General features: G+C 46.5%; 2 protein-coding genes, 1 long non-coding RNA gene and 1 pseudogene across 4 annotated transcripts; all 4 read right to left on the bottom strand.

The window, feature by feature from the left end:
• Nucleotides 1-5,355: 5,355 nt before the first annotated feature.
• LOC110126072 (small ribosomal subunit protein uS2-like) lies at nucleotides 5,356-14,625 on the bottom strand (annotated as a pseudogene).
• A 22,309-nt stretch (nucleotides 14,626-36,934) lies between these two features.
• On the bottom strand, nucleotides 36,935-80,937 carry SLC25A48 (solute carrier family 25 member 48). Its single transcript, XM_020875541.2, has 8 exons — nucleotides 80,725-80,937; nucleotides 77,728-77,771; nucleotides 72,761-72,832; nucleotides 70,146-70,404; nucleotides 53,966-54,223; nucleotides 51,198-51,331; nucleotides 40,508-40,637; nucleotides 36,935-37,667 (listed from the first exon to the last, which is right to left on the bottom strand). Exons 1-7 carry the CDS (start codon nucleotides 80,816-80,818, stop codon nucleotides 40,515-40,517), a joined length of 984 nt encoding a protein of 327 aa, XP_020731200.2. The 5' UTR covers nucleotides 80,819-80,937; the 3' UTR covers nucleotides 36,935-37,667; nucleotides 40,508-40,514.
• Nucleotides 80,938-89,313: 8,376 nt separating this feature from the next.
• LOC110126071 (uncharacterized) lies at nucleotides 89,314-95,354 on the bottom strand. 2 transcript variants are annotated; one of them, XM_070465396.1, is made up of 3 exons: nucleotides 94,817-95,354; nucleotides 90,921-91,355; nucleotides 89,314-90,176 (listed from the first exon to the last, which is right to left on the bottom strand). In XM_070465396.1, the coding sequence occupies exons 1-3, from the start codon at nucleotides 94,919-94,921 to the stop codon at nucleotides 89,901-89,903; spliced, it is 816 nt and encodes a 271-aa protein (XP_070321497.1). In that variant the 5' UTR covers nucleotides 94,922-95,354; the 3' UTR covers nucleotides 89,314-89,900. The 2 variants fall into 2 exon arrangements, with proteins under 2 accessions (XP_070321497.1, XP_070321498.1); XM_070465397.1 differs by having other exon boundaries at nucleotides 89,315-90,176; nucleotides 94,970-95,353.
• Nucleotides 95,355-115,465: 20,111 nt separating this feature from the next.
• On the bottom strand, nucleotides 115,466-128,508 carry LOC139034392 (uncharacterized). Its single transcript, XR_011486854.1, has 2 exons — nucleotides 128,366-128,508; nucleotides 115,466-118,828 (listed from the first exon to the last, which is right to left on the bottom strand). It is a non-coding gene; the product is annotated as an uncharacterized lncRNA (long non-coding RNA).
• Nucleotides 128,509-144,179: the final 15,671 nt, after the last annotated feature.

Below are 144,179 nucleotides of genomic sequence, written 5' to 3'. Positions count from 1 at the left end.
GGTAAGTGAAAGGATTGTCATCATACCCTCTCAGGGAGCTAGAGGGAGAGCAGGTTACTGAAAAGGAGTGAGGAGGGACAAAGTTTGTTTTGGGTTTTTTTTTTTTTTTTTTTTTTTTTTTAGTATTTTTACCTAAAGTACCCAGAGCAGGTGCTAGAGACCAGGGGGAGTAGAATCTAGTAACCTTGCTTAAAATCTACATCCTTGATGCTGCTGACGGCAGGGCTTGTCCTCTGGGCGGAGGGAGACTCTGTGAGATCATTGATGGCCGAGATGTCACCTAGAGGGAGGCTCTGTGTCAGGTAATGTCCAACTTCCAAGACAAGAAGGAGACTTTGCTCTTGAGCTAAGATGAAATTTCACCCAAGCAGCTCAGTCCAGCTTACAGCACCATTCCTGTCCTGAACAAACCATTCAGTCACTAAGGCACTAAAGCAAAAGTATACATCTAAAGTTGTCTTCTATTTTTGTTAATGACAGAAAGAAATGACACTGGCTTACGTAGTGTCTGTTGGGACCCATCTCAGCTACCCATCCTGATTATCTTTCTGAACAACTGACGCATACAACATACGCATCAGCAGAGCAAAAAATTACCAGATATATAAAAATACTCAGTGGTTTAAATGAAACAATCAGAGCAAATAACCCTAGATGAAAAGCACTTCATAAGAGAACTTTTCCCTCCCTGTTTCCTGTGTATGTATTTTTAATAATTCTTATTCTTACACTGTATCAATAAAGTAAGACCAGGCTCTTAGGGGAAGGAAACAATATATAACAATTCTTACAGATAAAAATATAACTGCATAATGGAAAAGAAAAAAAACCAGCAGCAATGAACACAGCTAGTTTGCTTCAATCTTGCTTTCTAATGCCATCCCCTAATAAAACGTATCAACTCTCTTTGGAGAAATGGTTGACTCTAGGACTGAGGAAGCAAATAGATAATATGAGCCTGGAATATCTTATAATGCCAGAAAGTAATACAGTGATCAAAAAAACAAAACAAAAAACCACAAGGATGGGGTCCAAAGGGACACAGAAGACAATTGAAACAGCTCCCGGGACTTCCCTGGTGGTCCAGTGGTTAAGACTTCACACTTCCAGTACAGGAGCAATGGGTTTGATTCTCTGGTCAGGGAAGATCCTGCATGCTATGTGGTATGACCAAAAAAAGAAACAGCTCCCAAGTGGCTAAAGCTGAAATAATCTGAACAATAAAATAAAGCCATTTTGGACTGTAACCCAAACTGTAAAATTAATTTCATGAGTTTGTACTGATACAAATAAATGAGGAGACAAATCTCCTATGCAGTTCAGTTCAGTTGCTCAGTCGTATCCGACTCTTTGTGACACCATGGACTGCAGCACACCAGGCTTCCCTGTCCATCACCAACTCCCGGAGCTTGCTCAAACTCATGTCCATCGAGTCAGTGATGCCATCCAACCATCTCATCCTCTATCATCCCCTTCTCTTCCTGCCTTCAATCTTTCCCAGCATCAGGGTCTTTTCCAATGAGTCAGTTCTTTGCATCAGGTGACCGAAGTATTGGAGTTTCAGCTTCAGCATCAGTCCTTCCAATGAATATTCAGGACTGATTTCCTTTAGGATTGACTGGTTTGATCTCCTTGTTATCCAAGGGACTCTCAAGAGTCTTCTCCAACACCACAACTTGAAAGCATCAATTCTTCGGTGCTCAGTCTTCTTTATGGTCCAACTCTCACATCCATACATGACTACTGGAAAAACCATAGCTTTGACTAGATGGACCCTTGTCAGCAAAGTAATGTCTCTGCTTTTTAATATGCTGTCTAGGTTGGTCATAGATTTTCTTCCAAGAAGCAGACATCTTTTAATTTCATGGCTATAGTCACCATCTGCAGTGATTTTGGAGCCCAAGAAAATAAAGTCTCTCACTGTTTCCATTGTTTCCCCCATCTATTTGCCATGAAGTGATTGGACAAGATGTCATCATCTTTGTTTTTTGAATGTTGAATTTTAAGCCAGCTTTTTCACTCTCCTCTTTCACTTTCATCAAGAGGCTCTTCAGTTCTCCTTCGCTTTCTGCCATAAGGGTGGTGTCATCTGCATATCTGAGGTTATTGATATTTCTCCTGGCAATCTTGATTCCCCTTGTGCTTCACCCAGCCCAGCGTTTCTCATGATGTACTCTGCATATAAGCTAAATAAACAGGATGACAATATACAGCCTTGACGTACCCCTTTCCCAATTTGGAACGATTCTGTTGTTCCATGTTCAGTTCTGTTGCTTCTTGACTTGCATACAGATTTCTCAGGAGGCAGGTAAGGTGGTCTGGTATTCCCATCTCTTGAAGAATTTTCCACAGTTTGTTGTGATCCACACAGTGAAAGGCTTTGGCATATTCATAAAGCAGAAGTAGATAATCTCCCAAGCAGGAGAACCCCAAATAACTTATGTAAATACTCAGCCCTCAAGGAAATGGAACATAGCTCCCTGTTCCTTATGTGTAGACTATTTATGGTGACTTCCTTCCAAAGAGTACAGTATGGGGAAAGGAGAAAAGAATAATCAACAGTAAGAACCTGAAAAATGCTACCTCAACCAGATGATCAAGGTCAACATCAACAGGGACAAGTCATATTGATGCATGTACTTTCATGTGATGTGACAAAAATAACACTTCTGTGGTCTTCCTCCCAAAACACACAGCTTCAGTTTAATCATGAGAAAAACATCAGGCTAATCTTCATTAATGGACATTCTACAAAATATCTGATCAGTTCTCTGACACATACACACTACTGTATATAAAACAGATAACTAATAAGGACCTACTGTACAGCACGGGGAACTCTACTCAGTACTCTGTAATGGCCTATGAGGGAAAACAATCTTAAAAAGAGTGGATACATTTATGTGTATAACAGATTCACTTTGATGTACATCTGAAACTAATACAACATTGTAAATCAACTATACCCCAATTAAGAAAAAAAAGAATGATACAAAAAAAAACTGTCAAGGTTATCAAAAACAAGGAAAGTCTGAGAAACTATCACAACCAAAGAGAGCCTAAAGAGACCTAACGACTAAATGTAATGTGATGTCCTGGATAGGATCAGAACAAGGACATAAAGGAAAAACTAAGAAAATCTGAATAAGGTGAGGACTTCAGTTAATAATAACGTATCAGTATTGATTCATCAGTCATAACAAATGTACCATGTCCATATGTAAGGTGTTAAATGCCAGGGTATATGAGAACTTTCTGTACTATATTCACAATTGTGTTGTAAATGTTACACTGTCTAAGATTAAAAACTTTATTAAAGATCAAAAAAGAAGATGGAAAGATGCTGAAGTAAGGTATGGGGGAGCCTGAACCAAAAATCTGTTTTAGCATTTGGTAATGTGTGTCAGATTTTGGAGGAATAGAAGTTGGTTGGCTGTATCCAGGGCAGAAGGACTTTAAAGGAAATGAATGTTTGGCTTGAATTTTTAATTAAGCATTTTTATAAAAGTAGTGCATAATAAGCTTCATGAGCTTATTAAATACTATTTGAAATGCACATTGAAAATTTTAAATTAAGATACTCACTGGTAAGGGAAAAAGCCCTCAATAAAGGCAGCTAAACAACAGATTAGATTCTGCAGATAACTGAATTGAGAATTAAAAGACCAATCCCAAAGTCCCCTCAGAAACCAGGAGTAAAAACAATGATGAGAAATTTAAGGGGAAAACAAAGGTATGAAAAATAAGTTTAAGACATTTCAAAATATGTACAATAGGAATTAAAGGAGTAGAAAAACAAAGATTGGGGATCAAAAAAAGAATAGAAAAGATATTAACTGGAAAAAAGATTATGATCTAAAGGTCAAATGGGGTATGTGCTGGTCAAGAATAAAAAACAGCCAGAACTAGACAAATTCTGGTGAAATTTATGAGTTCCAAGGATGAAGATCACATAGATAAGAAGAAACAAAAAGGTTTCATACAGAGGAAAAACTAGTAGAAACTTCATCAAGGAAGAAACCAAAACTGAAATTATAGACTATTAAGAAATTAATGAGAATGAACAAACTATGCCCCCAAATCTACAAAGGCTGCTCAGACTGTGTTCAAAAGAGTGGCTTCTTATCTAGTAACGGTTATGGGATCCTGGCAACTTAACTTCCTAAATCTTCAGTTCCTTATTATTTAAAGATAATAAGATCGGCTACTTCCACTGTGAAAATTACATGCCAGGCATTGTTCTAGGGGCTTTATGTGTACACACTTATTTCTCTCCCATAACAGACATGTAATGTAGACTATGTAATTTTCCCATTTCACAGATGAAGAAATAGGAGCATAGAGAAGTCATGTCACAAGTTATACGCAGCAGCAACTGTAGCTCAAGTCCGCACTCATAACCTCTATGCTAAAGACTTAGGAGGCCTTGTGAAGGCTTAGCAGGCTTTACAGGTGTTATGAGGATTCATCGAGATAATGAAGTAAAACATGTGGCATGTGTCTGCCATACGGGTGTACTCAATAACTAGAGCTATTATTTGTTAAAGAAATGAAGCAAACATGTGACTCAAGGAGCTCGAAGAGGAACAATAAAATAAATCTAAATCATGTAAGGAGAAGGCAATAATGATAGTAAAGTAAATAACAGTAAAGGCAATAATAATTTATAAAGAAGCAAAAAAGCTAAATTAGAATGATAAGAAAAATCATACACAGTATTGATAAATAAAAGCATAACTTGATTCACTGAAAATAAACAACTAAACAAATTTCTCACATGTTTCCTCAGAGAGAAAATGTGAGCAAAATGCACAGTATCACTACTTTGTTAGCACAAACCTTGGATCATCTTATAGGAAAATGCACAATTAAAAAAAAAAAAATCAAGCTGTGGAAAACCTAGCACTAAGAAGCTAAAAAACAGAAAATGCCAAAGTGTTAACCTCCAAAAGTCATCAGAACCAGATTTTATGGAAAAGTTCTTATGACAATTTAATTCATTCAGCATTTTTTTTTTTTTAAGAAATGGTTTGCTTTCCATTGACCTTATTTGCATTTTCTGTTTGAGAATCTATGGAAGAAGAGCTTAAGATGTCCCTACCGATTGGCTGCAGTGTGGTCCTGGGAAGGTGGGCTGGCTCCTCCTCAGCAGGGAATCGCGAAATATAGCAGAGGGCACCTGAAAGGCCTTCCCTGGTGGCTTAGAGGGTAAAGCGTCTGCCTGCAATGCAGGAGACCAGGGTTCGATCCCTGGGTGGGGAAGATCCCCTGGAGAAGGAAATGGCAACCCATTCCAGTACTCTTGCCTGGAAAACCCCATGGACGGAGGAGCCTTGTAGGCTACAGTCCATGGGGTCACAAAGAGTCAGACACGACTGAGCGACGACACACAGCTGAAAGTGCAGCCCAGCTTGCTGCTTCTGGTTCAGGAACCATAAATTCGGCAGCTGCAGCGGTCGGTTCACCCTGAAGTTCCTCCTTGGTCACAATTTTTGCAGCTGTAGCCTGCTCCTCCTTCGGCATCTCTTCAAGGTCTCGGTAGAAGGAGAGCAGGTGTGACCTTTCGCGGGTGCTGGCGGGAGATGAGGCCACGCAGGCGCAAACCTTCCTCAGCCGGCATCTAATACAGCGGAACCACTGAGTGAACGCCCTTGCCCATGTGCAGCATGGCAACGTCCACAGGCTCAGAGTCTGCTTTATCCACAGCAACGTTGGGAAGGATAAATCAGACGGCCCTGGGATCAGTAACCACCAGAAGCTGCAGCCTGGATCTGGTTAGTGAAGATTCCAGGAGAGAGGCAGCCAGCAATAGAAGTGGTTCCCTGTGGCTGCAACAAACTTCAGCACAGCCTGCTGGCCAGTCATCCTGGAGAATATGACATGACCTCAGCAGGATTTTCAAAGTCAGCAATGGCAGGAGCTGCCAGTAGCAGCTTCTCCCAGGTTCTCCTCAGATTTCATACATAGACTCCATCACTTTTCCTTTTGCATAGGTGCTGTTTCACTTGGAAGTCAAGGTTGGTGCCACCTAAGTGGGTTCCTCCTGCAAGAAATTTGGAGACATCCTCCTCCTTCATTTGCAGGACATGAAGGGCTCTAGATACTGTGAAAGTTTCCCGTTAAGACAGGAACCTAGAAAAATGCTGTGGACCCCTCTCTGAGTAGTACAGAAAGGACAGCAAATAGTCTAATGCTGTGTCCTAGGCAATGTTGTTGGGCTTCCCAGGTGGAGCTAGTGGTAAAGAACCTGCCTGCCAATGCAGGAAATGCAAGAGACTTGGGTTTGATTCCTGGGTCAGGAAGATCCCCTGGAGAAGGACATAGCAACCCACTCCAGTATTCTTGCCTGGAGAATTTCATGGACAGAGGAGCCTGGCAGGCTACAGTCCGTAGGGTCTCAAAAGTCGGACAGGGCTGAAGCGACTTAGCATGCATGCAGGCAGGCACTGTTGTCACTAGGCTTTTGTAAATGAACAAGAAAAATCCCCTGCTTTCCATGGAAGCATGATGGAACACTGAAAATTCTCATACTAGTGAAACTCTTCGAAAGTATAGAGAAAGATGGAAAGCTTCCCAATGCACTTTATGAGGATAGTATGTGTGTGTTAGTCGCTTGGTCGTGACTGACTCTTTGCGACCCACATGGATTGTAGCCCACCAGGCTCCGCTGGCCGTGGAATTTCCCAGGCAAGAATACTGGAGTGGGTTGCCATTTCCTTCTCCGGGGGATCTTTCCAACCCAGGGATTGAACACGCATTTCTTGCATCTCCTGCATTGGCAGGTGGATTCTTTACCACTGTGCCCCCTGGGAAGCTGAGGCTAGCATAACCCTGACCAAAACCTGAAAAAGCAAGCACATACACAAAAGAAACATTAAGAATTTGCTGATGGATGTGGTAATGTAGGTAATGTATTAACACAACCATTTTCCCCTGTGGAAAGAGAACTTGTCCTTTCCATTAATTTTGTAGTTCTATTTCCCTGAACACTAGATGAAGGTAAAATATCAACTGGGCCCAATTGGTAAAGTGTATGGACGAGGAGGACTACCAATGAACTATAAATTTCTCCTGGGGACATCACAGCCTTGGGGTCCCCTGAATACAAGGGACTTGGAAACTCCCTCACGATCTATTCCAAGAGATATTGGCTTCTATGGGGTACAAAGCCTTTCAGCCACTCTTATCCTATCCCCTCCCCTTGGGAATCTTCCTTCTTCACATCTGAGCCATCTCATATGGATGGCTAAAGGAACAACTCCTGGATGACAGCTCCCACCGAGAACAGTGACTAATGCTTCCCTCCTGTAAATTATGTCCATCTTCTACCCTTCAGAGAAGTTAGGTACTAAGTGTGACTTAGGATAGGCTTGTGAGTCTGAATGTTTAGTTGAGCTTACATTTAGCTGAATGTTTGAGCCTAGGAAGACCTCCTAGTGTGCATTACAAATTCAAAATTCAAAAAAAGGAATAGCAAATTGGCCAGCACTGTATTAAAATGGTAGTGTAGTATGACCAAATAGAATTCACTCAAGGACTGTAAGAATGATTCAACATTTGGTAATCTATTAAAATAATCTATCACATGAATAAAAGATAAAAAATAAAATTTGTGATCTGGACAGGAACTTAAAAAACACACTTGATAAAACTGAGTGATCATTTCTTTTTTTTCTTTTTCTATGATTTCACTTTTTAAAATTTATTTATTTTTAATTGAAAAAATAATTGCTTTACAATATTGTGTTGGTTTCTGCCATACATCAACATGAATCAGCCACAGGTGTACATATATCCCTTCCTTCTTGAACCTCCCTCCCGCCTCCCTCCTTATCCCACCTCTCTAGGTTGTCACAGAGCCCTGATTTGAGTTCCCTGAGTCATGGAGCAAATTCCCACTGGCGATCTGTTTTACATATGGTAGTGTGTATGCTTCCATGCTACTCTCGCCATCTGTCCCACCCTCTCCTTTCCACCCCCATGTCCAAAAGTTTTCTATGTCTGTATCTCCATTACCACCCTACAAATAGGTTCATCAGTACCATCTTTCTAGATTCCATATTTATGTGTTAAAATATGATAACTGTTTTTCTGTTTTTGACTTACCTTACCCTATAAAATAGGCTCTAGGTTCATCCATCTCGTTAGCACTGACTCAAATGTGTTTCTGAGTGATCATTTCTAATAAAAACTTATAAACTAGAAATTCAAATTCTTTATGAAGAAATCAATAACTAACATGATATTTAAATAAAAAACACTGAAAATTTTACCAGTAAAGTGAATGCCCACAAGGCTTGCTATGATCACAATGGCATTTCCTTAAACCTAGCTACAAAATAACAACAAAAAGAAATCAGACATAGTATTCTAAAGAAATTGATTAGAGCAGCAGGGGTCAGCAAATGAGCTCATTACTTGTTTATTTTTAAATAAAGTTTTATTAGGACAAAGCCACTTGTTTATTTTTAAATAAAGTTTTATTAGGACAAAGCCACTTGTTTATTTTTAAATAAAGTTTTATTAGGACAAAGCCACATTAATATAAATATGTAAAATCTCTATTTTCCTGCTATAGCAACAGAGTTGAAGAGCTGGGATAGAGACCCAGCTTTGTAAGATGGCTTACAAAGTTTGAAATATTTACTAACTGGATATTTAAGAAAAATTTGCTATGCCTGGACAAAAGGATTATTTTCAAATGAAAACATCTACTTAAGGAATAAAAACAAGAGAATCCATTGAAAATCATTCAAACTAGCAAGAGGATTTGGTAGTTGGTGGGTACAAAATAAAGATACAAATGTTAATCGTTTTTCTCTTGTGTTGGATTGCATCATTTGGCCTAGGTCCTCCCTACTCCCCATATTCACCCTCTTTGCCAGTAACTGCAATATGTCCTCTCACTATGGACAAGGTGTCCTGCTTTGCTCATTGATCAGCCATATGACTTGCTTTGGCACTGGCATGTAGGCAGAAGAGATGCAAACAGAGGCTTAGAAGAAACTAAGCATTGGGCTTACTCCTACACATCTTTCACTACTATGAGAAGAACATTCCCATGGGATTATCCCAATAGTCTCAGGTATGTGGAAGCTGGTCCCAACCTAGATTAACCTACTATTGCAAACCTGAAGATGTGTAAGTGAGCCCAAAGATCAGCAGAGCTGTTCAGGCAAGCTCACATGAACCCCGTAAATTAGGTGAAAATTAATAGGTGAAATTAATGATTATTTTTGCATGCCACTAAGGTGGTATGGTCTTTTGTTACATATAAAAAGCTGATTATTATACACGTATATATTAACAATAACCAGTTAGAATATGTAACCCTATACCCAACAGCTATTAAAATAGTAAACACCTCAGCTCTTTCTTTACCATTTTATACCCAGCTACCTACTCAACATGGCCACTGGCTGCTTAATAGGCATCTCAAACTAAACACATCCAAAACAAAATTCATCCCACCTCAACTCCTCCACTCTATACCTCTTTCTTCTGCAGTCTTCCTTATGTCAGTCCTTAAATACTCTTCTCCTTCTCTCTCATCATTTAGCCAGCAATCAGCACAATCTATCGGCTCTATTTTTAAAATACATCCATATTCTGATATATCTACCAATATTAATATCACTTTGGTCAATAGCAGCCTTGCAGACCTAACTCTTAGGGGCGATCAAGTCTTCCACTCTTGGTCCCAGTTATTCTCCAGGCAGCAGTTATTCTTCATGGCCTAAAATATAGGTCAAATCATGTTATTCCTCTGCTCAAAGCTCTCCAATAGTGCCAACTTTATTTCTAGTAAACTTTTCAGTCCTCCTTGCTGCCAATCAAGCTTTTTGTGATTTGCCTTCTGGCCCTCTCTTTGACCCCATTTCCATTCTTGTCTTCGATCATTCTGCTACAGAAACATTTGCCTCCATGCTGTTCCTCCTGCATAGTAGACACACACTATCCTCAGGACCTTTGAACTTTCTATTCTCTCCACCTGAAAACGTTCTCCAAGATATCTCCCCGACTCACTCACCCACTTTCTTTGGGCCTCTACTCTAATCACTGTATCAGAGATTTGATACAAAATCACTCTCCACCTTAAAGAACATAGCTGCCTACGCAGACATAGAGGTTGGACTTGTGGACACAGGGCAGGAAGGAGAGGATGAGATACATGGAGACAGCAGCGCTGACGTATGTACACCACCATGTGTAAAATACACAGCTGGTGGGAAGCAGCTGCGTGGCACGGGGAGCCGGTGGGAGCTCAGCTTGGTGCTCTGAGATGCCCGGGAAGGCAGGACGGGAGGAGGTGGAGCGAGGCTCAGGAGGGAGGGGGTACAGGTATACACATGGACTGCTGCTGCCGTACACAGAAACTAACACAACTCAGTAAACCAATTATATTCCAACTAAAAAAATTAAAAACATGGCTCCCACCCTCTACCACTCATTGGTTCCTCACCTGCTTTTGATGTTCAAGGTACTTAAGACCACCTGACTATTACCAAGCTATTCATTTGTTTGTTGTCTCTCTCTGATTTCTAGAATGTAGGCTTCCCAAAATAATGCACTTTGTTTTGCTCACTACTTTATCCCTAAGGCCTACAACAAAAGTCCAGGATAATAATAAGTTTTCAATAAATGATCTTTACCATTAAGCCACGTGAGAAGCCCATAAATAGGTAAACCTAGGAATAAACTTCACAAAACTCTGCAAGGCCTGTATGAAAAAATAACTGTAAAATTGAATTGAGGGAAATAAAAAACGTTTGAATATATAGAGAGACATATCATCATCCTGGGTGGAGAAATTCAATATTTTAAAGATAGCAATTTTTCCCAAATTCAATTTATATTGAACACAATCTCAATTAAAATTCTAATATGATTTTTTGGAGGAAACTTATCAAAAGGATTCTAAAACCTTCTAGAGCTATAAATGTCTGAATAAAGCCTTTGACTGTGTGGATCACAAGAAACGGTAGAAAATTCTTAAAGAGATGGGAATACCAGACCAACTTACCTGCCTCCTGAGAAACCTATACACAGGTCAAGAAGCAACAATTAGAACAGGACATGGAATAACAGACTGGTTCAAAATTGGGGAAAGAGTACATCAAGGCTGCATATTGTCACCCTGCTTATTTAACTTATAATAAGAGTCTATCATGCAAAATGCCAGGCTGGATGAATCAAGCTGGAATCAGAACTGCCAGGAGAAATATCAATAACCTCAGATATGCAGATGACAGCATCCTTATGGCAGAAAGTGAAGAGGGACTAAAGAGCCTCTTGATGAAGGTGAAAGAGGAGAGTGAAAAAGCTGGCTTAAAATTCAACATTCAAAAAACTGAGCCCATGGCATCTGGTCCTATCACTTCATGGCAAATCAATGGGGAAAAAAATGCAGGCAGTGACAGACTTTATTTTCTTGGGTTCCAAAATTACTGAGGATGGTGGCTTCAGCCATGAAATTAAAAGATGCTTGCTCCTTGGAAGAAAAGCTATGTCAAACCTAGACAGTGTATTAAAAAGCAGAGATCATTTTTCTCTTAAAGGTCTGTATAGTCAAAGCTATGGTTTTTCCAGTAGTCATGCATGGATGTGAGAGTTGGACCATAAAGAAGACCGAGCACCGAAGAATTGATGCTTTCAAGTTGTGGTGTTGGAGAAGACTCTTGAGATTCCCTTGGATAGCAAGGAGATCAAACCAGTCAATCCTAAAGGAAATTAGGAATATTCAGTGGAAGGACAGATGCTGAAGCTCCAATACTTTGGCCACCTGATGTGAATAGGTGACTCACTGGAAAAGACCCTGATGCTGGGAATGATTGAGGGCAGGAGAAGAAGGGGATGAGACAGTGGATGAGATGGCTGGATGGCATCATCAGCTCAATGGACATGCATTTGAGCTAAACTCTGGGAGATAGTGAAGGATGGGGAAGTCTGGGGTGCAGAAGTTCATGGGGTCACAAAGAGTTGGACATGAGTAAGCAACTGAACAACAACAACAAAGGCACTTTTGAAAATGTGAATAAGTAATAAGAAGTAATAAGAAGCAGGCAGATACACTCAACCACATATTTAGGTATATAGAAGAGCCACAGAAACTAAAGATCTTGGTACAATAGCACCAGTGTAAGTAGACCAGTCACTAGGACAAATCAGAGAGTCCAGAAATACAACTAAGCAGATAAATCCAGTTCAAGTTGACAGCTGTGTGACTAAGGTGACTCTCAGTCTCCCTGAACTTCAAATTCCACATCTATAAAATGGGGCTAATAAGGATTGTCAAGAGGCCTGAGTCAGATAACATACATAAAGTGCTTAGCATGTTACCTTGTACACAGTAAGCAAATTCAACAAATTCTAGTGCCTTCCGCAATAGGATCCAGTACAGGAGCTCTTATCTTTTCTTAATTAGATGGACACTCATAAACTGGCCAGAGCAAAGGGGTCCCACAGTCTCTCATTAATGTAGGGGCAGGTTTCAGGTAACGATAGGCTAGGTGGATGGGAGGATGTAAAAACTTCATTGATAAAGATAGCTTGGGAGACTTCCCTGGTGGTTCAGTGGCTAAGACTCCACGCCCCTAATGCAGGGGGCCTGAATTCAACCCCTACATGCCACAACTGAGAGATCCTGCATACTGCAACCAAAGATCCTGCATGCCACAACTAAGACCTGGTGCAGTCAAATAAATAAATAAAAACAGAAGATAGCCTGGATTGTTATTCACCAACAGTGAGGAGGAGGAGAAGCAGGGAGGGGAAGGAGGAGAGGATGCTGGTCTTGGAGCTCTGGAAACCACATGGGAGCCAGTCTGGGAGCAGTAGCTTCTATGTTCAGGAGACCCAGAATTTCCTTAGGAGGGATGGATGGGAGGAGAGGTGTGCTAGAAATCACCTCCGGGAGAAGCCTCCAGAGGGATGACAGCACATCCAGTGGGATTTGCCCCATCATACTTGATTGGGAAATACCAACCTAGAAATAACTATTTGATTAAGAAATTAGTGCTTGAGGAGTCTCATAACTAGTTATCTCTTGGTTGTTTACAGAAAAAGGTAGAATGGGTTTTACTTAGAAACTGCCTTTGGTGGGGGGTGTATATCAGTTTGCACTGTGGCTTCCTAGAACAAATAACCATTTTGTTTTATTCCCAGAGAAATAATCTGTGACACATGGGTTTTTAATCACAGAATAAAACGTCAAACTTTATCTTTAGAACAAAATAAATGCTTGAGTATAGTCTTTTGTCATTTATTGTAAAATATGTTATCTATGCTACATCTTGGTAAACATCTTACTCTCCAAACTTCTTGATAAAATAGGTGAGTAATGAATTTCTGAGCTTGGTGCATTTCCTCTGTAAGAGATCATTTGCATATTTACATTTTCATACTGAAAGAAATCCTAGAAGCTAAACTACAAAAGTTGTAGACTTTGTGTAGATAAACATCTGCTGTTTAATGGTGTTTTGAATCACAAAGCTACCATTTAAATATTATTAATTTGTTTCTTCTTTATAACTGAGTGGGTGGGGATATGGGAAAGAATTGTAAAGAACAGTCACCTCTCTGTTTCATCCTCCACAGAGCTGAAGTTTCCACACCCGACATGCCTTCCTTATGTAGTTCAATGAGAATTGAAAGGGAGAAGATTTAAAAGTACTTCAGATTTCTCAAGAGACTACCGAACAGGAGGGTTTGTTTTGTTCATTGATGAAATCACCCTTCAAAGTCTTTCCTGGCTCAGGTTTTTAAAATGTTATATTCACTCTTTCTTGTTACTGATCCATGGAGAATATGCATTGGTCACTTCACAAATAATATAAATGTAAAGTTTTAACAAGATGGAATATATTCATCATTCATTCATTTAACCAGTAATTCCTGAGCACTTAACATAGACTGCACCCTGGAAATACAAAGATGAACAAGACTCAGTCATCAAATTGGCTGTCATGGAACTTACAGTGCACCAGGAGGAAGAGCCCCTAAGACAGAATCGTACAGATTGCAAGGGTTACTGTAGCAGGGAGGGCTTCTTGGAGGAGGTGGCTTTTGAGCTGAAACCTGAAGGATGAGAATGGGCCATACATGGAAGAGCTGAAGAAGAATATTCCAGGCAGAGCTTAGAAAGAGCAACGGCCTGGAGGCTGGATATAGAAAGAAACCAATGTGACTGGAGGGTGGTAAGTGAGGTCGGTGGTAGGTGAGAGTAGCAGAGAATGAGCAGAGCCTGTATCGGATCAGACCAAATCTCCCAGTGTAAACATGGCTCATTCCTGAAGAAGTACTCCAGATGGAACACTCCTATCCTTCCATGAGGTAGGCCTAGGTGATCCACCCAGACTCCTATGCAGGGGAGTGTGGGTGGTACACTGATGCTTGGAAAGACTAGATAACCTGCCCAAGAAGCACCAGTGTCCACGGATCCCCTTTCCCGGGCACCAGCTCTTTGAGGGCAGGGGGATGGTGGATGACCCACGGCTCACTCACTCGTCAGGCCAGGATTAGGCCCAGGGGGAGAAAAGAAGGTAAGTTCACTCACTTCTTTTGACTTCATTATGTAAAGTTCTTCCCAGTAAACCAGGCCCTACCTGAGACTCCATGGTGGGTCATGGCTTCGCCAAGAGAAGACGCTTTGCTCGTGGGACCACCAGGCTCACTCCATAGATAGCCGCAGGAAGTCCTACACTTGGACTGCGTTTCAGAGAATCTGGCTGCCAAAGATTCCAAGGCCCCCAGTCCCTTTCCGTCTACGTGGAGGGCTGACCTGAATAACCAGAAGGACAATGGGAGAAGAGACACAGGGCCACCAGCTTCTAACTGTGCCCTTCTCAGGAGCAGGAGATAGCCGCTGGTGTCTTCTGAAAATAAGGAATGCCGTATGTCAACTAGGCCAGGGGTAGGCAACTTTTTGCTGTAAAGGGTCAGAGGGTCAATATTTTAGACATCACAGACTATGTACATACTCTGTCATGAATTCTTCTTTTCTTTTATCTATTAATTATAGTTTTTACTGGGGTATAGTTGCTTTACAATCTTGTGTTAGTTTCTGCTGTACCACAAAGCGAGTCAGCTATATGTATACATATTAATATATCCCTTCCCTCTTGGCCTCCCTCCCAGCCTCCCATCCCCCAACCACCACCCCACCCCTCTCGGTCATCACGGAGCACTGGGTTGAGTTCCCTGCTCTATACAGTAGCTTCCCACAGCCATCTATTCTACACAGGGCAGTGGACGTACATCATTCCCAATCTTCCAATTTATTCCCTGCCCAACCCCATGCCCACACATCCATTCCCTACATCTGCATCTCTATTCCTGCTGTGCAAATAGTTTCATCTGTACCATTTTGACAAACCTTTGAAAAGATTAAAAACTATGCTTAGCTTGTAGAGCTTACACTGAATCTGGCCAAATAGTTATAGCTTGTTGAGTCCTAAACTAGACTGCATTGTCCTGTCAAATTCATCCTAAGGCTACTTAATCTACATTACCTGCTACATAAATATCTCTCTTAATCTTTATAAGAATCCTCTGAGATAGGCTTTATATATGACAACCCCATCCCCAGTTCATCCTGTTTTATGGTCAAGAGATGGAAGCTTGGAGAGGTCCGGACACCCAGCCAAGGCCATGTGTTTAACAAATGGTAGAAGTGAGATCCGAATCCAGGCAGTCTGTTCTCAGGGTTCCTGGTCTTAGTCATGACACTGTACAATCCCCTCAGTAACTGACTTTGGACAAGTCCATTTTTCTTTCTGGGCACAGCCCCATCTGTGCAGTAAGTGGAGACGTCCTCAGTGTGAGAGGTATGCCTGATGCTATGGCAAATGGTTCCCATGGTTCACACACACAGCACTAAATAATGCTGATTCAAACAGTGAGATGACTGGCCTTTTAAGTCTCTTGAAACTTTCAATGATGTCAGGGGAAAGGTTCAGTCTGACCCTCACATATTGTTAACATCTCTGCAGTGTGTGCTAGCTTCCATCTATATTAAGAGCTTCCCATTTTCACTGAGTTTCAAGGTTCAGGGTCTTCAGTAGGCAGTGAAACCTAGCTAGGATCACTCTTCTATTCTTATGATTACTTTCTCTTGTTTTTCACAGTTTCATTTTTATTGTTTTTATGATTATTTTCTGTTTATATAAAGTGTTAGTGTTGCTACTGTTGCAATTCTCTTATTCTTCCCTTCATGATTACAAGATTGCTGCTGAAGCTCCTGCCATCACATCCATGCCCAAACTGGTAAGGGCAGGTTTCAGCTACTCTTTTCTCCTTCTACCAAGAAAGCAAAAGAATTATACAGACATCACATTGAACATCACATGTCACATGGTGGCCTGCAGCAGCAAGAGAGCCTTAAAAAGTGAATGTTTGGCTGGACACTTGCCACCCTGAACTAATCAGGGTCCTACCTTCAGGGAAAGGGAATAGACACCAGGCTCAGTAATAAAAGTGTTTACCATAGTCTAGGGGGCCTTTGAACCTTCTTCATGTCTGCAGAGCATAGGCTTGGAAGTCAAAGAGGTGGGAGGATTTGAGGAATTAAGCAGAAGGCCAATTTCTTTTTACCTTGTTTGCCGCCAAGATACTCCTCTTCTCTAGTGCAGCCACATGCCAATGATCAATTGTCAACCTTAAGAAACAACATGCATTGAGAAAAGCAAAAGTGTCACATACTCTTCTAGTAGGAGAAGGAGTGGTGAGAAATCTTATGGACGTGTTCCTGTTGGCCGCTATGGCACAAAGGGCCCAGCAAAGTGCCTTTTCAGTCTCTGGTGTGTAGAAGATGCATTTTTTTTAAGTGCACACGCCTCCAAATATGTACCCTAGAAACTAGATCTAAAAATCTTATAAAATCTCAGTTTATGTTCACCTTCCTTACTATTTCAAAAACTTGTCATATTAGTGATTTGACCCAAAAACATTTAGTAATGGCACATTGTTCCCCAGACACTTTCCCAAATGCTGAGGATACAGGGATGAACTAGACCCCCAAGCAGCACATATCCTGATGGAAAAGGCAGACAAAAAAAACAAAAAACAAAAAACCCACACACACAGGGAAGCAGGAGAGTCAAAGTATGAAGGTCTGAATCTGGAAGTCAGACTTCTGAGTTTGAAGACAAAATTTGTTGCTTTCTGGCTGTGTATTTTGGGCAAATTTGGTTTTGGACAAATTGCCTCTCTGTGCCTAGTTTCCCCATCTATAAAATAAAATAATGAGGATAATTATACAACGTACTTCTTAAGGATACAGTGAGACTGCTTTCTGGCTCATAGCGATAAAAACAGCTTCACCAAAAAACCAAGAAGGTAAGGTGCAGTCAGTGTTTTAAAAGATTTAAAAAGGAGATGAGAAATTAGTACAAACCTCATTTGATGGCCCTATGCGTTACATGGCTTAATTTCCATAAAGTGCTTTGAACTGTGGCTAGTATGTACTAAGTACTCGCTAAATGTTAACTATTACCTTATTTTGAGCACAGAGTTTTTAACTGGATGTTGCACAGTGATATGGAAGTTCCTTAAAGATGCTAAGGAATACTCCAGGCCAGTTTTAACAGGCATTGTTGCCACATTCCTGTGCTTTAGTTGAAGACTTCTTCCTTCAGTCACTTGTTCAAAGATGCATTTCATTTGTGTGAGGTAGAGAATCTGGTGCCAGGCATGGAAGACAAGGTTAAGATTGGGGAGTAGAATATAGTTAAACTGAGGTAGCAGTGATGTGACCTAGCTTGCAAAGCCCTGATGACAGGACAACTCTCCTGCACTATTTCTCATCTTCCCCGCCACCCCCCCCTTCGTTAGAATACTGATGACTGGCTATTATATCAGCATTTCCAATAAAGTAAAAAGGGGGAAATACAGACCTGGGCTTTCATGGAAAGTATTTTCACTCTCACAACCAGAACCTCTGCCTTAAAAAAATTATCGTTTTAAGATCTTTAGCTTTTCCTACAGCATCATGGTACCTAACTTTTTGAAAAGCATCATTTCTGAGGAATGATACTTCCTGAGACAATGTAACATAGTCTTCCCCAAGTGACTCAGTTTGAGATATATGTATACATACACAATTTTTTTTTCAATGTCAGGTGGCCCAAACTTACAGAGAAAAAGTGGGCATTGGTATCAGTTTGATGTCAGGGTTTCCCCACATTTGTGGCTTTAAATACAACATGATCTGAAGGCATTTCAAGTCACTTGAAGACTAAGATCCAGCTCTGTATCAAGATGCTCCTGGCTGTGGTCCTTGCCTCTACCCTGTTCCTCTGCGCTTCAGCCAAGCCGGCTTGTTTCGCACCCCTGACATTCTTGACAGGAATCAAGAATGTTGAGTACCTCATCAACAACCTGCAGGTAAGATGCAAAGGCAGGGCGCCAGTGGGAAAGGCAGCTAATTGAAAATTGAAGAGAAATATAAGAGGATGAAAAACACACCACTCTTCATGAGTTCTTGTTTCTCTACTTTTTAGGGAGACACATCTTCACAATGCAACTGTGGCACCAATGTAAGTAGATGCTCTTAAGAACTTTCCAAACTGCTTTTAATAGTCACATCTGGGATCTTCACATCTGAAATTTCTCTTTTGCAGGAGACTGATTGTTTGTGTCTGCCCATTTCCTCTGTAAGTACAGTAAAAGTGAATTATCTTGATCTTGTTTTCTCTTAAGCTTTTAAGTCAAAAGTGTTCTGTTTGATGTATTTTAAGTAACAAAGTGTGACTTCATTACAATCATTACAGATTAGTAACAATTTTTAAAACCTTTCAAAATCTTGAAATTCTATAGTATACATTTCTTTGCATTTAGTCTCCTTGAGAAGTCTGAATACTTTTCAATAAAAAGAATCTTGAATGTGTTTTGAGATTAGTGGCCATGTGCACAATTAAATCAAACTGGGACTCAGAATAGAATAAATGATGTAGTTCATAGCGCATTGTTTTCTAATCCATTTGCTGGTTAACTCCAGGGTTGCAAAACAATGTAGATAAGACGACAGCCCTTTGTCCTTCCTCTGGCCTCAGCTATCCACATGCTCTGTCTTCTCCCTCTGTCCGTCCCTCCCTGCTTCTCTCCTTCCCTCCCTGTCCTTCTCTTTAGCTGATTTATAGCAGCTATTGCAAGGTTTGAAGGCTGCCCTCCGGGAGGAGAGGGTGTCTGAGATTGCGGGTGGAGGGGAAGTAAAAAGGGTTTCCGGGGAGGAAACCTTCTGAGGAGGAACCACACATATATGGCCTAGCCCATCCCCTTGGTTTATAATCCACAGTTTTAGCTACTGCTGAAACAATGGTGGTGGTGGTTTAGTTGCTATGTCGTGTCCAACACTTGCGATCCCGTGGATGCAAGGCTCCTTTGTCCGTGGGATTCTCCAGGCAAGAATACTGGAGTGGGTTGCCATTTCCTTCTCCAGGGGATCTTCCCAACTCAGGGATCGAACTCGCATCTCTTGGATTGGCAGGCGGATTCTTTACCACTGAGTCACCTGGGAAGCCCAAGTTTAGATTATATTGGTTAAATTAAAATTGCCTCTAAAAGCATTCTCTTTGTGATTCCTACTCAAAGTTGTCCTCTGGGTGTTTCTTTTCCTAACTCCCTGTTATTTACCAGGACAACTGCATCACAGCATGCTTCCAGGAGGGCCTATCACAGATGAGTAACTCCACAATGACCAAGAGATTCTCCCTGACTGTCAACCAGCTGAAGAAAATAGTCGCAACCCTCAAGAGCAACAAGTGTGGGGTAAGTGTGTTTGCATCTGTGATGTGCTCTGGTTAGTTATTTCTGTGTGAATGTCAATGCCAACTCCACCTGGATGAGAAAGGGTGATAAGGCTGGAACAACTGGTAGTTCAGGGTTGATTAGAGACATCTAAGAAACTTAATCAGAACAAGAGAATTAATGTGAGCTCTGCCTGGATGCTATGGAATCACAGAGTCAGACATGACTAAGCAACTGAACTGAACTAAACTGCCCGGACGGCACATTGTTCTTTCTCATTTTAAAAAACACTCACCTATCTGTTGGCTTTTACTTCTCTCCACCTCTTGAATAATGAAAGAATCTAGCCACATGGTAATTAGAAGCTAAATCTTGAGAATCAGGGCTATCGCCCATACAATTCTAAATTATCCTAGAGATTCAGTTAGCTGAGTAGACGATATGACCTGTAAGTTACAGGTTTTCTTTCCACTGAACAGGGAGGTGTTTAAAGGAAGACACATCTACATCCAGGTGGAAGCTTGCCATGTGCCCTAAATGCCTGTATATATATGTACCCTAGACCCTGGAGGAAAGGGCAGGGGGTAAACTATTTCGTTACTATTGCTATGAGGGCCCCCCTCACTCAGCTACTGGACTGCAGAGGCTTCTGCCATCAACAGCATGCAGTTCTAAGCGCTTCATTTATACTGTTTCACCGAAAGTGAAGTTGCTCAGTCGTGTCCGACTCTGCCTATGGAGAATAGCCATATGCCAACAGACTATAGCCTACCAGGCTCCTCTGTCCATGGGATTTTCCAGACAAGAATACTGGAGTGGATTGCCATTTCCTTCTCCAGGAGATCCTCCCAACCCAGGGACTGAACCCGGGTCTCCCACATTGTAGGCAGACGCTTTACCGCCTGAGCCACCAGGGAAGTCACTGTTTCATTGAATACCTACCTTAACAACTGTCAGACTTACACCCTATGTTGTGAAGGAGGAAACTGATGCTCAGCGAGGTTAACTGATTTGCCCAAGGCTACAAGTTTAACAAATGGCAGTGTTGAGATTTAAACTCTGGTCTATAAAACAGCCAAATCCTGTTCTTAGTCATTGTGCTATAAAACAACTTTGGAAGGACAACCAAACAGGACAATAACAAAATTTTAAGCCTCAAAGTATCTCAAGAAGACATCCTCTAATAAGATTTAGGACCCCTTGATGGGGGGTGTGTGTGTATGGCAAGCAGGCACCTGAAATCCTACCACAAAGTCAAGCACCTGTGCAACCTACACAAAATGTTAGCCCTGGAGCCTCATTCATTTACTCCTTGCCTCAAGCCCCCTTGCTGCCTGCACACCCTCCATTCCCAGTAACCACCCCTCTACTGCTCACCAGGTTCTAGGCAGGGCGGCTTCGGGGGCTGCTGGGCTCCATACTGTCTTAGTCACTCTGCCTTTGCCAACTTTTATCCCCACAGTCTTTTGCCTGTGAACAGCCATGCAACCGAACCAGCAGAGGCAATACAGTGACATTTCTGAAGACTCTGCTGCAAAGTCTCCAGAGTGAAAGCATGAGAGACAAAGTGTGAAGCTGAAATGTTATTTATTCTATTTATTGAATTTAGAAAGCCTCCTCTTTAAGTTGTTGTAATTTAAAAAATCAAATAAGCCATGTTAAGTCAAAATCAGCTGTAATAATTTGTTTAAAATTTTATGTCTTTATTTTGGAATAAATAGATACAGGGAAAAAGCTCAATCTGGTCTGCAGGTGCTTATTTGTTCCTTGATGCTCAGAACAAAGAAAGTTACAAGCTCTGTCAATGAGCTGATGGGTTGAATGAAAGTGGAAAGTGTTGATTGCTCAATCGTGTCTAACTCTTTGTGACCCCATGAACTGTAGCCTACCAGGCTCCTCTGTCCATGGAACTCTTCAGGCAAGAATAGTAAAGTGGGTAGCCATTCCCTTCTCCAAGGGATCTTCCTGACTCAGGGATCGAACCCAGGTCTCCTGCATTGCAGGCAGATTCTTTACCATTTGAGCCACAAGGGAAGCCCCTGATGAATCAAATACTCCTGTAATAACTGTAAGGCTTATTCCCTGAACAAAAACTTGAAGCCTCATGAACCGTGTCTGGGGTTGTTAGGAAGGGTACATCGGAGTGGGCAGACAGTCTGAGGGTGTTGTAGGGGAGGCCAAAGGCAGACCTGAGGTACCCTATCTATGGGTTCTGTTGGAGGGATGTTCAGGGCACTGCCAAGGCTTTTGGGGTTCTGAAAAGCCAACTGTGTATCTGAAATGGGAGAATGCAGCAGTTTGGTCAGGCCAGGAGATGAAGGACACACAAGATGTGGGCATGTGTGTTTGTAAGAGAGGAAAGCCCTTGACCGTGCTGAAGAAGCAGATGATCTGGGTCAGAGCAGAAAGTAGAGAAACCCTGGGATCAATACAGTCATCCACTCCCCTGAAGAACCCTCAGTTAGCACCTACCTTCTGCCAGATGCAGTGCCAAGCTGGGGTGCAGAGCTTCGTGGGGGTATACCGAAGGAATTTTTGAACTAGGTTGTCTGGCTGCCATGGTGTGACTGTAGCTATCTGTTAATTTTATGTGTCAACCTGACCAGGCCTGGCATGCCCAGATATTTGACTAAACACTATTCTGAGTGTGTTTATGCGGGTGTTTCTGGATGAGGTGAGCACCTGAATTGGTAGATAGGATTAAGCGGATGCTCTCCTACCGTGGGTGGGCCCCATCCAATCCACTGAGGGCCTGAAGAGAACAAAAAGGAAAGGTAAGAAGAGCTCAGACTCTGCCTGACAGCTTGAGCTGGGACACTGGTCTCCTAACACTCAGACCAGGCCTCACACCACCAGCTCCCCGGTTTCTCAGGTCTTCGACTTGGATTAGAACTACACCACCAGCTTCCTGGTCCTCCAGCCTGGAGACGACAGAGAGGGGAACTCCTCAGCCTCCATAATTGAATTAGCCAATTCCTTATAATAAAGCCAGCTGTCTATCTGCCTGTCTATCTATCCATCTATCCACCTATCCGTCAATCCTACTGGTTCTATTTCTCTAGAGAACTCTGACTATTTAACTACCCGTCTCCTGCCTGCCAATGCAGGAGGGTTCCATCCCTGGGTCAGGAAGATCCCTTGGAGGCAGGCATGGCAACCCATTCCAGTATTCTTGCCTGGAGAATCCCATGGACAGAGGAGCCTGGTGGGCTATGGGCCATAGGGTTGCAAAGAGTTGGGCATGACTGAAGTGACTTAGCACGCACACACCTTAATACTCAACCTGCCCCCCAACTCCCCCCTCAGATCAGTACTTCTGATTCTGGTTTCCATGCCACAGTACTCACCACCTTCTAGGGTACTCTCTCATGTACTAACTCATCATGGTCACTGTTTACTGTCCTGAGGACAGAGAACTTTGTGTTGCTCACTTTTGTGTCCCAAATGCCTATCTTGGGCCTGTACCGCTCATGCCCTGGAGGAGTTGCTCTATAAATATTGACTGAATGGAGGAAAGGCCTTTAAGGTGAAAAGCAAAATACAAAGTTGCATGTGGACAGGGAATGTGCCCACCTGTAGAAGGAATGGTACCCAGAGCATACTACACGAGCTCAGAAAGGTGAGTTCCCTTCAAACACCCCCAGGAGGGCCCATGGCATGGGATTCACACGACCTGGCCCCTTGCGCGTGGTGGTGGCGGGGGCAGCCCGCCTGCTTGGCCTCCCGGGCTCTGTGTGATAGGCAGGAAGGAGGCAGGGCGAAGGGTCTTGGGGTTGGGGTGGTGTGACAATCAGGATGGCTTTCTGCCCACTGCCTGAAGGCTCAGAGGCTTGGGAAGATCTTAGAGGAATGTACTCAGGGCAGTATTTTTCTAGGTACTGGCAAAATTAAAATGGTCTATGAGTGTAGATCACCCTTCAGTACTTCCGATGCCAATAATACGTAAAGCTCAGAGCACCAAGAGCCAGGATTCCTCAAAGGGATTTGTTCAAAGGAATTTCCATCAGTTATAATGTCAAGCAATATCCAACATGACCTGCACAACAAACAGGCCTTGGCCAGAGATGAGGTTCCCTGATGATGTGGGCAGCGTGGTCCCCATAGCCGTCCAGCATGGTTAGCGGTGGGGTTGGTGTGAATTTCACCCTCCACCTGCATCCAAGCCCCTCCTGCACAGGGAAAGTGGAGGAGTATTAGCACAGGGGGCCAAAGTCAGGGGATCTTTTTATTATTGGTGTGGAAATGGTGAGTCCATGGGAACATCCAATCACGGTTATGCTAGTCTTGGTTTTGACACAGACAAGTTTCTCAGGGATGAATTCACAGTGCTGTGTCTGTCAAAGGGCAACAAGTTGGATCTCTAAGAGGCTTTCGGTTCACTGCTTTAAACCTGGTCCTCCCTCAGCACCAAACGCCATCAGGCATGTTGCAAGGGACACGTACCTTTATGCAGATGACAGTCACAGTCTGTCGACCCATCAGCTTCCTGAGAAAACTGAAAACTTCATGTGGCAGGGGTGGGGCACAGGCTTCCTCGGGATCTTCCACAACCTTAGAATTCGGGCTCCAGCTATGACTGTTTTTACATGCATCTCCCAGCAACTCCTATATGATTTCCTCTCTGAGACTCAAAGGCTGACCCCTACATGTCCCTAGGGCTCTGCCTCTGGGCGCCCAGCTCCCAGCACTGGAGGCTGCCCTGCTGGGTGTGCTGAGGGCACCGTTCAGCTTTGGCTCCTGTGTGGGCTCCCCAGCTGGCCTGTGGAATCCTACAGACAAGGTGCCATGAAAAAGGTCTATCAAATAATACACTTACTATTATGTTTTATTATTAGTCATGTAATATTAAGCCCTTACTCTCTATGGTCTTATTGCAAAATTCAGACTTAAATTGAGGAAAGTAGGGAAAACCACTAGACCACTCATGTATGACCTAAATCAAATCCCTTACGATTATACAGTGGAAGTGACAAATAGATTTAAGGGATTAGATCTGATCGAGTGCCTGAAGAACTATGGACGGACAAAATCATCCCCAAGAAGAAGAAATGCAGAAAGGCAAAATGGTTGTCTGAGGAGGCCTTACAAATAGCTGAGAAAAGAAGAGAAGCAAAAGGCAAAGGAGAAAAGAAAGATATATCCATCTGAATGGGAGAAGGAAATGGCAACCCACTCCAGTACTCTTGCCAGGAAAATTCCATGGATGGAGGAGCCTGGTAGGCTACAGTTCATGGGGTCGCAAAGAGTTGGACATGACTGAGCGACTTCACTTTCTTTCTATAGTTCTTTTTGGAGAAGGAGATGGCAACCCACTCCAGTGTTCTTGCCTGGAGAATTCCATGGGCAGAGGGGCCTGGTGGGCTACAGTCTATGGGGTTGCAAAGAGTTGGACACAACTAAGCAACTAACACATACACACACACACACACACACACATCCATCTGAATGCAGAGGTCCAAGGAATAGCAAGGAGAGATAAGAAAGCCTTCCGAAGTGATCAATGCAAAGTAATAGAGGAAAACAGAGTGGGAAAGACTAGAGATGTTTTCAAGAAAATTAGAGATACCAAGGGAATATTTCATGCAAAGACAGGCACAATAAAGAACAGAAATGGTATGGACCTAACTGAAGCGGAAGATATTAAGAAGAGGTGGCAAAAATACACAGAAGAACTATACAGAAAAATATCCTCATGATCCAGATAACCACAATGGTGTAATCACATACGCAGAGCCAGACATGCTGGAATGCGAAGTCAAGTGAGCCTTAGGAAGCATCACTATGAACAAAGCTAGTGGAGGTGATGGAATTCGAGCTGAGTTATTTCAAATCCTAAAAGATTATGGTGTGAAAGTGCTGCACTCAATATGTCAGCAAATTTGGAAAACTCAGCAGTGGCCATAGGACTGGAAAAGGTCAGTTTTCATTCCAATCCTAATAAAAGGCAATGCCAAAGAATGTTCAAACTACCTCACAATTGTACTCATCTCATACGCTAGCAAAGTAATGCTCAAAATTCTCCAAGCCAGGCTTAAACAGTATGTGAACCAAGAACTTTCAGATGTTCAAGTTGGATTTAGAAAAGCAGAAGAACCAGAGATCAAATTTCCAACGTCCGTTGGATCACAGAAAAGAGCAAGAGAATTCCAGAAAAGCATCTACTTCTGTTTTATTGACTATGTCAAAGCCTTTGATTGCATGGATCACAAAAAACTGTAGAAAATTCTTAAAGAGACAGGAATACCAGACCGACTTACCTCCCTCCTGAGAAATTTGTACACAGGTTAAGAAGTAACAGTTAGAACTGGACATGGAACAATGGACTGGTTCAAAATTGGGAAAGGAGTACTGGAAGGCTGTATGTTGTCATCCTGCTTATTTAATTCGTATGCAGAGTACATCATGTGAAATGCCAGGCTGGATGAATCACAAGCTGGAATCAAGATCACTAGAAGAGATAGCAATAACTTCAGATATGCAGATGACACCATCCTTATGGCAGAAAGCAGAGAGAAACTAAAGAACCTCATGATGAGGGTGAAAGAGGAGAGTGAAAAGACTGGCTTAAAACTCAGCATTCAAAGAATTGAGATCATGGCATTTGGTCCCATCATTTCATGGCAAATAGATGGGGAAAAAAATGGAAACAGTGATGGACTTCATTTTCTTATGCTCCAAAATCACTGTGGATGATGACTGAAGCCATGAAATTAAAAGGCGCATGCTTCTTGGAAGAAAATCTATGACAAACCTAGACAGCACATTAAAAAGCAGAGACATTACTTTGCTCTAAAAGGTCCATATAGTCAAAGCTATGGTTTTTCCAGTAGTCACGTATGGATGTGAGAGTTGGACCATAAAGAAAGCTGAGAACCAAAGAATTAGTACTTTTGAACTGCAGTGTTGGAGAAGACTCTTGAGTGCCCTTGGACTGCAAGGAGATCCAAACAGTCAATCCCAAAGGAAATCAGTCCTGAATATTCATTGGAAGGACTGATGTTGAAGCTGAAGCTCCAATACTTTGGCCACCTGATGTGAAGAACTGACTCATTTGAAAAGACCCTGATGCTGGGAAAGACTAAAGGTGGGAGGAGAAGGGGACCACAGAGGATGGGATGGTTGGATGACATCATTAACTTGATGGACATGTGTTTGAGCAAGCTCTGGGAGTTGGTGATGGATAGGGAAGCCTAAGCATGCTGCAGTCCATGGAGTTGCAAAGAGTCCGCCATGACTGAATAACTGAACTGAATTGAACTGTATGGACTGGACTCCTGGTGGCTCAGATGTTAAAGAAGCCCAAGCAATAAGGGGGACCTGGATTTGATCCCTGTGTTGAGAAGATCCTCTGGAGAAGGGAATGGCAATCCACTCCAGTATTCTTGCCTTGGAGAATCCCCATGGACAGAGGAGCCTGGAGGGTGACAGTCGAGTCGGACACAATGGAGTGACTAACACTTTCTTCCTTCTTTATGTATGTACTAAGCATACATTATCTCATTTGTGTTACTCTCTCCATCACATCTAACGCTTTGTGACCTCATGGACTATGTAGCCCACCAGGTTTCTCTGTCCATAGGATTCTCTAAGCAAGAATAATGGAGTGGGTTGCCATTCCCTTCTCCAGAGGATGTTCCCAACCAAGGGATCGAACCTGGGTCTCCCACATTGCAGGCAGATTCTTTACACCTGAGCACTTAACCTCCTAGTAAACAGCAGGAGACAGGTAATATTATTTCTGTTTTATAGATGAGGAGCCCAAGGCTCGAAAAGGTTAAATGACCTTCTTCAGAGTAGTGATCCAGCCCCAGTTGTTTCCAATTCCAAACACTTTGCTCTCTGCATTCTGCTCATTTCTTACACTGTGTAGATCAAGTTTCTACATTGTGCTTCCTCTGATGACAATTCAACAGTAAAACAGATTCATGATAATACGGGTCCACATTCTATTATCCAAAAACCTGGGGGCCAGAGGGTTTTCAGAATTTAAACTGTTTAGCCTTTTAGAAAGAGAATATGCCATTCACACACCATATATTACACAACATCCAAACAGAGCCTAGGGTAGGATGCTGTAATTAAACACATTAATATTCTGCAAAACACACAGAGCCATCACGCAAGGCAATCAGGCTTGGCAGCGAAATGAGTCTCAATGAATCTTGGGCTGTTTGGATTTCAGAAATGTGATAAGGGATTTGTGGGTGTTTCTTTAGCTCTGACCCCACTTACAGAAACTGGGGGACACTCTTCCAGGCTCCTCTCTGGGCTTTGCTGGGGCACCTCCAGGAGGGTCAGAGACCTCTGTAGCTCCCAGGACCGCCCACCACGAGGCATCCAGGTCATGGCAGCAGGGCCTCCCCCTCTCCCCTCCTCTCCTCTCCATCCATCTGGGTTTTCTGAATGACTGGTCCCAGACACAGAGTTGTGTCTCATTACACAATGAGGTTTACAGCCTGCAACCTCGGAAGCCGCCCCCTCAGCAACACTCACCTCTGCAGGGATCACAGCAAGGACACATGCTGGCGGCTAGGGATGGTTTCAAAACACAACCTAGGGACACGATTGGATGCCAGAGAAGATGGCAGAGAGATAAGCTGCGGCCCACTGTCACAGCTCAGTCACCAGCAGAGCTTCGTGGTTTCCCTCGGCTTTTCTGCAAAAGTGGCGTTACCCACAGCTTGCACCCCTGCAGCCAGCTCAGAGCAGGGTTCTCAGGGCTGTCTGCGGTGAGGTGCCCTGTTATGACTCTCCTTCCTTCCTGTGCAAGGGGAGTTGAGATTGATCTACAAGTCACCTTGTAGACAGGAGAAGAAGGGCTAGTATTTACAGTTTACTGTGTATCAGGCACTTGGTGAAGGATGTTTTGTTCACTCTCTAGTTGAAACTTCATGAAGCCCATGAGGTAGGTGTGAAAAGTGAAAGTGAAAGTCGCTCGGTCATGTCTGACTTTTTGCAACCCCATGGACTACACAGCCCATGGAATTCTCTAGGCCAGAATACTGGAGTGGGCAGCCTTTCCCTTCTCCAAGGTAGGTGTAGGTAGGTTATTATGATCAGCTCACAAAAGAGGAAACCGAGGCCCAGAATGGTTATATAATTTGCCTGGGCACACTGCTCACAAGTGGAGAAGCCAAGATTCCAACTCAGGTAACTGACTCTAGAGCTACATTCTTAAATCTGACCCACAGAGGGTGGTGGCTCTCTACACAGCCAGCTGCTTTGTTCACGTTGCCTGGTCCCTGGCAGGGTTGGTTTTCAGGAGATTCCAGATCAGGGAACACTGCCGAGAGCCAAAGCCAAGCTCAGATGCTGCTGGCCTGAAAGTTGACCAGCCTACGTGCACCTGTCTGTCTGTCTTTCTCTGCCCATCCATCCAATGTGAGGCAGGAAGATACTGTACAGTCTCAGCCCGGCAATTCCCTTTCTACCCTGCTCCCCTCCTTATTCATCCCAGACCAACACCTTTCATCCTCTGGGAATGGAGTGCTCAGCAGAAATGCAAAGACCATTCACCCATTGAGAGTGTACAACTCAGTGGTTTTGAGTATATTGACAGGGCTGGGCAGCCATCAGCACAGTCTAATTTCAGAACATTTTCACCACCCACAAAAGAAACCCTGAACACATTAGCAGCCATCTCCTATTCTCCCTTCCCCCAACCTAACCAACTAATAATCTACTTTGTCTCTATAAATTTGCCCCTTCTGAATTCCCCTATAAATGAAATATGACATGTGTTTTTCTGGGACTGGCTTCTTTGACTTATAATGATGCTTTCAAGGTTCCTTATGTTGTAGTATGCATCAGTAGTTCATTTCTTTTTATCTCTTTATTATTTCTTTTTAATTTGGCCATGTTGCACAGCATGCAGGATCTTAGTTCCTTGACCAGGGATTGAACCCACGCTCCCTGCAATGGAAGCCTGGAGTCTTAACCACTGGACCACCAGGGAAGTCCCATTTCTTTTCATAGCCAAATAATATTCCATTGCATGGATATACTCTATTTTGTTTATCCAATCATCAATTGATAGACATTTGTGTTGATTCTGTTCTTTGGCTGTTATGAATAATGCTGCTATAAATAGTCATAGGGCTTCCCAGGTGGCTCAGTGGTTAAGCCTGAGCAGGAGCCACAGGAGATATGGGTTTGATCCCTAGGCTGGGAAGATTCCCCTGGAGGAGGAAATGCAACCTGCTCTGGTACTCTTGTCTGGGAAATCCCATGGACAGAACAGCCTGGTGGGCAACAGTCCGTGGGATCACAAAGAGTTGGACACGACTGAATGATTGAACACGCATGCATGCAAACATTCACATGAAGGTTTTTTGTGTGAATATGTTTTCATTTCTCTCAGGTATATACCTATGAGTGGAATTGCTGAGTCATAAGGTAATGCTGTGTTTAACTTTTGAGGAAATGTCAAACTGTTTACCAAAGTAGTTGCACCATTTTCCATTTCCACCCAGCAATGTACGAGGGTTCCAATTTCTCCACTTAATTATCATCACCTGTAATTATCTCTCTGACTGTAGCCATCCTGTTGGACATAAGGTTGTATCTCATGGTAGCTTTGATTTGCATTCCCCTTATAACTAGTGATACACCTTTTTATGTGCTTATTGGCCACTTGTAGAGAAATACCTATTCAAATCTTTTGTTTATTTTTAAGCTGAGTTGTCTTTTTATAGTTGAGTTGTAAGAGTTCTTTGTATCTTTTGGATAGAAGTGCCTTATCTGACACAGGTTTTGCAAATATTTTCTCCCATTTTGTGAGTTGTCTCTTTTCTTCAACATACTGATAGCACAAAAGTTTGAAACTATTGTCCAATGTGTCTATTTTGTTACTTGTACTTTCGTTATTCTAAGAAATCTTTGCCTAACCCAAGGTCACAAAGATATATTTCTGTGTCTGCTTCCATGAGTTTCATAGTTTTACCTCTTACACCTAGGTCGATGATCTGTCTTGGGTTCATTTTTGTGGTATGAGATAAAGTTCCAACTTCTGGTATGTGGATGGATACCCAGTTGTCCCAACACCATTTGTTGAAAAGACTATTCTTTCTCCATTGAATTGTCTTGACACCCACACCAAAAACCAACTGGCCATGAATGTACGGGTTTATTTCTGGACTCTCAGTTTTATCCTGTCGCTTTACAAGTCTATCCTGTGCCAGCATCACACTGCGTTGATCACTACAGCCTCACAGTAGGGAAATGTGAGTCCTCCGACTGACTTTACTCTTCTTCATCAAAATTGTTTTGGCTGCTCTGGGTCCTTGGTGTTTCCTTGTGAATTTAAGATTAGCTTTTAAGTTTCTGAAAGAAAAAAAAAAAAGTAGCTTGGAGTTTTAGAGAGACTGAATCAAATCTGTAGGTCAATTTGGGAAGTACTGCTATCATAACAATATTTAGTTTTCTGATCCATGACTTAGACTATCTTTCTGTTTATTGAGAGCTTTAAAAATTTCTTCCAATAAGGTTTATAGCTTTCAGTGTAGAAGTCCTGTACTTCTTTTTATTAAAATGTTCCTCAATATTTCATTTTTCAAATGCTATTGTAAATAGAATTGTTTGCTGAATTTCTGGATTCATTTCTGGAATCTTCATTGCTAAGTTATAAAAATAGAATTGATTTTTGGAGGTTGATCTTACATCTGAAAACTTTGCTGAACTTGTTTATTGGGTCTATTGAATAGCAGGTTTTAGTGAATTCTTTAGGATTTTCTATGTACAAGATCATATCATCTACAAGTAGAAGTAGCTTAGTTCTCCTTCCAATGTATTTCATTTTCTTACCTAATTATCCTGTCTGCAACACCCAGTGCAATGTTGGATAGAAATGGCCAGAGTCTTGTTCCTGATCTTAGGAAACAATCTAGGCTTTCACCATAAGTTTGATGTTGGCTGTGGACTTTTTGAAAATGCACTTTATCAGGTTGAGGAAACCCTCTCTGTTTTCTTTCACTGAGCATTTTTATCATGAACAAGCATTGGAGTTTGTCAAATGTGTTTTCTGCATCAGTTGAGGTGACTGTTCTACGTTATAGACTTTAATTCTTGGCTTTTGAATTTCCAAAGGTAGAGTTCCTAGTTCTAGGGGAGGAAGTAACAACTCTATGACCCGTGGAAGGGAAACTGGAGAAGAGAGGATGATAGCAGACACTGGGGAGTGCCCGGCCCCCCGATGACCTTGGAGTGGTGGTGGCAGAAATCCAGAGAGGCTTGAGGACCTGAGAAGGGAGGGCTCTGAGCTGCATGTCTTGTGCACCCTGGGAGATTACAATCCAAAAAGAAATTGCCTCCTGCTACCCACCGAGTGGTGTGGCATAGGGAGCCCCAGGAAGGTGGACCTGATGCCGGCTCTTGAGCAGTTTCAGTGTTGACAGCAAGGCTTTTCCCACAGAACCAAGAAGGGCGTGGATGTGTCATGGAGGCCAGAAACGCCAGAGCGGCCTCAGGGTTGGCAGATATGGCATTCAGAGGCCATGAGGCCAGGGCCAGATGGGAATGAAGATGTCCACACAGAAGCTAGCATGCAGACAGGCCACGCCCCAGGACTGCACAGGAGCCAGAAGCCTCTCCCTCATGCCCCAAGCCCCAAGAACTGAAAGTTGCCCCAGGAGAGGGAGGAGAAGGAGGAAATACTGAACTGGCTGGATTTTACTTGGAATTTCTGAATTTTACATCTGAAATGGCAAAATCACTCTTTCTGCCACCAGGTAGAATGAAAGTTTGGAGAAAACTAAACTTCATTAAATAAAAAAAAAAAGGAAGCTTCTTTTTTAAAAATCTTTTGTACACCCGAGGATGTGGTTAAATCAATCAGCAAACACCAGTAAAGCATGCAATGGGTGCCAGTGCTGGGCTCAGCACAAAGGAGACTAAGACGCAGGGATGTCTTCCTAAACTACAGGAAGCAGGATCACAAGGCACTTAGGGGTGGGTCCTGTGATGGGTAAGGGTGACTGAGCCCACAGCAAGCTGGCCTCTCCACACTCTCAGCCAAGGGTGGGAAGCAGTCAGTCTCTGCATGGGTTTTCTGGTTCCCAGGTGCTCACAGGCTGGACTCTGCTGCTTGGCCAAATGTTTGCTGGAAACTTCTTTGATTATCAGCCCTCAGAAAAAGGCACTGGGAGTCAGAACACTAGAGGACTTGAATCAATGACTCCACAGATATCCTGGGCATCAGAAAGGTCACACCAGCATTGGCATCTACCCACTCAAGCACACAAACCAGATACCTACTTGGGGGTCCCAAAGGCCTAGGAGCCAAGCATTGTAAAAGTCAGAGCTTTACAGGCAGAGACAAGGCCCAGGGATCACTGTTGTAGCCACTCCATATAACCCCCTGGAAAATGCTAACAACCCAGACTCACAGAGAGGAAGCCAGGCTGAAACCAGAAACAAGAAATATCACAGAGTGCCCAACATCCACCACCACCTTCCTATGTTTTGCACTTTACAAAACCACTTTAGCACTAGAGTCTTCCTGAAGCCCTGGAAGGTAAGTAAGGGAGAGCCACCCAGTGTGGCCATTTTACAGATGCGGAAACTGAGGTCCAAGAGGGACAAATCTTGCCAAGATCATGAAGGTAGCTGATCACAGACCTGGAGCTAGAATCTAAGACAAGGTCTCCCTGGCCTGAAGATAGTTCCACCACAGAGACGTAAAAGAACACTGACAAGAATAGAGATGATGAGACCCTGAAAACAAGGTCTGACACTTCTCTAAGTGTCAGGGGGCCCAGTTGCTCTCACCAGTGACACCAATGCCACAAGATAACAGAAGCGCTGACCGATGGTGCATTTCGTTGATCTCTGCCGCCACCTAGTGGTGATTTCACAGTTTATGTGCCAAGAGCCCTTTCAGGTGATTGTGTGTGTGTGTGTGTGTGTGTGTGTGTGTGTGTGTGTGTGTGTGTGTGTGTGTGTGTGTGTGTGTGTGTGTGTGTGTGTGTGTGTGTGTGTGTGTGTGTGTGTGTGTGTGTGTGTGTGTGTGTGCGCGCGCGCGCGCATATCAGGTGTTCTCAAAGAGAGATCCGTACTCAAAACTATTTTCATATGACACCAAGATGTCATCTGCCTTTTTACTCTCATTTTATCGAAAGTTTACAGTGGCGTTTTCAGAAAACTTCATGACAAGAGGTATCACAACTGACTGAACGCAGAAGCAAATATGGAATCCAACTGTCCTCTGTTTAAGCCAGACATTAGAAGATTTCAAAAATGTAAAACAGTGCAACTCTTTTCATTATTTGTTTTTGTTTGGAGAAAGTAACTGTTTCATTAAAATATGTGATGCTAACATTCTTACTATACTTTAAGCAGGTACTTTTAAAAAATCTGTTTTTACTGATGGCCAAAAAGCACATGAAAAGATGCTCAAAATCACTAATTATTAAAGAAACGCAAATCAAAACTACAATGAGGTATCACCTCACACCAGTTAGGATGCCGATCATCAAAAAATCTACAAACAGTAAGTGCTGGAGAGGGTGTGGAGAAAAAGGAACCCTCCTACACTACTGGTGGGCATATAAATTGGTACAATCACTATGAAGAACAGTACAGAGGTTCCTTTAAAGCACTAAATATAGAACTACAAGATCCAGCAATTCCAATCCTGGGCATACATCTGGAGAAAAACATAATTCAAAAAGTCACATGCAGCCCAATGTTCACTGCAGCGCTATCTACAATAGCGAAGACATGGGAGCAAAGTAAATGTCCATTAACAGCGGAATGGATAAAGAAAAGGTTGTGTATATATACTACACACACAACGGAATATTACTCAGCCATAAAAACTAAAATAAGGACACTTGCAGCAACATGAGTGAACCTAGAGACTAGTGCACTAAATGCAGTAAGTCAGACAAATATCATATGCCAGTGCTCATATGTAGATTCTGAGAAAAATGACACAAATGAACTTATTTACATAACAGAAACAGACTCAGAGATCTGGAAATCAAACTTATGATTACCAGGGGGAAAGGAGAGGAGGGATAAGTTGGGAGATTGAAATTGACCTACACACAATACTATGCATGGCCTTCCCTGGTGGCTCAGATGGTAAAGCATCTGCCTACAATGCAGGAGACCCGGATTCAGCCCCTGGGTCGGGAAGATCTCCTGGAGAAGGAAATGGCAACCCACTCCAGTATTCTTGCCTGGAAAATCCCATGGACGGAGAAGCCTAGTAGGCTACAGTCCATGGGGTTGCAAAGAGTTGGACACGACTGAGCGACTTCACTTTCTTTCTTTCAATACTACATACAGCTACATATAGAATGGACAACTAATAAGGACCTATTGCATCTCACAGGAAAATCTACTTAATACTCTGTAATGACCTATATGGGAAAATAATCTAAAAATAAGAGTGGATAATGTATACATATAACTGATTTATTTTACTATACACCTGTAACTAACACAAACACTCTTAATCAACTATACTCCAATAAAAGTTTTTTTAAATTATCAGTTTTAGTTTCTATAAATATTATAATATGCATTAAAAAAAAATCCCTTGCAGCCCTCCATAGTTTTGCAGGGTGGAAGGACCATGGTGGAGAACCTCTTGGTTCTCCAGTAACAGTCACTGGTATTATTTTCGCTGTCCCCAGGAAGGTAAAAGGGCAAGTTTGCAGTGCTTCAAGCCCAGGATGCAGACACCAGACCCAGTGCTCAACATGAAATTCTGTCTTCAGCTTCCCTTAAAAATGGAATTTCATTGGTAAACATATTGCTGATGATGACACAGAATCAGCCTGTACTAAGTTTCCTGAGGGCAGGGTCCCTGCCGGGGTCACCCACCACCTAGCACAAGCAATAGGCAGAGTCAGATTCAACACATGCTTTTTGGGGTTGAGTGAAAGAAAGGCTAATATGTGTGGACTAAGGAAAAACCCCAAACTGTTGGCCCCAATTATGTCCCAATATTATCTCCTCCAGGAGAATCTAACAGGAAGCGAAGGCTATTGTCTGGTGACTACCCCCAGGACTGGCTACATACAAGATTTGTCTGGGTTGGGGTCAAGTGCTTTCATTAAGGTAGAGCAGCATCCTTTCCCAGCCCAGGTGTTCTTGTGTGTGTGTGTGTGTGTGTGTGTGTGTATGTGTGTGTGTGTACGCAGAAAGTGTGCTTCAGGCTGTGTATAACTGGCCTGGGGTGGACAGGACAGGGAGGGCAGAGGAAGAGCTGTTGCTCAGAGCCTGGGTGAGCTTGGCCAGTGCAGCCGAGCCAGCAGGAGCCTGAGAAGTAAGTGCCCAGTACAGAACCTGACTCTGAAAATAAATGTACCTTTACTTTTTTTTAAGCACAAAATCAATATACACTCGTAAGAAAAAAAAATGTAAATGTTATAATGGTGCACAGAGAAATCACCATTATCATCAAAGTTGAAATGGAAAGTCTTCCCCCAGTTCCGTATTTCCAAAATAGCCACTATTAAGTTTGATGTGTCTCCTTCTAGATTCTTTTCAATATCTATGTAATTATCCATATTTAAATATTATATAACATATTTTAAAAAATAAATACCACCACACATTTTATCCTGTTACTTTGTTTTTGCATTTAATGTACTGCAAACATCATATTTCCATTTTAACTTACCTCCTTCAATCATGGAGAAGAGCCAAGATGATCAAGAGACCCTGGGACAGGTTCTACCTGAAGAAGGCTATTATGGATCTCGGCTCATCAGGACACCCAAGAGAATACCCCAGCTGGCCCAGTGAATACAACACTACTTCCAAACAAACTGGCAACCAGCAGCAGCACTAGGCAATGATCCAACTGGGGAGGACTTAATTAACATGCTCTGGGTTGTGTGACAGGAAACACCTCAGGTTCCCCTGGTAATGGACCAGATGCCAGTCATCCTCTTCACCAGCATCCACAGTGCCTGCCCAGCCCAGTGATGCATGCAGACCCAACTCACATGTAAACAGAACTGCCTGTCATACTCCAGAGCAGAAGAACCACGGGGGACCCTCACGGCTGTCCCCAACATCAAGGACAGAATCAAAATAGAGTAAATGCTCAAAAATGTTTGATAACTGAAGGACTGAGAAAACACCCTGGTGTTGGCAGGATGGAGAGTTTAGACCACAGCCCGTAGAACTGCCTTAGGATGCGGCAAGGCCAGGGGTAGTAAAGGAGAAAAATCAAGGAGACCATACTAAGGGTTTTATTTCAAGCAGGGAACCCTTTGCTACAGTAATAGGATAAACTGACTAGACTGAACATTTCGACTCTGCGCCAGAGCCACGGTTTGTCCTGGCACTGGGTCTGTTAGGAGAGGGGATTTTCAGAGACATGCTCAAGGGGGATGGGGAGCTGTGGAGAAATCAAGGAAGACCTTTTCAAGGGGGGAAAAAAGGGTGGGGGATTCGGAATCTAAGGATACCTTCCCCACTGGGGTTTAGCTGGGAACAGACACATCAGGCTGGCTGATGGTAGCTCCCCAGGGTACCGTGTTGAGGATTCAGAAGCTGCATTCATTTTAGGAGGAAGGGGCTGCAGGACTGATGAGGGAAGTCTCTGGTGGGCACAGAAGCGAGAGTGACATCATGGACACATAATAGCAAAAAAGCAGTGGTCTCCCCACGTGGTTCCAGTGAGAAGTCAAATTTAGATTAATGACATCATAACGGAAATCAGACTGTGGATCAGGAGTTCACTTTGTTCTGTTTTGCTTTCCACGTGAAAAGAAGGCCCAGAGAATGCCTGCCCCACCTGCACTCAATGCTGGGCAAGAAGGGATTTCAAGGTGAGCCCAGCTGGCTTAGGGTCAGCGCAGAGGCCTTTTCTCTCTTCGGTCAATTCACCACCGCAGGCCCTGGAGACGCTGCCACCATCAGCGTCGGCTGTCACAGAATGAGGTCCTGGTCAGGTGATGCTGGCCCTGGGGAAAAAGGAGGAAAGGTTAAGACTGTCATCTCACTGGGGTTATCAGTCAGCAAGATCTAGGAGTCAAATTGTTTTTGTGAAGCAACACGGGGCAAAGCATTACCACGAGAACAGACTGGGGAGGGCCTATGAGGTTGTCCAGGGGGTTGTTTTGTAAAAGTTCAATGAAAGACATTGCTGGGGGAAAAAGATGTATCATCTTGTCTTGAAAATGAAATTTTCCTGAAATTGAGAGAGGGCCAGTGACGTTCGAATGTCACGGCAGAGTGTGGGCCAGCATCATTCCAGAAATCGAGATAGACAGCATCCCACCACTTGTTAAGAACTATAGGGCTCCTTAATTCTCTAATTGCCTCACCCCACTCTGTCCTCAGACTAGGCTAGGAGGGAATTGGCTACCTTGTCTTCAAGGCATGGCTGCTATTGCTGCCAGAGATCTCAGAGCTACTTGGTAAATTCAGATCCAGGACTTGTTGAAGGGCCTTGGTGTTCTTGGGTTAGAGCAGGAAGCTGAACTCTCTGGGTAAGGCTTGTTCGAGATGAGGCTCCAGAAGAGTCCCTGGGAATACCTTCCTCCACCTGAGAGGCACTAGCCCCACCCACCCCTGCACAGGAAAGACACACAGACATTTGTGCCCTTTGTCCTATCAGAGCATTTTCAGAAGGAAAAACTTCCAGTCACTGCTTTGAAAGGCCAAATCCAAGACAATCAGGATTGGGCTTGCTGGAAATGTCTTCCTTCCTCCTGGAGTAGCCAAACCAGGGTGGCTGCGAGTGGCAGGGGGCCATGGCTCAGGCAAGTGTCCAGCAGCTCTGGGATCTGTGAAACCTTGGCATTAAAACCCTTTGCAATTGAAGTTTAATGACATGGAAAAATGGTCCTGAACTATTAAATGGGAGGAGTGAGCTATAAAATATTGCATAACATTAGATCCCATTTGGGGGATAAAAAGAAAGTTGGAAGAATATTAACAAGGCCATGGGATTAAAGGTATTTCTATTTTGTTCTTTTTATTGGCATTTTCTATGTTTTCCTACATTAAAATGCATTGATTTTATGATAGGATTTTTTTAAAGTCACTTTCATCTGTTAAAAGGGGGATGTGGCCAGTATCTGAACACAGTTTTAAGAACCAGATTTATCCTCCCTGTCCTGAACATGACCCAAGTACAGTGAATCTTTACCCAGGGTATTTAAGTATGCAAAATGTGTTGCTACCCTTTCCCTTTTGTAAGAGAGGGCAAAAAGCCAGGAAGGCTGTGGATGTAGGTGTTTTAATAAAAAGTTAAAGCATGTGACTAAAGCAAGCGTCCAGGGTGGGGCCTGGGCTCACTCTCATCAGCCTCATCCATCCTGCCCTTCCCTGGCTCTAGAATATGGCTCCATCCATACATCCTAGCTTGGCTCTTATACAGGACAGGCAGCAGACAGGTTGGCGAGGCCTTCCTAGTGAGGACCACCCTTCCTAAGAGAATCTGCAGTCACCATGACTGAAACAAAATAGACTCTTGTTTTCCAGAAAATTCAGTGACATCCCACTTTGTCTTCTGAGCTCTGCAGATAACTAGTTTGGGGCTGGAGAAGGGGAAACAAGGGAGAAGAAGAGGAGGAATTGAGGGGATATTGGAAGCCGATCACCCATCTACTTGATGTTTCTGTGTGAACATTTGTGCGCCAGATTTCGTGGGAAGCACTAGTGATACAAAGGTGAAAAAATAGTTATAGCTCTCCTGGAACTTTCAGCTGACTAGGTAGCAGAGCCTATAATAGGCGTTCTTCCTCCAGGCTGAGGCATCAGGGCAGGCTTCCTGGAGGAGGAGAGTTCTACACCAGGGTCTGGATCACAAAGAGGAGTTGTGATCCAGTAAGGCCAAGGACAAGAGAAAGGTCTAAGAAGAGGGTGTCAGGCTGGGAGAGTAGGCACAAAGGCCCAGAGGCAAGAGTGAGGATGGTGTGTTTAGGATGCTGGCAAGGATGAGGGCTTTAAGGACTGACACTTAACCTAGAGGGCAATTGGGAGCCACTGAAGGCAGTGGAACGAGGGAGTCACTTATTCAGACGTCAGTTTTCAGATCCCTTTGGTTGCTGCTGCTACTGCTGCTAAGTTGCTACAGTCATGTCCGACCTTTGCGACCCCATAGATGGCAGCCCACCAGGCTCCCCCGTCCCTGGGATTCTCCAGGCAAGAACACTGGAGTGGGTTGCCATTTCCTTCTCCAATGCATGAAAGTGAACCGTGAAAGTGAAAATGCTCAGTCCTGTCAGACTCTTAGCGAACCCGTTGACTGCACCCTACCAAACTCCTCCGTCCATGGGATTTTCCAGGCAAGAATACTGGAGTGGGGTGCCACTGCCTTCTCCTCCTTTGGTTGCAGTGACCTTTCTACAAGGAGAACAGGAAAAAGATAGCGTGTGGGAGGCAGAGATGGTGGCAAAGGCTGTTCTTTAGGAGCCTATTCAGTAGTGAGGTGGAGAGACGGTGTAACAGAGGGTGGGCACCCTGGTTTGAGACCTCTGTCTTGGGTTACTGAATTTATACGGTGAAGCTAATGCACTTCTCTCCAAGGGCTGAATGGGAAACAGACAGGTTAAGCTCACTACAAACAGGTAAGTTCTGTGCCAGCCTCAGTTACTGACCACAACCAGCCACAGGTGGGCATTTCAGAAGAGCTTTTTGATGACAAGAAGGGTGGCAATTCTAGTCTTGAACTAAAACAGATCAAACAGGAAACAAACAACAGAGGGGAATTTCCGAAGTCCACACCATTGTCACGGCAAAGAAGGGGATTTAAGCTCCGGGAGGGCACAAGGGGCAGGGAAAGAGAAGCACTCACCTGGCGCTCAGGGGCTGGTCACCACGTGGTCCCCACGGATCGCCTGCAGCGAGAGCTCGTACCCAAGGAACATGGCTGCGCTCATGGGGAAGCCCCGCACGGCATTGACCGTGATGCCTCTGAAAAACACCTTTGGCGGGAGGCGGGGTTATCACAGGACACTGACCGGCACCCTCCTCAGGCATCCACACCTCCGCCCTCACCCACATCACCTCCGAAGGCGTAGTTCTTCGCAGGCCCAGTACGCATGCGCTAGACACTGTCGGCTCACAGGTGAGTCTGGTGAAGCCCACGTACGCTTGCTTAAAACCGTGCGCGCTCTCATGAACATGCGAACACATGCTTGGTTCTCGGACTGCAAGTTACAGCTCCATACGCTCTGCAGTGTAGACAGAGCACCAGGCCCTGACCACGCACTGTGACCGGCGCTTCACAGGACGTCCCAGAGGGGCAGGGTCGGGGGAGCTCAGGCCGTGCTCCAGACGGCAGATGGGGAGTCCAGGCACAGCTTTGCCAGTTAGCAGCTATGTTACCTGGGAAAGTGGCCAAGGCTCTAGAACTCGCTTTTCCCAACGGTTCAGTGGCGGTAATTGACCTCCTACAGTTGTTGAGGGAATAAATGGCATGTTGCTTTTAAAGGTGTTTTCACAGTGCCTGTCCTACGGTAAGCACTCCTTAACTGTTGACAATTCGCACCACCATCCTTATTATCAATAGTGTGTGAAATCACTACTTCATACAGAGTAACAACACTCCACTTTCCTCGTAAATATGAATGCCGAGGAGTATTAGTACAAGTGGCCTGTACTGAGCTGCTAAATCCTGCCTTTAATACAAGACTGGACTTGTCACCCCTAGGGAACATGGTAAGGTGCTTCCCTTCCACCATGAATTTTCCTGCCTGGTGCTGGGTAAACATTGACCTACGTGATGTGGTCCCAGCCCTTGGGAAGTTTATAACCTACTAGGGGACATAAACCCCATTCAGGAATAATTGCAGTATAACCTAGAACATGATGAAAACAAATAAGGGCCTTAGTGAGGGGTGGGGTGGGGAGGTGTGCTAAGCTTCTTCAGTCATGAGTGACTCTTTGTGACCCTATGGATTGTAGCCTGCCAGGCTCCTCTGTCTATGGAATTTTCCAGGCAAGAATACTGGAATAGGTTGCCATTCCCTCCTCCAGGGGATCTTCCCAACCCAGGGATTGTACCCGTGATTCCTGTATCTCCTGCATTGGCAGGCATGTTCTTTACCACTAGCGCCACCTGGGAAGCCCCAGGGTGGGGAGGAGCTGTCATTAAATGTCTTCTCTGGGAAGAGATGACACGTCTGAAGGCAAATCACTACCCACACATGAATGACCCGAGAATTGTCAGGTGTAAGAAGTAAAACTGTTAACTGATGCCTGTATAATTTACTGTTTACAGATTAGATTTGGTACTATAATTTTCAGAAGGTAAAAATCCAGCCTTTTGCATGTCCCCAGTTTCCTTAGTTGGACACTGGTGTCAGAGTAGGTGCAGACCACTGTCATGGGCCAGGACATCAGGTGATATCCCTTCAGGAGAGGTGTCTGCAGCGTGGCACTCGTGGAAGCCTGGGACATGCAGGTTTGTCAGGAAGGAGTGAGAAGGGCCTCAGTATACCCGGGGTTGGGGGGGAGCCTTGGCCCCAGGAAAGGGAGCTGATGGGCCAAGATCCACAGAGGTGAGCAAGTAGCCAAGACAAACAGTGAAACGTTCAGGTAGGGGGCAAGCAGGCTCCTTGTAACATTAGCACTCTTCTCTATTGTCTAACCTTTCTGGAATTCCACAGCGATGGAATTCACCCAGGGTGACTGAATAACAACAAGGAACTGGGTCAGGCTCTGAGAGGAAAATTCCATGCTGGGTGTACACAGAGGCTCCCGTGAGTACCTCCACAAGGCGAGGCAAGCCAGACAGGACCCCGCTTGGGGTGTGATCCTCCTCTCCCACGGCACTGGGTCATGCAGGAGCTGTGGGCCGCTTCAGACAGCCAGAGATGACCTCCCCGCAGCCGTGGCCTGCTCTGCAGCAAGGCCCAAAGATGGGAAGCAAAGCGCAGACCTGCTGGCTTTTCCCCTGGCTTTTGGAACACAAAATCACTAGACAGAGTCTTCCCTCATGAATCCTCAGTGGTTCCCCACTTGCCAAGATCAAGTCCATACCCTTCCCTGACCTTCCAGGACCCACATGCTCCTTGCATTTCTCTGAGCTGCCTCTTAGACTTGACACTGTGGGCAGTATATGAGCCTGCCATTCCTCTTACTGGGCCAGCTGTCTCCCACCACTGAGCCTCTTCTTGTCCCTGCTGCTGGAATGCCCTCTAGACTCAGTTCTGCCCTCTGGTAGCCCTGCCATGGCCACACCAAGTAGGATTATGACCCACTGCCTTCTGTGCCCTCGGTATCTCTGCCATCACAGCCCTTCTCACACCATCCTCCAACCACCTATGACTTGTCTATACACTCATTAATAGTCCTAATCAGAGTAGTGAGAGCTGGGCTATGTGTATGGCTCCCATTTGAATCCCCAGCACCTGCACTGTGCTTGGCCTAGAAGATCCTCTATAAATCTTATTAAATGAATCAATGGCTAGTTGGATGGGCAGATGAATGAAGGAATGAGTGAATGAACACATGAACAAACTCCTTAATGAGAAAAAAGAACAAGTCTCTGAGCCAAAAGAGTCCTGGAGGTGGTTGTGGTAGGGGGATTCCTAGAGCAGAAGAAAGGCTCCAGATCCCCCAAGTGGCAGAACCAAAGAGCAGCCAACCCTGATGCCTCAGGAAGTTTGTCTACAATGGTCCTCTCCATCTCTCCTTAGAGTCATCCAGTCTCACCTCACTGTCCTGACCCCCCTCAAAGCAGTCGCCTCTGTAGAGCTAGAGGACATCAAGTCACTCCTCCAGCTTCCTTATTGCAGATGACAACTCTCCAAATGTGAGCCATGGCCCATGTGGTTCAGGATAATCCTCAAAGCAGGCAGAGAATGGATCCCAAACTACCCCACCTTTCTACCATTCTGACTTGGGGCTGCCCCCAAAGTCCATGGACTTCTAGTTCCCCCATCATCAAGACTGCTTTCCTGGTAATCATTGAGTTATAAGGGGCTACTAAAATTGGGCACCATCGTCTTTATTTCACTCCTTTCCAGTTCTTTACTACACCGAGTTCTTCTTCCACAGGGAAGTGAGAACAGGTTGCAGCCTCAGTGAGCTGCAGCAGCTCTTTGGGAATGGGGACTCCATAAAGCCAGCTCTAAGCCCACTGGGGCTGGAGCCTACTCTAGGCTTTAGGATAAGGTGCTCTTCCTGCTGCTGCTGGGGATCTGATGGTGAGACCACCCAACTTTCCAGGGCTGTATAGGATTTTTTTTCATGTTACTATGTATGTTTATATGCAAACCCGTATATAAACACACGTAAATATATATACGTGCATATATGCTTGCACAGTCTGTGAATATTTTGAAAATATATCTTGAGAAACTCATAACAGTGATTGCCTTTGAGAGAAGACTGGGGGTCACAGGAGGAACACTTAGACAGTATATCGTCTTATACCTTTTGAAGCTTCCTATGTATTTTTATATTACAAATACTATAAAATTTTTAACCAACTAATAAAAATAATTAATCTCCATCAATGACATAGTTAATCAACTTTAATATTGCTATTATGACTTAAAACCTGTCTGAATATACACTGTGGGTCAGATGCTTTTGAGATTAAGAAATCAATCACTTGACCTCAGTTATTTTCTAGGACTTTGCTTTTAACAACATGGTAACATTTTGTAGGAAATGAAATCAACAATATATTTTGCTTCTGCAGACTTTTTGGAAATGTGACACGTTAATATTTGGGAAAACAGACTGTCTCAAAAACTGAGCATCTGTTTTGAATCTTTCTTATATTTCCCTCTGTACTTGTTAGTTGAATCACACACTGTGTTTCTGCTAAAAAAATAAATACAAAAGACAATTGATTCAATATCTAATTATGATAACAATTCTCAGTAAAGTGGGTATAGAAGGAATATACCTTAACATAATAAAGTCAAATATAACAAGCCCACAGTTAACTTCATCATCAGTGATGAAAGCTGAAAACATTTCCTCTAAGACTAGGAACAAGACAAGGAAATCCACTCTTACCACTTTTATCCAGCATAGTATTGGGAGTCCTAGCCATAGCGATCAGAGAAGAAAAAGAAATAAAAAGAATCTGAATTTGAAAAGAAGTAAAACTGTCACTGTTTGCAGAAGACATGATACCATACAAAGGAAATCCTAAAGGAAATCCACCAAAAAACTATTAGAATTCTTCAATGAATTTAGTGAAGTTGTAGGATACAAAATTAATATACAGATATTTGTTACTAACAATGAACTGACAGAAAGAGAAATTAAGAAAACAGTCTTTTTTACAGTTGCATAAAAAATACACAGAAATAAGTTTAACTAAGGAGGTAAAAGACTTGTACTTGGAAAACTACAAGACATCAATGATGACACAAACAGATAGAAAGATACACTATGCTCATGCTCATTAAAATACTTAATATTATTAAAAAGACCAGACTCCTTAAGATAATCTACAAATTAAATGTGATTCCTATCAAAATATCAATGACATTTTTCACAGAACTAGAACAAATCATTCTAAAATTTGGATGGAAATACAAAAGACCCAGAATAGCCAAAACAATCTTAAGAAAGAACAAAGCTGGAAGTATCATGTGCCCTGCTTTCAAACTATACTACAAAGCTATAGTAGTCAAAACAGTATGGTACTGGTACAAAAACAAACAAATAGACTAACGGAATAGAATAGAGGGCCCAGAGATGACCCCACACTTATATGGGCAATTGATCTACAACAAAAGAACCAAGAATGTAAAATGGGGAGAAGACAGCCTCTTCATTAACGGCTTTGGAAAAACTGGACTACTGTCTCACACCCTATACAAATGCAAAATACATTAAAGACTTAAATGTAAGACCTGAAACTATAAAACTTCTAGAAGAAATCAAAGGCAGTACATTCTTTGACATCAGTCTTAGCAATATTTTATGAGCAGTCTTCTCAGGTAAGGAAAACAAAAGCAAAAATAAACAAATGGGGCTAAATCAAACCAAAAAGCTTTTTCACAGTGAAGGAAACTACCAGCAAAATGAAAAGGCTGCCTAATGAGTGAGAGAAGATATTTGCAAATGATATATCTGATAAGAGGTTAATATTCAAAATATGCAAATAACACATACAACTCAACATCAAAAAACCAAACAACCTGATTTAAAAATGAACAGAGGACCTGCATAGACATTTATCCAAAGAAGACATACAGATGGCCAACATACACATGGAAAGTACTCAACATCACTAATTATCAGGGAAATGCAAATTAAAATCATAATGAGATAGCACCTCACACCAGTCAGAATGGCTATTATCAAAAAGGCAAGAAATAACAAATGTTGTCAAGGATGTGGAGAAAAGTACTCATAATGGTAAGTTGGTGCAGCCATTATGGAAAATAGTATGGAAGTTCCTCAAATAAATTAAAAAACAGAACAACCACACAATCCACTAATTCCACTCCTGGGTATTTACATAAAGAAAATGAAAACACTATTAGAAAAGATATATGCACTCCTATGTTCATTGCAGCATTATTTACAATAGCCAAGATATGGAAGAAATCTAAGTGTGTATCAATTGATGCATGGATAAAGAAGATACATATATATGCAATGGAATATTACCGCCATAAAAAGAATTAAATCTTGACATTTGTGAAAACATGGATGAACCTAGAAGGTATTATACTAAGTGAAATAAGACAAAGACAAAAATTGTATGATTTCACTTATATGTGGAGTCTAAAAAACACAACAAATGAACAAGCATAACTAACCAGAAACACAGGCGTAGATACAGAGAGAAAACAGGTGGTTGCCAGAGGGGAAGAGTGTTGAGGAGGAGAGAAATAGGTGAGGGAAAATTAACAAGTACAAACTTTCAGTTACAAAATAAATGAGTCATGGGTATGAAAGGTACTGCATGAGAAATATAGTCAATAACTACGTAATATCTTTGTATGGTGACAGATGGTAACTAGACTTATCACGGTGATCATTTTGAAATGTACAGGAAAATCAAATCACTATGCTGTGTACCAGGAGCTAACAAAGTATTGTAGGTCAATTATACTTCTAAAACAAACAAACAGAAAAAAACATCAGATTTGTGGTTACCAGAAGTGAAGGGTGGTGAGAGGGGAAATTAGATGAAGGTGGTCAAAAGGCACAAGCTTTGAGTTATAAGATAAATATGTACTAGGGATATAATATACAACATGATAAATATAATTAACACTGTTATACATCATATATGAAAGTGATGAGAGGAAACCCTGAGTTATCATTATAAGGAAAAAAAATGTTTTTCTATTTTTTAGTTTTATATCTGTGTGAGATGATGGATGTTCACTAAACTTACTGTGTTAATCATTTCATGATATATGTAAGTCAAGTCATTATATTGTATACCTTAAACATCCACAGTGCCATACATCAATTATATCTCAATAAAACTGGAGGGAAAAAACTGAAGTGAGAATTCTAAGAAGATGTCAGAGTGGAAAATGTCAGGACTCTGTCTCCTCACCTAGACAACTATTACACTGACAGAATTTGTCTGATGTAACTACTTTAGAACTCTGGAATTTACTAAGGCTTCCAACTTCCAGGGGAGCATTCGGAAAGTTGTTAATTTTGGTCAATGTTAGCTTTTAGCACAGTAGCAGCTACCTATCCCCCACTCCAAGCCCTTTGGCAGTCAGCTGTGCACATGTTTCTGGAGCAACCTGCACACAGCTTGCAGGAACCAGGGTGGGCAACGAAAACCTTGTCCTTGGAATATATTGGACATCTGTGTCTGGCCACTGATTGCTGTTTCTGATCACAAGGTGCAAAGAGGAAGACAGTCATCCTTGTTTAACATCCCCCTCCATTTTGCAAGCCCCTCCTCCTCTGGCTGAAGTGATTTCCAGGGAATTTAAAGGAATGGTGACCCCGTTCCCTTCATTTTTCTCTTTTTCCTCTTTTGAGAGCCAGACATTAAAGGCTAGGAAATTCAAAAGCAACTGCACATATGGGAAAAATTAAAAGTGACCGTGCACACCCAGGGAAAGGCACAGGCTCAGAAAAAACTTGAGAAAAGGTTTAAGAAAACCTTAAGTTTAAAGATCAGGTTGATCTTTGGCACAGAGATAGCCTACAACAATCAAAAATGAAACCTACCACACCCTGGAGAAGAGACAGAATCTGATTTCTAGAGTTACTACATTATTAGACTCAAATGTCTAGTTTTCAATTAAAAAAATTACAAGGCATATAAGAAATAGGAAAGTATGGTCCACTCAAAGAAAAAAAAAATCAACAGAAAATGTCCCCCAAAGAGACCTGATAGCATATCTGCTTGACAAAGACTTTAAAACATCCTTCTTAAAGATGCTTGAAAAACTAAAAGATGTGGAGAGCATCAAGAAAATGATATGTGAAAAAACAGAAATATCAATAAAAAAATAGAAAACCCAGAAAGAAACCAGACAAATTCTGGAGCTGAAATGTACTGAATGAATAACTGAAATGAAAAAAATTTACCAGGAGGATTCAAAGGTTTATTTGAGCAGGTAGAGGAAAGAATGAGCAAACTTACAGACAGGACAAGAGAAATCATTGAGTCTTAAACGCAGAAAGGAAAAACACTGAAGGAACGTGAACAGCGCCTAAGGGACTTGTGGGGAACTCCCAAGCAGAGCAGTACGTTGTGGGAATCCAAGAAGAAGGGGGTGGGGGGTGGGCAAAGAGTATTTGAAGTAATATGGCCCAAAACTTCCCAAACTTGATGAAAAACATGAATGTAAATATCAAAAAAGCCCAATGAACTCCAAGTAATATGGACTCAAAGAGAGCTACACCAAGACCCATTATAATGAACTTTTGAAAGACAAAGAGAGAATCTTGAAAGTAGCAAGAGAGAAGTGACTCATTATATACAAAGGATCCTCTATAAGACTTTCAGCAGATCACTCATCAGAGACTTAGATGATCAGAAAGCAATGGGCCAATATATCCCAAGATCTAAAAGAAAATAAACTGTTGACAAAGGATTCTATATTCAGGAAAACTATCCTTCAAGAGTGAGAGATAAATAAATGCTGAAGGAGTACATTACCCCTAGACCTACCCTGTAAGAGCTTTCCTGTGGCTCAGATGGTAAAAAATCTGTCTGCAATGCGAGAGACCTGGGTTCAATCCCTGGGTCAGGAAGATCCCTTGGAGAAGGGAATGGCAACCCTCTCCAGTATTCTTGCTTGGAGAATCCCATGGATGGAGGAGTCTGGCAGGCTACAGTCAACGGGATCACAAAGAGTCAGACACAACTGAGTGACTAACACTACCCTGTAAGTAAAGCTCAAGAGAGTCCTGCAGGCTGAAATAAAATATCACTAGACAGTGATCTGAAGGTGTATGAAGAAATAAAAATCTCACAATAGGTAGACACACCGGGAGAGCAACAGCAGCATCGTGGCAGCACAAGACATCCTTCGTTTTGCCCTGACTTCAACAACAAAGATTAAACAACGTCCATGAACAAAGGTGCCTCTGCGGGAGTTGTGGATCCAGCACCTTACACCAAGGGACCCAACAAAGTCCTGCCCACCCGTGCATCAGCTAATAGGCAGATAGACCTCAGTCCTGGCGGTGAAATCTGCAGTGGCTGGTGAACTGGTTCCAGCCACTCTTGGCTGTAGGACCTGGAGAACACTGACTTGGGCAGTCTCACACACAGCCTCTGTGGAAGTCCAGGCTCCTGGAGGAGAAGTTCTGGCCCTCCACTGGAGCAAAAAAAATAGAAGTTTGAATACACTGGGATGGCAGTTAGTAAACAATGGAGGGTTTGGGATGAGGCAAAAAAATGGAGCGTTTGGGATGAGGCTGCCACATGAGATAAGGCCCAGAGGTCAGTAGTAAATTAGTACTAATGAGTACAAATACCATTGCTAATACTAAAGAGGTAACTCTTTCTAAATGTTCTTTATGTATTATGCATGAAACTGAGCACTCTTTATATGCCTCATTTAATGTAACCTTCAAATGTCTCTTCTGTTTATGGTAGGGATGGTTATCATAGGAGAAATTGAGGACTAGAGAGATAAAGCTTGTCTGGATTTCCCTAGCTTACAAGCAGCCAGACCTGGCTGACTCAAGTTGTGCTGTTGTTTATTCAAGTTGTTCTTTAGCCACTAAGTCATGTCTGACTCTTTTGCAACCCTATGGACTGTAGCCTGCCAGGCTTCTCTGTCTGTGGGATTTCCCAGGCAAGAAAAGTGGAGTGGGTTGCCATTTCCTCCTCCAGGGGATCTTTCTGACCCAAGGATCAAATCCATGTCTCCTACACTGGCAGGCAGATTTTTTTTTTTTTTACCACCCAGCCACCAGGGAAGCCTCTAAGAAGTACTACAAGAAAGCCAGGGGCCCATTCGAGGAAGAGCAAGTATGAGGGGGCTAAGAGGTATCACGGGAGGCAAGATAGATCAGGATGAATTAGCTTATAACCTCAGACACTAGATGTGGAAACCTGATCTTCATTCTGAGATAGTTTAGAGGCAAGAAGAGGCTAGGGTTTAGGATAAGCCCTTTGGGTTCAGGAGAAGGGAGCCAAGGCCAGGCTGGAGGCTACTTCAATAGCCAAGACCAGAGGGGATGGAGTCTGGCTAGTGTTGGGTGGAAAGCAGCAGACAGATCAGGGAATTGGAAATTGCGAGATGTGATGCCTGTGGTGGGTGTGGGAGTTCTTACTTGGTGAAGGGGTGAGGGTGAGGTACTGAGCAGGGAGTGAGGAAGGAGTTCCCAGCCTATTTGGCTGAGGAGGCAGGGATTGGCTCAAGTTGGTGGAGTAGAAGGATGTGTGCTTATCTTCTCCCGTGAGAATACCAAAATCGCAGATAGTTGTTGAACAACTGTCAACAAGAGGACTCTGGAACCCACCAAAAAAAGATACCCCACATCTAAGGACAAAAGAGAAGCCACAACCAGACAGCAGGAGGAATGCAATCACAATAAAACCAAATCCCATACCCACCGGGTGGGTGAGCCACAAACCGGAGAACGATAATACCAAAGATTTCCCCCCACTGTTGTGAAGGCTCTAGGCCCCACATCAGGCTCCCCAGCCTGGGGATCTGGCAAAAGAACTGGGAATCCCAAGGGAATCTGACTTTGAAGGCCAGTGGGATTTGCCTATAGAACTTCCACAGGACCGGATAAGGAGGCAAGCTTGGCGACTTGGAGGTGGGTCCAGGTCCCGGCTCTATCACGTGTCAGCTGTGTGACCTCAGGTTGGTTACCAGTCTTCTCTGAACCTCTCAGCCCAGTACTTTCTGAGCATGCACAGGCGAGGGAGTCTGGGGTGAGGCCATTGCTGAAGGCTGGCAGCTCCCCAGAGGCATTGCTCGTAGTGCTCGATCAACGGTAATCGCCAGCACTTTGGTTTCCCTGTTAAAGCCTGACATCCCCGCATTTGTCTGACCCTGCCCTCCGAGGACTGACATTGACCCCAGAGGTCACTGACACGTGACTGCTGCAGGGCTTACTTTAAGACCTTCTTTCTGATAACTCTGGGAGATACAGTCCAGGACACCTCTGTATTTGTTTACATAAACCCCATCAGCTTGCAGTCGGCTCTTCACGACATCCATAGGGGTTGCTGTTCCCCAAGAAATTGCTCCTGTAAAGAGAGAGACAAATAGCTATGAGGGGCTAGCTGGTCAGGGTGTGGAGGGACCCTGGCTCCCTGTAGATTTCTGGAAAGAGCTCAGGGTCAGGACCTAGAAAAGGGGTCCCTGATCCTCCCTCACCACATGCTGTGGGACTCTGCAGGAATTTTCTTCCTCCTCTAGGCCTTGGGTTTGTCTTCTGTAAAATGTGCCAGCAGCACCTCTCTTCGTGGGACTGCTGTGAGGACAAATGAACTGACGCACATGAAGCATTTAGCAAAGCGCCAGGTGCGTAGCTAGTGCTTTGTAAGCAGAAGCCTGTGTTGACAGCTTTTATTGGAAGAAAAAGCCCAGTACTTTCCGAGCATGCACAGGGGAGGGAGTCCAGGGTGAGGTCTGACGCCGAAGGCTGGTAGCTCCCCAGAGGCACAATTTATTCTGAACACAGAGACGCTAAACAAACACTTGCAGATAGGCTGCTGGCCAGCTGAGGGATTGTAGAGAAGAGGGGCAGGGGCAGGTCTTTAAAGAGCTCTTATCTTTTGCAGTGATGTGGTATAGAAGAAGCCTTAGGACCATGTGCCACTGAGTCTTCTTCATTGGATGAAGCTCAGGCGTCCCGCTTTGAGCACTTTTGTGACTTTAAAGGACTCTAAGAAAACACCACCAGGTTATTGTGTAAACACAGACATTGGCACATTCTCTGATGGGGAGACAAAAACAAACTGATGCCAAAGTCCAAGGCAGCTGGTTTGCAAGGTTTTGTAACTGATACACAGCAGTTCCCAAATGAGTCCTTAGCCTGTCCCCAGCCCCCTGCCCGTCCTGGCCTCCTAGCCTTGGTCCTCTGGGAACCCTCTGGGCATCTCCTTCCTCCTGCCAGGATAAATAGGGCACTTTCCCTGGAGTCAGTCTAGGTGCTGCCCTGGCATAGCCCCCTGTTCTCAGCCCATGGGCTTGGGTATTACAAAAACAGTTTTGCCTGCCAGGTCACATGCATCTGTTCTCACCAGAAATGAGAGCAGCAGGGGCCTGTCTGCCCTCTCAGCCAACCAGTACTTACTGAACAATTACTGGGAGGTGGCACAGACCAGGCCTCAGACATGCAGGAGGATGGGGAACACTGGGGTCTGGTGGCTAAGATGTGGGCTCTGTTATGTTTCCTATTTCAAGCACAGCTGGTTATGATGAGGAGGAGAAAGAATGACAATTTTCTTTCTTTCTTTCATTCTTTCTTTCTATTTATTTGGCTGCACTGGGTCTTAGTTGCAGCACACGGGATCTTTAGTTGTAGCATCTGGTTCCCTGACCAGGGATTGAACTCTGGGTCCCCTGCACTGGGAGTTCAGAGACTTAGCCACTGGACCACCATGGAGGTCATGAAAATTTTCTTCTCTCCAGTGGATCTTTCCCGTCAGCATCAAACATACCAGGCTATCAGCCTTCTTAGGAAGCAATCCTCTCTTGACTTCCATCCCTGTCTCTGACTATAGCTGTGTTTCTCTCTTCCCCCCTCAGAAGTGTTACATGTACTTGGGTTCTCCAATTTCTTTCATCCCATTCTCTCTTGATCCCACTTCAATCAGGTTCTCACACCCTTCTCGTCATCCAAATCTTGTCAAAGTCACTGGTGGCCTATGCGTTGCTAAATCCAAGCCCTGGGAATAGCAAGTGCAAAGACTTTGTGGTGGGGAGGGAGCCAGGCACAGTCAAGTTGCAGGAAATAGACCAGTGTGGCTGACACTGAGCTAAGTAAGGGGACGTGAGCAGAAAAGGACACTGACTTCCAGCTGAAGTGACATGGAGACGCAGCATGGGTTCTCAGGAGGGAGGTTAAGTAACCAGCCCATGGTCACAAAGTGACTGACTATGGATTTGAACTTGGCTCTTTCTGATGGCAGTGTCCCTGCTATACTGTCTGCATTAGCTGTGTGACTTTGGGTTGGTCACTCTGAACCTGAGTTTTCTCATCTGAAAAATGGGGAGAGTGATTCCTACCTTCTGGGGAGAATAAAATCCTCATGTTAGAAAGACTTGCAGGGTGCCAATATTTTAAAAAGGTGGACCACGATAAGAGATTTTCTTTTCAAAGCTCAGCACTACCTGACACAGCGTGAGTGCTCAAAATATACCTTCCAACTGAAAGCAGAAAGAGTCCAAATAGGGACTCAGAGAAGGTGTGGGGAGAAAGAGGGGGGCCATTCCCCATCCCTAGCCCTTCCTCCACCTGGCTAGGTCTGACGGTGTGCATGTGCATGCTTGTGTATGTGTGTGTGTGTGTGTGTGTGTGTCAGTGCATGTGTGTGCTAAGTCGCTGTGGTCATGTCCGACTCTTGGCGATCCCATGGACTGTAGCCTGCCAGGCTCCTCTGTCCATGGGGATTCTCTAGGCAAGAAATTTGGAGTGGGTTGCCATGCCCTGCTCCAGAGGATCTTCCCAACCCAGGGATTGAACCCAAGTCCCCTACATCTCCTACATTGCAGGTAGATTCTTTACCACTGAGCAACCAAGGAAGCCCCAGGTCTGACCACGCAGGTACTTAACAAAGAACTGTTGGAAGAGTGGCTGGATGAACCCTGCTCTTGCCCCACTGTCCCGCGGTGGTGGTCAGCACAGGGTCAGGGATCAACCATGCCGCCCTTACCCGCCATTCCGCCCGCCAGCCACACAGCACAGGGGCTGGGGCCTGCGCAGGCCTCGGGCGTGATCCAGTCGCTCAGGAACACGTAGGGGATGAAGTAGAGGCAGTAGCCTGGAACGTCCCTCAGCAGCATGGCGCTGGCGCCCCGGTACAGCCCCGCCAGGCCTTCTGTCCGCACGATGGTTGCAAAGCAGTGCACAGGCCCCTGGTAGGCTGGCTGATCCCCAAGAGCTGCCACTCTGGGCTTCAAACTGAGGCTGGCTGCAAAGACAGGGCAAAAAGGTGGCCAGTGGCCCAAGGCAGGAGGCTGGCGATTCTCTGGCACTGAGGCTGCCCAGCCCAGCCCACTGAGAGTTCCCACTCACGTCACCAATTGATTTTTACCAAACCTTCTGACTGTCTTGGCAGCTCAAATGGGGATTCTGAAGTCCCAGTGTGGAGCCCCTGCCAGCATGTGCAGCCAGACTGGAAGCAGTCCCACCAGGTGATAAAACACCTGTTGCCTTAGAATGTCTGGAGGTTCTCCGTCAACCATCACTATGACATTCTGAGCAGATGTGACTGCACGATGTCTCAGAACAAATACACTGAGCAAGACCAAGCTCTGTCTTGAAGCAGAGGCTGGAAAATCCAACACACTGTGTGGGTATGTGTGTGTGTATGTCTACTTGTGCATAGCATGCTAAAAATCATATGAGATTTAAAACTAAACTGTCCCGGCTCCAAATCCTGGCCCTGCTTACCAACTTTCTGACCTTGATAGGCACCTTTTAAGTCTTTGTTTCTTTATCTTTGAAAAGAGGACAAGCCCATCCCGAAAGTTGCTAAGACAGTAGATTTTAAACATTCTCACCACACACCCACACAAAATGCTAACTATGTGAGGTGGTGGATGTGCAAACTGACCTTATCTTGATATCATTTCACTACACATATGTGCACCAAATCATCACACTGTGAACCCTAAACTTATACAAGGCTATATATCAACTGTTATCTCAATAAAGTTGGGAACCTGTATTTTTTTAAATAAAAAAGAGAACAGGCTGTTGTGAGTATAAATAAGGTAATATCTATAAAGAGCTCAACATGGTGCTAGGAACATTGTAGGGGTGCAATGGTCTCACCAGAGTATTACTAAGGCCAGATGACAAGCTGGAAGGCTGGACATGGTCTCTGACTCACTCCAGCCCTGGCCAGGCGGTGCCCTGAAACAACTGTAGGGCAAAACTATGCCATTGGCTCCTCAGAGTCCAGGGCACAGAGTGCTGTCTCCTTCTCTGACCACTGGGGTCTCTGCTGGGAGATCATTGGTCTTGATCTGATTGTTACATCAGTAGCATCTTCTCAGGGCAGCAAGTAGTGACTCTAATTCTTCCATCTGGCTCCTTTCATCTCCCTGTCTGATGCTCATCTACTCTGCTACAGATCCTTTGGCATAACTTTGACTCATGGCCAGAGAGACCTCCCAGTCCCAGTGCAGATAAAACAGATCGTATTCTCAACTTTCCCTTCTTGGAGAACTAAGGTGACATGACCAGGACAGAAACAGAATGAAGCTTGCTTGTGACCACATGCCCATTTTGTCACCCGGGTTCAATTCCCTGGAAGCACCAGCTCAGTTGGGTTTTTACAGCATGCTGGCTAAGAGAGAGATCACTTTCGTTACACAGGTGAACTTCCAAGCCCCCTAAATAGCCCCATCTGTATCAGATGAAGGTCAGGAAAGAATACTCAGCTTCATGATGCCACGGTCCAAACGGGAGATTTATGAGTTAAGTACAACCTGTCCTTTTCACTCATCCTGGATGTAGACGAGGTCAAGGGGAGGTTTCTATTTGTCTGGAAAGTTTGCTTTAACAAACTAATTCTCTATTTTCTTTCCATGTTGGGGGAAGAGAAGGGTAATGGTCACGTGCGTTAGGCCAACCGCAGGAGACCGAGTCCCATTCTCTTTTACAACGGATCCCGCAGGGAGTGAGCAGGTGTGGCAGCCACATTTAGGGGCACTGGGTGCTCTGAGCTCAGGGCAAGGTCAGACACTGCAGTCTTTGAGAGCCCTCTGAGAGATCACTGAACACTCCTTTCTCTCCCAAAGCCACTAGGATACCACCAGGGTCATCCTGGGAAAATTTGTCATTAAGCCAAATAGATGTAATTGTCCCGACATATAAACTTTGCCTGGGCTGTGCTTACCTGGAAGTACCAGTGATTTGTCCCAAGAATCAAAGTTCTCATGAATCAACTATAAGTATGATGTAGAGTTCAAAAGTTACTTATTGAAGGAGAGCTCCTGTTAACATTCTGCTTGTTTGGAGGTACAGATGTTGAAAAAAACAAAAATAAATAAATAAATAAAATACCTGTCCAACCTCCACTGGCTTTGTCAACAAAAATCCTGCCCCTTTTTTTTTTTCTTTTCAGGATAAGCAATAAGGAAATTCTCTCATATTCTCCTAGGGTTAAAACAAAAGCAATCTAGCTTTAATTGCTTGAAAATGATCCATTTACAACTATTACATCAATAAAATTATAATGCTGACCGGGAACACTGACACGAGTCTAAGCTGGCTGTCAGGGCCTTCTGGACACAAGGTGATACTGTGAAGCCCTCGGAACTCCTTGCAGCTCATTCCTGACATTTGTAAATTTTTTTTTTTATTTAGAAATAAGTTCAAATTTGCAAATAAAGTACAAAAGAAAAGGAGAAAATTTTACATAGAACACATTTACCCCCGCACCTATTTTTAACATTTTACCTTAATTGTTTTATGGCTGTGTGCCCTCTCCTTCCCTCCCTGCCCACACCCCTCCTCCACTTCTCACTCAAACATGTGTCTGCAGTTAAACTGAACAGATGCCTTTGTCCCAATTCCTAAACTTTGCCTGGTTCAGCTCCAGGTGACAGTGACCTGACCTGGAGTCAAGGTTTTCCTCAATCGGTTGTGGGTATAATGTGACTTTCAGGAGTTACTGATAGAACGAGAGTGTCTGATAAAATTGGAAAAACATTTGGCCAAACCGAGAGCCAGCCTTGTCATCAAGACCCAACCCAGCACCAAATCTGTACTTTCATTCTTTTTCTCCCAAAATAAGCAATAAGGAAATTCTTTGGCTCATACATACATACAATATATAATTTTATTCTCTGAGCCCTTTCAGGGTGAGTTACATACAAAATAGCCCGTTACCCTTAAATACTTCAGTCTGTGTTTCCTAAGAGTCAGGATGCCATCCTACATGCTGTGGAAAAGGAGCCAGGTTCATAATCCACACGGACAATCCTTGAATCTAATGTATTGCCTGTGCTCACACTCTCGGTGATCTCACATTGACCTTTAGAGTTTTTCTCCCCCACCCCCATGACAGGATCCAGTCCATCAGGTAATATATTTCGTTGTCACGTCTCTGTAGCTTCCTTTCATCTGGAGTATTTGCACAGCCTTGCTTTTTTTTTTTTTTTATGATGACAATGACATATTTTAAGAGTATACCACCCCCCTTCTTGTTAACAGAACTTTCCTTATCTACAGTTTGTTTGATATGTCCTTGTTATTACATAGAGATGATGCATCCTCTGCTGGACTTCTTCCCCATTCTCCAGTCTCACCTCTTTTCCCATGAAGACCAATCAACTTCAAGATCCCCTTGTCTTCTCTGGCCTCCTCTACTTGTTCTGATTAGTTTGTTTTTTCAACTGAGGTGTAATTTATATCCCATAAAAGATGTAGCTTGTAAGTGCACAGTTGGTGAGTTTTGACCATGACATGCACCAGATTCCATATCCTACTGAGAAAATGACGTCTTATGCTTGAAATAAGCCATTTTGGTCACTTGGGCAGAGCAAAAATCTGAAGCCTACCTAGCCTCTCCTGCTTTTCAAGGTAAAATGATTTTGTGATGCCAATGATGTGTCACCCGATGAAAAGCAAATCTCTAGTTTCCCTCACGAGAGCTTTTTGTCCTGAAGTAAGAATAAGATGATGAATCAAATTTTTATTATTTCTTATCCTGTATGCTTTGCTATTTGCTTTGCTACTGAGGCCATTTTTTACTGTCCTCTTTAAACTAAGAGCCTTTTACTATAATAGGTGCAGTAACACTCAAGATGTCTGTGGTTTTCTTTGTTTTCCTAAACTCATTTAGGATCAACTCAAGCCCACAAGACAGGCAGGATGTTCAAAGTCAGTAATATCAGCCCCTGCTCTGCTCCTCACCGTCACCTAAGAGCACAGGAAGCCTCCACAGTTCTAAAAAATCCCTCCTCCAGGCTTCCCTGCGTTGTCCGGCCCAGTCCCCTCCTCGCTCCTTGGACCACACGCTGGGCCATGTGGCTCACTGCTCAGCAGCAGCTTCGCTCCTTGGACCACACGCTGTGGCCATCTGCGCCCCCCGCTCAGCAGCAGCATCTGGCACCTGGCTTGCTGGCTCCTGCCTGGGCCAGAAGGCCCCTCTGATGGCCGGTGCCTCTTCAGAGAGCTCTGCAGGGGATGGGGGTGTCCAGGTTTAGCCAGTCCTCACAGGTACCCACACAGTCATTCCTTGGGGGATCCTCCTACCTCAGAGAGGCTGCACTGGCCCAGACACAGGCTGAGGTCCCTGTAGATCTGCCTCTGGTGCCCCTCTTCTGAGAACCCAGGGGCCTGCCGCAGCATCCCGCAGTACCCTTCCCAGACACAAACACAAACATGTTTTAACTCTTTCCTTCCTTAGGCAACACTGTTCATTCAGTATCCTCAGTGGGTCACGGCCTTGGAGACGGGAGAGTCAGGGGAAGCGCAGTGACTAGGCACGGATCCACCTGAAGTAAGGAGAGCCCAGGCCTCAGGACACAAAGGACTGACTGCTCCCTGGACGGGAGAGCACCACCAGACCACCTCTGTCTGTCGGGGGGGTGGGGGGTGGAGGTGGACACAACATCATTTCTCAACATATCACTTTCTCCAGAAAATCCTTAGCAAGTCAGCCACGCACAGATGGGGCCCTGCTGGTCCCCAGTCAGCAATGTGCAGGCTCACCAAGTGTTCTGTGCTCAAACACCCCTGGGCCAGCAGGCTCTCAAGTGCAAGGGGGGAGCACAGGGTTACTTCAAGGGAACCACCAATCCATAAACCTTGAAGCTGGTAGAATTCCTCAAATATCTCATATACATGTCCGACCATTTTTCTCATATGTGTAGGTGCTATTGTGGGAACTCAATAAAAATTGCTTAAATACACTGATAATCCACAGTAGTTTCTTATCATGTGTGTTTTCTTAATCACGGACACAAAGTAAAGCCACTGTTCTATGGGTTGGATTCCACTTCGTATATTTAAAAGTACTCATAGGGACTTTTCTGGTGGTCCAGTGATTAAGAATACACCTTCCAGGACTTGATTCGATCCCTGGTTGGGGAACTAAGACACAAATGCCTACGGGCAGCTAAGCCTGAGTTCTGCAACTACCGAGCCAGAGGGCTGAAACTAAGACCCAACATGGCCAAATAAAATAGATAATTTTTTTTAAAAAAGGTACTCATGGAAAAAACCAGGACCCCTAGTCCCTGCCAAGGCTGTATCCCTGTCATGGTCTGTTTTGTTCGCTTCTGTTTTTGGAGCATGTGGAGCACATGGTTTTCCCCTAACTGGCTCAGTGAGTTTTCTGGTGGTAGAAACCACACACTGTGATGTGTCCCAGGCCCTGTGACCCTTTGCCTGACACTGTGGACTTTATGTGCCTCAACACCCATTCAGAGGACACTTGAGCATCTGATCGGCAGCTCTAGCCGCGGGGCCTCCCAAAGCCTCCCCTCCCGTGTGGGGTGTTCCTCCAAGCCCAGCTCTGTCTGGTCCTTGTGACAGAGACTAGAAGACACTTCCCAATCATGGTATAAGCTTCCACACTGGTCCAAGATGCTGTGGCAGCATCCAGTTGGACACCCTCCAACAGACAGGCTGGGCATAACCTCTGTGGTTTGGATTTGAACAGGCTGGGGGACCCTGGGTTCACCACCCCAGGGTATTACCAATGGGAAGCTCTGGCCCGGCTCCTATTTGTTGAGGGTATGGCAGTTTTCTCATGATCTAAAGAGTCCATGATAGGCAGATGGTTTAGCAGAAAGAGCTCTGTGTTAGCAGTAGCTGGGTTTGCTCTGCTGCTCAGTTGCTATTTTCTGTACAACCTAGTGCAAAGAACTCCACCACACTAGGCTTCAGCCTCCTCATCATATACAAGAGTGGGGAATGAGAGGCCTCTCCATATCCTCACTGGGCTTTTGTGAAAATTAACTGAGAATGCACTTTGGCAAGTACAGTTTACCAAAATGTGTGTTGTACAAATGTATTTTACTCGAGGCAAATAGTTATTGTTCTTGTCTTTATTAACTTGTCCTGATGTAATTTCAGATTCCAGAAGAGCCAGACCTGCCAATCTCAGGCAGCTGTGCCCTGCTGTGACCTGCTAAGCCTCCTGTGGAAGACTGTGGCTACCCACACAGCACTGAGAGCTACCAACACTAGCATCAAGTCTAGAAATCAAGACAATATTTGCCTTTGTCAACTGACTGAAAGAACAAATGGGTGTGTCCCTATTTACTGTATGTAACTTGTACAATACGTGAACCGTGAACTAACTAGCTCAGTGAGTTTTCTGATGGTAGGAACCACACACTGTGATGTGTCCCAGGCCCTGTGACCCTTTGCCTGACACTGTGGACTTTATGTGCCTCAACACCCATTCAGAGGACACTTGAGCATCTGATTGGCAGCTCTAGCCAAACCAGATGTTCAAGCTGGTTTTAAAAAAGGCAGAGGAACCAGAGATCAAATTGCCAACATCTCCTGGATCATTGAAAAAGCAAGAGAGTTCCAGAAAAACATCTATTTCTGCTTTATTGACTATGCCAAAGCCTTTGCTGTGTGGATCACAATAAACTGGAAAATTCTGAAAGAGATGGGAATACCAGACCACCTGACCGGCCTCTTGAGAAACCTATATGCAGGTCAGGAAGCAACAGTTAGAACTGGACATGGAACAACAGACTGGTTCCGAATAGGAAAAGGAGTATGTCAAGGCTGTATATTGTCACTCTGCTTTTTAATTTATATGCAGAGTACATCATGAGAAACGCTGGGCTGGAAGAAGCAAAAGTTGGAATCAAGATTGCTGGGAGAAATATCAATAACCTCAGACATGCAGATGACACCACCCTATTGGCAGAAAGTGAAGAAGAACTAAAGAGCCTCTTGATGAAAGTGAAAGAGGAGAGTGAAAAAGTTGGTTTAAAGCTCAACATTGAGAAAACTAAGATCATGACATCCAGTCCCATCACTTCATAGCAAACAGATGGGAAAATAGTGGAAATAGTGGCTGAGTTTATTTTTCTGGGCTCCAAAATCACTGTAGATGGTGACTACAGCCATGAAATTAAAAGACGCTTACTCCTTGGAAGGAAAGTTATGACCAACCTAGATAGCATATTAAAAAGCACAGACATTACTTTACCAACAAAGTCAAGGCTATGGTTTTTCCAGTGGTCATGTATGGATGTGAGAGTTGGACTATGAAGAAAGCTGAGCGCTGAAGAATTGATGCTTTTGAAGTGTGGTGTTGGAGAAGACTCTTGAGAGTCCCTTGGACTGCAAGGAGATCGAACCAGTCCATCCTAAAGGAGATCAGTCCTGGGTGTTCATTGGAAGGACTGATGTTGAAGCCGAAACTCTAATACTTTGGCCACCTGATGTGAAGAGCTGACTCATTGGAAAAGACCCTGATGCTGGGAAAGATTGAGGGCAGGAGGAGAAGGGGACGACAGAGGATGAGATGGTTGGATGGCATCACTGACTCAATGGACATGGGTTTGGGTGGACTCCAGGAGCTGGTGATGGACAGGGAGGTCTGGCGTGCTGCGGTTTATGGGGTCACAAAGAGTCGGACACTACTGAGTGACTGAACTGAACTGAACTGAACTTGTACAATGGTGTGTTATGTTGTGTACATCTTCATTAATTTTGGCAAGCTATGTGAGACCACAGCTTGAAAAAGAGTCAACTGTCCAGAACTCGAGGGTGCCTCTTGAACTGCATGGCTATATGCCTGGCCTCGTCACAAAACTCCTCCCTCCACTTTTGGGCTGCCATTGCTCCAGCCCTCACTTCCTATTGGCATACAGTGTACTTGAGAAGAAGGCCCCAATTGTGGTTTCTGTGCCACTCATCACATTCCAAGAATTCCTGCCTTCCCACAGGCTTCCTTCTTTAGAAACTGATGGAGAAACATCTATCTCTTTATAATGCTAACAGAGCTTAGCATTAATCATTCCTGTCCTGAACTGGGAAATTCTTAAAAAGTATCAGATGGCTAACCTGCCCAGAGATAAAGCTGCTTCTGAGCAGCCACACATCTTTATGGGAGCGATAAAACTATGTTGACAAAGAGGCAAACTGATGTAGTCAAGGTCTCTGAGGCAGTTACTGCCCTTCCCAGTCAGACACTTCTGAAGGTCCAGGGAAATCGGAGAAATGGTTTCACCCCATTTTGTCATCAGACAGCCTTCCAAACTCAAATGGGCTTTGTGTTCAGGTGAGTGGCTGATGATAACCCCTCGGTTGGCACTCCCCACTGTTACCATCCAACCCAGCCCTTGTAAACGTGTCCCCTCTTGGCATATCCAGATATTAGGACCCTCTCCTCCTCGAATCCTGGCTACACTTTGTCCCCTTCATTCCATCAGATTATATTAAATATGGTAGAGTCAGGCTCCCTCAACTTCCTTCCTCTTGCCTCAAAATTGTCTCTCAATTTTCTCTTTCCTTCTCCCCTCCCAATTTGGAAAAGAAGGTCTTTTTCTTTGGTCTCCATCCACTGTCACCTTGACTTCAGCAACTCTCCCCTCTTCCCTCTCCTTCCCCACAATGGTGACACGAGTCTCTCAGGACTGTGTTTCCAGGGTGTGGAACTGCACAGTCTGGGGCAGAATAGCGCAGAGAACACGGATAAGTCACTTAAGCCCAGCATCGGTTTCCCCACCCATCAAATGGAGACTGACAGTGTGTATCTCATATAGAGTTGCTGTGGTGACTGAATCTCAGGGTGTGTGTTAGCACAGAACACATGATCAGGCACGGCACTTGTTAACTACAGCTATTAGCGTCAGTACAGCTCCTTCCCAAACATCTTTACGGCGTTTTCTCATTGCCAGTTCCCTCTTTGTTTTTGCAGCTCAACTTGGCATTTGCATCTAGCGTCATGACTTCAGCTGTCACTTTTATGTCTGTCACATTCCTGTCTAGACCTCCTGCCCTAACATTTCAGCTGGAGTCGTCCCCCCTCCACCACCACCACCACAACAGGAACCAAGGCCAAGTCTTTACATTCTCACTTGAGACTGCCTCTTCAGCTGGGATCCAAACCATCAGCCGCAACAACGAGCATGCGTGCTGACCCGCTCCCACCAAGCTCTGCCTCACAGGCTTCATCTGCTGTTTCATTCCCTGTGTAGGTGGTACCACCTCCCTCATCACTACCCAACTTTGAAATCCTGGATCATTTTCGACACTTTCTTCTCTCCTTCTTAGCCTGTTGGTTCTGCATTATCGATGCCTCTTTCAGTTATCACTCCCTTCTGTTCCCAAAGTCCATGGCCCTGAGACAGGTGTTCCCAGCCTCTATCCTGGTCTGTGGCAGCAGCCTCCTTACCTCTACCATTCCCACCCCTTCCATCCCTCTGAAAGTCAGGTTCATCACTTCCTGCCACACAGCTTTGCTCAGGTCATGTTGCTGTCCAAGACACCTCACTGCCTGCAGAATAGCACAGAAACCCATACTCAGCTAATAATCCAAACTCTTCACACCTGACCCTGCATCTTCCACCCCTCCCCACTCATCCCCACACAGACCTGCCCTTCCTGCCCCTGACTCCTTCCCTCCATCGGTCCTCAGTCTGAAACACCTCCTCCTCCCCACGTCACCACCTCCAAATCCTAGCCAGTATTCAAGCACCCAGTCGACAGCCACTTCCTCTCTGGAGACTTCCTGGTGTGCAGAGCCAGATTCTGAGGTTCCAGAGTCTTCCACAGGCCTTTCTCACTCTGGTGCACATTTGATTCCCCACCAGACAGGGCTCCATGAACGCAGGGGCTGTGTGTGTCTGATACCTGATGTACCCACCCAGCTTGACTCAATGCAGAGGCTGGGAAAATGCTAGTGAATGAAAAAATGGATTTAAACAGGTATAACACTCAGCCCTTTGCCTCCAGCTAGACCTAGTGGAATTACTGCAAAGGTCAGCACAGAGTTAATGCTGAGTCCTCCTCCAGTCCCCCAAACCCCGGCCTCCTGTGGTGTTAAGGGCTTTGTGATCTGCACATTAATTAGGTTTTTAATGAAAACACAGACCTCAAAGCTCCCAGATGGGGGAGGAGTGAGTGTCACTGGTCACTGGGCTCTAGGATGTGACTTGGCCCAGGCAGAAGGACTGCTGGCCTTGGACCTCAGCCCCGAATTCCAGCACGGTCCCAGCAGGGCGCCTAGTGCAGCTCATGCTTGTGGGAAGGATAATGGTAACTTGAAAATGGCACCTTCACAGGTACCTTACTGTCAAGGCCAGATCTGAATGAACTCAGGCCAAGTGACGGAGACCCCAGGAGAAAACCTCCGTGAAGTTGGGAGTTTTCAAAAGGCTAACTGCCATTCAGCAAGTGCTGGTAGGCAGTGCCAAATGGACATTCCCTTAAACTTCAGCAAATGCTGTTATCATTTGGTAAAACCCCTCTATATAACAAATTTCACAACACGTACCAAGAATCCTAAAAATGACCATACTCTTTGACCTACTCATGAATCAAAGAGCCCACACATTTAGGGAAATGACTGTAAATGAAGGCAACTCTTTATGGACAAATTTGCTGATCACATCACTATTTTCAGAAGAGGAAAAACTGTAAACAGACTAAATGTACGTTAGTAGAAAAACTTCTAAATAAGTTTGACTGTATCACTAACATTTATCTCATGTTTTCAATGTACCATATATTGTGCTCAGATCTTCATGTGTTATGCATGATCCTATCCCATCCTAGTTATGAAGCAGCTACTCTTGTTATTCCTGTTTTGCAGATGAGTAAACTGAGGCTTGCACTTCCCAGGTGGCACTAGTGGTAAAAAACAAACAAACAAACAAACAACAACAAAAAGAAAACCACCTGCCAAAGCAGGAGACTTAAAGATGCTGGTTTAATCCCTGGATTGGGACGATCTCCTGGAGTAGGAAATGGCAACCCACTCCAATATACATGCCTGGAGAGTCCCAGGGACAGAGGAGCCTGGCAGGCTACAGTCCATAGGGTTGCAAAGAGTTTGACACTACTGAAGCGACTTAGCACAGCACACAAACTGGGGCTTCTTGACAATAGGTGAAGATAAGATTAGAAGCAGGTAGTCTAATCCCAGAAACTGAATCTTACTATGCTATATCATCCTTCTCAAAATATGTGTGTGTTTTATGGACCCTTGTACATCTGTTTTAAATATTATCCATATATTTTCATTTTATAATGCTATTTTAGTAACATGGAAAATGTTCGTTACACTGTTGAGTTAACAACAGGATATGAAACTGTCTAGATAACATGAGTAAAACCTCTTAAAACATTTCGTCTATGCTCACTGAAAAGGAAGAAGAAATACACTAATGTGTTAATGGTGACTGTACTTGGTTGGATGGCTTCTCTTTCCCTCCACATTCAGACAATCAGGATGAACTCAATGGCTTTATATCTGCACGTCTCCAACCAGATGAGCTGGGTTCTCACCTCAACACGGCCTGCATTCCACCTGACATCTGCCCCCAAACAAGGAAGCCAGAGGCCTCTGGTTCCTGCCTTTAGTATGGAGCCTGGTCTCTCACAGACCCCCACTGTCACCACCCAGGAAATGGACTGGTAATTCTGGGGTAAAGCCACAAGCCATGAGCAATCCCACAAGCCCCGCACAAGGCAGCCTAAATTTACTTCTCAGCACAGTTGTCAGGGAGAGTGGGCCTGACTCAGAGCAGAGACCACAAGTTGGCAGCTAATCACAGCCCACGCTGTCAAGTCCACACAATGGTCTGGGCTGCATGGTGTTATGTTGATTTGCATTTGATTTTGGTTTTGATTGAACTATCTGACAATTTCCAGTTAAAAGACCCTGGGAAAATCTAGCTTTCTGCCTTCTTTAAAAAAGCAAAAGATTCAGGCTGTGTGGCAACAGTCGGCTGGAGCAGAGTCGGAGCCACCCCCTTAGAGAGGATTTGGGCAACTTGCAACTATTCCCATCACTCCCCACTGCCTCCCAGGCACCAAGGCTGATGAGTGCTTGAATGGCTTGCATTTCTAACACCAGAGTGACATGGAAAGTATGTTTTGTTTTTCTATAAGAAAGGGAAAAATGAAGCATAGGTTCGGAGGGCTGTAGGTGTTCAAAAAATGGAAAAGGGTACATTCTCCAGGTACCAGTGCTCACTGGTGCTTCCTGCCTGGGCCCAGTGAGTCTACCCCTCTACCTTTGGCCTAGAGGGTTTCTGAGGAACAAGTGAAAGAAAAACCACATCCTTCCTCTACTTCTGGAGGGATTCTGGGCAGAAAGAACTGCCTGGTGACCCACAACCTGCCTCCCCTGCTTTATCCCCAATAGTTGATCCTGCCCCGCACCCATAGTCACCAAAGCCCCCTCTCTAAAGCATCTGAGGGGACGAGGGCCACGCAGAGAGGAGCTGCCCAAAGCCACAGAATTCAGACCCGTCCCTTGGAGCCCACGGGCTGCGCCCACTCCTTGAACAATGTCATTTTGGAGTCAAATTCCCACTTCCCTTCCCTCCCTCAAAGTTTGCAGCTGGTTTTGTACATGATGATTCTGTGCCAAGGCCAGATGTTACCAAAGTCGCTGAAGCCTCAGCTTCTATAAAACCCTGGGGGCAGAAGCAGAAACAGCATCAGTGGTCCTGAGTCAGCTGCCTGGCCCCTCGTCCCAGCTCCACCCCCAACTTGGGCAGGGACCTCGGCAGGCAGTGGAATCTCCCTGTGCCTCTGTCTCCCCTTTGTAAATGTCCAGGAACTGGGCTTTTGTGAATATTTAACACACTGAGTTCTTCGCACAGTGCCTGCCACATGGTAAGCCTGAGGAAACACTGGCTCCCTGCCCCCACAGCCAGGAGTGTTCTGGCTTAGTCCAGATTGGAGGTTCCAGGGGCACAGCTGAGGGGGACCCTCCAGCCTTGGTTTCTACCTTCTCTCCACACACTCAGGTCAGCTCCCTTGTGTTTGCACTGTCAGATAAGCCCCTGGGACCAGGTGCCAATGACTTCGAGCTTAGAAGGGCTGAGAAAAGTTTTTTTGTGTGCAGGGCCTCCCCTGGTCTCTTTTTAAGAGCCTTCCCTGAGTTCCCTAAAGGCTAGCTTCCTGGCACCCTGGAAAGGACAGAACAAGTGCATCTTCATTTTCTGTTGCTGCCTTAAGGGGTTTGCTTAAGAACCGGTTTCCTTCTGGTATCACAGATAAACTTACAACCTGGGCCATGGTCCTATCCATACAGGAGAAGGATGAGATGCTGGGGGGGAAATAAGGAGAGCGCAAGTCCCCATGTCCTCCCTGCTCAGAGGGCTTGTCCAGTTAACAGGGCTCCACAAGAGTCCTGACGCCCCAGATGGCAGTTCTAGGGAGTTCCGCCCCAGGCCCCCGGGCCCAGGCGAGCAGGCACAGGTGGCCCTCAGTGTGGCCTTGACAGGTGCCCAGTCCTGACCTCCAGGCCCTCCTTCGACCCCTCCCACCACCTTCCCCAAAGCCCTTCCTGACCCCCAGCCCAGCTGAGAGCCCCTCCCACTCCCCCCACCGTGCCTGGAGTGGCCCAGTGCCTGTCTGCCCGTTTGCTGGACAGAGAGCTGCAAGAGGAACAGGACAGTCTTCTGTCCACCACTACGGCCCCAGCACTTAGCCATAGGCTTGGCACACAGCAGGTGCATAACTATGGGGTATTGGGTAAATGAACCTCACACTGTCGTTTGTGGATATTAAATGGGGCCATGCACAAACAGCACTTAACACAGTGTCAGGACACGATGAGCACTTAGCAGCTTTGGCAGCTGCTAACAGAGGCTGCTCCGCTCCCTAAAAGTAAGGCTCCTGCACACTCAGGGGTGGGGCCTTTCTTGGGTCTGGCTATTCTGGAGCTGCTCCCGTCCTTCCTCTAGTCTGGCCTCAGGACTCCTGTAGCTCAGGCCTCAGCCTGCTAAGTCAGCCACCATTCTAGAGCCCCTCTTCAGGGAAAGTGTAGATGGACGAGGGAAGAACAGAGGATGGAACCCAGCACTGCCAAGAAAGTTCACCGATGAACTTGTCTCCGAGTGTCCCGGGATCGCCTGTCCCGGCACTCTCGCTGGGTGTCCAGGCTGACTGGGGGCCCTCACAGGTATGCATGCACGCCTGCCCCGCTCTCCTCCCCTTTCGGGGATGAGGCGCCTCGGTTGTGATGCGGGCGGGGCTGCCCCCATGAACCGAGGAGCCCCGCCACTGAGACATGTAGACCCCAAAGAGCTCTAAGGCTTATGGAGAGAGACCTACTCTGCACCCTAGACCAACACAACTTTGCAAAAGTAGACAGGAGAGCATAAAAAACCAGCCTGGCGGCCAGGACCCCTGCGCTCTAGGCCTGTTTACAATGCCCCTTCATTTCTCTACATCTTTGCTTCTGCCTCTGACACAGGACCAGATCAGTGAGCTTCGAACTCTTCTCAGAGGTGCAACCCTTTGGTCAAACTGAACGGTACCAAGATATGACTCGGCATGTTAGGTAGGTGGGGCTGAGGATGCCCCCGCCCTGTATCTCCTCAGTGGCCCCCAGGGGGCGTGCTCTGTGACTCTCTGGGTGAACCATCTCATTGTTGCCTTACATCTCCCTGCGTGTTCACAGTGACCACGGGCCCTGGGGCACTGAGCACCTAGCAAGTGTGACTCCTGTTCTTGGGGTAGGAGGAGCCCCTGTGAGGAGCATCAGCACCATGCTTGGAGTGTGTGCAGACGTGCCCTGACACCTGCCCAGCTGCGCAGGGAGGGCCGGTGAATCAAGGAGCCTGGGTAGCAGTGGGGGGAGGACAGGCACTGGCCCAGGATGCTCCTGAGTGGACTTTTGGGGCTTCAGCTATGGGTCAGCACAACTGCCCCCCCACCCAGCCTCTGTGGGCAGAGGGCTCACATGGAGGCCACTCAGAAGGTGGCCAAGCAGAGGGGTCTTACCCAAAACATCTGCCAGGTATATATTTGCGGTCACAGGAAGGACCAAGATGCAGTCCTTCCATCATACAGATAAGCAGACTGAGGCCCAGAAGGGGATGGTATCTTCCCTGAGGAGGCAGAGTAAAATGAGAGCCAAGGACCAAACTCCAAGGTATTGGAATTTGTCTAAGACTCCCCAGCTCATCCTTTCTCTACAGCCGGCCCTTTCTGTCCACACAGCAAGTGCCTTCTCGTTCTTTCCAACCTCCTTTATCAAAACTGGTCCCAGGAAATGAGGCAGGCACCTCTTTCCAGCAGGGAGATGTCAGCTCCAGCTCACCATGGGGCAGGAGTAGCTAGCTACACAGCAGATAAGAAATGAAACTCTAATAGAACATTGATGGCAAAGTGAGGGGCACCCACTTCATGAACCAGCAACCAATCCAGCTCAAGGCCTCCTGGCTGCACTCCGTGGTGTGAGGGGCAGGTGTGATTCTGAGACCTGGACAGTCACGCAGGGCCCCTCACTTGACTTAATGCTCTGCTCTTTCCCTTTTAAAATTCTTACTAATTTGTGATCAACAGATTATTTGCATTTTATGCCAGGGGCTGCAAACTATAATGCTGGTGCTGACTGGCCAGTCATGAGTTGTGTGTCCTTGAATAAGTATCTCAACCTCTGGGAGCCTCAGTTTTCTCATCTGCAAAATGGAAACAATCATAGTGCCTGCCTCAGAGAATTGTTCTGAAGATGAATTAAGAGAAGACATGTGGGGCTCTTCACAAACGTCTGGTGCATAGTAAACCCTTGACCAATGAGAGTTGCCGCTGTCAATAAAAATGATTTGACATAGATGCCCTGCTCCATTAAAAGGATATTAACCAAATCCCAGAGCTAGGAAGCCATGAGAGGGTCATAGGTGCCCAGACACCAGGCCACCTCCCTGGCCTCTTACCTTCCTGAAATGGCTGTGTTTGCATCTGCAGCCGGATCTTGATGAGGTCCACGGGTGCACCCAGCCCAACAGAGACCACGCCGGCCACCATGCTGGCCAGAAGCAGGTCAGACAGCACGTGGGGTGGGCCAGCCTCAGGTTCCCGGCACCGGTGGTGGCTGAGGAACCTCTGTGTGTTGCTGAAGACCCCAAACACCACCGAGTTGTAGACGGCAATGCTGGCAAGGGGGAAGGACATGCCCTTGAAGAAACCAAACACCTGTGGGGAGACCCAGGAGGAGGACGCATGAGGGCCTATGCCACCCCTGGCACAGACCTTGCCCTCCTGAAGCCTGCAGCCTAGTGGGGGAGACACCACAGGAAAAGCAAGCCAGTTGTTGGACATGGGTTTGAGTGAACTCCAGGAGTTGGTGATGGACAGGGAGGCCTGGCGTGCTGCGATTCATGGGATCGCAAAGAGTCGGACACGACTGAGCGACTGAACTGAACTGATGTTGGTGGAAAGAATAAGAGGGTGATGATATGAAAGGAGAAACAGGGGAGCATGAGAGCATCCTTGCCCTGAGGAGGAACTGGCTTCTGCACGAAGCTGTTTCTTGAGCCATGGTGTGCTAGGCCTGGGACCTGCATTTGTCACCAGACTGGCAGTGTTCCTGGGTGTGGCCAAGGGCAGCCCACGGAGGCCCAGTGGGCAGTGGGCTTCCCAAGCACCACATGCTCCCTGCTCATGCGCCACTCCAACGAAAGCATTCTCTGGGCACGCGCCAGGCCCTGCAGGACAAGAAAGAAGCACTTTCCGCCTGTACTGAGCTCACAATCTGGAGGCGGGGGAGGAGAGGACCCAGGCAGACAGACTGACAGGCAAGTGAAATACAATGTGCTAAGCCTGTAGTGGCGGGGTGTGAAGGGTCCCACAGCCCCCCAGGGGCACCTGGGCCAGCAGGTACTGGGTGCCCCTGAGCATGCGCGCCTATTGGAGCAGAGCTGGAGGGAGAGTCCCCGAATGAGCAGCATGAAAGGCTTCTGGACACACACACTGCATTCTCAGCAGACACCACAGATGTGCCACTGAGCCTGGAAAATCCCAGAGGCCCTTGGAGGAGTCAGGGCCACATACAGGGCACCAAAGCTGAAAAAGCACTGGGAAGCCATTGTAAAAACTCCAGGCTGTACTCAAGCCAGTTTAGCCTGACCTGCATGACTGCACCCTGTTCCCAAGGGCCTGGACACCACCTCACACAAGCGTCCACACACGCATGTGCTTGCAAACACACATGCACGCACACACCATACTCCAGACTCCTCCTCTACAAGGCCCCTCAGATAACTTGGGACATCACTTAGCTTTGAACCACCGTGTCTTAGAGGAATGCCAACAGCCCCCACAGAAACCCCAGGGCACATGTCCCAGAAAGGAGAATCAATAGCTGCCATTCAGAGGATGGAGGAGTAGGATAACATTACACCAGAACAGCTAGTGCTGGGTTTGCAGGGCTCACCCTGATTTTAAAGCAGACCATCCAGAGAACCAGAACAACACGCAGACACAAGATACACTCCAACCGAGGAGAAGAAACTCCAGGTGCAAGCAGGAGCCTCCTGAGCTCCAGGCCACTTCCCAGGAGGGAGCCTGGTGGGGACACAGGTCAATAAGGGGGTCACGTTTCCAGGGACCCAAGGAAAAGCCCAGTGCTGCCACAGGGCTTACACCTATTTCTTTTTTTCAAATTAATTTTTATTGGAGTGTAATTGTTTTACAATGTTGTGCTAGTTTCTGCTCTTCAGCAAAGTGAATCAACTACACATACACATATACATACAATTTTTTGGATTTCCTTCCCATTTAGGTCACTACAGAGCGCCAAGTCGGGTGCCCTATTCTATGCTGGGGGTTCTCGTTAGTGATCTACTTTATACATAGCAATGTGTGTGTATATATATATATATATATATATCAATCCCAATCTCCCAATTCATCCCACCCCCACTTTATCTCCTGGTATCCATATATTTGTTCTCTGTCTGCTTATGCCTATTTCTTCAAACTAATAGGTCATTTCATCCTAAATTTTAAAATTTATTTAAAATTCCCCAAGGAGGAGTCTTGGAAAGTCTTCAAAAAGCACATACTCATTTTCAAGAACAGCACCTGATGCTTCTACAAAATCTGTTACTCAGATTTTCCCCTCTGCAGAGAAAACCCCTGAGTCCCCTGGTCTGGAGTGTGGTACAAGCCTGCTCTGGGTGTTTGGGATCAGAAGAGCCACCCCACTTCCCACCCCTTGCCCCACTCTGGTATAAAGGGAGCTGTGAACACATGGCTTAACCTGCCACTGATTTGGTTTTGAAAACTCGACAGGTCACCCTGTTTTTGCAAGAATTTTCCACTCCATGTTTCTAAGTGCCTCAAAGTTTCTCCAGAGAGATGACACACAGTTTTTTTTCCTCAATAACATTGCAGCCAGGAACAGGGTTAAGTTTAGGTAATACATAATATTTGAGGAGTGGTATGAGATGAACAGGGAACACTGAGCCAAAGGTGATGAGCGTCATGAACAGGGGGTGAGGACGGTGACCTTGGTCCCCAGGAGAACCTTCCTGCCAAGAGCACTTACACTCTCCCTCCTGTACACCGTGCGGATGCAGCTGAGGGTGCTCCCATAGCCAGAGCCGGCCTGCAGGCGAGCCTGTGGAGAAAGGCAAAAGCAAGGGCCTGAGGCCAGGCGGAGACAGGTCACATCCCCGCCACTCCCATGATGCTGGGCTCCCAGCACAGGGGCCCAGAGAGGGGAAGGCCCTGCCCCTGTGACCCCATCCCAGCCTGGCTGGCCTTCTGTCTTCTACCTGCACTGCCTCCCTACACATCCCATTCGCCCCTTGCTAAATGCAGCAGGAGCCCCCTCGATCTGAGAGAAGAAGACAGGCTAGTTTGTTGCACAAGAACAATGCTTGTTTGGAGACATATGGTTTTGCTGCATCTTGAGTACAAGAGCTAACCTGTGGCTCCAGCATGTCTGCTGTCCAGCACCCTGCCTTCCCAAATACTCCTGGGAGTGGCCTGCTCATCTCACCTCCCGACAGATACAGAACCCCCGTATCTGTCCCCCCAGTGATGCACTGGGCTCCTCGATGGCCTCCTGCTCTCCCGCTCACTCCTTTGTCTGTATCGACACAACAGTCAGACTAATCTTTTCCAAACAATGATGAATGTTTGTCATTGCTGTATCAAGCTCTGCAGAGGCCTCCCTCCAAAATCAGAAAAATCCCACCCTTAACCAGAACCACAGAGGTCCTGGGTGGTGCCTCTGTGGTGCCTCTCACCACCTCCAGGTAATTTCCTCCACACCTGCTGTGCCTGTCACATTACACATTCCTGGACCCTGGAGCATCAGTTTCTTCCTGCTTCCAGAACATTCCACCCACAATTCTCCCCTGGAAGGCTCTTTCTTCAGCTCATCTTTTGGGTCTGGACTTCAGTGCTCCAGTGACATGACCTGCTTATCTGTTTTGCTGTTGTTGCTGTTCCGTCGCTAAATCATGTCCTACTCTTTGTGTCCCCATGGACTGCAGCACGCCAGGCTCCTCTATCCTTCACCGTCTCCCAGAGTTTGCTCAAATTCATGTCCATTGAGTCAGTGATGCTATCTAACCATCTCATCCTCTGCCGCCCCCTTCTCCTTTTGCCTTCAATCTTTCCCAGCATCAGGGTCTTTTCAAATGATCTGGTTCTTTATATCAGGTGACCAAAGTATTGGAGCTTCAGCTTCAGCATCAGTTCTTCCAATGAGTATTCAGGGCTGATTTCCTTTAGGATTGACTGGTTTGATCTTGCAGTCCAAGGGACTCTCAAGAGTCTTCTCCAACACTGCAATTCAAAAGCATCAGTTCTACAGCACTCAGTCTTCTTTATGGTCCAACTCTTATATCCCATACATGACTCCTGGAAAAACCATAGCTTTGAATATATGGACCTTTTATGGCAAAGTAATGTCTCTGCTTTTTAATACACTGTCTAGATTTGTCATAGCTTTCCTTCCAAGGAGCAAACTTTTTATTTTTTTTCATTTCATGGCTGCAGTCATTGTCCACAGTGATTTTGGAACCCAAAAAAATAAAATCTGTCAGTGCTTATACTTTTTCCCCTTCTATTTGCCATGAAGTGATGTGACCAGATGCCATGATCTTAGTTTTTTGAATATTCAGTTTCAAGCCAGCTTTTTCACTCTCCTATTTCATCCTCATCAAGAGGCTCTTTACTTCCTCTACAGTTTCTGCCATTAGAGTGGTATTAGCTGAATTTCTGAGGTTATTGCTATTTCTCCCAGCAATCTTGATTCCAGTTTGTGCTTCATCCAACCCAGCATTTTGCATGATGTACTCTGCATAGAAGTTAAATAAGCAGGGTGACAATACACAGCCTTGACATATTCCTTTCCCAATTCTGAGCCAGGCAGTTGTTCTATGTCCAGTTCTAACTGTTGCTTCTTGACAAGTTTTTTAAGAGACAGGTAAGGTGGTCTGTTATTCCCATCTCTTTAAGAATTTTCCACAGTTTGTGGTGATCCACATAGTCAAAGGCTTTAGCACAGTCAATAAAGCAGAAGTAGATGTTTTTCTGGAGCTCCTTTGCTTTCTCCATGGTCCAGTGAATGTTGGCAATTTGATCTCTGGTTCTTCTGCTTCTCTGAAGCCCAGCTTACACATCAGAAAGTTCTTGGTTCACATAACTACTGAAACCTAGCTCAAAGGATTTTGAGCATAACCTTGCTAGCACGTGAAACGAATGCAATTGTACAGGAGTTTGAACATTCTTTGGCATTGCTCTTCTTTGGAATGGGAAAAAACTGATCTTTTCCAGTCCTGTGGCCAGTGCTGAGTTTTTCAAATTTGCTGACATATTGAGTGCAGCACGTAACAGCATCATCTGTTAGGATTTAAAATAGCTCTGCTGGAATTCTGTCACCTCCATTGGCTTTGTAGGGTATTTGGGTTCCCCCTGTGGAACAGGGGCATCTTATATTTTCCTCTCATCCCTGGAGCAGAGCGTGGCCCTGGCACTCGGCCCCTTGCACTGACTGACTGGAGGATGGTATGGTGGCATACTCTAATGGAGGCTGACTCCGCTGACTGGGGTATCTGTAGACAGGCAGAGGATCTGAGTAAGGCCACAGAAAAGCCCAGGGCAGGCTTCACCCTGGGCCTAGACCAGAGCAAAGGTCTGTCAGCCCTTGAGGAAGTTGATACCCATGCCAGCAGCAGAGTTCAAGCCTCTAGGATCTCCAACTGCAACAGGAGCTAGCACATAATATAGACCAACTGCATATAGACCAGTGGGGAAATACTGGGCATCTTATGGGACGTATCTCACAGAATCCCACAAATGCTATGAGGTGTGGATACTATCCCCACCTCACTGATGAAAAAAGCTGATTCCCTGTATAGGTTTCTGATTGCTGCTGTAACAACACATGATGAATGTAGTGGCTTAAAACAATGCAAATTTATTTTCTTACAGTGTTCTCACTGGTCTATAGAGAGCTAAGCCCTGATTAGAAAACCCTGGTCACACTGCATCAGACACAAACTTTAAGCATACCAGGTGTGCCAGGAGCCCGCGGTGAATCCTGACCCCTGCTCTGCTGCCCCAAGCAGCCAGCCTGGCTCTCCGACCTGTGGGGCGCGAGTCTCTGCCCCAGGTCAGCAGCCTAGATTCTTCCAGCTTGGTTCTTTCAGCGGGGAGACTGGGGACCTGGGACAAGTTGCTTGTCTGCATCACCACACTCCAGCACGTGTGCTCTTCAGGACAGAAGGGCTTGCTCACTGCTCTCCCCTTGTTTCCAACGTGACAATCTGCATGACAGCCCCACTGGGGAAGGGGCTCACTGTCCATTTTATAGATGAGGAAACTGAGGCTCAGGGAAGTTAAGGGAGAAAATGCGGGAAGTGGGAACTGGACTCCAGGCTATTCTGACTCTGGGACTCTGGCCCAGACTTTCTCAGCAAATAGGAACTCTAGAGTAAATGCCAACCAGAAGGAAGGAAAATGTTCTGGAGAGAAACAAGGGCCCCAGGCCAGCCCCGGGCTGGACCCAGAGGCCAGCCATGGAAGCTGGCATCATCAGGCTGGTACTCTCAACAGAGAGTTTCTCAGGTGGAACAAAGACTAGATTTTATGTGTTGGGAAAGCTTTCCTGTAGAGGCTCATGGGGAGGGGTGGAGAAAAGGAAGAGTCTTATCCTTTACAGCTGACATGCGGCCCAGGGTGGCCAGGCTTGCCATGCCAGGGGCAGGAGATGAGGGTGGGGCTTCCAAACAGGCTCTACCAGCCCCTGACCAGGCTGTGGGTGAGGGAAGGATGCTCTATCAGGGAAACACACTGGTTGCCTGGGGCAGAAACACGGCTGTTAGATGTGCAGGGGCAGGGACTGGACTTGCTTAGTCCACCACCTCTGCCCTGCCAGCCCCACAGCACCTGTATGGAGAAAGCATCCAGGATGTGCTTGATATATGAGCAAAAGGCTGGGCTTGTGTGAGGCAATCGAGGAGCCAGGAAATACCTTAAACTATTTAGACATGTAGGCTGACCTCCCCATCAGAAGACAGCAGACTTGGGCTCTGACGGAGGAGGGGCCCACAGCCGCATAGGGAGGAAGATGGGGAGGAAGGGGGCCACAGCGGCCCCTGGAGGAGGGCCTGAGAGGTTCCTCTTTGGGCACAATCCTGGCAGAGCATTAGATGCGAATGCGAAAGTCAGGGTGAGGAGGCACTATTCGTGGCCACCTTCTCAGGGTATAACTGTGAGTGCTGCTTAGCACGGGGACAGGAGGCAGGGGTGGAGGTGGAATCAGATGTCCCTTTGTAGCACCTCACTTCTCAGTGCTTCAACTTGTCGTGATCTGGGGTAAGCCCTTCCCCTTTCTGAGCCAGTTTCCACACCTGAAGAACAAGGGGCGTGGATGATTCCAATGCCAAGGGGCTTTGCTGGCTCCATCAGGTTACCATGGCTTCCCATTCCCAGCGTAGGTCCAGAGTCCTAAGCTGATATTCAAAGCCTACAAGGATTGACTGCCCACCTACCCTTCCTGGATTCTGATCCATAGCTGCTTTCAGAAACCTGAGGCATCAGCAAAACTGGCCATGTTGGCCTTTCCTAAGCATGGCCCCCAGGCGGTGTCCCCACTTCAGTGCCTCTGCCCATTCTGTTTTCTGTGCCTGGGATATCTTCTCCAATCGCCTGACCTTAGATTCTGGTTCAGATACCACCTCACACTGGAAGCCTTTTCTGGCTCCTTAGTCTCACAGAGGCGTGCAGGAGAACATTCCCAGGGCCCCCGCCCTCTCCCCTGCAGCTCCTGAGAAACTGGAGGCAGAAATGGAGCATTCATGAAAACAAAATCACTGCCAAGCAATGAGGGTAGAGCATTCCAGGCTGGGCCTCCCAGCACTCCACCCCCATGGACTGGCACAGAGAACTGGCCCTGGGCTGGCGACCTTCTGGGGGTCAGAAACAGCAGGCACATTACTGGAGGCAGACTGGCTCCAGGCCTCTTTCCAAAAGGTAATGGTGACATGGCTACCGTACCTTGACTGTGTCCAGAGGGTGGCCGACGATGACGCTGGCTGCACCTGGGGATCAAGAAGACTTGCTGGTTACTCAGCCCCTGGACTTTGAACTTGCACGAGCTGGCTCTCAGGACTGAACAGAGGACCCAGGCACTTACATTCACTTACTCAGTCCACGCCCAGTCACCAGAAGGGGACCTCAGGTACAGGCTCACACGCAGAGGAAGGCAAAGGGAATGGAGTAAAACCGGGGCCTTGCCTCCAGGACAAACACCCTACAGAAAGGGAGGTAAAGGTGCTGGGATAACTGGGTATCAGTGCAAAAGAGTAAAGTTAGACCTCTCCCTCAAACCGTATAGTTCAGGTGGTAAAGAAGCTGCCTGCAATGCAAGAGACCCTGGTTTGATTCCTGGGTCAGGAAGATCCGCTGGAGGAGGGATAGGCTACCCGCTCCAGTATTCTTGGGCTTCCCCTTGTGGCTCAGCTGGTAAAGAATCCACTTGCAATGTGGGAGACCTGGGTTTGATCTCTGGGTTGGGAAGATCCCCTGGAGAAGGGAATGGCTACCCACTACAGTATTCTGGCCTGGAGAATTCCATCGGCTCTATAGTCCAAGGGAATCACAAAGAGTTGGACAAGATTGAGCGACTTTCACTTTCATACCATATACAAAGTTAACTCAAAAGAAACCAAAGACCTATCCGGAAGCACTAAAACTATAGAAATCATATACTAAAACATAGAGGGAAATCTCCATGACTGTAGATTTGTAACAGATTCTGAAAGTAGATTAGTGGTTGCCCAGAGGGAGAGGAATGGAATGGGGTTTCACAGTAAATAGGTGTGCGGGATCTTACTGGGGGATGAAATGTTCTAAAGCTAACTTACAGTAATGGTTGCACCACTTAGCAAAATTACTAACAATCACTAAATTGTATACTTGAAATGAGTGGATTTTATGATATGTAAAATAACCTCAATAAAAGTATATAGCATTTATAAAGTATATGGTATACTATATACTTTAAAAGTATATAGCATTTAGGAGCTTCCCAAGTTGCATAATGGTAAAAAATCCACCTGCCAGTGCAGGTGACATAGGAGATGTGGGTTCAATCCCTGGGTCGGGAAGATCCTCTGGAGGAGGAAATGGCAACCCACTCCAGTATTCTTGCCTGGAGAATCCCATGGACAGAGGAGCCTGGTGGGCTACAGTCCACTGGGTCGCAAAGAGTCAAACACAACTGAGCGACTGAGCACACAGATAGCATTTAAACAGCACCTGATACTTAATAAGTATTCCCTGCTTCTACACTCATCTTCATTTAATGGAAGCAGAAACCTGTTGACGTAAACAAAGTAAGGCCAATCTCCAAATAAAGGATGACCCATTACTTGCCGTGTGAGGTGAGGAGTCTGCATCATCAGAGGTTTTGAACCACTTTGGCAGCCTCACCCTCCAGGACATTTCTCAAATCACATCCCGGGCAGCCCTACTGAAGTTGGTCAGACTACTGAAGGGGCAGTCAAGGAAAGTCTCTCCCTCTGAACAGAAGAAAGCTTGTCTGAAGAGGGCCTGGATGCGCCCACTGGGTCTCTGGGCACAACCCCATGACAGGTAAATTTAGCCCTATCCAAGGGAGTCTGTGCAACAGAACTGCACCCAGTGAAAGAAATCGCCTCTGCTCGGGAGGGTGAGGAACAGGGGCCCTACAGCCACCTGTGGGGGACAGACATGGACTCCTGCTAGGTGGGAGGGGCCACCAGAAGGGGAACCACTGATTCTAGATGCTCTGTTTCTGTTTTTTCCTTTCCTACAGGTCTCCTGGTCTCCACACCTAGGACAATTGGTGGGGCACAAACGCAATGGCCACAGTCTCTACCTGAGCATGCCGGTATTTTACTTTGTCTTTGGGGAGGGGCTGCATTCATCAACATCTCTTTTCTGATGATCCTCTTGCGAGCATGCGTGCTAAGTCACTTCAGTCCTGTCTGACTCTTTGCGACCCCATGAACTGTAGCCCATCAGGCTCCTCTGTCTGTGGGATTCTCCAGGCAAGAATACTGGAATGGGTTGCCATGCCCTTCTCCAGAGGATCTTCCCGATCCAGGGATTGAACCTGCATCTCCTGCAACTCCTGCATTGCAGGTGGATTCTTTACCGCTGAGCCTCCAGGGAAGCCCGATGATCCTCTTAGATGGAGCCAAAAGAAAGACTGCATTTTACAATAAGCAAAGTCTCTCAAACCTCCAATAGCTGAATAAAGAGGAGGGACAGACCGACCCCCTACTGGACGAGAAAAATCAAGAAGGGAGGCAGTGGATGTGACTCTTGCCCAAGCAAACACACCCAGCAGACAGTGGCTCCAGGAGCGGTAGGTAGGGATCAGCCGGCCCAACAGTGCCAGAGGAGAGGTGTGACAGTTGGCAGCAGCTGAAAACCATAAAGGTTTCCCCTGTCTGGCAGGGGGCGCCTGCTGCAGGTGCTGAGTCCCCAGCTCTGCACTCCAGCTCCCCCAACAGCCGGACGCCCGAAGAGCCAGCCTGACCGAGGTGCCGGGCTCCGCATCCTGGGCGTGCGGTGGTCAAGCGCCACTCTCACCTACAAGTTCCCAGGAGTGCCCAAATTCAGGTGCGCACCGGGGCGCCGAAGGGAGTGTACGCGCCGGGATGCTCCATTGGCTGTCCACTTTGATGGGCGGTTTAATCATTACGGATCAGGATCAAGTTTTGCAAACCCGAGCTTTGAGGCAATCGCAGGCTCCGGAAGAATCTGAGTGGGGCTCGCGCGGCAGCAGGCGAGGAGCCGCAAGACCAGCTGGGCGGCGGGCAGCGCGCGCCTGGGTAGCGTGTGGGCAGTACGTGACTGGCGTGGAGCTCCCGAATCAGGCACCGCGTGGAGACTCCGCCAGTGCAGCGCCCGCCGCCTCGCTCTCTTCCTGTCCGGCAGGGCTGTCCCCCTCCACACTCACCTCTGGGGGGTCCCTCCATCCCTCCCGCCCGGGGCTGCGCTCACCTCCGATCCAGCCCGCGACAAAGTCTTCCAGTTGGAAGTTGACCATGGCCCCAGCCGCGGCGCCTCGCTTTCCCGGAGCTGGGTCAGTGCCCATTCAGTGTATTCTGGACAGGGCCTGCGGGCAAGCGCGCCAGATGGGTGAAGTCAGGGACGCGGATTCCCTGCAGGTCCTCCTCCACATCGGGCTGCCCCACTCCCCGCTCGGGGTGTCCGGCGGCTGATATCACGCCCCCAGTGGACCTTAAAGGCACAGAGCGCGGGCTGGCGAGGGAGTATCCACCTGCAGTTATTCACATCTCTGAGACACTGGAAATGATTTCAGGGACATTTTTCAAATGACAAGAGGTAAAGAGGAAGGAAAGTGGGGAAGTCTTTGATTACAAACACCAAGGTCACTCTGTGACTGAATTATTTAGCTGGATGGACACATCTTCTTTTCAGCTAAAACAGAGCTGGAATAATTGTAATTGAATGCCTAACCATCAGGGCTTCCCTGGTGGCTCAGTGGTCAATAATCTGCCTGCAATGCAGGAGTCACAGGAGAGACAGGTTCGATCCCTGGGTCGGGAAGATCCCCTGCAGAAGGGAATGGCAACCCACTCCAGTACTCTTGCCTGGAGAATCCCATGGACAGAGGAGCCTGGTAGGCTACAGTCCATGGGGTCACAGAGTCGGACATGACTGAAGCAACTTGGCATGCACACACATCCAACTATCATCCAAATCAGAAGTTCTCAATTCTTTGAGCTGATTGAAAGCCATGGACAGCTTTGCAATAAAATACAAAAGACAGACAATTATCCATAACAACTTTAGCAGTCAGGGGCTCTTCACCCCACGTTCCACATCTTTCACAAGCCCCCAGGTTTCAAAATCCGGTCTATTCCTGAATCACTGAAATAATGTATGGAAAATACCTAGCCCAGGTGGGCTCCAAATCATCTCTAAATACTGTATTAATAATGTCCAACATGTCCTGAGCACTGAAATCAGGCATCTTCACTGTACCTGGGCTTACTCCTACAGCAGCCCTATGAAATAGGTGTTACCACTATCCCCATTCCTAGGAAAATGATTATATGTCATATAAATTTTACATAGATTTTAATATTTTAGAAAACCGGTCAAATTAGGAGATGAAAGTTGTCACATCTGAGTTACAGGTTTAGCGGTGCGTGGACAGATTTGAGCTTATTCCCAAAGACCTGGCTGCCACAGTGGACCCAGGGGAGACCCCACCAGATCTGAAGGTCTGGCAGCACCCCTAGCTGAGGGCACAGAGTCCCCTGCTGAGAGCACCTGGGCCAGGTAGGAATTTCTAGCGCCCTGGAAACTCTTAGCCTGTCCCTGGCCAGGCCTTCAGGAGGGGTGAGGCTAGCCTGGAAGTTTCCTCTGATTGCTCCCTAGACATGAGGTCTGCATGGCCAGGTAGCAAGCACACAGTGCCTCTGGAAGTGTGAACCTCGCAGGTCCCAGAAGCTACTGATGCCTCACCCCCAAGGCCGTTTGGACCAGCCCCCACCCCCAGCAGACAAGCAGGCCCAAACCCAGCTCAGCTACCTTGACTGAGACACTTCCTACCAGCCCTAAATGCATACCCCTTTATCTCTACCCACACGCTCCAGACAAGCCCATGGAGCCAGTGCTGCCTTGCCCTGAAGACATGTTCAAGTCAGAGTCTGGGCACAGCCTCACTTTCTCCTCACAGTAGCTGGGAGTAGGCACTGGTGTCACCCCAGCAATAGTCACTCTTATGTGTCCACCTGGCTGGTGACAGTACCCAGTGATTTAATCAAACACTAATCTAAGTGTGGCTGTGAAGCGAATTTGTGGATGTGGCGGCCAACTGATTTTAAGTCAGGGAGTTTATCCTTGATAAATGAGCAAACTTCATCCAATCAGCTGAAAGCCTTTAAAGCAACGTGGAGGTTTCCCTGAGGAAGAAATTCCACATGGGAGATGAGTGGTTCCAGCCTCCCAGACTGCCCTCCAGATTTCACATTGCCCAGCCAGACCCTACCATTAGGTCACAAAGAATCTCCTGCTGGTTCTACTGTGTACACCTGTAAAACAGAGACAGGGTGGCTCATAGAGGGCATAGGAAAGTTTAAAGGGACCCTGTCTGGTCAGGGGGTCTCATGACCCCAGAGCTGTGAGCTGGGGAGGCATTCTAGGAACAACCCAACAGATTGCTCTTGACCTTTCCCACACATTTCTCATCCCTCCCACCTTCCTGTCCAGCCCCTTGCCTTGAAATGGCAGCAGGGTGCTCATGTCTCCCTGGGCCTCTGCTAAGCCCCATCAGCCATGGGCTCTCTCTTCCCTGTCCATCCTCAGGCAGGGATGCTTACTGTCATCCCAGCCGTGTCCCACTAGGTGCCCTGGGCCCGGAGACAGCAGGACCCGGATGGCCAAGGTCATGTCAAACTCTGCGGGGACCCAGCTCCCTCCAGGCTTAGGCTCAGCCTGCACTGTCCAGTCTGAAAGGCGGGTGGAGGGGGGTGTCAGTCATCTCTCTCTCAATCCCACTCTGGAGGCAGGTCCTGCACCCAGGAGCCAGGCCCCAGCTGGAGGTACATGCTTAATAGAAACATGATCTGGCTATGTGGAGTGAGAGCTCCCTGGAGCCCCCAGTGTCCTGCTAGTTCCCAGCAGGGCACCTGGCCTTAGCACCCGAGGTTGCAGGAAATGGCAAGGGGTAAGGTCTCAGGGAGGGCCTCTGCTGGGCCTGCCCTTCTCCCCCACACACGGCTATGTCACATCATCCAGGCCATCATAGCACAACAGCTTCCCAGGGCTCCTTCCTCCAAAGCAAGACAGAGTCTGCCACTGAGCTTGATCCTAAAAGAGCTGCGACCAGTGAGAGCTACCAGTAGCAACCAACCAAACTGTGCCCTGCCATGCCTGGGACACGTGCCACGACAGTTATGAGAAATCACAGGTCTCCAAAGAGTGAGTGTTTTGTGAAATCACCTTGGAGCCTGTCCACAGGTGGCAAGCCTGCCAGTTCCCCCAAGCCCACTCTTTTGGAGGACCACCCAGCAGGTGCCGGGGGAGGGTGTGCTGTCATTCCCTCGGTCCCTCAGTTTGGCACCAAACGGGAAGGTCCTGAGTTGGCAGGCAGAGACCCCGGAGCCCTGGGACAGCCTCCTGAGCCCAGAAAGCAGCTGCTTGAACTGCTAATGAGCTGCAGCAGTGCCAAGGGTGTGAGCTCCTTTCCAGATGGAAGCTCTGTGCTCCATCCCCAAATGTGGGCCACAGATCTGCCCAGGAGGCTCACCACAGAGGGAGGTGGGGAGGACCTGGTTCTCGTGGCAGCTGGAGGCCAGCCAGAGAACCCTAGACCCGGCAGGACCCTGAGTCTAGGGAGGGCTCTGGGCTGCTGCTTGGCCCTGGCACACCTACAATCAAGCAGTGTTTGTGGTGCTGCCCTCCACACTGCATCCCACCCTTGGGAGAGAGCAGGTAAAGCCCCGGAGGCAAAGAGCTGTCAACTCCCTGGGGTGCTGGGGCCAGAAAGACCCCCCAGTGCCTTTCTTCCTCCATTCCTTCCCCAAAGGTAACCCCCAGAACAGCTTCCACGCAGCGGCAGAGAGGATATGCATGTGGGCGGCGCTCTGACAATCAGTGGTGCACATCCCGGTTCTCACTTGTCCTTTCTGGTCGGCATCAGTCTCTGCTCTCAGGGAGGGGATCATTTGCCTGAGGTGCCACTGGGGGCAACTGTGAGAACACTGGTCGAGCTCTGTGCCAGGTAGAAAGGCTGGGAGCCTCCTGGTTGCACCGAGTCTCTCCAGCCTCGGTTCTCTACGTCCTCAACACTCCAGGCCAAGCCCACCCACCACACCTGGGCCAGCTCCTGCTCCTGCCTGACGCCCCGTGGCAAAGACCCTGCTCTCTCTCTATCCCCAGAGCTCATCCCCTGCTCCTCTTTCCATTTGGGGACACTCAGGGCCCTCATCTGTCTTGTCTCCCACCTCTTTCCTACACTCAGCACCTCTGCTCAGACGGCTCTGCTCCCCTCTGTTGAGGGACCTTTAACAACTCCCCACAGCCATGGGCGTGGCTGTCTTTCTTCTTTGGGTGTTTGTACCTCCTGCATCACTCTGTGCCAGCCTCGGATAATGGGAATTCTGGGGTCCCTTCCCTGAGTCTGGTTCTGGTGCCTGATTTTCAAGGTGCTACTGAAGTTCTTCGCTTGGGGCAAGATTCCTTACTTTACTTACAGTTCTCTGAGAAAGTCTATTCAGAGCCATGTTTCAACTGTATTTGGGTCTAGGGTTCATTAAATGTGATGCTCCAAGTCAAAAAAATACAGGTGATTGACTGTGAAGTGAGGGATCAAAGATCTTCCAGGAGGCCTGGCTGCCTGGGCTCTGCTTCTGGTGCTGCTGCTCACTGGGGGCACCTTGGGCAGGTCCAGGCCTCAATTCCCCCTCTGCCTTTTGTAGCAAAGTAGAAGTCTGAAATTCTGGACCACGAAGATGCCAGCTGTGATGCCTTAAGACATGCCAGCAGAGGGCGCTGCTGCACAGCATTTGGGACTCTCAAGAGGAAGGGCTTACCTGTAGCAAGGGGAGGAGGTTCCTGGCCCACTTTCCCTGGTGCTAGGCTGGCAGTCAAAGCCAGTATACACCTGGGCACTGAAACAGCTGCTGACACGGAGGCTCAGGAGGAGTCTGAGGGTGCCAGAGTGGACCAGGGGCCTGATGAGGACTTGCCTGGTGATCCAGGGGCTAAGACTCCACTCTCAATTCAGGGGGTCCAGGTTTGATCCCTGGTCAGGGAACGAGATCCCACACGCTGCAACTAAAGGTCTTGCATGCTGCAACCAAGATCAAAGATCCTATGTGTTGCAACTATGACCTGGCGCAACTAAGTAATTAAATAAATATTTAAATGTAAAAAACGGAATTGGAGACCAGACTTAAGACCCCACACCTTGAAGAAAGAGTCTGGGTAACAAAACTCAGCTCTGAACCCACCCAAACCCACAACTCTCTGCTCCAGGGTGAGTGTGAACATGGCAAAGAGCTCTTCCTGCTTTTAAGAGAGGGGAAATGTGAAGGACTCCCAGGACATCTCATTCTTGATGTGACTACAAAGAAAAAGACTTCAAAGAACAAAATCTCAAAACCATGTGGATTCGATTTTCTCCAAAATAGAGACCTCCTAAGCGACAAAAGCTTTGCCAAGGGAGAAGGCTGAAGAGAACCAGCCTTAAATGAGGTTCAAGTTCATTTGCAGGGGAGTGGGCAGAAGGGAAGTTGCCTGCTGCCCCACAGTTACATGGTTCTGCTGAAGCCAGGTCTCCAGGCAAAGCAGGCAAGTTCCAGCCCTCTCTCCACTGCAGGAACACTGCCTAAGGGGACCCCCACCTTCTCCCTCCTGCCTGCCATCCAGGCGCCTCATAATGACCACTCCTCCCCTAACTTTAGACACATAAAATCACACCGGGCCCCTTTTTTGCCTTGTTGATGCTTTATCCAACGATTAACCTCTGAGTACCTACCAGAAACCCTGATGCTGGGAAAGGCTGAAGGCAGGAGGAGAAGGGGATGACAGAGGATGAAATGGTTGGATGGCATCACGGACTCAATGGACATGAGTCTGAGCAAGCTCTGGGAGTTGGTGAAGGACAGGGAAGCCTGGCACGCTGCAGTCTATGGAGTCACAAAGAGTCGGACATGACTGAGTGACTGAACTGAACTGAACCTACCAGAAACTAGGCATAATCTGGGGACTGGGGATACAACCGTTATCTTAGCACATTCCTCCCAAGTGTAGAGTTAAGGCTACTTCCCTCTGACTCTCCTACCCTAACTCCAGAGCCTGCTCTGGTGAATGAGCCCTTTCTCCCCATGAACCCCCAGAATGTGGCACTATATCTTATGGTAGCTGGTCTCCAAGATGGCGCCCAATGCTTCTGACCACTCACGCCCTTGTGAGTTCTCTTTGCACACTGACTTAGAGCTCACCTGTGTGGCCAGCAGAGTGCGGCAGAGGTGACCTATGTGACTTCTAAGGCTCAGCTGTCATAGGCAATCCAGCGTCTGTCTCTGGGATCGATCGCTCTGGGGAAACCAGTCACCATGTTGTGAGGCTGCTCCAGTAGCCTTGTGGAAAGGCCCACACGGTGAGGAGCGGAGGCCTCCTGCCAACAACCAGCACAGATCTGCCGACGATGTGAGGCAGGAAGCCGATCCTCCAGTCCATAATCAAGCCTTCAAGCGACTGCAGCCCTGGTCAACATCTTACCTGCAGCTTCATGAGAGATCCCACGCTCAATCACCCAGCCAAGCTGCTCCCAGATTCCTGAACCTTGATGGTGGGAGAAAATACGTGTTTATTGTTATGTTAAGCTACTGAAAATGTTAGTGGCTCAGTGGTGCCTGACTCTTTGCTACCCCATGGACTATAGCCAGCCAGCCGTGCTCCTCTTTTATGGAATTAATAATGGAGTGGGTAGCCATTTCCTTCTCCAGGAGATCTTCCCCACCCAGGGATCAAACCTGGGTCTCCGGCATTGCAGGCAGATTCTTTACCATCTGAGCCACCAGGGAAGCCCACTGAGCAACTAACAAACATATAACATAAACATAACTAAGCTTTGAGATAATATGTTACGTGTACTGTGCTTAGTCGCTCAGTCATGTCTGACTCTTTGCAACCCCATGGACCGTAGCCCACCAGGCTGCTCTCTCCATGGGGATTCTCCAGGCAAGATTACTGGAGTGGGTTGCTGTGCCCTCCTCCAGCGGATCTTCCTGACCCAGGGATGGAACCCAGGTCTCCCACATTGCAAGTGGATTCTTTACCATCTGAGCCACTAGGGAAGCCCAGTATATCACATGGAAATAGGTGTTGATTTTGAGTTCCGTAGAACTTCAGTTACGTACTGTTAGCAGCCCCATTTGACAGAGGAGGATGTCCAGGTACAGAGGGATTATATGGCCAGCCAAAGAATGCAGAGCTGGAAAGCATTAGAGCCAGGATCTAAACACTACCTAGCTCTGGAGTCCACGCTCATAACTATTGTGCTTGCATTAAATGTCTGTGCTCAGTCACCAGTCGTGTCCAATTATTTGCCATCCTGTGGACTGTAGATTTCCAGCTCTGTATTCTTTGGTTGGCCATTTAATCCCCCGTGCCTGGACCTCCTTCTCTGTAAAATGGGGCTGCTAACAGTACCTAGTTGAAGCGGTACCAAACTCAAAATCAACATGTTATGTGACGTACAGTGCTCGGCACTGTGGTTGGCACACAGTAAACGCTCATCGTAAGTTACCTCTCAGCCTTGTTCAAGCCTCTGTGTTCTCACAAGTGTTCATGCCTGTGTTGACCCAGAGCAGCTCCGGGCTGGTGCTAGCTGGATGGATGAGAAGCAACCTGCTCTTGAAGATAATCCCTCCCACCCAGGACCTCTCTGCCCAAGATCCTTCCTACAAACCACTCCCTCAAGAGAGCTCCCAGTCTTGAAAAGCTCCAGGGTCTCTTCAGCCCCATGAGCAAGTGAGGTCCTTGCCTGCTTGCTCAGGAGATAATGGTTTTTGGCAGCAGGGCTCCCAGCCCAACATGCGCTCTATGAGCCCCATACACAGGACCAGGGAGTCATCCCCAGGAACCAGCTCAGAAAGCATAGAAGAGGGTGGCTCTGGTTTCTAACACATACCCAGACACACCTCCTGTTTGAGGGCAGTGAGGGCTCAAGGATGCCAGCCAGCACAGACTAACCCAGACCCAGCTCTGAGGAACACACAAGGGATCAGGCCAATCCCCTCACACCAAGCCAAGGAGTCTTCTAGCAAGGCCACTAGATTTCATCCATCACACTCCCAACCCCAAGTCTCCCAGCCCAAAGGGAAATGGTAGGAAAAAACAAAAATGAAACTTTTTTTTTTACAAGAAATTCTTGCATGTACCTGAAGTATGAGTGACTGCTTTCTTTCCCGTCCTCCTCAACTTCCTCATCATCAGGAAGAGAGGGGAGCAGGGGCAGGCATCCCCCTGGTCAGGAACAGAAATCAGCGACGGGGTGTATGGGTCGGAAGAAGCAGGCAGGGAACCAGCACCGCAGGACAGAGTGGCTGTGAACGTGGGACATGACGGGTATGACTGGATGGTTTCAAACAGGGGCCAACGTCCATGTGCAGAGTCCCGGGAGTACCACACTGCCCTCATCAACCTGCTTCAGCCTCAGGGCCCTCTGCTGTGGTACACGGGGTGAACCTGGAGTTGGGGTACCAGACAACATGTCCACGGGGTCCAAGTAGGCAGGGGCTTGGCAGACATATGCTGCTCCAAAGAGCAAGGAGCTGGAGAAGGAAAGGCAGAGGGCCGGGGTCGGGGGGCAAGTCCAGGGCAGCCTGTCGGGCAGTAGCTGACTCTCTCCTGGCTGTGTCAAGACTCCCCGAGGAGGGGCATGAGGGCAAGTGCTCGAGTGCTCAGGGCCCCAGGTCAGATGGACCTAGGTGTGAATCCCAGCTCTTCTTTCTATGAGCTGTGTGAGCTCAGGCATGTTACGTGACCTCCCTGAGCTTGTTTCTTCAGCTGTAGAATGCAGATGACACCAGTGTCTGCACCTCAGGATTATGGAGATGATCTCTGTGAGGCGCTTAGCATACAGTACGTGCTCCATAAACGGAAGCCACAAGTATTACTCCAAAGCATCAAATTAGTGCACCAAGTCCAATCCTGGGAGTGGAATGATTTATTTACAAACCAGTCTCTGATCTCTGCACTTCTCAAGTGTTCAGGCAAACCCTGCTCCCTCCCCTTTGTGGAGGCACTCCTGGGACAGTTGCTTTCCACTGGGCAGGTTTTCCAGCTAGGAGAGAGGAGTGGGAGCAGCCAGGGAAGTGGGATCACTTCCTGGGGATGTGGCTGAACATGGGATGCAGGCTGAGCTCTCCTCTGCTGACTCAGACCCCGGGGTTGAGCCACCCACTAGTAGGGTGCAGGGTATTCTTTCGAGACCAACAGGAGAGCCTGGGCTTGGGTGCCTCCCTCCAGAGGGGAAAATGAAGACCTGGGGACTGCAGTCCCAGGCCAGCTCCAGTCCCAGGACAAGCTGAGCCCTGGAGCCTTGCCCCCAGTCACTTCCCCTCTTGAGTGCTGATCATCAGGTACTGGGGGCTGTTTGCTGGTGGTTCCTGCCACCACCAGCTCCTGCTCCCTCACAGTGTGGCTGCCCTGGGCCTGGGCAGCTTTCCTGTGGGCTCCTGGCCCCACAGTGGAGAGGTGGGGGGCCCAGGGCTCATGTGCAGCCCCTCCTCAGGGCTTCTGTAGTAAGGCACGAATCCTGAAGCATGAAGCGCCTGGGCCCCAAAGGCAACGTCGCTGGAGAGAGGAGTGTCCAGGCTGCTATCATGGGAAGGCCCAGCTGAAACCATCAGGATGGGGCAGCGGGCGGGTGAGTGAGAGCGCCCGGAGGTGAGGTCTGCTGGGCCAGCCTGGGTCAGGAAGAGATAAGACCGTCAGCCAGGCTCCCAGGTTGGGCCTGGCACCCAGGGCTGGCTTGGGCCTCCACTCCACAGTAGCACTAGGGAAAGAAGGGAAAGGCATGCCTGATCTACAGAAGGGAAGCTCTCAGCGGTATAGGCCACCCCCTCCACCCCCAGCCCAGGGCTCCCAACTTGGATTAGAACCCACTCATCCCACTGCCTTCATCTTGCTGGCATAGGATCGGTACCAGCTTCATGGTGCTGGAAGTGGCTATTAGTGACTCTGTGAGGCATGGGCTTTGGGTCAAATCCCAGGACTGCTCTTGCTAGCAGTGTCTCTGGCCAAGTTGCTTAACTCTTCCAAGTCTCATTCCATAAAATGGGAATAATAATACCCACCTCATAGGAATCTTATTAGGAAAAATGAAACAGCACACATGAATCATTTGTCTGGGAGCCTAAGAACAAATAGTAGCTACTACTATTTTCTGTCTTTATAAGGAAACTGAGAATCATGAAGCTTAAAACAATTCCCAGGCTACTTTCCGAGTAAGTGGCCGAGCTAGGATTGAGTGAGGTGGTCGGCCTCCAGCCTCTGTGCTCTTAACCAATGACACACTGCTCCTGCTGACCCTGGGGGGGGGGGGGGGGGGGGTCTGGCCAAGCCTACTGGGGTCAGGGTTAGGAGGGGTCCGAAGGGCCGCAGGGCACCCAGTGCTGCTCCGCACACCCTCTGTAGTCTCCCTGACTCACCGAGCAGTCATTGATGATTGTCATTGTGCAGCAGGCCGGCACCTCTCTCCTGGTGGGAGGGTCATGGGAGCCTGCCCATGACCTGCCAGGAAGGGCCAGGCTGGGGAAACTCTCCTCCTTGGAGCGATAGTAAGGGAAGAAGCCGCCGGGCAGCTCTGAGTCCTCCTCTCTGACACTCTGGTCTCCTCCTTGGTCCCTGAAGACCTCAGGCTGTGGGGCCAACTCCTCCTCAGCCAGGAGCTGCCCGTAGGTGCGGAAGAAGGGCAGGTACTCCAGGGCCACCAGGGGCCCATGGGAGAGGTCAGGGTTGCCGAGGGACTCGCTGCCCCCTGAACTGGTGCCCTGTAGTTGCTGGGATGGGGGCTCTGGGTTGTCCTCCAGGAGCCTTGGAGAGGACAAGACTCTGGGCTCAGCCTTGCAGCTCTCCTGGGATGTCTGGGAAGAGAAGGGTGTTCCATCTGTCATGGCACCCAAATCCCTTAGCCTCTCCAGCTTTCCCTCCCCTGCTCCTGCCAACACTGGAGGCTAGAGGGGTTTTCCAAATGTGGCTCTGCTTGGTTAAAACCCAGGGTGGCTCCCAGCCAGGGTCAGATTACCCACAAGCCTCAGGGCACCCAGCCTGCTGACACCTGCAGTCTCACTGCAGGAGAAGTGGCTCCTTCTCCCTCCTGGATACACTAGTCAGCCTTTTGTCCTTCCTCAGTCATAGCAAGTAGGTCCTGCTTCAGAGCCCAAATCTGCTCTTAGACTCTTAGCTCAGAGGCGCTTTCCCAACTCCCACCCTCTGCCCCCCCCACCCCCACCCCCACCCCCCCCCCCGCCAGCTGACTCTGGATCACCTTGCCCTTCACTTCAGAACTGAAACACTTTTCTTGGGCAGTGATCTGCCTACTCCATGTGTGAGCGGTCTTGTTTCACTCACTGATACTTTTCCAATAAGTGATGGGTCTAACCTGCTAACTTTCAGTGCATCTCATATGCCCCATGGGCTTCCTCAATGGCTCAGTGGTTAAAAATCTGCCTGCAATGCAGGAACCACAGGAGACACAGGTGAGGTCGATTCCTGAGTAGGGAAGATGCCCTGAAGGAGGGCATGGCAACCCACTCCAGTATTCTTGCCTGGAGAATCTCCATGGAGAGAGGAGCCTGGTAGGCTACTGTCCATGGGGTTGCAAAGAGTCGGACTTGACTGAAGAGACTTAGCACACATGCACATGTGCTAAGCAAAGGGGACCCGACAGGCTGCACAGTGGGCTGTGGGACCCCTGCCCCGGCCCCGTCTCCCAGAGTTCTGAGTCTCCCAGGTGCCTGACTCTCCTCTAGAGAAATCTCATCACGTGCACTCCTCCCAGATATCCTGATAATACTGGTTTGTGGTCTGAGTGCCTCCAGGATCACGGTCTGGATACCCTGCAGGAGCCCGGGCCCCTGGGGGAAGCTCTCATGGCTTCGTTTCAGGCTCACCACCTGCTGCCCTAGGCCAGTCCATGCTGCCCAGGGGCCGGCAGGGATTGGTGAGTGGCCGGCGGTGACAGTTCTGGAGTGAGGGTTGAAGTCTAGTGAGAGGGACAGGGGGTGGGGCTGAGCCTCGGACAAAGCCTGTGCTCACCTATGACCCACCTGAGAGATCCACCTTGGGCTTCCCTCCCATCTTTTCACTGTGATAAAACACACTCAACATGAACTTCACACCATGTAGACCACCTCTAAGGCTGGTGGGACACACTTAACCACCATCATCTCCATCATTCACCTTGTAAATCTGACCCTCTGTCCCCAGTAAACACTGACTGCCCCCTCCTCCCTGCCAGCTCTTGGCCCCCAGCTACTTTATATGAATTTGACGACCTTAGGGACCTCAGGGGCTTCTCCAGTGGCTGTGCGGTAAAAAAAAAAAATCCACCTGCAATGCAGGATACTTGAGAGACATGGGTTCAATCCCTGGGTTGGGAAGGCCCCATGGAGGAGGACATGGCACCCCACCCAGGTATTCTTGACTGGAGAATCCCCATGGACAGAGGAGCCTGGCGGGCTACAGTCCACAGGGTAATAAAGAGTAGGATACAATTGAAGCGACTGAGCACACACACAGGGACCTCAGGTAGGTGGAATCTTAATGATGCTTATTCTCTGGGGACCGGCTCATCTGCTCAAGGTCCATCCCTGTTGGAGCAGGTGGCAGGCTGTCCTTCCTGTTTAAGGCTGAGTCACATGCCACTGCGTGGATGGATCCCATTTTGTTTATCCATCATCCATGAAGGGACACTGGGTTGCTCTACCTCTGGGCTAGTTTGAATAATGCTAATGAACATGGTGTGCAAATGCCTCCTTGAGACACACATGCCCTACACTCTGTCCACTCCAGCCAAGCAGACCTTCTCTAGGTCCTTCTTACTTGCCAACTATCCTCTTGCCACAGGGCCTCTGCATGTGCTAATGCTCCTGCCAGGATTCTCCCCCTTCTCCTTTCCCCTAGTTGACAACCAGCTCCAGCTCCTGGCCTAGGGTCTCTTCCCTAACTCCCGGCTGGGTTGGTTTGCTCTACCATTGACTCCCATCACCCTGCGACTTCTCATTTAGAGCATCCATTCCTCTGCTGTGCAACATTCATCTGCATGATTACTTGATTAATGCCTTTCATCTCACTGTTTATAAATTCCACCTAGGCAAGGCTCAGCTGTCTTCTATATTCTTGGGAGTCTACAACAGCCCTGACATACAGTAGATACCAAATAATGAAAGAATAAAAGGAAGGTTGAAGTGAAAGAAAGAGGAAGAAAGAAAGAACGCTGAACTGGGCTTGGCCAGGAAAAAAGTCTTTACCAGACTCAATGTCACCAGGAGGGAGAAGCCATGTCTTAGGGTTGGGTGGGGTGGAGAATGAGGAATTACTGTCCAGGCCCTGAGGGGACAGAGGTACCCAGAGCACCTGTCAGTGAAAAGCCAGCCCATGCTCCACCTTTGTCAGGATCATGGGTATATAGTGGGGTCCGTGGATTGCACACATGGCTTCTGGGTCACACAGGGGGACCTACTGTGTTCTGGCCCTGTTGATCCTTGATGGGGCCTCTGGGCCTGGAGTGCCACCTTCTGCCACAGGCCACATGGCCCATGCTTGCCCCAACTCCTGTGTACAGTTTGAGCACAAGGTCCCCGTCTCAAGTCTTAACCCTTGGTCAGTGCCTGCTACCCTGCTGACCATGAGCTCCTGGAGACAGGGGACCAGGCCCTCCTCTGAGTCCCACATGTCCCACTCAAGCCACCTTTGCTGAGTTTCTGCCACTCCCCAAACCCCACAGGCACTCCTCTCTGGGAGTCCTTAGAAGCATATGAGGACAGATGTGCCTTTCCAGCTTTGCTGGGTCAAGAAAACAGGACAGACTAGCAGTGGTGCCGGGGTCTGAACCTGAGTCTGCCCTCCTCTGAAGCCTTTTCACTGTGACTTACGTGGTTTTGAGAGTTGAACCATGTCCCCTGTAAGATAGGAGGTCCTAACCCCTGGTAACTGTGAATGAGGCCTCACTTAGAAATTGGCTCTTTGCAAATGGAATCCAGTTATGATGAGGTCATCCTAGATTAGAGTGGACTCCAAATCCAATGACTGGTGTCCTTATAAGATGAAGAACATTTGGACACAGACACATGGAGAATGCCACGTGACAACGGAGGCAGAGATTGGAGCAATGCTGACACAAGCCAAGAAATGCCAAGGATCGCCAGCAGCCACCAGAAGCTAGGAGAGGGGCAGGGAACAGGTTCTCCCTCTGAGCCCTGAAAGAGGACCCAGCCCACGCCTTGATTTTGGCTCCTGACCTTCTGAACTGTGAGAGAATCAGTTTGCACTGTGTGAATCACCCTGTTTGCAGTGACTTATCTCAGCGGCCCTAGGACACTACCTCACACAGGTTGGTTGGATGGCTGGCTGTGTGGATGAAGGGCTCTGACACAAGGATGAAGACTGGCAGGGCTCTCTGGCGAGCAGCTTGTGGGGAGAGGCCCATCGCCGTGACCGTGGGCCCCTCTGTGGGCTGGGCTCACCTAGGCCTTACCCTTCCTGCCATGTGGTGGTGCTGGCCCAGTGTGGACCTCCCAGTGGTGGGCCAACAGCTCTCCCAGACCTCAGTCTTTTCCACCTGGGTCCTGGCTCCACTCCACCAGCCAGCCTGGACTGAAGCAGGTCAGAGTTGCCTCCACCAGCTCTCCAGGGGGCTCAGCCAAAGGTGGCCAGTGCACAATGCTATTAACACTATCTCCCCCGGGATGCCACCTCCAGCGGCCATTGCAGTCAGCAGCAGCCCTGAGTCATGACAAGATCAAGCTTCATCTTCAAACTCTGGGTGAAAAGACAAAGCCTCCTCGGCAGGTCCCTTCCTCCTGGCCTCCTCTTCCCCCTGGGAAACCTCGCTGCCTAGTAGAGAAGATTCCGTCATGAAGTCATAAGGCCTGGTGCCAGGCAAAAAAGCCAGATGGCTCTGTTACCATGGAGACTCCTGCCCAAGCACCCAACACCTGTGATCATCACCTGCCTCTTAATTCAGCTGAATCCAGAGCCTTCCCAGAGACTCAGGGGGACAAAGGGCAGGCAGGCATTTTTCAGAAATCAGATCAGTTCTCCATGACCGGGCCAGTGAATTCACCGGGAGACTTGTGGCCAGAGACTCACAGAGACCCCCAGGGCCTCCGGCAGAAGGTGAGGAGGGGTCTCAAGCATCTGTTTTTCTGCCTGGGGCCATCTGCACCTCTCCTTACCTGGATGCCTCAGGCTCCTTGGGAGTGCAGCCAAGGCCTGGATCTCTGGTCTCCATCTCTGTGGCCCCTCCTCTGTTGTGCTTCCCTGGTCACTAGTGAGCACGAAGTGAGACGGCCGTGCGAGGACTGATTGTGCCGAACGTCTACCCTCTCCCACAGAGCCAGCAGCCCCAGCTTCTCTCCCAGGCCTGATGCTCCTGCTCAGAGAGTAGAGACGGGCGCTTGTCATCACTCGCCTAGTGTCTTACCCCACTGAGTGATTGCCACACAGTCCTCTCTACAGACTTTCAAGCTGCAAAGAGCATCACTATTAGACCACTGTACAGATTGGAGACATGAGCCTTAGCACTAGGACAGCCTGGAGAAGTGGACTTCAGAGTTAGTCTTTAGCCTCAGGGCTCAAGACAGGAGATCCCCAGCCCACCATGGGGTGGAGGTGAGGGGCACAAGGCCTGGGTGTCTCCAGGACCACAGGTTTACCCAGTGGGAGATTCCAAGCAAAGGGTGACTCAGTGGACCCCTAGGCCCAGGCAGGGCTCCCCCATCTCTCTGTCAGCTTTTCTCTTTTAATAGACTTAATTCCTGAATCCATATGGAATTTATTTTTTGTAAGTGGTAACAGATAAGGCTCGAATTTTTATATTTTGAATGGTTAGTCAGTTGACTCAACATCATTTATGAATACATCATTTCTCTCTCAACCTGATTTAAAACACCAAAGCATTCTAAATTCTTAACTGTTTCAAACTCAAGTCAGTTTCTTGAAATTATTGTTCTGTCCTTCTCTTTGAATCCCTTGGTACCAATGCCATATTGTTTTGATCTCTTTAGTTTGATAATAATTTTAATTCATGTTATATAGTCATCTTTATGGAGAAGGCAATGGCACCCCTCTCCAGTACTCTTGCCTGGAAAATCCCACGGACAGAGGCTTGGTAGGCTGCAGTATGTGGGGTCGCCAAGAGTTGGACATGACTGAGTGACTTCCCTTTCACTTTTCACTTTAAGGCATTGGAGAAGGAAATGGCAACTGACTCCAGTGTTCTTGCCTGGAGAATCCCAGGGACAGGGGAGCCTGGTGGGCTTCTGTCTATGGAGTCGCACAGAGTTGGACACAACTGAAGTGACTTAGCAGCAGCAGCAGCAGTCATTTTTTAAAAAAAATCAATGTTATCAAGTTCTAATTTATATACACTGTAAAGTACATGGTCCACCAAAAATCTAAGATCATGGCAGCTGATCCCATCACTTCATGGCAAATAGGTGGGGAAACCATGGAAATGGTGACAGATTTTATTTTGGGGGGCTCCAAAATCACTGCAGATGGTGACTGCAGCCATGAAATTTAAAGACAATTTCTCTTTGGAAAAAAGGCTATGACAAACCTAAACTGCATATTAAAAAGCAGAGACATTACTTTGCTGAAAAAGGCCCACATAATCAGAGTTATGGTTTTTCCAGTAGTCATGTATGGATGTGAAAGTTGGACCATAAAGAAGGCTGAGCACTAAAGAATTGATGCTTTCAAATTGTGGTGCTGGAGAAGACTCTTGAGAGTCCCTTGGAAGGCAAGGAGATCAAACTCGTCAATCCTAAAGAAAATCAACCCTAAATACTCATTGGAAGGACTGATGCTGAAGCTGAAGCTCCAATACTTTGGCCACTGATGCAAAGAGCCGACTCATTGGAAAAGACCTTGATGCTAGGAAAGATTGAGAACAGGAGGAGAAGGGGGAGACAGAGGATGAGATGGTTGAATGGCATCACCAACTTGATGGACATGAGTTTTGAGCAAGCTCTGGGAGATGGTGAAGGACAGGGAAGCCTGGCGTGCTACAGTCCATGGGGTTGCAAAGAGTCGGACATGACTGAACAATAATAACAAATCTATACACCCATGTGACAACCCCAAAATTAATATACAGAAATACCTCTTTTCAGGTAATCCTCTCTCTACTTCCCAACTTCGAGCAACCACTGATTTGTTTTTCAATGGTAAAGATACATTCTAGAATAAATGGAACCACGCAGTATGTATTCTTTAATATGTGACTTTAGTTCCACATTTTAAGACTCATTCCTACTGTGGCACAGCTTGTTCCTTCTTATCAGTGAGCAGTAGAGCATTGTATGGCATGACAAGGTGTTTATCCATTCATATGTGTAGAGGCATTTAAAGCTGCTCTGAATAGTTATATACACGACTTGACATGGGCATAGTCTTCATTTCTCTTAGGTAAATATTTCGGATTCAAATAGCTTGATCACAGGCTTCCCTGGTGGCTCAGTGCTAAAGAATCTGCCTGCTAATACAGGAAACACAGGTTCAATCCCTGGTCTGGAAAGATTCCACATACTGCAATGCAACTAAGCTCAATAGTGACACAACTATTGAGCTTGTGCAGGCTCTAGAGCCCAGGAACCACAACCACCTGAAGCCCTCGCGCCGTAGAGCTTGGGCTCCACAACAAAAGAAGACTGCGCACCACAACGAAAGAGTAGCCCCTGCTCGCCACAACCAGGAAAAAGCCTACACAGCAGTGAAGACCCAGACAGCCAAAAATAAATAAATAAAAACAAATGAATGAAAAAAAAAAAAAACAACTTGAGCACATAGTAAGTGCATATTTAAATAAGAAACTGCCAAACTGTTTCCAAAGTGGTTATTCCATTTTTACATTCCCAACAGCAATGTATGAAGGTTCTAGTTGCTTCACACTCTTGTGTGTTGTGTGTGTGTTAGTTGCTCAGTTGTGTTTGACTCTTTGTGAACCCATAGACTATAACAGTAGCCCGCCAGGCTCCTCTGTCCATGGAATTCTCCGGGCAAGAGTACTGGAGTGGGTTGCCGTTCCCTTCTCAAGGGTATCTTCCCGATGCAGAAATCAAACCCAAGTCTCCTGAAATGCAGGCAGACTCTTGACCACCTGAGCTACCAGAGAAGCCCATCACACATTCTCACCATCATTTTAAAATGTTGCCATTCTAATCTTGAGAAAGAAGAATGGAACTGGAGGAATCAACCTGCCTGACTTCAGACTATACCACAAAGCCACAGTCATCAAGACAGTATGGTACCAGCACAAAGACAGAAATATAGATCAATGGAACAATATTGAAAGCCCAGAGATAAATCCATGTACCTATGGACACCTTGTCTTCGACAAAGGAGGCAAGAATATACAATGGAAAAAAGACAACCTCTCTAACAAGTGGTGCTGGGAAAACTGGTCAACCACTTCTAAAAGAATGAAACTAGAACACTTTCTAACACCACACACAAAAATAAACTCAAAATGGATTAAAGATCTAAATGTAAGACCAGAAACTATAAAACTCCTAGAGGAGAACATAGGCAAAACACTCTCTGACATAAATCACAGCAGGATCCTCTATGACCCACATCCCAGAATTTCAGAAATAAAAGCAAAAATAAACAAATGGGACCTAATTAAACTTAAAAGCTTTTGCACAACAAAGGGAACTATAAGCAAGGTGAAAAGATAGCCTTCAGAATGGGAGAAAATAATAGCAAATGAAGCAACAGACAAAGGATTAATCTCAAAAGTATACAAGCAACTCCTCCAGCTCAATTCCAGAAAAATAAATGACCCAGTCAAACAATGGGCCAAAGATCTAAACAGAAATTTCTCCAAAGAAGACATACAGATGGCTAACAAACACATGAAAAGATGCTCAACATCACTCATTATTAGGAAAACGCAAATCAAAACCACAATGAGGTACCATTACACGCCAGTCAGAATGGCTGCTATCCAAAAGTATACAAGCAATAAATGCTGGAGAGGGTGTGGAGAAAAGGGAACCCTCTTACACTATTGGTGGGAATGCAAACTAGTACAGCCGCTATGGAGAACAGTGTGGAGATTCCTTAAAAAACTGGAAATAGAACTGCCATATGACCCAGCAATCCCACTCCTGGGCATATACACCAAGGAAACCAGATCTGAAAGAGACACATGCACCCCATGTTCATCGCAACACTGTTTATCATAGCCAGGACATGGAAGTAACCTAGATGCCCATCAGCAGACGAATGGATAAGAAAGCTATGGTACATATACACAATGGAATATTACTCAGCCATTAAAAAGAATACATTTGAATCAGTTCTGATGAGAGGATGAAACTGGAGCCCATTATACAGAGTGAAGTAAACCAGAAAGATAAGCACCAATACAGTATACTAACGCATACATATGGAATTTAGAAAGATGGTAACGAAAAAAAAAAAAAGAAAGATGGTAACGATAACCCGATATGCAAGACAGAAAAAGAGACACAGATGTATAGAACAGACTTTTGGACTCTATGGGAGAAGGCAAGGGTGGGATGGTCTGAGAGAATAGCATTGAAACATGTATATTATCAAGTGTGAAGCAGATCGCCAGTCCAGGTTGGATGTATGAGACAACTGCTCAGGGCTAGTGCACTGGGATCACCCAGAGGGATGGGATGGGGAGGGAGGTGGGAGAGGGGTTCAGGATGGGGAACACATGTAAATCCATGGCTGATTCATGTCAATGTATGGCAAAAACAACTACAATGTTGTAAAGTATTAGCCACCAACTAATAAAAAATAAATGAAAAAAAATAAAATAAAATATCCTTCAACTGGCTTAAAAAAAAATAAAATGTTGCCATTCTAGTGGGTATGTAATGGTATATCTTCATGGTTTTAATTTGCATAAATTACTAATGGCATTTAGCATCTTTTCATGTGCATGGTCTTTTCCTGATGCTGGGAAAGACTGAAGGCAGGAGAAGAGGGTAAGAGAGGATTTAATGGTTGGATGGCATCACTGATTCAGTGGACATGAACTTGGGCAAACTCCAGGTGATGGTGAGGGACAGGGAGGTCTGGTGTGCTGCAGTCGACAGGGTTGCAGAGTCAGACACGACCTGGTGACTGAACAACAAACATGCGCATGTTGTCAATTTATGTTATCTTCATTTCTGTCCAAATCATTTGCCAACTCTAACAACTTCATTGTTATTGTTAAAGTCCTGGTGGGATCTCCCTGGCAGTCCAGTGGTTAGGACATGGGCTTTCAGTGCCAGGGACCCAGATTTGATCCCTGGTCAGGAAATAAAGATCCCACAAGTTCAGCATGGCAAAAAAAAAAAAGAAAAAGAAAAAATTAATATAAACTGCATCTATTCAAAGTGTACAATTTGATAAGTTTTCACTTACATCCACACTTGAGAAACCATCACCACAGTCAGGCTAACAGATACTTTTATCATCCCCCCAAATTTCCTCCTGCAGTTCTGTTCTGTCCCTCCCTCAAGTCCAACCCCAGGCAACTGACTTACTCTCTGGTACGATAGAATATTTTTCATATTTTATCCTTTTGGGAATTGGTAGAGCCTCTTGAATATGTCAATTTCTTTCTTTCACCAAATTTGGGAAGCTTTAGGCCAAATATTTGTCAAATATTTTCTTCCCAGCTTGCTTCTCCTCTCCTTCTGGGACTCCAATAACACATGTGTTATTTTTTAAAAATACATTTTCCCACAGATCCCTGGAGCTCTGTTCATTTTTTCTAATTTTCTTTTTTTCCTCTCTTCCTCAGATTGTGTAATTTCCACTGATTTCTTCAAGTTTACAGGTTTTTCCTCTGGTCATCACCAATCTGCTACTGAAATCATCCAGTGAATTTTTCAATTTCAGATTTTGAATTTTTCAGTTCTAACATTTCCATCTGGTTCTTTTTTATAGTTTTATTTCTCTGTTGAGAACTTCTATCCTTTTAATCATTTCCAATATATTTTTAACCTGATGGAACACGGTTATCACATCTCCTTTGAAGTCTTTGGTAATTCCAACACATGGGTTACCTTGGTTCATGCTAAGTTGCTTCAGTCATGTCCAACTCTGTGACCCTATGGACTATAGCCTGCCAGGCTCCTCTGTCCGTGGGATTCTTCAGGCAAGAATACTGGAATGGGTTGGCATGCCCTTCTCCAGGGGATCTTCCTGACCCAGGGATTGAACCCAAGTCTCTTATGTCTCCTGCAGTGGCAGGCAGTTTCTTTACCACTAGTGCCACCTGGGTTACCTTGGAACTGGCATCTACTTTCCCTTGAGAACTGGCCACATTTTTCTGTTTCTTTGTATGCTAGGTAATTTCGAAATGTCCTGGACATTATGAATATTATGTTGTAGATTTGGGTCCTATATAGAATCCTCTGGAGACAGTTCATGCTTTTGTTTTAGAAGGCAATTCAGGTTCAAGCTGCAAGTTCCGTCTTATCTTTTGTATGCAGTGATTCAAATCTAAGTTCAGTTTTCTAAGCCTTTGTTGCGTTGCAGTGGTGGTTTGGGTCTGTCCTGAGCTTACATTATTTAGTGAATAGGCTAAAAAGATGTGTCTCTGAAATCATAAAACTCATTTTAAAAAGTTTTTCTGTACATGGTTTAAACCTGAGTTTGGTCCCAAAGCTTGGCTGTACTGATCTGGGTCTGTCCCACTCATGTGTCGCTCAGGGGTTAGGTCAAGACTTAACACTAGTGTATTATATTATTATAATATATTATTATATTATTAGTGTATTATATAGTGTATACACTACTATATATAAAATAGACAGCTAGTGAGAACCTGCCGTATAGCACAGGGCATTCTACTCAGTGCTCTCCGGTGACCTAAATGGGAAGGAAATCCAGAAAAGAGGGGCTCTATGTATACATATGACTGATTCACTTTGCTGTACGCAAGAAACTAACACAACACTGTAAAGCAGCTATACTCTAATTAAAAAAATTTTTTTTTTTGTAAAAGGACCTCTTTTCTGGTTCTCTCTCCTCCTGGATTTCCTCCACGTTCTCTGTCCTTCCAGGGTCCACCTCCGGCCACTGCTGCTTTTGCTATTGTACTATAGTAGCCGGCCCTCTATGCAAAGCAGAGAGACAGACAGACACACAGAGGAAACAAAAGAACCTGGCAAAACCATCCCGGCATGGGTCACTTGTCCAAGTTCTGACTCTCCTCACAATCTGTTTCTGCTTTTTAGAGTTCTTAGGTAGTTGGTTTTTGTATCTTGTTCAGAATCTTGAATTACAGTCAATGGGAGGAATGAAGTATAGTAAGGTTATGCTATTATGCAGGCACAGGAACCTCCTTTTCAAAATATATATTTTTTGTAAGGTTGTCTGTCTTACTGTTACGTTCTAAGAGCTTTTATACATGCTGGATGCAAGTCTTTTGTCAGAAATAGGAATTGTGAATACTTTCTACCAAGCTGTACCTCACATTTTCATCTTCTTAACAATGTCTTTCTAGGGGACAGAATTTTTAAATTTGATGAAATACATTTTTTTCATTTGTGCTTTTGGTATCCTTAGAAATCTTTGCCCATCCCAAGGCTGTGAAGATATATTTCTGTGTTATCTTCTGGAAGCTCTATAGCTTTAGCTTTTATATTAGGTATATGATTCTTTTGAGTTAGTGGATATGATTTGAGATAGGAATCAAGATTTGTTTTTCCATTTGGATGTTCATTATGCTAACACTGCTGGTTGAAAAGACTTTCCTTTCTCTTATTGAACTTTAGCATCTTTGTGACAACTCAGTCATAGATGTGTGGGTCCATACTTCCCGGGCTCTCTCTTCTGTTTTGTTGATCCATACATGCCACACTGCCTCAACTACTGTGATCAGAGTTTCTAGCTCCTGGCACTACTGACATTCTGAGCCAGATGATTCTTTGTTGTGGGGTCTCTTCTGTGCACTGTAGGATGTTTAACAGCATCTACTCTCTAGATGCCTGCAGCGCCCACCCCTCCTGAGTTGTGACAACCAAAATGTCCACAGACATTGCCAAGTCTCCCCTGGGAGGGAAATAGTCTTCAGTTGTGAACCACTGCTATAAATTTATTATATGCCTTGAAATTAGCTATGGGAGTCTATTGAAAAAAAATACTTGGTCTTTTGAAAAAAATATTTTACAGTTTTAAAATATAAAAATAAAACATATTGTATGTCCTTTGCATTTTCATATAAATTTATGTAAATTTATAAATATTTCAAGTTATATCTCTCTCTTTTTTAGTTAATAAAATGTACCCTATTGAGTGAACAGATCTATGAATTTTGACAAATGCATACTAACTTGTAATCATGACCTTAATCAAAATATAGAACTGTTCACCTCCTACACTGTTGGTGGGAATGAAAATTGGTATCACCAATAGGAAGAACAGTATACAGGTTCCTTAAAAAACTAAATATAGAGTTACCATATGATCCAGCAATGCCACTTCTAGACATATATACAGAGAAAACTATAATTCAAAAAGATACATGCACCCCAATGTTCATTGCAGCACTATTTATAATAGCCAAGACATGGGAGCAACCTAAATGCCCATCAACAGGTGAATAAATAAAGATGTACATACATACACAATAGAATACTACTCAGCCATGAAAAAGAAGGAAATAATGCCATTTGCAGCAGCAAAGATGAACCTAGAGATTATCATACAAGTGAAGTAAGTCAGGCAAAGTCAGATATCATATAATATGCTTATTTTTGAGATCTAAAAAAGAGAGAGATACAGATAAACTTATTAAGAAGACAGAAATAGACCCACAGACATAGGAAAACCAACTTATGCTTACCAAAGGGGAAAGGAGGGTGGAGAGGGATAAATTAGGAGTTTGGGATTAACATATACCACATATGAAACAGATAACCAACAAGGACCTACTGTATAGCACAGGCAACTGTACTCAATATTTTGTAATAATCTATAAGGAAAAAGAATTAAAAAATAGGTATACATGTATATGTATAACTGAATCATTGTGCCATACACCTGAAACTAGCACAACATTGTAAATCACCTATATGTCAATAAAAAATACAGAACAGTTTAATCATCCCCCTAAAATCCCTTTAGCTCAGTGGTGTTCTAGTAAACCAACTATCAAAAACAAACAACACAATCAAGCTCTGATGGGTTCCTTGGTATAAATACTCTCAACCTGGCTGATCTCAAGATGCTAACATGGCACGGCCCAGTGTCAAACCGAAGATATACTTTTATACACACCAGTCACAGCAGTGGACAGGTACCACTAAGGGTTTTATAGCTCTTAGATACCACTAAGAGGAGGTACCCAAGTCCTCCTCCTTCTCCGACCCTCACCTCCCCTACACCAAAGTGGTCATGCCTCTTATGTCTCAGACAGTGCCATGTGGATCCCTACTGTGTGGCTGCCATGTCACCTATGAACTGTTCCTTGTGGGACCTACTTCTGACCTGTTCCCCAGTCACGCTCACCTAGTCCCTTAAAACTCCCACCCAGACAACTGCAGCCTCTTTCAGCTAGTCCCAACCTTCAGATACTGCCCTGCCAACCCAACCTGCTCCCAGACTTCTCTTTCTAAATTTCTGATTTTATCCTATCACTCTCTTGCTGAAATACCTTGGATGGCTCCCTCTTGCTTAGGACACCAAATCCAAATTCTTCGGGCATCCTAGGCCCTTCACCACCTAGCTCCTCCCTCCACTAACCAAGCGCCCCCTGGGGAACTGAACTTGCGATGCCAACAGACCTGGCACGCCGCCCCCTGCGTCACTCTCACATGGCAGCTCTGCTCCCACCCGAGAAAGCCAGCAGCCTTCCTCCAAGAAACCCCCAAGGCAACTCCAGAAGCTGTATTAATCTGATAGGGCTGCCATAATACAATCCCACAGCCTGGGTGATGTAAACACTCGAATTTATTTTCTCACAGTCCTGGAGGCTAGAAGTCTGAGGTCGAGGTACAGGCAGTGCTGATTTCCTTTGAGGCCTTGCTCCTTTGCTTATGGATGGGTCCCTTCTCACTGTGTCGTCCCACGCGCATGTCCATGTCCTTATCTCCTCTTCTTATAAGGACACCGGTCATATGCCTCTATGGGCTTCCCAATGGTAAAGAATCTGCCAATTCAGGAGACACAGGTTTGATCCCTGGGTTGGGAAGATCCCCTGGAGAAGGAAATAGCTACCCATTCCAGTATTCTTGCCTGGAGAATTCCATGGACAGAGGAGCCTGGTGGGCTACAGTCCATGGGGTCACAAAGAGTCAGACATGACTGAGCACGCATACACATAAGGACATCAGCCATATCGGATTAGGGCCCCTCCTAATGACCTCGTTTTGCCTTCACTGTCTCTTTAAAGACTCTATGACGATTCATGTCGGTATATGGCAGAAACCAACACAATAGTGTAAAGCAATTATCTTTCAATTAAAAATAAATAAATTTAAATTAAAAAAAAAGACCTTATCTCCAAATTACATTTGAAGGTACTAGATGTTAGGCTGTAACATGTGAATTGGGGGGGGATACAATTGGGCTTGTAACAGGTCCTCATCCCTCTCATGTTGCCCTTTCTCAGACTGTGCACAGATAGAACGGCCTCCTTCTGCCTCCCTGGATTCCCAGAGCCGCTTCTGTGCTCCCCATCCCCTGCAGGGGCTTTGCCACTGGCCCTCTCTGAGTCTCAGAGTCCTCAGCTGTGAAGTGGGGATAACAGCAGCCTAGGCTTGTGGTAAGAATTAACGTAGAGAATAGTCATAAATGATAAGAAGAGTGCCCGGAACACAGTAACCTCCCTACCAGATGACAGTGATAATTACTGTTACCTCTCCCATGAGTCCCCAGGCTCCATGTCCACAACTTCTCAGAGTACCCCAAACCTCTCAGCTCACAAGACCTAGACATGAAGAGTGACCTCTCCCAAAGGGCTGCCAGGGCTCTGAGGACACGGGTCAGGAATGTCTAAAGTGACAGATAGATAGGAAGGAATATTGTATAAAGTATACATATAATCTGACATTAACCTTTGTACTTATTTTGTGTGTGTATTTTAAAATACCAGTCATAAAGCCAATCAGCTATTATGGAGATATTCTATTACTTCAACACAAATTTTACGTAAGATGTACTGACTATTACTTTTAAATGAGAAGGAAGAAAAAATCGTATGCCCTACAGTTCCCTCAGAACTCTTTCATGTAACTTTCAGTGGGGAAAATAGGTACTTCCCTTGTTATCCACAAGGGGGAAGACTGATTCCATTTCTTCTGGAAGACACACTTTGGGTCATCATTAAAGATCATTTTAAACTATTATTTCTGATTTTTTTTCTGTGTGACTATTTCTTTCAAAGAAATGAAACTTCTATTCATGCAAGACATTTTTTTTTCTTTAAAGCTGACAACTTACAGATGGCCACTGGTTTGAAAACACATTTCAAAATCATTCACACACACACACATTCCCTGCAGTCAATCATTAGTCTAACAAATGCCACATCTAGAATGTAAGAACGCTGCGGTCTTTCCACTAGAAAGTCAAGCAAATTATTTAAATTCACAGGAAAGAAAAAAAAAAACTTTTCTCAACATCAAAGAGAAAACATTCTCTCTTTGAAAATGTAAATCCCTTAAATATATTCAAGAATTTTAACAAGCATCCCAGAAAACTATCCTGTTACTCTTTGAAGCCCATAAAGAATTTTCTGAAAACAGTCACAGGCTACTCTGGGCTGGGGGGAGAGGCTTGTAAGTAACAGTGGAGGTGGAAAGGGGGCCCATGAGTCCCCGTGCACCTTTTTCCAGAAAGGCAGAACCACCTTTAGAGACTCACTGGGCAAATGCAGGGGTGTGGGGGAAATCTAAAAGGAAGGCACAGGATCTGTTTCTCATCTGGTTTACACCTGGGGTTAGAAAGAGACCACAGAGCTCTGAACTACAGAGAGCGCCTCAGAGAAGATGCTAAGAGCGGAGAGTTGCGGAGGACTTGGATCTCTCATCTGTCCCCGCTCGTGTCCAAGCCTGAGTCGAGGCGGGGGGTGGGGGGAGCATTCCAAGAGGATAAACGGGGATGGAAGGCAAGCCAGAGGTAAAAAGAGTTGATGCTCAACCCTGTTTCAAGCAAATAAACAAACATTATCTTCAGTTCTGGGAACTGGACCTCCATCTAAGTTCAGGAAAACATAAGAGTCTAGAGGATAACAGCTATTTACTCAAAATGTTTTTCCTAAGAAAATAACTGGAAGATATTTTCAGAGATATGGCTTTAAGGTACTTATCACAGTGTTGTTTATAACAGAATAAGTTAAATGAAGAATAAATTTAAAAAAGAAAGTCCCTAAAAATTTGACTAAATATTTGACCTAAACAATGGGAGATTGGTCAGATAAAGGATATTATATACACACAGGTAAATATTATGAATTAGTTTAAAATTATAATATAGAAATGTGTTCATTGCTATGGAAAAAGAGTCATAATATATTAACTGAAAGACAGTTTGGCTATGAAATAGATTATGCAGGATGCATATGTTTTGGTGTACTTGTATATGTTATCATTTCTCTTTTTTGCTAATTTAAAAATTTTAGTCCTACTAAAAATAATACACAAAATATGTGCTAGCTAGAGAAAAGTTATTTATAAAAAAAAACTCAAAATTTCTATCAAAACTCCAACAAGATCATTTATAGATACAGGCAAGATTATCCTAAAATTTACATGGAAAGACAAAGGAACCAGAATAGCTAAAATAATTTTTGAAAAAGAATAAAATGAGAAGAATCACTCTACCTGATTTTAAGATTTACTATGCACTAATACTACAGCAACCAAGATAGTGTGGTATTGGTAGAGATACACACAGATCAACGAAACAGAAAAGAACCCAGAAATAGGCCCACAGGTACATGCCCATGGGGTCACAAAGAGTCAGACATGACTGAGTAACTAAGCACAGCACATACATGCCCAGCTGATTTCTGACAAAAGTGCAAAAGCAAATCATTAGAGAGGGCAGCCTTTTCAACAAAGGGTGATAGAACAATTGGACATCTGTGGGTTACAAAAATGAACCTCAACCTAAGTCTCACATTTTATTTTGAAAATTAACTCAAAGAATATCACAAACATAAATTTAAAACTATAAAACTTTTAGAACAAAACAAGTCTACAAAGCCAAGAAAGATTTCATAGATGTAATGACAAAAATTGTTCCATAAAAGGAACAATTAATAAATTGGACCTCATCAAAATTAAGAACGCTTGCTCTGAAAAACACCTTTCTAAGGGAATGAAAAAACAAGCTATCGAGTGGGAGAAAACATTTGCAAGCCGCATATCTGACAAAGGACTATTATCCCTGCAGGTAAACAAATTACAAAATGGACCAGTAAAAAAACCCAAACAATCCAATCAGAAAATGGACAAAAGACAAGGAAAGATATTTCACCAAAAAGGATATGCAGATGGGCAAAACACACATGAAAAGATGTTTAACACCACTCTCTGTTAGGAAAATGTACATTTAAACCACAGAGGGCTTCTCTAGTGGTCCAGTGGTTAAGAATCCAGCCTGTCAATGCACGGGACGCCAGTTGGATCTCTGGTCTGGGATGATCCCACTTGCCACAAGGTGGCTAAACCTGTGTGCCACAACTACTAAGCCCGTGCTCTGGAACCCGGTAGCCACAACTATTGAGCCTGCACGCTCTAGAACCCGTGTCCTGAAACAAGAGAAGCCACCACAATGAGAAGCCCAGGCACCACAGCTATAGAGTAGCCTCCACTTGCTGCAACTAGAGGAAGTCTGAGCACAGCAAAGACCCAGTGCAGCCACAAATAAATAGATAAATTTAAAAAATTTAAAAACCCACAATGAGATATCACTATACACCTATAAGAATGATTAAATTAAAAAAAAAAGTGACAACACCAAATGTTGGAGAAGATATACAGAAACTGAGTCACTCATTGCTGGTAAGAAGGTAAAATAAAACAGTCACTCAAGAAAACAGTTTCTTTTTTTTGTTTGTTTGTTTTTTTTGTTTGAAATTTATTTTTTTTATTTTATTTTTTTTGTTGTTGTTGTTTTCTCACAGAGATTTTCTTTTTTTTTTCTTCTTTTTTCCATTTATTTTTATTAGTTGGAGGCTAATTACTTTACATCATTACAGTAGTTTTGTCATACATTGAAATGAATTAGCCATGGATTTACATGTATTCCCCATCCCGGTCCCCCCTCCCACCTCCCTCTCCACCCGATCCCTCTGGGTCTTCCCAGTGCACCAGGCCCGAGCACTTGTCTCATGCACCCAACCTGGGCTGGTGATCTGTTTCACTCTAGATAATATACATATTTCGACGCTGTTCTCTTGAAACATCCCACCCTCGCCTTCTCCCAGAGTCCACAAGTCTGTTCTATACATCTGAGTCTCTTTTTCTGTTTTGCATATAGGGTTATCGTTACCATCTTTCTAAATTCCATATATATGTGTTAGTATACTGTAATGGTCTTTATCTTTCTGGCTTACTTCACTCTGTATAATGGGCTCCAGTTTCATCCATCTCATTAGAAATGATTCAATTGAATTCTTTTTAATGGCTGAGTAATATTCCATGGTGTATATGTACCACAGCTTCCTCATCCATTCGTCTGCTGATGGGCATCTAGGTTGCTTCCATGTCCTGGCTATCATAAACAGTGCTGCGATGAACATTGGGGTGCACGTGTCTCTTTCAGATCTGGTTTCCTTGGTGTGTATGCCCAGAAGTGGGATTGCTGGGTCATGTGGCAGTTCTATTTCCAGCTTTTTAAGAAATCTCCACACTGTTTTCCATAGTGGCTGTACTAATTTGCATTCCCACCAACAGTGTAAGAGGGTTCCCTTTTCTCCACACCCTCTCCAGCATTTATTGCTTGTAGACTTTTGGATAGCAGCCATCCTGACTGGCGCATAATGGTACCTCATTGTGGTTTTGATTTGCATTTCTCTGATAATGAGTGATGTTGAGCATCTTTTCATGTGTTTGTTAGCCATCTGTATGTCTTCCTTGGAGAAATGTCTGTTGAGTTCTTTGGCCCATTTTTGGATTGGGTCATTTATTTTTCTGGAGTTGAGCTGGAGGAGTTGCTTGTATATTTTTTAGATTAATCCTTTGTCTGTTGCTTCATTTGCTATTATTTTCTCCCAATCTGAGGGCTGTCTTTTCACCTTGCTTATAGTTTCCTTTGTTGTGCAAAAGCTTTTAAGTTTAATTAGGTCCCATTTGTTTATTTTTGCTTTTATTTCTAAAATTCTGGGATGTGGGTCATAGAGGATCCTGCTGTGATTTATGTCGGAGAGTGTTTTGCCTATGTTCTCCTCTAGGAGTTTTATAGTTTCTGGTCTTACATTTAGATCTTCAATCCATTTTGAGTTTATTTTTGTGTATGGTGTTAGAAAGTGTTCTAGTTTCATTCTTTTACAGGTGGTTGACCAGTTTTCCCAGCACCACTTGTTAGAGAGGTTGTCTTTTTTCCATTGTATATTCTTGCCTCCTTTGTCGAAGATAAGGTGACCATAGGTTCGTGGATTTATCTCTGGGCTTTCTATTCTGTTCCATTGATCTATATTTCTGTCTTTGTGCCAGTACCATACTGTCTTGATGACTGTGGCTTTGTAGTATAGTCTGAAGTCAGGCAGATTGATTCCTCCAGTTCCATTCTTCTTTCTCAGGATTACTTTGGCTATTCGAGGTTTTTTGTATTTCCATACAAATTGTGAAATTATTTGTTCTAGTTCTGTGAAAAATACCGTTGGTAGTTTGATAGGGAGTGCATTGAATCTATAGATTGCTTTGGGTAGTATAGCCATTTTGACAATATTGATTCTTCCAATCCATGAACACGGTATATTTCTCCATCTGTTTGTGTCCTCTTTGATTTCTTTCATCAGTGTTTTATAGTTTTCTATGTATAGGTCTTTTGAAGAAAACAGTTTCTTAAAAAAAAAAACTGAACATGCACCTATCATAGAATACAGCAATCTCAAAGATAGGCATTTATCCTAGAGAAATGAAGACTTATGTTAGTAGTTTTATTCAGAGTATCACAAAACAGGTAACAACCCAGACATCCTTCAATAGGTGAAAGGTTAAGCAGACAGTGGCCCACCCATAGCATGGATGCTATGCTAAGTTGCTTCAGTCATGTCCAACACTTTGCAATCCTATGGACTGTAGCTCATCAGGCTCCTCTGTCCATGGGATTCTCCAGGCAAGAATACTGGAGTGGGTTGCCACGCCCTTCTCCAGGGGATCTTCCTGACCCAGGGAACGAACCCGTGTCTCTCACGTCTCCTGCACTGGCAAGCAGGTTCTTTACCACTAGCGCCATCTGGTGCTACTCGATGGTAAAAATAAAGCAGCTATTGATTCACACAACAAGGACTCTCCAGAAAATTACACTAAGTTGGTACAGGTACATTCCCAAAGGTACATTCTGGGTGAGCTCATTTATATAACGTTCTTGAAATGACAAATATTACATAGATGGAGAAGAGTTTAATGGTTGCAAATGGTTAAGGAGGGGTAGAGGGATAGGGAGTGGGTGTGGCTGTAAACAGGCAACATGAGGGATTCTTATGGGGATCCTTATGTCTCTATCTTGACAGTCAAGCTCACTATTCTGGATGTGATATTGAACTAGAGTTTTGCAAGACATTACCATTGGAGGAAGCTGGATAAACAGTACGCAGGAGCTCTCTGTACTGTTGCTCACAATTGCACGTGCATCTACAATGATCCTGAAATAAAAGGTTTAATTAGAATAAGTAGATGAGGCTGTTCCAAGAAAATCAGAAGACAGGGGCCTGCATACTGTGGTCTTCATTAAGGCCTTGCATCCTGCAGGAGACACAGATCGAGTGTGTTGTCTATACCCAGGAGTGCCTCAGTGTCGAAGTGGCAGCCAGAGTCAGGGCCGTGGGAAGGGGGAGGATCCCCTATCAACCCCCTGCCCTGTCTGCATCCTCAGGACAGGAGGAGATGGGCTGGCAGGGCCTCTCCTCAGTCAGTGCTGAGCCAGGCCCAGACCTCAGCAACACAGCCTCAGGGCAGTGCACACCCGGATGGGCCCTGCCCGCAGGCACTGAGATCTGGGAGTCAGTTCACAGCCATCAGTTCAGTTAAGTTTAGTCGTGTCCGACTCTTTGCAACCCCATGAATCGCAGCATGCCAGGCGATGGCCTCCCTGTCCATCACCAGCTCCCGGAGTCTACCCAAACCCATGCCCATCAAGTCAGTGATGCCATCAAGCCATCTCATCCTCTGTCATCCCCTTCTCCTCCTGCCCCCAATCCCTCCCAGCATCAGGGTCTTTTCCAATGAGTCAATTCTTTGCATGAGGTGGCCAAAGTACTGGAGTTTCAGCTTCAGCATCAGTCCTTCCAATGAAAATGCAGGACTGATCTCCTTTAGGATGGACTGGTTGGATCTCCTTGCAGTCCAAGGGACTCTCAGGAGTCTTCTCCAACACCATAGTTCAAAAGCATCCATTTTTCGGTGCTCAGCTTTCTTCACAGTCCAACTCTCACATCCATACATGACCACTGGAAAAACCATAGCCTTGACCAGATGGACCTTTGTTGGCAAAGTAATGTCTCTGCTTTTTAATATGCTGTCTATGTTGGTCATAACTTTCCTTCCAAGGAGTAAGTGTCTTTTAATTTCATGGCTGCCATCAGGAACCAGCAAATGTGTAGGCAGGGCCTGGTCAGGGCTGTCTCAGAACTAACGGCTGTTGAGCTACAAGTCCTTAACAAGAGCAGCTTGTGGCAATTAAATAACCACAGGTGGGCTTTCTGCAAACCTTAGCACTCCACCTAGGAACCAAAAGGTAAACATAACAGGGCTTATTACTCCACAAAATCCGGGAAAAGCTGTTTAGATCTGATAACGGCCTCCAATGAGGAGGCAGCTCTCTGAGATGTACACAAGCCATCAGATTGAGGGAACAGAGAATCTGGAGGGAGCACTGCATCTTGAAGGACTACTGTCTGCATGCACTAGTACCTGGCCACACGCTGCTCCCTGGAGTGTGCACACATGTAACGATGGGAGTGATGTACAGAGACCAAGGAGGAATACAGCCCAGGTGGGTGAGTAAAGAAGGTGAGGCAGGCCAGGAACCCCAGCGGCTCTGTGTCTTTGCTCGAAACAGCACTAATGCTGAACCTAATAAAGCATCTCATCCTGTCATATTGCCCTTCTTTCTGTTTTGGCAATGCCCCCAGCTGTTTCCCATCTTACGGCCTGAGTGCTCTGCCCCCAGTTCTGAGCTGCTTCTGTTGGGTCTCAGCTCATGTGCCTCTTCCCCAGAAGGGCCGTCCATCCCAGACCACTCCCTCCAAGTTGGTTTCCTGCCCCACCTCCACCCACTGTCCCCATCACGCCTCCCTCCTCCCTCAAAGCACTGATCTTCAGGAAGTATCTTGTTTGCTAGTTTGTTATCCCCACCAAAGAGGATGTTCCATATGGACAGGAAACTGGTCTTATTCCCCCATTATTCCATTACCTGGCACAGAAAGTCTCCATAAAGACTCGGTGAAAGAACCAGTGAATGAAGCTGTGTCTTCCTGTAGCAGCTTTAATTCTACCCAGGAAAGGCTGTGGTCGTAGTAAAGGTCCCTCTCAGGGGTTTGGCTGCCTATGGAAAACTCAAAAGAGCAAAGAGCCCTGTCTTTTTGGCAATCCCTTTGGTAGGAAGTTTTGTAATGAGTCTGACAAGTCAGCCAGGGTTGCTTTTCTGAAGTCTCTGAGTTGATGCTGTTTGCCAGCAGGCTGGGTTCAGTGACTGCCTTCTCTCCTTGTCCTGCCCTGCGTGGTTTATGTGACAGTATAAGCATGCTCTAAGAACAGAGAGGTTAGAGTTTTCTAAGGCCTCTCCTTCACTTTTAGATGGAGTGTGTTGAAATCACTTCCCAGTGAGGAGGACAGGGTCAGGAGACCCAGCTCCTGTGGGGTGGGTGTTGTGCCAATGACCCAACTTTGGGCCAGGCACTCCCCATCTCTTGGCATCTCTGGGCCTCGATTTCTGTAAAGGAAACATGACCGCTGGACTCCCATCTTCAATAGGCTCTCCGTTCTGCCCAGGGTTCCTGTGGGGTGGGGAAAGTTCTGCTTTTCCCTCAAGAGAAAAGTTCATTGTAGTAAGTGCACTCTATGGATTGAATGTTTGTGGCCCTAAAATTCATATGTCAAAACCTAATGCCAAAAGAAATACTAGGAGGTGGGGAGGTGATGAAGTCAGGAGGGTGGAGCTCTCAGCATGGAGTTAGTGCCCTTATAATGGGACCCAGACAGTTCCCTTGCCTTCCTGCTATGTGAGGTTTACAGCAAAGCAGGCCCTCCCCAGACCCTGAATCTGCCAGTGCCGTGATCATGGACCTCCCGGCCTCCATTACTGTGAGAAATAAGTTTCTGTTGTTTAGAAGCTACAAGTCTGTGGTATTCTGTTACAGCAGCCAGAAGGACTAAGACAGTAGGCTCCCTGGGCCCAGAAGCCCACCTTGGGAGCCCTTAACCAACTGCCCTGGATGAAAGGCCCTTGTGTGAGGAGCTAGATGGTGCAAAGGTTCAGTCACCTTAGAGGGATGCCTCCCAGGGTGGGGTTTTGGGAGCTGGATGAGGCCTCTCACTCCTGAGAGCCACTAGACTTCAGACCAGCCACTCCAGCATCCCGAGCTTCAGTGTGCTCATCTGTGGCAGAGGATAGACGCGGTAGTAAGAGACGGCGTTAAACAAAATAATGATGAAAAATACAGTGCCTGGCACAGGGTAAATGCTCAACAAATGGCAGCTCTTAGTAAGGTGGTGCTGCTGCTGATGATGGAAGAGGAGATGGCGAAGAAGGTAAATTCATACTCAAAAAAGTCACAATCTCTGGTTGTGCTCTTGACAGACAAAGGGGTCTGGGCTGGAGCTTCCTTTGAAAATAGAAAATGTATTTATTTACACAGGAGGCATAGAGAACAGCTCCAGGATTGGAACAGTGATGTGCCTTCCCAAAGAAGCATGTTAAGGACAGATACTTACAGAATTCAATAACATTGGGAAATTATAGAATAACCCAGATACTTGTTTCCCAGCTAATTTTAGCTTTTATAAGTAATGATGTGATGGCTATTTACAGGGATGGTAAGTGAATTCCAGAGGCCACAATGAAGTGCGCCATTAAAAATGATACCCAGGAAGATTGTAGCAATGTGAGGCCAGGCTTAGCAGAGAAGGGGGAACACAGAATGCAAAACCATGTTCCAATTACAGCTGTTTAGAAAAACATCTGCTTACAGACAAACTCTGGAAGCCAAAATTAAAAACAGTTGATTTGCTTGACTGATGGGATTAGGAGTGATTAAAGCAACATTTTTGTTACAGTTGTTATATTGTGGTTTGTGCCATTTTTTAAGTAAAAAAAAGCAGAGGGAGAGGATTGTAAGGGAGTGAGTGTTGCTCGGGGGCCCCTGGCGCCCGCTAGAGCTGACCCCCTCATTCATTTTCCTCTTTCTCTGATACTGTGTCTTTCCCATTTGCTACCAGTCAAAATGGCTCCAGACCCAACAGGACCTATTGAAGAGGGATTTTTCCAAATTTACAGTAGCTGAAAGCATAGCCAATTGACTGGCCAGTGAAAAAGCATTGCTGGGCTTTGTCATCGAACCTTTCGGCACAATGGGTAGTTAAGGAAACATAGGGCAAAGGGAAAGTTTGGGGGGAGCCAGACCATGACAACAGATGCCTTCAAGGCACCTGTGAATCAATAAACCCTGAACCCTCAGGTTCAGAGCCCACAAGGGCTGGCCACTTCATCAGCCAGAAGACACCCAGTCATGCAGGCTTCTTGGAAGAAAAGCAGATGTTGTGTAGTGAGCAAAGGGGGCACTTAAGACATCAAGCCCTGTCTGGGGTGACCCCTGTGGTGTGGGCAGCGAGGGTGGAGAGATGCAGGACCTGTAACAATCACTCGCATTTGAACAACAGCAGTGACCGCCCACCCATCATTGTCCTGACAGTCGAGGATCTTGCAAGGTGCCCTGGAATGCCAGCCTTGCCCTCGGCTGAGCCACGATGGGGCTCAGGCTCTGGGCTCCTGTGGCCTCTCCCAGGCAGAGTCCATAAACTGTAATGTATCTCTCCAGGGGAGGGAACTGAGTTTCCGAACAAATGAGTAACTTGCCCAGCGTCCAAGGCCACATGTCCTTGTAAATGACACGGTGATGCAAATCCACACCACGTTCCAGACTGCCTGCCCTAATGAATGATGTGGAGGAGCAACCCAGTGCCTGGAAAGAGAAAGGAAATAAAATTCCCTCGGGGGCTCACACACCACTGAGGGATCCCTCAGACAGCCGGTTTATAAGGTCAAACTGCTATTAAGAGTATGAGAAGCTTGGGGACAGGCAGCATGGAACTTCAGGTGGCTGGGCCAACAGAGAGACCCAGATAGCCCAACACAGTGCTGGCTTCAAGTCGAGCAAACGTGAATGAGAAATGTTAGAAATTTAAAAGAGAAATACAGACTCCTGACCCCTGCCCACTCAATTAACATGCTCACACAGAGATTCAGAAGAGAGGAGAATTGATTTTCAACTTTTGCTCTGCTCTGGGTCTTCTGAAATTGTTCACAATCAAACCACACGGTACCACTTCCCTCCAGGATGGTGCCTGGAGCCTGCAGGATGAAGACTGAACTCTGCCCAGGCTAGGAGAAGCCCCACATACCTGGGCTGCAGGCCCTCCATGCTGGTCCTTTCTGGTTTTCAGCAACATGCCATCACCAGAGCACATCTTATTATAATAATCGGAGAGGAATTCCAGGGCATCACAGCTACATCTTCTTTGGGCTGAGTCCAGGTAATTGTCCCAGAGCTTTGGCATCAGTCCAGTCAGTGAGCAAAGCTGTCAGCAGCCTCTGTGGACACACAGTTCTTCTTTTCCACCTCCTCTTCCTTTCTCTGACCCACTCTCCCTTGATGAGTCTCCTCCTCCTGCAGGAATTGTCCCTACTTCTTATTTCTCCTGGCTCTTACACTTGGTTTTGGAGAGCAGAGGTCTGCTCCCATTGTGCAGTGCTCAGACCATCTAGCCGGGAGCTTTCAACTAGCTTTAGCTGTGGAATCCTCTGGACAGCAATCTTAGGTGGGCCCCCTTGTATAATCAGACAGAGGTGGATTGAATCAGACAGAGCTGGCTGAAATGGGAACCGGAGCTCAGAGCCCTCTGTCCAGGTCCCCCTCTGCTACCTGCTCCTAAGAGCACCCCTTCATCAGGGTGGCACCTGCACCCCAGTATGCTCAAGAATGTGAAGAGCATGTCAGTCAGGGTCAGAGGTGGGGCCAGAACCCAGGCCTCCTGACTCCAGCTGGAGGCGTCCACTTCTCCCACCTCCAGGAGAACAAAGCACCCTTGTTCCATACCTATACCCCCTGTTCCACTCCCCATTTATTAAAAAAAAAAAACTTTATTAATTAAGTAACTTGTTTTTGGTTGAGCTGTCTTTGTTGCTTTTTTGCAGGCTTTCTCTAGTTGCAGCAAACGGAGGCCACTCTTCATTGTGGTGTGCAGGCTCCTCATAGAGGTGGCTTCTCTTGCTACGGAGCACAGGCTCTGGGCGCACGGGCTTCAGAAGTTGCAGCTCACCAGCTGAATTGCTCTGAGGCATGTGGAATCTTCCCAGACCAGGGATCAAACCCAGGTCCTCTGCACTGGCATGCAGATTCCCAAGCACTGGACCACCAGGGAATTCCTTCCACTCCCCACTTCTGTTGGCATGAGTCTAGTGATTCCTAGTGCTGTTTCCCTCTTTTCCCTTCTTGCCCCACCCTGGCATTTCTATGCAATGGATTGTGGGGCAATCAGGTGAGCAGGATCCACCAAGGTAGTGCCGGAGCTGGGCTGTGCAGGGGCAGATGGACACCTGTACCAAAGGTGTTACGAAATTTCTCTGGGCATCAAACCATCTGAGGAACCTACTGTCACTAAGTACCAGCAACTGGAAATACCGGAGTCACAAGAACATTGATTCCCATTAGAGCCACCTTCCTCCTCTGTAAATGTGTATAAGTGACAGTCATGCAAGTCTCTCGGGTCACAGGAGGAGCCTCGTGGTTCAGGTGGAAGGCCAGCGAAGTCGGCATCGAGGACAATTCTGCAGTCCACTCTGCGGTTCTCAGCACAAGCCGCCCCTCTGGGATCTGGGCTCCTCTCTACTAAGGGGATATAATCCCCACCTTCCTTGCCTCACTGGGGTGCAGAGAGGGGCGTGAAGAGGCCGTGCAGAGTGTGACCTGTAGACAGAAAGTAGACAGCCAGGTGGTGTAGAGCTCGGCTCTGGAGTTGGGCACACGTGGGTTTCAGGGTGAGCACAGCCAGTGCTGGGACCCCAGGCAGGCTCCTTCATCTCTGTGAGCCTCATCTGAAGGGGAGTGGAGGACCCACATCTGAGTGGGGCAGTGGGTGCGTGTGTTCTGTGAGGCGCTCAGGACAGGGCCTGGGCCCCGTCAGCGAATCCACATCCTTCTTTCACAGAGGGCCTGGGCAGTGATTCCACATCAACCAAGGCTTTCAGATGCTTAAAAAGCAACTTGGCTGCGTCCTGGCAACAGAAGGGCACGTGGGCAATGCTAACCCCTTCCATGCATGGATCCAGGCAGCCGACCACTTCAGTCCATTCTGGACCCAAGAAATGGGTCTGAGTCACCTGGATCCACCTGGAGCGGAGATACTGGGGAAAGACCCCACCTCATATCAAGGAGCTCAGCTGCTAAAATATGCAGGGGCTGCAGTGACTTTGGGCTACTGCATTTTGCAAGCTCAGCCAGCTTTAAGAACGAAATGGATTACAGGCAGTTTTCAAAACAAATGATTTGCGGGGGAGGGGACTGTTGATCCAACAGATCTATGAGACCCTTTAGAATTTGGTTCCTTTCTGGATGGGCCACAGCCCCCTCTGCTTTGGGCTAGACAGAGCCTCCTCACCACCCCTGACCTCCAAGTTGCTGCAGAAATGGTGCATGTCCTGGCCTAGTGAGGAGGGGAGGGGCAGGGTGGGTGCAAGCCACAGAAACAGCTCCAGGCTGCCCAACCCCCTCCCACATTCCTGAGCAGGTCCAGGCAGTTCCCTAACTGAAAGTTCTGAGGGCTCCCAACCTCTGCCTGGCTCCTTCTACCTGTAGCAGCTTGAGCGCCTTCCCCTCCTTCTCCTGTTGCTCCTTTGAAGGTCAATTCCCAGGGGGACAAGGGAGCATCCCTTCCTGTCCCCCATCACCTCTCTGCATCTCTCCCCTTGGGGCTTCATGGGCAGGGAGGGAAGCCAGGTTTTCATTCTTCCCGCTTCTCCTACATGTCTGAACAGCTCCCCCCACCCACCAGCAGACACCCCCACCCCAGAGCACTGGGATGCACACTCCTGCTGCCTCTGGTACATGAGTGGCTCATTTACATGTGGGCTCATTTACATGTCTTTTAAGTCCATCAGACAGACTTTGACAGTTGACATGGGCTCTGAGAAAATTCCAAGGAGAAAAACAAATCCTAGATTTATAAAATGAAAACATAGGCTCTTTACTTTGTTTCATTTCAATTTTCAAAGTTAGCTATTTTTTAAATTAAACATTGTATTTTGAAATGATTGTAAATTCACATGCAATTTTTAAGAAATATAGAGGGATTCTCTGTGCCCTTCATCCTATTTCCCTCAATGCTGCTGCTGCTGCTGCTAAGTCGCTTCAGTCGTGTCTGACTCTGTGCGACCCCATAGACGGCAGCCAGTGCTAACATCTCATAAAACTACAGCACAATATCAGAACCAGAAAAGCGGAGATATGTGTATATGTATGGCTGATTCACTTTGCTGAATAGTAGAAACTAATACAACATTGTAAATATACTCCAATAAAAATTTAAAAGAATCACAACCAGGATACCAACAATCATACAATCTACCGATTGTCATCAGATTTCCCTAGTTTAACTTTTGTGTGTGTGTGTTCAGGTCAATACAGTTTTATTATATACATAGGTTCTACACAGTCCCAAAGCCATAGCATCCCTCTCTTTGCCCTTTTACAATCACACCTCACCCTTGGCAACTACTAATCTGGTTTCCATTTTTAACATTTTATCATTTCCAAAACATAATGTAAATTATATCATACAGTATGTAACCTTTTGGGACTGGCTTTTTTCACCTGGCATAATTCTCCAGAGAGTCATTCAAGTGGTGTGTATCAAGAGTTCTCTCTTGCCAAGTAGTATTTTAAGGCTACCCTGAGAAGGAGGCAGGTGCTTGTGACATCCAAGCACAAGCTGCATAGTGACTGCTCAGGGACAGGCTAGAGAACAAGCTTTCTTAGGTTCTTGGAGAACAAGAAGTCTTAGCTACTGTAATGGCTGTGGCCCTCCAAAAGGCCATAGTACACAAACAGATTTATGATGTATCTGCGACACTCAAATTTCATAGGAGGCAGCAGTTATGGGGAGAATATCTAAATAGACTGACCAACACTGCTACTGAGGGGCTGTCATGCTGGCAGGAGCTTGGGGTAAATGGACACAAGGGCCACTCCTCCTAGTCTGGAGTTGACCACAACCCAGATCCCATGTTTGCAATTTAAGGTTTCAGACCCATGAGTCTATCCCTTATTAACCTTTTACACAGATAAAATCAGGGACTGCCTTTTTATCACAGTATCAGGAAAGACTCTTAGCTGGACAAGGTTCCTCTCACAGATGCCTGAAACCTCTTGAAGAGAAAACAAAGTCAACCATCTTCCAAGGTGGCAGTAATGATAAAGAACCTGCTGCCAATGCAGGAGATGCAAGAGACATGTGTTTGATCCCTGGGCTGGGAAGATCCCCTGGAGGAGGGCATGGCAACCCACCCCAGTATTCTTGCCTGGAGAATCCGATGGATAGAGGAGCCTGGAGGGCTACAGTCCATAGGGTCACAAAGAGTTGAACACGACTTGACATAGCACATACCGCAAGAGAGGCTTACACTCTTCTCCTCAGAAAGCAGCAGACTCATTCACACTAGGGTGTGAAGACACGATAACCAATGAGATCAGAGAGTGGTCCCTGTGGGGAATCTTTTCTTACCCTGGTAGCTCAGATGGTAAAGAATCTGTGTGCAATTCGAGTGATCTGGGTTGAATCCCTGGATAGGGAAGATCCACTGGAGAAGTTAATGGCTATCCACTCCAGTACTCTTGCCTGGAGAATCCCATGGACAGAGGAGCCTGGCAGGCTACAGTCCATGGGGTAGCAAAGGGTCAGACGTGACTGAACAGTTTCCCTTTTCTGTGGCTGCTCAGGAGATTCTGGTGGGTGCTTAGGTCAGCAATAAGCTCACTTTCTTTGAAACCCAGACCACCATCTACTCGCAGGCCCTTATAAAGGTGTTCATCAAAACCTCAGCTGTCTATGTCAATGCACCAACCATGTGCATGGCGGGGGCTTGAGCAGCTCTCCCCGAGTTTTCTCAATGAATGTGCTCAGTCCTGCTTCTCTCCCTGAGGAGGATCCTGAGGGATGCCCTGGAGTAGGGGGCCAGGGAAGACTGAAGGTGACTTTTCCCTGTAGGAAATAGCCTCTATCTTGAGGAAAGGAGGACGGTTTGGTCAAAATGTCTTCTCAGCACTGAACGTTGTGTTTCAAAGTGGAAACACACCACCTGGTGACAAGCGGTCCAAGCTGTGTCCACCACAAAACCTTGGAAAACAGACTCTGGGAAACTGGCACAGTTAACAGTGCTAGGAATTAAAGAATAAATCTTGTCAGGCATCTATGAGACCCAAGTAAATGCCAGGAGATACAAAGAAGGAGTCATGCAGCCCAGGGAAACGGGACTGCCCAAGGGCAAGGGCATAAAGCTACGTCCTGGTCAAGTCAGCTCTGTAACCCAGGGCCACGGCTTCACCGGGGCACAGTTTCCTAATTACAGGTACGATTGATCCCAAGCAAGAAAAGGCAGTTTTATCCAAGTTGAAAGTTTTCTTTCAGGAGGCATTAGCACAGAACGGATGGATTAGTAATTTAAGAAATTTGCTTTTTCCTACAAGTGCATTTGTATGCCAACTCTCCCATATTCAAACCTTTCATCCTTCCCCTGGGGCTCTTGAGAGAGTCCTGAGAGGTGAAGTCACCTCCGCCAGCCACAGCCTCCCAACGCCCTCCTGGGCAGCAGCCCACTCAGCAGCTCCAGTGCAGTGTCTGTGCAGTCCGTGAAGGGACGGTGGCTCAGCCTGCACGGTAGAGGGGAGGGGAGAGCTGGGAGGAGTGGGAAGGTGGGAGTGAAAAGGTCACCAAAGCCGACAGGAGCCATCAGTCACTCACCACCGCGGTAGGCTTTTGGAGAGAGCTATGCCACCCTGGCTGGGGTGGAGACCCCTGGGCACACTCCAGGAATCTGAACACAAACTCGACCTGATTCATCCCTGTCATACCGACTGCCACATTCACAGAGAGACGAGACAGACAGAGAACTGCCCATTCTGGGCTAAAAGCCCAGCCCAGAAGAGGAAGCGTTTCAAACACAGGACCAGAAGTCACGTTCTAGTAACTCCACCTCTGCTGTTTCTCTCAGATGTGGCCTGTCTACTCAGCCCCACTCTCTCTGCCCGAGGCCAGCCCTCACCTCCTCTTGTCTGCCCCGAGCCTCTGGCCGCCTATCTTCTGCTTCTTCAGTCAGGCCCCCACGATGCCACCCATTTACCTACCAGCAACATCGGTCAGATTCCCACACTCCTTGAAGGGTTCCCTTTTCTGCCCTGCCCCTCAGCATCATTTCTCCAGTGTCATCCCCTGGCCCTGACACACACACCCCAGGCCTGAGCCCAGAGCACTGGGCAGACTGTAGTCTGCAGGTCATCTCGATAGTGTCCAGGGCTGCAGGGACCCCTCCTTCCCCAAGCCATGCTGTCTTCACCTAACTCATTAACCCAAGATGTGGTTACAGGGGTCTTCTACCCACCAGTGTGTGACCTTGGGCAATCACATCACCTTTTTGTGCTTCTTTTGCTTCATCTTAAAAATGGGGATAATCAGAGGGGCTTCCTATCTCTTTGGCCTGGGGTGGGGATCTGATGACTTGATGCCAGGTGCTGGGAGTAGGAAGTGCTCACAGAGTGCCAACTCATGGGCCTCCCTGTTGGTATACTGGTTAAGAATCTCCCCGTTAATGTAGGGGATATGGGTGTGATCCCTGGTCTGGGAACATTCCACACGCTGTAGAGCAACTAAGCCTGAACACCACAACTACTGAAGCCCATGTGCCTAGAGCCTGTGCTTCGCAAGAGAAGACACTGCAGTGAGCAGCCTGTGCACCACAATGAAGAGTAGCCCCTGCTCACCGCAATTAGAAAAAGTCCATGCACAAAGCAATACCCAGCGCAGCCAAAAATAAATAAATAGAAAGAAAGAGGGGCTTCCCTGGTGGCTCAGTGGTAAAGAATCTGCCTGCCAATGCAGGAGACACAGCTTCAAACCCTGAGCCAGGAAGATCCCACATGCGAAAGAGCAACTAAGCCTGTGCACCATAACTGTTGAGCCTGTGCTCGAGAGCCCAGGGACTGCAACTGCTGAGTCATGTGCTGTGACTACTGAAGTCAGCACGCCTTAGAGCTGTGCTCTGCAACGAGAAGCCACCATAATGAGTAGCCCACGCACTGCAGCTAGAAAGAAGCCCCCAGTCACCACAACTAGAGAAAAGTCCATGCACCAACAAAGACCCAGCACAGCCAAAAACAAAAGTAAATAAAATTATTTTTAAAAGAAAGAAAGAAATTGAGGGGAAAAAAGAGTGTCAACTCTCACTAGTGTTTTTAACTTGCCTCGGTGTCTTGGGCAGCCAGGGCACCGAGGATGACGGTGCCCTGTGTGGGGGATGACGATACCCAGCCCCATAGGGGTTGGTCTGCATTTCAAGCCTGAGATCGAGGCAGGGATCCAGCTGTGGATGAGCTGGAGTGATTTCAGGAAGTACAAGGTGAGGGAAATTATGAAGGTTGATCTCTACCCTCCTGGGGGCTGGAGGAATCAGTGAAAGGCAAAGCCCTCATCTGCTTCTACCCTTTGCAGTAATTCCCATGGGAAGCTCAGTGCATTCCTGTGGTGCTGGGTTTTCCAACTGCTGCCTGATTACTTACTCTGCTCTCTCTCCAAGGGCCCTGTAAGCAAGTGAATATGTGCCTCTCTGTACCAGGTCACATTTGACCCACTCCACAAGGATAGCCAGAGCCCAGTACCCTTGAAGGGAAGGGGTGTTCCAGGGTAGATGATTCCGGCTTAGCAGATTCACAGCTGAGAAATCATTCTCAATAAGCCTTGTCTATCCTCCTCCCTGGAGGGGTGAGGGAGATAAGCAGCCGGAGTTCCTATTCCTAGAACTGCTTGCAGCATGGTTTCCCACAGCCGGCCACCTGGGTGCTGAGGGGAGCATGCTGTGCGCACAGGTCTGCGGCAGCCTGCCAGGGTGGGGGCTCAGGTGGGCTATGCAGAGTGCCGCAGCTTTCTCCACCCACCCAGCCCCAGAGCAGGAAGGCAGTTCCACAAAGTCTGCACAGCTATGACAAGGAAAGAGGTGTGGGGGCGGGGAGTGAGGACCACACAAACCTCCCTGAAACACAGCATCAGAAAGTCTCCATCCCTTGGAGATGGGAAGTTAGAAGTCAGTGATGGAATTTCAGTTCTCATGAACTAAACTCGAGCAAGTCTCAACCTATTTGAGCCTTAGTTTCCTCATGTGCAAAATGGAAAAATGGAAAGAATGTCTGCTGTCCAGTCCCTCAGGGGTCCATTAATTCATTCATTTGTTCACCTACTAATTAAACTGGGGTCACATGCCAGGCCCAAAGGCAGGCTGCCAGGAGAAACCTCCCAGGTCCCTGGAGCCTCCAGAAACACATAGTCCAGCTGCTCTGATAACCACAGAAGCTCACATTAGTGAAAAGGCTTAGTAAAAGTGTGAAAATGCCAAACCACTGGCATCACTAACATGAAATGTCTCACACTGAATGTAATCTGCTGAAAAGGGGCAAAATATCTGTGAAGTCTCACTGCTTCTCAGACTTCCATGTGTGTTAGGGTATCTTGTTAAACTGGAGAGTCTGATTCAGAAGGGCTGGGGTGAGCCTGAGCTTCTGCATTTCTAACAAGCTCTCAGGGCAGCTGCTTCTGGTCTGTGGACACATTTTGAGTAACAAGGTGTGCAGTTAATACTGAGTGATTACTGTTCACTAAACCCAAAACATAAATTAATTTATCCAACCCACTAATTGTAGGATTTAGGGAGAGGAGAACACAGAATGGGTAAGTTTTGAGGGAGTTGCCTGACAATGGGCAAGTTCTAGAATATGCGGCTTCCCTGCATGGTGGCCGCTGAGGATGGTCCATCCATCTATAAGACATGGGGTGAGGCACAGAGGCATTTGAAGGAAGTGAGGTCTGGGGGAGGGGACAGGTGCACACACTTCCTGGCCTGTGTCCAGGATGCTTTGTGGAAAGGCAGGCCACCTGAGAGGCTAGCATGGATTGATCACAGATCTTGGCTAGTTTCTTCTGGGTACCCTCTTCTCCCTGCAAGAGTGCATGGGGAGGAAGCTTGTCTTATGTGGGTCTCATTTGAAACTGTTTAGATTCAGGGAACAAACTGGCTTAGGCCAGATATTACCTTCAGGACAAAGTAACAACTCAGAGCCTGAGGCAGGAAGCTCTCAAATTTCAGGAGGAATGGGCTAGGATGGGGAGGTGGCTAGTCTCTTCTTCAGGCCCTCTCTAAGTCTTTGTTTCTGTCTGTGTGTTCTCCAAAGCATCTACAGTTAAGGCTGCAGAAGGCGCCCAACGAGGGGGTGGCTATGTACTGGAGTCATAAATTTGTCCTTGAAAGAAGTAGCCCACTCAAACACATGTGCTTTACAGTAAGAACGGAGCTGAGGCACCTGGAAAATTCTCTTCTTCACTTGATGAACTCTTTGCTCCAAAAAATAAAGCCATAAACTTGTTCAACAGCTGGAATTTTCCCTCTGAAGAAAGTACCTCATCTGGCAGTTGACTTAAGCAGTTATTTGCAGCCTATAATTTTCACAAAAACAGTAGGGTGTGCCTGGCGGGAGATGTTTTCTACAATCCCATGGAATAAAAAAAACAATGAGAAAACTTTGGAACAAAGGATGCTCTGATTCCATCAGAAAATCGACAGTTCAGGGTCACAGCCAAGAAAGACGTGGAAAGTTTTCAAGCAGACTTGTGAGGAGCTGAGAGCGCTGTGAAAAGTACAACCTGCAGGGTGCCTGGGTGGGAAGAGCGGGGAGCGGGTGCTGGGAGCAGGGGGCCAGTAAGGAGGTGGTTGCAACAGCACAGGTAAGAAAGCCCAGGGCCCACGGAGGGGGCCGGAGTGAAAGTTAGGAAGAGGGATCCAGGAGGAAAAGTCCGCAAAGGGAGAACCACCAGGACTTGGCCCTGGATAAACTGTAGAGAAGGAAGATCCAGGGACCACCACAATTCTCCAGGTGACTGAAGAATACAGGCCAGGCAATGAGGAAAGGTCACAAAAGGATGGACAGATTTTAACGTGCTGGGAAGGGTTTTACAGGCGTGATAACAATTGGAAGTAGGCTTTGTTTGTTGTCTATATGTCTCTGGGTCTATAGGGAGAGAGCCCGTTGAAGTGAATGAAGTGGATTGGTGAGAGAAAAGAGATGCCGGCAACTTTACTTCTCTGGGACACTCCTTCTAGTGTCCTTTAGCACTGAAGATTTCCTCCTTTGCTCCAAACTGCATGAAAACAGCAGTTCACAGGGCATTCCTGAGAATCCACCTGCACGATTAGTTTACACCCACACAGGAGGCCACAGGAACCTGGGAGGCTGACCTGGAGTGGGTTGCACTTCTCTCATGGGCTGGGGACACATATAATCTACCAGAGCTGAATATTACCAGCTTCATGCAAGCCTCAGGTCTGCCACCCTTAATTCCCCTCAGGCTGAAGAGCAGGAGAGGACTCAGGATGATGAAAAGGCCTTTTGTGTTTTGTTCTAAACTAACTGACCTGCCTGGTGAGGGAGAAAACAGTCATTGGATTCAACCCTGTGCCTTTCACTTTGGGGTTCCTATTTGAATACACCAGTTATTTCCTCTTCCAGATCCTCTTACTGCTGCTACATGTCTAAGATGATGGAGTAACATGGACGCTCTTCTCAGACCTCAGTTTAGCTGCCTGGACCCTAACCTACCACCTCTTTGAGTGTTTCTCAGGTTTCTGAGAGTCTGCTTTGCTTATACAATTGCTATTAGTCAGAGTTGGCTAATGCTAGTTGCTGTAACAGAATATATCAACTCTCAATGGCTTAACTCAGAAAAGGCCTATTTCTCACTCATAGAAAATCCACAGTGGATATTCCTAGTTGGTGTGCTCTCCTGCACACTGCTTCCTCAAGAGGAAACTCGGGCTCCTTCCACTGTGTGGCTCCACCATCTTTGAGTCTTTTATACTTCATGGCCAAGCCTCTAAGTGGCATGTAACCATTTACCTTATATTTTATATAAGCATCCCAAAGACAGCTCCTAATTTGGCAAATAAAAAAAGTCCAGCCAGCTTTATTCACATGACAGGTTAACAGGAAAGAAATGAATACATCTTCATGTAGAAAAGCTCATTCTAAGGAGAGAATGAAACATTTGAAACTTGCCATTATGGAAACTGTCTATCCTTCTCACCCATACAGATGAGGATGAGTTCTCAGCTAGTGTCTAAACTCCTAGATAAAAAACAGCTCCAAAAAGGCCATTTGAACTGCGCCTTCCTCCCAGAAATAGCCGTAACTTACCTCTCATTCATTGAGCTGCTCTTCTCTGCAGGCCCTACCCTAGGCACATGATATCTGTCACAGCTAATTCCCAGGACAGTCTGCAATGTATTCATGAATATGCCCACTGTACAGAGGAACGGACTGAGCATTTGAGAAGCTGGCTAGCTGGCCCAAGCTCACACATTTGTTACATGATAAAACTGGAATTTGATCCCAGACTGTCTGGCTCCAAGACCCACACTAGCTTCACAACATTAGCCTGCTTTTCTCAGTGATCAAAACAAAACAAAACCAGAACCAGCAAAGGAGACAGCAGCAACTTTAGAGGCCTCACACCCTTTCATGCGGTCCATGGCAAATGGTAAATATTAGCATGTTGGAGCCATCTCTGCCCTTTGAACATCAGGTCTGCTCTGAGTTCCCAGTGACAATAATTTGAAGCTACAATTCCCACTTCCTGCATTAGCTATGAGTATACACAGATTGCGAAACTGCAAAAAAACCAGCTGCCCCTTGCAGCAGAAGGTAGCAATTACAACAGACTCTGCTCAAAGCCCTTTGCACTTACCAGCTCCAGCTGAGGCCAGGACAATATACTTGGGATCTCACAGTAAAGACAGACTTAGCGCCAGTGCCGGGAGCCAGTTCATCCCAGCACATACCAGCCAATTATGCCCTCTTCCTCCCAACTCTGTGGTCAACGTCTTCACACTACGAACTTAAGTTGGCCGTGGCAGGAGTATTTACACCACAGGAATTGGTAAATGCCTCAAATCAGGGCTTTTTGTTTAACCCAGAAATCCAGCTGATGGTATTCTTGGAAAAGACGTGTGTTGGGGGAGCGAGCAGCTGTGCATTGAGAATTGGTGGGAAATAACAGTAAAAATAACAGCAGCCAACATGAACTAAGCACTTACAGTGTTCCTGGCACTGTGCTGAGCTCTCAAGTATTATCATACATAACCCATAGGAACCATAGGATGTAAGTATTATTTTTATCGCTATTGAAAAAGGATAAAACTAAAGTTCAGAAAAGGCTAAGTATATAGTAAGCCAAGATTCAAGCTGAGGATTTACAACAAATAACCCTGCCTTTTAACCACCACACTTGACCTCTCAGCACAGCAGTGTCTCTCAAATATAGTCTGAGGACCCCTGCTTCAAAAGCACTGAGGCTGGTTTACTAAAATGCAGATTCCAGGGCCTTACCCCTTGTATACTGACATGGAACCTCTGGGGCGGGTGGCCCAGGACTCTGGATTTTTATTGAGCTCTCTGGCAACTCTCCTGCTCACTAACATTTGCAAACAAAGACTGATGGATTAAGATTTGGCCTCCAGTTAGGATCTTCCCAGATTGCTAAATCATGTTCAACTCTTCGTGACCCCACAGATTACAGCACTCCAGGCTCCCCTGTCCTTCACTGTCTCCCGGAGTTTGCTCAGATTCATGTCCACTGAGTTGGTGATGCTATCTAACCATAGCTTCCCACAACATTTAGTGCTGGCCAGAGAGCTGGTCTTGGCTTGGGCGGGGCTGGAGCCCTGAGCCCAGAGCTGGAGGATCCAGACTGATGCCAGATCCTTCCCCAGAAGCAGGTGAGTCCTTGTGCTGGGCAGCCTCCGTGGGCAGTAGAACAAGGACAATGCTGGCAGCCGGTGTGGAGCTGAGGGCTGGGGCACCCAAGGAACTGACTGTCATTGCAAAGAACTATTGGTCGAGATCTCAATGTACAAGTTTTCAGTATCTGGAGCAAAGCTGGTATGTGTTATTTTCTTCTCAAAATGAAGTTTTGTACCTTTAGTAATAATAAAATCACTTTAGCAGGACAGTCATGCAACCTAAATGAAAACACTATCCAGTGACATGGCATTTTACCAACTTTAGGCAGAGAAAGTGTCATCTTCATGGGTATTGATTATATCTTCCTCTTTACTTTTGCAGGTGTTGCAAGTTTCTGTAATAAAAGATTAAAAAACAAAAAAGAAAATGCCTGGACATAATCTATATTCCTTCCCACAGTCCCTGCTGCCTGGGAGACAAGAAGGTCTGAGTCCCAGTGGTATGGAGCTAACAGGAAAAGGATGTCTTAGCCCAAGTCCTAGCTGCCCAGGACCCACCCTTCTTGCTAGAGTTCAGCCCCAGGTACCCAGGCCTCAAGCTCCTGCATCCATCCATCCATCCATCACTCAACCCTTATTTATTGCCCTCTACAATGAAGCCTGCTCCATGCCAGGTGCTGCGTCCAGCAACCAACAGGACAGGCCTGGTGCTCTGTCCCCATGACCTCACAGGCAGCAAAACAGACAACACACAGGTGGACAAGCACTTGAGATCCTTTCAGACTGAGAAGGGTTATGAGACAATAAAATAGGGCCATGGGAAAAACAGGAATGGGGAGGCTGCTCTAGCTAAGGGAACCATGGGAGGAATCTCTGAAGAGGTGACATGGGAGCATGGACCACGAGGGTACCTCACTATAGGGAAGCAGTGAACCATGAGGGTACCTCAGGGAAGTGCTCCAGGCAGAGGGAACAGCAAGTGCAAAGGCCCTGAGGCAGGCATGTGCTTGGGAGTAAATGAGAAAGAACAAGGAAGCTGAAGTGGCTAAAGTGAAGCAAGCAGGAGAGCTGAGATCAGCAGGTGGGCCAGGCAGCAATCATGCGGGACCTCACAGGCCTGGTCGGGGGCTTGGATTTTGAGCCATGAACACTCTGGTTTGCAGTGAAGAGAAGAGATATTAATGGGTAAGAATAGTGGCTGGTGAATCAGCTCAGATATCACTACTGTTTCTGAGGCAGCAGGTGAAAACAGCTTGGACTAGTGCGGTAGCCGAGGAGAGGGAGAGAGGAGGTCAGACTCAGGCTGCTTTTGGAGATAGAGGGCTTGCCGATGGGTTGAGGGGAGGGGAGAGGAAGAGCAGAGTCAAGGATAACTCCTGGGGTGGGGGTCTGAGCAACTGGGTGAAGGCAGAGGCTGAGCACTGAGAACAGAAAATGTGGGTGACAAACCACTGAGCAAAAGCAGAAGCCTGGTGATGGGGGAGAAAAAGGGGCCAGCAAGTGAGCAGTAGGAATGCAACATGATGCCAGAGATAGGGGAGCAGAAGCCAAGCCTTGTAGGGGCTCTTCTTTGGGCGGCAGAGCTGACCAATCAGAGGCGATCAGCACCGCCCCCCCCTCACCAGAACCCTTCCTGAGTAGCCCCTAGGCTGTGGGCACAGAGTGTCCGAACACTGGGGGCCCGCCCAACAGGACATGAATAAAGGGAGTCACCATGGCCAGTCTCACACTCCGCCGGAGGGACCCCACCCCAGAGCGCACACACCGTGCACTCACACCCACACCTCCCGTACGCGCCATGTTCTCTTTCTGCGCCCCTCTGTCTACATGTTCAAACAGCAGCTGTTGTTGAATCCATCACACATTTTCCTTCTTCCATGAAGACTTTCCTGATCACTGAAGTCAAAAAGGAGCTGCTGTGCTTGCTCATCCCTGCCCCGCGGTGTCCCCTCAGCTCTTTCAGGACACTTGTCATGGCCTGCCTGATGTGTCTGAGGAAATGAGACAGCCACACATCAGCAGCTTAAGGGAGGGACTGAGCCCCTTACGCCTTCATCCTCCCGGGAGCTCGTCCTCCTCCACGGCTTACCCTAGGCGGCCCCTTCTGGATGTCCGTGCAGTTCTAGGGGCCCCTTCTCCAGTGCTCCCACTGCATCCAGCACTTGCTTCGCCGAGAGCACTGGGCTAGCTGCCCTGGGATTGTCTGTGCTTGTCCATCTCCTCACAAACCAGGAGCCTCTCCATGTGGAAGAGCAATAATGGCTGATGTTTGGTAAATACTGTGTATTGATTATGTGCTAGGCTGTGCACTAAGTGCCTTTTATGCTCCTTTGAAATGGGTAATACTGTTAACTCAGATTCCATATGGGGAGGCTGAGGCTGGGAAAATCTAAGAGTCTCATCTGTCTTCATACATTGGGCAGCAGGACCTAGGATTTGAATGGAGGCTTGTCTGAGAGATCCTGCTCTGGCTCCCCGGTACCTCCCACAACCAATCCCAGGGGAGAGAGTCTGAATTCAGAGCCTTAGCACTTGGCACAAATCACCAGAGGCCAGGAGCCCCAGAACATGTGTCTTCCGCCAGGCTGCTCTGACCTATCTTGAGGAAGTGGCCGGGAGACAGGCCATATTTACTCAGGTGCCAGGTGTAACAGGTGGTGGTGGCGGTGGCAGGAGAGGGGGATCTGGCCTCAGAGGTTGGACAACTTCTCACAGACAGGAAGCTCTCTTTGAAAAGAAAGGGCTGGGTTGATGGCCAGATGGGCAGCCAGAATGAGACAGCTGAGTTCAAAGAGAGTGTTGCAGGGTGACTGACTCCTGAGAACAAAGCAGGCGGTGGCCGCACAGATTCACCTGTGTCCCAGCCAGGCCAGTACACCCTCAAGAGCAACCTCTGCCAGGCTGCCAGGGGTTAGGATGTGAGACTTTGCCACGGGGATCAGTCACCCATCAGGGGTTATTGACATCCTGATGCCCTGGGAAGACCTAGCTCCATCTCCGGGGAGTGAAAGCCCAGGGATGGTCCCTCTGTTTCCTTGTTTGTAAAATGGAAAGACTAATACCTGAAAGAGTTAATGGAAGAAATAAATGAGATAATTCTCAAAAGCTCTTTACATACGTCCTGGAGCACAGTAAATACAAAACAAAATACTAACTAATTTTGATCCAACTTGACCTTTACATGTGCCCCTTAAAGTAACTGGCCAAACAGTACTGACCCTAAAGTCAGAAGTCTTCAGTTCGTGAATGCAGCCAAATGACTGACCATACATCTCTAGGCCTCAGTTTTCTCTTCTTTAAAATGGGGATATTGCCACCATCCTGCTCAATATTTGACAAGGATCTGCATTGCTCATGTACAAAGAAGATCTTTGGAAAGCCCAGAGCCTGGGGGAAGGCTAATTATAAATTGTCTTGTCCCTTAGCTAGCTAATCCAGAATCTACCTGCTCCAGTAAAGGATGGGCCTGAGGTTGGGGGTTGGATGTAACTGAGAAGCTGAGCTGGTTAAGAAGACAACCTTGTTTTTGCCGATTTGCCACTACAAGGCACATGCAGAGACTGTGCTCCACAGCACATCCTCACACCCCTGGAGCAGTACACAGACCCACCACTAAAACCTTCACCTTCTTCATGACTTCAAGCCAGGTCCCAAACAGATGTGACAGCCGGAACACTAACCGAACAGTGCCAATTGACACAGTTATTCGCTGCATCTCAGGATGGAAATGTTTGCAAGAGTGTGAGCCTGCTGTAGAAACCCAACACTGAGCTTATCATTGTGTACAGATTACTGGAAAGGTGCTCACTCATGGGTGCTGGTGATTCTGCAACCACTTCCTTTCAGATCTGGGGGGCAGGGGGACACTTACAGGGAGAGGATGTTCAAGGGCGTGGCAGTGGGGATGAGGAGGCCTCCAAAGAACAGCAAAGACATCCCCTCAGTCAGATGCTGCGCTGGGTGCTTAGGACACAGAGGTGACCGTGACCATCCCCTCCTGATGGAACCCACAGTCTGTCACGGAGCACGTCACAGTGTGGGGTCAGCAGCCATCAGGAGGATGCCCAGGGTGCTTGGGGACAGTAAAGCAGGTGGATGCAGTAAACTGAAGAGTCAGGGAAGTTAACCAGCCAGACAGGGAAGAGTGTGGGCAGTGATGTCAGGCATATTACTTGATCTTGTTCTAAAAACACTCCCCTGTTACAGCACGGGGTGGGGCTGGGGTAGACACAGCTCCGTGCAGACCGAGCAAGTGTGTGGCTCATCCTTGGCCTTGGTATCTACAGCCAAAGAGGCTGAGAAACTGCTGTTCTCACCTTTGCTTGAACCAAAGGGAGTCCTGGCTGGGCTGCCTTGTGCGTTTATCACTAAGACATTCTTGGCTCAGAGATCTAGGTGCTCAAAAGCATCCCCGAGTAGTGATTGGAAGTTTCCAGGTTTGCCTTGGGGAAATTCCTCCAGATCTCAGACTTCTTGTCTTTTTACACTCTGGACGAAACAATACAAGCCCACACATCTGCCTCTGCTATTTTTGCCTGTGGGTCCCTGTCTGATATAAAATATTAGCATCTTGTTCATTGCTCACTGTGAATGGCATTTTCATAGCCATTTCTATAGTAATTAAATTTCTTGAGGGTTTTTTTTTTCCAGTGCTGATGAGAGTGGTGAAGGGCTGTCAGGAGTGATGAAAAAGCACAGGCAGGTCTGATCAAGAAGGCATTTTTCCCTGCATGTAGCCAGAAAGGAGACCTGTTCGACATTTAATAGTATTTCTCAGAGTATGCTCCTTGGAGCCCCAGCTTCACACCAGCTAAAAGGTGTTTTGTGAGAAAGGCATCCCAAGATCAAGTTTGTTTGGGAAATAATAGATTTAAAAATGCTGAACAGGTTTCCTGGCTTTGAGGTTTCTTGGAAACTTTCATATGCAGATGGGCACTAAAATCTCCAGGAGAGAAGATAGCACCTGTAGGCACGACCCAGATTCTCCCCACTCTAAGATCCTCTGTTGGTTTCCTAGAGCTGCAAACCAAAGTTACAAACTGGATGACTTAACACAACAAAAACTGATCTCTCACTAAGATCATGGCAACTGGTCCCATCACCTTATGACAAATAGATGGGGAAACAATTGAAACAGTGACAGATTTTATTTTCTTGGGCTCCAAAATCACTGCAGACAGTGACTGCAGCCATCAAATTTAAAGATGCTGCTCCTTGGAAGAAAAGCTATGACGAACCTAGACAGCATATTAAAAGGCAGATACATCACTTTGCTCACTTTGCTAACAAAAGTCAGTCTAGTCAAAGCTATGGTTTTTCCAGTAGTCATGAATGGATATGAGAGTTGGACCATAAAAGAAGGCTGAGTGCTGAAGAATGGATGCTTTTGAACTGTGCTGCTGGAGAAGACTCTTGACAGTCCCTTGGACAGCAAGGAAATCAACAAGTAAATCCTAAAGGAAATCAACCCTGAAAGTTCACTGGAAGGACTGAGGCTGAAGCTCCAACATTTTGGCCACAGGATGAGAAGAGTCAACTTATTGGAAAAGACCCTGATGCTGTGAAAGACTGAGGACAGGAGAAGGGGGCAACAGAGGATGAGGGTTTGGATGGCATCATCAACTCAATGGACATGAATTTAAGCAAACTCTGGGAGATACTAAAGGACAGGGAAGCCTGCTGTGCTGCAGTCCATGGGGTCACAAAGAGTTGGATGTGACTTAGCGACTGAACAAGAGCACAGTGCTGGAAGCAAGTTAGTAAAGGTGGTGTCTTCAGACTTATCTTTCTCACCTGCATGTCAGTCCTAACATCCATCTCATAGGACGGTTGTGACGGTTAAAGAGAAAAATAAGCAGGAGAGTGACATGGTCAGATTAGTTTTTTGGAAGAAAACAGTCACCCTGGTTTCTGTTTGGAAGATGAGCTGGCAGGGTCCAGGTCTTGATCATGCCGGGCCCTGTTTTGGGTGCATCCCAGGAAACACCCCATACAGTATATCTGTCCATGATAACACATGTGTGTGAGGAATGCCCAGATCTCGACTTTGCGAGGTTCTGCTCAGAGAACAGGGAGTCAGCGCTGTCTTTCTGAACCGCCATCAGTCAGCTCAGACACCACCATGGGACATGGACCAAACTACTAAAAGTTTGGGGCGCATTTTCTCCTCTAAATGTGGGAGTGATACACAAGTGTCCCTTACAACATGACATGAGGACTGAGTGACAAAATGCCAGCAAAGAGCTTTGATATGCACATAGGGCTCAAGACATGGTGGTGGTAGGGGTTATGCTCCTCAAAATACTGCCTCCAGAAGGTTACCAAGTAGCCCCCTCAGGCTATTCGGCTTACTGTGGTCCCAGGGAGGATATCAGAGGCAATTATTAGAAAAAAATCTCATAAGATGAGAAAGTGCTAAACTCAGCCTGTGATCCCCAGTAAAGTCATCCTTAGCTGTGTGCTGAAGCTTCTGACTGCCAGTGATGGGTGCAAGGAGAACATGGTGGCACACAGCCTGGGCAGAGCGGACCTGGGGAGGCAGCAGGGGACAGGTCATTAGGGCATCTTGAGGGCCGATGGTCCGAATTCTGAGGCAGATGGGCATCACCGCCACTGCTGCAGGGCTGGTAGCCGGGAGCACACTGCGAATGGGGAGAGCTGCGGGTCTCCAGATGACTCCATGCAGGTGGCAGGGAAGGGGGCTCATCGCCAGACCTGTAGGCATGACAGGACCCAGCAGCGCTGCCTGTCGATTGCAAGACAGGAAAGCGAGCTCCCTAAGGCCCCAGCTCCCTTGTGATTTATGGGGGGCAAAATGTCTCAACCTGCACCCAGCCTGGGTTTAGAAACCAAGAGCAAGGGGAGGCCTGGTCCTACGTGCACAGCGGCATCCACCGCGTTGGTGCTGGCAGAGAATCCTGCAGAGCCCCCAAGACGGGGAGCCCAGGTGTGCACACAGAGCCCAAAGGGACTTAAGAATTCCCTTCTCTCTCTCTCTGACAGGGTGCCTGTGCTTTGACCTACTTCTGCAGACAGTGCCTATGAAGATAAAAGGGCACCTGCACATCAAGGGAAGAATTTCCAACCAGAGTCCCCTCTGGAACCAGGGCAGAGCCTTGGGAGGCAACAGGAAAGAAACCCTAAGGCTGGACCTGCAAGCCATCTGTGCAGAGGAGCTGGGCCAGCAAACACCCAGAAGGACCAGGTGCCGGCCTGCAGGGACCTCTCCAGATTGTGGCTCCTGAGCTGGCACCCCTCTGGTTCAGGGCTTCTCCTCAGCCCCAGCACAGTCCCTGATGTTTAGCACAAGTTCACTCAGTAATTGACAAGGCCTGAAATTCACATTTTTAGTCCAACACCATTTTCTATAAGTCATGTGAAAAATGTTAATGGAGGTTCAGAGATAACAAAATAAGAGACAATCAGGGTGAATAAGTCCTCAGACCAGGGAATTTAGGTTCTGTTTCCCTGGTGACTTGGATGGTAAGGAATCTGCATGCAGTGCAGATTCCTGGATTCCATCCTTGGGTTGATGAGATCCCCTGGAAAAGGGAATGACTACCCACTCCAGTATTCTTGCCTAGAGAATTCCATGGACAGAGTAGGAGTCTGGTGGGCTACAGTCCATGGGGTTGCAAAGAGTCGGACATGACTGAGTGACTAACACTTTCACTTTTCACTTTTTTCTCCCACTTAATGAGTTCTGCAACCTTACAGATAAGAAGGTTGCCCGTGATGGGTCCTACCTCTCTAGGTAGTTGTGATCACTGATGAGTCCATGAAGAGGTGGTCTTTCACAATCCTGCACAGAATATATGTTCAATAAATGTGGGTTCTTGATATTTTTTAATTGAGACAGAAACCATATAAAATTTTGTATAAAATAAAATACATAGATCTCAAGTATTCCATCTGATTGAGTTTTGGCAATATAAACCTGTATAGATAACTGTATAAATCTGCCTAGCTATCATCTGAGTCAAGGTCTAGACATGAAGCATTTCCAGTCACCCCTGAAAGTTCCCTCATAACCCTTTCCAGTTGATCTCTCTCTCCCTGCTCACAGAGGCAACTGTTTTCTGATTTCCATCATCGTAGATGAGCTTTGTCCATTCCAGTACTTCATATAAAGGGAAGCATATAGTATGTTCCTGGACTCATTTTTCTATATCTGTTTTTTTTTTTGTTGTTGTTGTTCAGGATAATATTTTTGAAGCTCATCCATATTGTTATAGGTATTAGCATTTTGCTGGGTTTTTTTTTTTGGGGGGGGGTGCATCCTGAATATTCATTGGAAGGACTGATGCTGAAGCTGAAGCTCCAATACTTTGGCCACCTGATGCAAAGAGCTGACTCACTGGAAAAGACTTTAATGCTGAGAAAGATTGAGGACAGCAGGAGAAGGGGGAAAGAGAGGATGAGAAGGTTGGTGGTATCACTGACTCAATGGACATGAGTTTTAGCCTGCTCCAGGAGATAGTGAAGGACAGGGAAGTCTGGCATGCTGCAGTCCACAGGGTCACAAAGAATCAGACACAACTTAGCAACTGAACAATAACAATAACATTGGTGCATAGTATTCCATTGTATGCCCTGGAGAAGAAAATGGCTATTCACTCCAGTATTCTTGCTGGGATAATCCCATAGACAGAGAAGCCTGGCGCGCTACAGTCCATGGGGTTGTAAAGAGTTGGACACGATTGCAACAACTGAGCACGCATGCACACATTCCATTGTATGAATGTATCACTTGTGAAAAAAATCTCTTCTACTGATGAACATTTGGTTTGTTTCCAATTTAGGGCTATTATAAATAAGTCTGTTCAGTCGTGTCCGACTCTTTGCAACCCCATGGACTGTAGCCCACCAGGCTCCTCCGTCCATGGGATTCTCCAGGCAAGAATACTGGAGTGGGTTGCCATTTCCTTCTCCCTTATAAATAAGTCTATCATAATTATCATATTATGATATAATATCATAAAATATATTTCTTGTACAAATATGTTTTCATTTCTCTTGGGTAAACAGGAGTGAAATCACTGGTCATAGAATAGATATATTGTTGGAGGGTGGAGGGAATGAAAACTGTCCACAGAACTGAGAACGTATCTTGAGATCAAAAAACAAGGCAGATAGTTCCATACAGTGTATAGATCAGATTACTATAGGGTAGCGTGCCCACAGGGTGGGACCAGGCAGAAACAGTCCAGAAGTATTTGCAGCCATATTCCACACTGCCAAGGGGCCATTGGGACAACTTTATAGTTAATCTAGGCTATGGAGGTCTGTACCTGAAAACAGTAAGTACATTCTTATGTCAGGATTTATGAATGGGTAACTAGCCTCGTGGGCACTGGGAACATGTCAGGGAAGGTCTTCATCGTTGTTTGGTGACTAACAGAGCAGAGAGGCCACCTAGACCCAATGGTTGCTAAACAGTATCTATTAACCACAAAGTCTTCAATGACAGAGAAGAGATTTACTGCACAATACAGTTCTGGGTAGGATCAGTGGAAGGACAGGAGGAAGCAAACAGGCTCAAGATGGTGACAGTTATGCTAACAGACATACATTTATGTTTATAGGAAACTGCTAAATCATTTACCAAAGGGACTGTCTCATTTTAGATTCTCACCAGTATGGCATGAGAGGTCCATTTGCTCCATACCCTCACTAGCATTTGGAGTAATCAGCCCTTTTGAAATTTTAACCATTGTATTAACTGAGATATAATATCTCAATGTGATTTTTTTTTTTCTGATGGCAGAATTCATGCCATTTGCTTTTTTTTTTCCATTTATTTTTATTAGTTGGAGGCTAATTACTTTACATCATTGCAGTAGTTTTTGTCATACATTGAAATGAATTAGCCATGGATTTACATGTATTCCCCATCCCGGTCCCTCCTCCCACCTCCCTCTCCACCCGATCCCTAGATTTTCCTGATGACTAATGATGTTGACTTTCTTTTCATGTGTTTAGTATCCATTTGCATGTCTTAATTTGTAAGATTTCTGTTCTCATTTTTAAAATTGGCTTGTCTTTCTGTTTTGCTCTGTGGAAGTTCTTGACATTCTAAATATAATTCTTTTATCAGCTACGTGTATTTCATGTATTTTCCCTTTTGTGGCTTACCTATCTCCATTTCCTTAATGGTGTCTTTTGAAGATGAGAACACAGAAACTTAGTTTTGACAACTAATTCATTATTCCTTCCCTGTATGGTGAGTACTTTTTGTATCTTGTCTAAAAAATCTTTGCTTACTCCAAGGCTATGAAGATAATCTCCTCTTTTTCTTTTCTAGAAGATTTTTTATTCTAGGTTTTACATTTAGGTTTATGATCCATCTCAAATTGTCATTTTTTAAAATTGTAGTATTGATTAAAGCCATAAACACTAAGGAAATGCTCAGATTCTTTAGAAGATCAGATGTAAGCCTCAGGTTGAAAAGATATTGATAATATCAGTTCTTAGAAAAAGCCTTTATTAAAGTCATGGCTGACTGACCACAGGCCACAAATGGCTGGCTTATGAACCACCAGTCAGATAAACAGCTATGTTGACTTCCCCATGTTCACCCAGGGGGCACTGAACTTCCAATTACTAACTCAAACAACCGCAGCATGACCTTACAGTGGCCCTGGGACCCGGGCAGGCCGAAGCCCAGGCACTCAGTATGAGCACCAGGAGATGGCACTTAGGACACCAGGTGAGCCCCGCCTCGTTAAGGTGGCTCTCAGAAGCCTCCCTGCACCGACAACCAGGAACACGGCATGCTTTAGAAAGTTCCTCAGGGCTGGATACAGACACTCCTGAAGATGGCAAGACCCCCAAGCAGCAGAGCCCTCCACACCGCCCAGCACAGCCTAGACAGTTAGGGCAGCAGGTACAAGGGCAGAGTGATGGGGAAGCCTGGGGAGGTCATGAAAGCATGGGTTCCTCATGCAGCAAGGAGGAGAGGCCCTCAAAGGCTGTGCTCTTAGGAACAAACACCTACAGCCCTGCCTTTCAGAGCCTGCTCCTGGAAGCTCCCCTGGCAGCTAGGGCCGATGAGATGGGTCTGATCACTTCAAGGATATACCAGGGCTGGCCTTCTCTTGGGCCATGGGAGAAAGCTACTGGGGTATTCTCAGTTAGCAGTGCTGCCATAACCTCAGTGCCCTGCTGTCTCTGCTGGCTCATACATCTGGTCTACCCTCCCATTGTGTCAGCCCTGACAGTCTTATCATGGTGCTGGCATATGGGATGAGGGGGTGCAGCTAGGACTCAAGGAAAGGCAGGGTCCAGGCTCTGGCAGAGGAGGCTTTCCAGCTGCCCATACTCTACTGATGAAACTTCTCCAAAGAAAGGAAGGGATGTGCCAAGGTCACACAGCTGGTGACCTTGGTACAGGGATCTGAGTCTGACCAGTCTGACTCCAGAATCACGTCATATCCTGAGGAAACCAATGGATCAGGGCTTCTGATTGCTCCTTGGTCTCCTGAGCAGCCTGGGGCAGGGCAGGTACTTCAGCAAAATATGCAGCCAGTTGGGCTCTAGATGACCACTGTTTGTGGGCATTCACCTAAAATCACGACCCACCAAGCCCAAGAAGCCTGGCCCTTAGAGGCCAAGCTGAGTCAGCACTGCAGAGAGGGCAGCCTGTGTGTCTGTCACCTCCTTCTCAAGGAGTGAAGCCTTACCTGAGGCGACCTGTGACACTCAGGGTTAACCCAGAACTTCGAGTTTTAAAAAAAGCAAAGTTCTTTTCCTCTGGGTCTCCTTAAAAGAGACTCATTTCAGCATCATTTCTAACTCAAATAATTTTGAATGTCAATTGTGTGTCTTTAATGAGCCCAGAAATTTTCATAATTATCCTTTTTTTTTTCCAAAGCCATAATTATAGGTTTGAGTATATGCTACAGACAAGAAATTTAAATAGTGCTTTTTACATGCTTAGGAATTCTGCTTCTTTCTCCTTTCAAAAAAAAAAAAAAATTAAAGATGGCTTCCAATCATCTTTCCACTATTTTTCTTTCTTCTTGAGGTCACCAATGGGAGATGAGATTCTAACTGTCCAGTCCCTCATCCCCACATGTCCCAGTGCCATCTCCCTGTTCTTGGGGGACACAGTGGCTTCTCTCATGCTGGCTCAGGGGGTGGGAGAAGTCCACTACACACTGGGACCAGCCCCACACCCCTCAGCACAATGACTGCCTGGAGGCAGGAAGGGTTGTCTACAGCTTTCTCCAGTATGGAAGGCCCAGACTAGCTCGAGTGAACCTGGAGATCTCCCACAGGTGTGCAGGGAACTGCCACTCCGATAGGTCAAAAAAGGATGGTGTGGCAGACATTCCCCAGATGAGTTTCCTTCTGTGTGAAAACCTGCTGCTGCGAGAGGTACCCCAAGGCCTGCCCTTGTTCCACAGCCTGGGTTTGAATTGGCATGCAGGTGGAGGGGCTGAGAGGCAATAGCACAGGAGGCTGGGAAGAATATTCATTTATTCATTCAGTATTCACTGGGCATCCCTGTCCTGGAATTCACTGCCAGCCACATCTCTCTCTTTGCCTACTCTATACCTAGCACAGAATTTGGAACAGGAGATCCAAGAAAAGGAAGAATCAGATCCTCCTCACTCAGAGCTCCTGTACGTCCTGACAGCATCACCAAATTTGGCGTGACTCACGGCCCTACCTTGGGCTTCCCAGGTGGTGCTAGTGGTAAGGAACACGCCTGCCAAGGCAGAATTCTGACATAAGAGACATGGGTTCGATCCCTGGGTCTAGATGATCCCCTGGAGGAGGGTGTGGCAATCCACTCCAGTATTCTTGCCTGGAGAATCTCATGGACAGAGGAGCCTGGCGGGCTATAGTCCATGGGGTCACAAAGAGTCGGACACAACTGAAGCGACTTAGCACACATGCACGCATGACCATACCTTGTCCTCAGCAGGAGCGGAAAGGAGGCTCTGCCCCACTCTTCTTTGATTCATCTCCTGTGAGCCCAATCAGTCTGCTCCCGACCTAGTGGCCTTGCTAGTCTGTATTCCCCTACTGCTCCATGGCAGTCCCAGATATTTCCACACTGAGCTTATGCCAGGCACTTTCCAGGCATGCACTGCATTTTTGCTCTTCAGAATTGCCCTTGGGCAGAGATATCACCGCTACACCCACCCATTTTACGGTGCTGTAACTGAGGCTCAGCAAGGTCACCATTGCAGGGGACACAGGGCTCTCATCCATGCAGCTCTTCTCTAGATTTGCTTCAAGTCACAGCAGGTTAGAGAGCCAAGATTTGTTTCCTCCTGGGTTAGGATCAGCCATCTCCACTAAGAAGGGAGAGATTCTACTCTTGTTGAGTCTTCAGAATTTTCTCTCTTCCCAAAAGACTAAGGCCAGCCTCCCTTGTGTCCCAGAGCTGCTGGGAATTTGTTTACTTCTAAACGCAAAAGCCCATGTCCTGGGAAGAAGGTTGGGGCAGGAGCAAAAACATGTGGCTGGATTCAGAGAGAGGCTCCCAGGGCGTCTGTCCTGTGGCCGGGCTCCAAGAGGAAACATAGCCGCCTCCAGGACAGGCATCGGGAGGAAGATGCCAGCACAGCTGCCCCGGGGTGTGGGGCCGGCCAGACAGAGGCCCCTGCGGTGGCAGGCAGCTCTCTGTGAGAATCCAGCAAGGCCTGAAGGGAAAGAAGTCACCCGGGCTCCTGCACACCGGCTTCAGGAAGGCCAGGCTGCTTCACTCCAGCCCAGCACCCTGCAAAGCCAACTGGGAGAATCCAGGGAAAAAGTAACTGCGTGCTCCTAGGAGACTTAGCTAGCAAAGGTTCTTTGCCTGTTGAATTCTTATTGTGAACACAGTCTGTGCTGGGTGCCAGGTCTTGCTCTCAGAGATCTTTTATTCTCATAGAGAGAAAATGACAATAAGCAAGAAAAAAGTTGTTAAACATGACAGGTTCAAAGAGTGATGAGTGCTGGGAAGAAGGAGAGCAGGAAGGAAGGTTTCCAATGTGAACTGGGGGCTCAGGGACGCCTCTCTGTGGAGGGGACCACTGGGCTAGCCCAGGAGTGACAAAAAGCAGCCAGCCTTGAGAGTATCGGGGAGGAGAGGTCCAGGCAGAGGGACCAGCTAGCTCGTGAGAAGCAGGAAGCTGCAAGTGTGGAGGCTGAAGGGTGAGTGGGAGGTGGGGGGTCCATGGTCAGCCATTCTGACTGCCAGTGAAAGTGTTATCCACTCAGTTGTGTCTGACTCTTTGAGACGCTATGCACATAGCCCAAAAGGTTCCTCTGTCCAT

Source organism: Odocoileus virginianus, chromosome 3, assembly GCF_023699985.2.
Source record: "Odocoileus virginianus isolate 20LAN1187 ecotype Illinois chromosome 3, Ovbor_1.2, whole genome shotgun sequence".
Lineage (NCBI taxonomy): Eukaryota > Metazoa > Chordata > Mammalia > Artiodactyla > Cervidae > Odocoileus > Odocoileus virginianus.
The sequence above is the reverse complement of the archived record's forward strand: the minus strand, read 5'-3'. Positions and strand labels throughout refer to the sequence as shown.

What these genes read in the sequence shown, in the direction of transcription:
- SLC25A48 (XM_020875541.2), bottom strand. Translation starts at nt 80,818, where the DNA reads ATGGGCACTGACCCAGCTCCGGGAAAGCGAGGCGCCGCGGCTGGGGCC. An exon ending in CGGTGTACAGGAGGGAGAGT is followed by an intron (nt 70,405 to 72,760) that starts GTAAGTGCTCTT and finishes GTCTCCCCACAG; the next exon opens with GTGTTTGGTTTCTTCAAGGG. An exon ending in GCTGGCGGGCGGAATGGCGG is followed by an intron (nt 51,332 to 53,965) that starts GTAAGGGCGGCA and finishes CTCTCTTTACAG; the next exon opens with GAGCAATTTCTTGGGGAACA.
- LOC110126071 (XM_070465396.1), bottom strand. Translation starts at nt 94,921, where the DNA reads ATGGGCCTCTCCCCACAAGCTGCTCGCCAGAGAGCCCTGCCAGTCTTC. An exon ending in ATCCAACCAACCTGTGTGAG is followed by an intron (nt 91,356 to 94,816) that starts GTAGTGTCCTAG and finishes TTCTCTTCCCAG; the next exon opens with ACATCCCAGGAGAGCTGCAA. An exon ending in CAATCATCAATGACTGCTCG is followed by an intron (nt 90,177 to 90,920) that starts GTGAGTCAGGGA and finishes TTCCTGACCCAG; the next exon opens with GCTGGCCCAGCAGACCTCAC.